Source organism: Triticum aestivum, chromosome 7B (genome assembly GCF_018294505.1).
Source record: "Triticum aestivum cultivar Chinese Spring chromosome 7B, IWGSC CS RefSeq v2.1, whole genome shotgun sequence".
NCBI lineage: Eukaryota > Viridiplantae > Streptophyta > Magnoliopsida > Poales > Poaceae > Triticum > Triticum aestivum.
The window spans coordinates 174,290,608-174,434,786 of record NC_057813.1 but is presented as its reverse complement, the minus strand read 5'-3'; positions in this window follow the sequence as shown (position 1 = coordinate 174,434,786).

Here is a 144,179-nt window from a genome sequence, read left to right as displayed (position 1 = left end):
GCGGGAGGCTGTGCAGCCAGCGGTGCGCGGTGGCATGCGACGCTGACAAGATTGCCGTCGTGGCAAGCGGTGGCGTCCCTGACGGTCCCTTTCTGCACTGTTTGGGCGACGTAGACGGGCATTTAATACCTTTGTCCCCTGCCGTCAGGGTTAGGTAGGATACACTGTACAGGTAGTTGTACCAACCGCAACTCCTTTTCCATATTTACCCTTGTCTACGTTGCCACCTGTCGGTGACCCCTTGAGCATATAAAAGGAGGCCCATGCGCAACGTAGAATGGGGGTTCGAAACCAGAAAACACTCACGCTCGGTCTCGTGTGTACTGTAGCACTCAGCGCACCTGAGCAAGAACTCAATACAATCAGACAAGCAGCAGTAGGAGTGTTATCTCTCCGGAGAGCTCCGAAGCTGGGTAAACTGCTCGTGTGCTTCATCTTGATCTGCTCTTCGTGCGATCTCCGCCCCCCACCGAACCGAAAGGGACTCGGTCCGCCGGTCCCATAGGTGTTCGTGGATCAGTTTCCCCGACATCTTTGGCGCGCCAGGTTGGGGGCATCGAGATTGTGTGAACCTAATCCGGCGTGCACACGAGTTAGATCTTCATCTTCTTCATCGACATGCCACCGAAGAAGAAGACTTCGGCGGCAGCCGTTCCGTCCACGTCAATCCCACCACCACCGGAGCAAATGAGTGGTGGGGAAGACGCCGGCGGAAGAACGGACATCGACGAGGGAGCTGACGATGCTGCCAGGTCCAAGGACAAGGCTGCGCAGACCTCGGCGTCCGTACATGTTCCGCGCCCATCTCAGGAGGCGCAAGACCGACAGCGTCATGGTACTCGCAGTACCATACGTTTGTTGAGCCAAGATCGAGCTGGTGGATCTTGGGGTGCTCAAGACCAGCATGCACGCTAACATGCTGGCATGAGCGAGGCACGGTCGCCTGGACGGGATACTGCTCCTTCTAACATAGTTAGAAGTCCGAGCATATCCCGCTCCTCGCACCGTTCGCCACTGCCTCCCACCACTCCAGCAGAAGCTTTGGCACGAGCTCAACTGCTCCTGGATTACCCTCCAACGGAAGACAAGATCGACGGATGGAGGGCCACCATTCAGAGTCTCATCGTCTTCGCCAACGGCGACACTCCACGGCAGCCGAGTGCATCGCTGCCGCGGCAGGACCATCAGGCACGAGCCGGTTGCGACGAAAACGGTGGAGGTGCAACCACCATGCACTCTCCACCCCGAAGGCCAAGATCGCCGACTCGTCAGATCCACCTCGACAGCGACTCCACCGCATCATCGGATCCACGAGCTCGTCGCGGTCAGCGCCAAGTTCTTCGCGAACGACAGCAAGAAGACGCTCGTACTCGCATCGAGCGCCAAAGAGAAGCGCGGCGTCGATCAGACCAGCGCGCTGGGCCCTCTGTCGACATGCATGCACCAGGGGAACCAGGCGACTTGCCGTACGCGGTAGGTTGCCCTGCGTTCACTCGTGAGCTGCGGCAAGTCCAGTAGCCCAACACGAAGAATTTCAAGCCAGATGTACCAGAGAAGTACGACGGCAAGTCGCATCCGTCGGAGTTCCTCAGCATCTACACCATTGCGGTGCAAGCTGCCGGGGGACGAGACGACAAGATCCTTGCCAACTACTTCCCGCTGGTGCTCAAGCCCAATGTCAGATCCTGGCTCATGCACTTGCCGGACAACTCCATATCCTCCTGGGCAGACCTGTGCCATCAGTTTGTCGGCGCCTTTACGGGCGGCCACAAGCCTCATGGCCAAGAGAGTGACCTTCATCTGCTCGCCCAGAAGGAAGGAGAGCCCCTGCGCAAGTACATTCAGAGATTCAGCCGCGTACAGCACAACATCCCAGATGTCCACCCTGCCGCGGTGATCAGCGCGTTCCTTCAGAAAGTGAGGAACCGCAGGATGCGGGAGGAGATGGCGATGTGCAAGATCAGAGACGTCAGTGAGCAATACGCCCTGGCCGACAAGTGTGCACGTGCTGAGGAAGGGAGGAGACTCCCCGGAGAGAATACAGGAGCAGGAGGATCTGATAGTGAGGAGACTGCCCCGGCAAAGAGAAACGGGCGGCGGAACAACAGAAAGAAGAAAGGCAAAGAAGTGCTAATCGTTGAGCAGTCCGGCAAGAAAGCCAAAGCCGGTAGCTCTGGCAAGGAGATTGCCGCGGGCACCAACTACCAGGCTGTGGCGGTCGCCGACAAGCAGGACGGCTCCAACAAGCAGTACTGCAAGATCCACCGCACCAAGGGCCATGACCTCCAGAGCTGCAAGAAGGTCGAGCAGCTTGTCGAGCAGCAAAAGGCTGAATACGAGCGACGCGACAAGGAGAAAGCCCAGGAAGGTGCTGGAGGAGCTGGCAAGAAACGTCCCGGCCGAGGAGGACGCCGCGGCAAGGCCAAGCAATGGCAAGGAGACAGACCTCCCCGCGGCCGCGACAAGGATGAAGATGACGACGACGATGAAGATATGGATGATGACGAGACCGATGAGCAGGAGTTCCAGAAAGCCACAGAGGTCCTGTGCGTTGACGGCGGTGCTTCTCTGCATACTTCACACCGCCAGCTCAAGCAGTGGGCGCGGGAAGTCAATGCAGCAGAACCACCCGTCGAGTCACGCAAACCTCTGAAATGGTTCAGCACGCCTATCATCTTTGATATTGAGGACCACCCTGATCGCATAACTGCGGTCGGGTTCTTGCCGATGTTGGTTTCACCAACTATCCGCAACCTCAAAGTCACTAAGATGCTAGTTGACGGCGGGGCCAGATTAAACTTGATCTCCTCCGCGGTACTCCAGAAACTCCAGATCCCTGATAGCGAGCTCGAAGAGACCGACACATTCCAAGGAATCCATCCGGGAAGGAGCAAGCCGACGGGAAAGATCACGTTGCCGGTGACATTTGGCAGCGAGTTGAACTTCAGGACTGAGAGGGTCACTTTTGACGTTGCTGATTTTCCATTACCTTACAATGGGATACTCGGCCGTCCAGCGCTCGCCAAATTCATGGCAGCCTCTCACTATGCATACATTGTACTGAAGATGCCAGGCCCGATAAGTGTCATCTCTGTCCCTGGCGACAAGAAGGATGCTCTTATTTGCACCGACAAAATCTACCGGGAAGCAGCAGTAGCAACAGATCGCAAGTCACTTGCCGTTGAAGCTCCCAGGGCGAAGAACAAGACCAAGTCCGGCAAGAGCTCTGATGCCCACTCCGGCAAACGCACCTCTTCGGAGTGCTGCGCTACCGTCGAGGACGCACCATCGAGCTCCACCGGCAAGTGTAAGAAGACAATGGCAGCTCCACCAGAGACCAAGAAGGTGTCCGCCAAGGAGGACGGCACTGGTGGTACCTTCACCATCAGTGCCACTCTTGACCCTAAATAGGAAAGCGCGCTCGTTGCTTTCCTGCGGGCGAATGTCAACGTGTTTGCGTGGCAGCCGTCTGACATCCCCGGTGTTCCCAGGAAAGTAATCGAGCACCATCTTGCCGTCTGTCCTCATGCGCGGCCCGTCAAGCAGAAAGTCAGGAAACAGGCAGTGGAGCGCCAAGAATTCATTGCAGAACAAATCAAGAAATTGGAAGCAGTAGGCCTTGTCAAAGGAGTGCTCCATCCTACGTGGTTGGCCAATCATGTAGTCGTGCGTAAGGCAAACGGGAAATGGAGGCTTTGTATCGACTTTACCGATGTCAATAAAGCTTGTCCCAAAGACCCATTTCCCTTGCCACGCATTGACCAGATTGTTGACTCCACGGCCGGATGTGACTTGCTTTCATTTCTTGATGCATACTCAGGATACCATCAGATCTTCATGGCAGAAGAGGATGAGGAGAAGACCGCATTCATCACCCCGTGTGGCACATACTGTTTCGTACGGATGCCCTTCGGTTTAAAGAATGCCGGTTCAACATTTGCAAGGGTAGTCCATCACGCTTTTGAGCCACAAATGCACAGAAATGTGGAAGCCTACATGGATGACATAGTGGTCAAGAGCAAGGACAAGGCAACTCTGATTCAAGATTTAGACGAAACCTTTGCAAATCGGCGCAAGATCAACCTCAAGCTTAACCCCGAGAAGTGCGTGTTTGGAGTCCCCTCCGGCAAGCTTCTCGGGTTCTTCGTGTCTCAGCGGGGAATTGAAGCCAATCCCGACAAGATCAAGGCCATTGAGCAGATGAAGCACCGAAGCGCGTCAAGGATGTACGAAGACTTGCCGGTTGCGTGGCTGCTCTCAGCAGGTTTATCTCTAGGTCTGCTGAGCGCGCACTGCCATTTTTCAAAATATTGAAAAAGGCAGGTCCAATGAAATGGACTCCGGAAGCGGAGGCAGCGCTTCAGGACTTAAAGAGATACATGTCCTCCACTCCAACACTTGTCGCACCTAAGCCACAAGAAAACTTGCTGCTGTATATAGCAGCAACCAATCAAGTGGTTAGTGCTACGTTAGTAGCGGAGAGGGAGGCAGATGATGAGCCAGCAACCACGGCAGAGGCATCCAGCGACAAGCAAGGGACTTCACCGGCAAGCTCTGGTCCCGACAAAGATGGATCTACGCAGGAGCATGAGAAGATGCAGAAGAGAATGGTGCAGCGCCCAGTTTACTTTGTCAGTTCCCTTCTACAGGGGGCTAGGTCAAGGTACTCTGGTGTGCAGAAATTGCTTTTCGGCCTTCTCATGGCCTCAAGAAAGCTGCGCCATTACTTCCAAGCACATGAGATCACAGTCGTCACTCGTTTTCCGCTGAAGAGGATACTGCAAAATCCAGAAGCAACAGGCAGGATTGTCGAATGGGCACTGGAACTGTCAAACTTTGGCCTCAGGTTTGAGAGCACTTCAACTATACAAAGCAGAGCATTGGCAGAGTTCATAGCAGAATGGACGCCGACACAAGATGAAGAAATTCCAGAAATGAGCATCCCCGTCAAGGAAGCAAGCAAAGAGTGGCTGATGTACTTTGATGGTGTCTTCTCACTGCAAGGCGCCGGTGCGGGCGTGCTACTTGTCGCACCCACCTGAGAGCACCTCAAGTACGTAGTCCAAATGCACTTTCCCAAGGAGCAAGCAACGAACAATACTGCAGAGTATGAAGGTTTGCTTGCCAGTCTCAGGATCGCAGCAGACCTTGGGATTAAGAAGCTCATTGTCAGGTGTGACTCACAGCTTGTCGTCCGCCAAGTGAACAAGAATTATCAGAGTCCGTTGATGGAAGCTTACGTTGATGAAGTGAGAAAGCTAGAAGAGCACTTTGACGGCCTGCAGATGGAACATGTTCCAAGAGCTCAGAACGACATTGCCGATGGCCTGTCAAAGTGCGCTGCACTTAAGTTGCCTGTGGAACCAGGGATCTTTGTGCTCAAGCTGACTCAACCGTCTGTAACACCATCAACCGGACAGAGCAAGAAGAGAAAGTCGATTTCTGGTGACTATTTTCCGGCAGAGCTCCCCGAAGCCGCCGCCAAGAAGGTCGTCAAAATCAACACCAAGGGTGCTGAGGAGCAGTCTGCTCCGGCAAGCCCTAGGGCTTGTTCCGTTGAAGCAGACACTCCCGACAAGTTTTGCTCCGGCAAGCTTGCCGGGGAACATCAAGCTCCGGCTGAGATGCAGGTTCTCGCCGTAGAGGCGGATGTTCCCGCAGTAGCAGATGTGCCTTTAGTCCTTGTTGTCGAGCCGCAAGCTCCAGCATGGGCGCAGCAGATTGTCTTTTTCCTTCAGACAGGAGAACTTCCTGAAGAGCAAGAAGAAGCGGAAAGAGTAGCCCGGCAATCAAGTATGTACCAGTTTGTCGACAACACACTATACAGAAGAAGACTCAACGGTGTGAAATTGAAGTGTATTCATCGGGAAGACGGACAAAAGCTGTTGGCAGAGATACATGGAGGCATATGTGGTCACCACATTGGCGCAAGAGCACTTGCCGGCAAAGCATTTCGACAAGGCTTCTTTTGGCCGACAGCCCTCCAGGATGCAACTGCACAAGTAACCAAGTGTGAAGCGGGCCAGTTCCATTCCAAGCAGATACACCAGCCAGCTCAAGCTCTCCAGACGATCCCTTTATCCTGGCCATTTTCAGTCTGGGGGCTCGACATCCTCGGCCCCTTTCCCCGAGCTGTTGGGGGCTTTGAGTACTTGTACGTTGCAATCGACAAGTTCACAAAGTGGCCAGAAGTGGAACCAGTGAGGAAGGTGACAGCACAGTCAGCAGTCAAGTTCTTCAGGTCAATTGTTTGCCATTTCGGAATCCCTAACAGGATCATCACCGACAACGGCACACAATTCACGAGCCGCACCTTCATGCAGTACGTCCAAGATCTTGGCGCCAAGGTCTGCTTTGCTTCTGTTGCTCACCCGAGAAGCAACGGTCAAGCGGAGAGGGCAAATGCTGAAGTGCTGCGCGGGCTCAAGACCAGGACTTTCGACAGGCTGCGCAAGTGCGGAAGGAACTGGATCGAGGAGCTGCCGGTGGTTCTTTGGTCGATCAGGACGACGCCAAATCGAGCCACTGGCCAGACACCTTTTGCTCTAGTCTATGGAGCAGAGGCAGTTCTCCCCACGGAACTCGTATACGGATCACCTTGAGGAGGACCGTCTTCAGGCTGCTGTACGAGCTGCTCGATACCAGCAAGCTTTGCGCCGCTACCATAGCCGCAAAGTTAATGCCAGAAGTCTCGAGGAAGGCGACCTTGTTCTTCGGTGCGTTCAGTCTGCCAAGAATTCCAACAAGTTGACGCCAAAGTGGGAAGGCCCTTACCGGGTGAAACGAGTCACTAGGTCTGGCGCTGTCCGCCTTGAGACCGATGATGGCACTCCGGTGAGCAACTCCTGGAACATTGAGCATCTTTGTAAGTTTTACCCGTAGGGCGCGGTTGCTGGAACCTGTTCCGGCAACCACCTTTTGTACAAGTCTTGCCGATGTTGCATGTAATCCTTTGTACAAAGCCGGGCGCAGACCCCGTGCATAAGTAAAGCTCGTGTGCTCCGCACATCTTGTCAATTTCATGCTTTTTTACTTTGCATGCGTTATCTGACACTTTGTGCAGCACCTACCCCCGGTAAGCAATAACGAGCCGTAAGGCTCCATATCTTTATTTTCTCTTCTTTCTCTTTCTCAAAGGAAAGGAAGGTTCCCTCGCACACAAGTTTGCCAGGGGGAAAGGAGAATATAATGGTGTGGACCATGGTGTGGACCAGGCATCGTTCAAGGAAGTTTCGCCTTACAGGAAAGCAAACGACAGAAAAGCTAAGTTGCCAAAGTTTGAGCAATCAGTTTTAAATTTTTAAGTTATCTTCCTCGAACGACCATACTTTGTATGGAAAACCTGTGCACGGAGGAACCAACTCGTAGCTAGTTGCGCCCTTACTTTGTTTCGAGTCCGCTCAACAACTTAAGTGAGCTGCGACTAGTTGCGACAAGGTTTCTTGTCGGAAGCGGCACCGCCAGCAGGCTGCTGACGTCCCGCACTCAGCGCTCACGGCTCAGGTGCCTGCACCGACAAGTTCCCTAAAAGCGTAGGGCAAAAACATACAAAGGAAGGAATCAAGTAAAGGAAATAACACAGCAATCTCTACCCAAAATAGAGTTATATTACAAGATAGCTTGTCGCAGCTCTAATAGATTGTTCTCATGATATGACCAGCAGCGACAAAGAAAAAGAGAAAACGGGCGGCCTAATCTACGCGATCGCCCTCAACCCTCTTGATCACGCTCACCTTGTCCACAATGGGTGCGATAAGGGTCTTGAGCGCTTCCAGATCAGCATCCGGCGGCAAGGACTTGAGGACGTTGGTGAAGTTGAGGCCTGGGTTGCAGAAGGCCACCTTCATCAGCACCTTCTGGAGAGATCCTGTGCAGATCTTGCGCGACTCGTCGGCCAGCTGCTTTGGGATCTTCTCCCGGAGTCGCTGGAGGGCCGTCGCCACGCCTTTGAAGAACAAGCTGAGCTTGGCGCTGGGTTGGAGGTGCTCGTCGGAGGAGTACCCGAGATCCTCCATCCCTAGCTGCGCCAGCTCCCCGTCGATGGCGGCGGCAAGATCCACAAGACCCTCGGTCCAGTGCTCCACAGTCTCCCTGAAAGCATCGTGGGCGGCAGCAGCACTCGCCAGCAGCGCCTCGTCGGCCTTGATCTTCTCCGACAAGGCCACCTCCCGCTCCCTGGCGCCGTCCAGCGTCTGAGTCAAAGTAGCCAACTTCAACTCGAGATCTGCATTGGAATCCTTGGCGGCGTTGAGCTCCTTGCTCCTCTCAGCGAGAAGACCCTGCAGCTCACCATGAGCGGCAGCGTCCTTCTCACGCTCACGCTTGAGCACGACAAGCTCCTCGCCGCTCGCTTTGAGATCGGCCTCCAGCTGCACCACCTTCATCTCCAGCTCCTTCTTGGCGGCCTCGGCAACTGCGGCAGCATCTTTCGCTTCCTTGAGAGCCCCGCCAATTGCTTGCTCGCGCGCGGCAAGCTCCTCCTCGTGGCTGTCAAGATTGACCTTGCATTGCGCCAACTCTCCCTCCTGCGCAAATAGATTTTCGGCGACAAGCCGTTGTTGCTCTTCAACTTCAGCCTTCGCGGGGAGGAAGGCTTTTCGCTCCTCGGCGACTTGCTCCCGCTCCTCTGCCAGAGATCGGAGAGTTTCCTGCCTGAGACTCCGGAGCTCCTCCACGCGCTTCTCAATGTCCACTCCCGCCCTCGTGACGAGCGCTTCTCGAGATTCCAGCTTGGCTTGTCGAGCGCGGTAGAGCGACAGCAGCTTCCGCAGCAGCCGCTCCTCCTCAGGCTCGTCGCTGCTACTGCTTGGCGCGTCGACCAGCGCCAGCCCAGCGGAGGCGAGCACCTCTTCGTCAAAAGTTTCTCCTTCGACCGGCGCCCTGGAGCTCGATGCCCAGGGGAGCTTGATGAAGACGCCATCGCCGGCCTTCAAATAGGCGCCAGGCTGGGGCTCTTCAGAGCCTGGCGCTGCAGCAGCGGCAGAGGGATCCGCGGTCGGTGCAGCGCCTGGCGCTCCTGCGGCCTCGGGGTCGTCATTGCGATCGCCGGATTCCTTGCCAGCTTCTGCGGCGGCAGCCTTGGCGGCGTTTTTGCCGGCGGGATCATCAGCACCGGCCTCTTCTTCGGTGGCGGCGGCATCGTCATTGTTGCTGCGCGCGTTCTCCTCGCCGGCGGCCTCGGTTTCCATCAGCTCCGTGGCAGGTGGATCTGACGACCGAAGAGGGGAGAAAGGTCAAGCGAATATTCAAAAAGAAAATCAGAAGAAGAACAATCCAAGGGAAGTTTTCAAGCAAGAGGATTACCCGTATCTGCAGTCGTGGTCTCAACCACCGGAGGATCGCTGGTGCTGTCCCTTGCCGGAGAGCTGTCCCTTGCCGGAGAATTCTCCCTTACCGGAGAACGCTCCCTTGCCGGGGAATCCTCCCTTGGCGGTGTAGTCGAAGCAGATGGCACTTCGGGAGCGGCTTCCGGGCTCTCCTAGTGAGGCTGCTCCGCTCCTGCACAAACCAACAGTCAGATATCAGCAAAGAGAGAGCACCCATACGCGCCTGACAGCATGAAGTGAACCATATACTTACGTGGGGGGCTGCGCTGGGGGCTGCTTTGAGGAATGGTTGCCGGGTCCGACAAGGTGGTCTCGGACATGTCCTCTGCCATCGCGGTGGGATCGTCCTCGATGACAATCACCGGGGCCTTGGCTCTCTTCGCCGCTCTCTGGGCCAGAGTCCTGAAAAGGAACGAGTTCAGAGTAAAGCAAATCAGACACAAGACGAAACAACGAAAATTGAAGAGCTACAAGAACAGCGAAGAATCTTACTCTTCTTCTTCCTCGTCGGAGCTCAGCGCGGAGAGATCAAAGTCCGGCTCGCCTCCGGCGCGACAAGGCGGAGGAGTAGGTTCCCTTGCCCGCTTGGCAGGGGCAGTAGCAGTGGACCGGGAAGACCCCGCCCCAGTTGCTGCAGCGGCGGGAGGCGCTCCCGCGGCAATAGTGCTTGCCGCGGTAGAGCGCGTCACGCGGCTCGGCGGCTGTTGACCCGTCTGCTGCCCCGCTACGTCCGCGGCCTTGCGGAGACGCCTTCTTGGTGGAGCTGGGGGCTCCACTTGCGGCAAGCTGTCTGAAGGTTCGGGTCCGACGAGCTCTCCCTCGCCAGGCTCACTCGGCTCCTCTTCAGGCCCGACAAGCTCTTCCTCGCCGGCAAACTCCTCCCGCTCGGCAAGGCTTGCTGCCTCTGCTGCCTCTGCCTCCTCCACGGTGAATCCAAACACGCCCGCAGCAGCGGCTGCTGCCGCCTCTTCCAGCCTAGTGGCGATGCGCTGCATCTCATCATCGGTGGTGTCGCGGGTGAGGCTCTTCTGCTCATCAGCGCGGACCGGCACTTCTACCAAGCCGTCAAAGAAATCCCGCACGACGTCGTCTGCAGGCTCTTGCCAAGTCGGCACGATTCCGTGTGAGTCGCACAGCGGCATCATTGCGCGGATGCGGTCGAGCGAGGAGTTGTTGCACAACGGAACCACACTCCTCGGCAACATGAATGGATGTTGAGGATCGCGCTTGAACAGCTCCAGGAGCATCGCGTCCAGCTCCAGGATGGTGAAGTTGAAGTTTAGGCCCGGACGCAGCCTCATGATATCCGCCGAGTTCTGGAACTCCTAGGCGGGTCTCCTCCTCTCCTGGAGAGGGGCGATGCGGCGGCAAAGAAAATCTGCGCCAACAGCGCCTACAGTGAGCCCGGCAAGCCTGAGGCGAAGGATACGGGTGACGGCAATCTTCAGCATATCGTCTTCCGGGGCCACGTTGCTCCAATCGTTGCCACGTACTATTGGGGCTTGGCGCAGGGCAGTAAATGGCTGTGGGTTCTCCTCGACAATCCAGCACCAGCCTGCTCTCCATTCCTCCCACTTGCTACGGAGCTCTCCCTCAAGATAAGCTTCTTTCTTGACGACTCTCGAGATCCAGGCGATCCCGCCGGCAAGAGGCTCTCCTCTCTCAACCCGGGGCATAAAGAAGTGGCGGAAAAGGGCTACGTTTGGATGGACTCCGACAAAGTTTTCGCAGAGATGTGCGAAAACTGCCATGGTCAGAACGGCGTTGGGGGTGAAATCAAGGAGGCGGAACCCGTAGGTGTTCATGATGTCGCAGAAGAATTCAGAGAAGGGCGGGCAGAGCCCGCAGTAGAAGAACAGCGCGAAGAAGGGATACCCGTTCGGAGCCAGTCTCGAAGCGGTAGCCGGGAGTACCTTCGTGCGCGGATGCGCTCGTGTCTCCGTCGACCAGAAGAGGTAGTAGTACTCCCTCAGCTCCATTGCGTCAAGCTGAGGGGGGAAGATGGCCCGCTCCTTTCGCAGCGCCGCGAGCCGCTGCGCCTCGGCCGACTTCACGCCCTTCCCCTTGTCAGCTTTCGGAGCCGTGGCGGAGGTGGTGGGGGAGATCGACGGTGTTGGTGGTGCTGGTGGCAATGGGGGGCGGAGCGCTGCTCCCTTTCAGCTTCGAGAAGAAGGGGGGAGCGGCGGAGATTTGTGAAAATGGAGTAACAACCGGTGAGATGGGCGAACTACCCCTGTTTCCTCTGCTTATAAAGAGGGAGGGGGCGGACAGTTCGTCCTTCCGAATAAAGAAACCACCCACGATCTCTCCCACGACGCCGCATTCGACGCGTGCCGTTGGGGGAGAGCGCGGTGGATACGGAGTAAGATACGGCGTAACCCAGGCCGCGTGTGCCCGTGCCCTGTTTTGGGCCTGGCCCAACAGCGCTCGGCACCGTGTGTGGCCCAGGCCCGGGGGCTCCTGTCGGTGTACTAGAGTAGGGGTACCCTAGTATCCCGAACTTGTGCACGGGCAGTCGCAGCGCCCCGCGACAAGGCTTGCCGGGTGACCGCCAAGGTCCTCCGTGGTTCCTTTGGAGCCATTCAAGAACAAAGTATTCAAGCCAAGGAGACAAGGCCCCGGCAAGAGGAGCTTGCCGGGAAGGCCAACCAAGGCATTTCAAGGAACTTGCCGCGACGCGCCGCGTGTCCCGGCAAGGCCCGGTGAGCGACAAGCTTCCGGACGTGACAAGACAACGACCGCGGCAAGGCGCTTGCCGCGGCAAGCGACCACTCTGTACCTGTGCTCCAGCGCATCCGCCAACGTGTCGCCCTGGGGCCTTCCCAGGCGCGCGTGGCGGGAGGCTGTGCAGCCAGCGGTGCGCAGTGGCATGCGACGCTGACAAGATTGCCATCGTGGCAAGCGGTGGCGTCCCTGACGGTCCCTTTCTGCACTGTTTGGGCGACGTAGACGGGCATTTAATACCTTTGTCCCCTGCCGTCAGGGTTAGGTAGGATACACTGTACAGGTAGTTGTACCAACCGCAACTCCTTTTCCATTTTTACCCTTGTCTACGTTGCCACCTGTCGGTGACCCCTTGAGCATATAAAAGGAGGCCCATGCGCAACGTAGAATGGGGGTTCGAAACCAGAAAACACTCACGCTCGGTCTCATGTGTACTGTAGCACTCAGCGCACCCGAGCAAGAACTCAATACAATCAGACAAGCAGCAGTAGGAGTGTAATCTCTCCGGAGAGCTCTGAAGTTGGGTAAATTGCTCGTGTGCTTCGCCTCGATCTGCTCTTCGTGCGATCTCCGCCCCCCGCCGAACCGAAAGGGACTCGGTCCGCTGGTCCCATAGGTGTTCATGGATCAGTTTCCCCGACAAAGGGATATTAAGGCTTCCTTTTAATAGAGAACCGGAACAAAGCATTAGCACATAGTGAATATATGAACTCCTCAAACTAAGGTCATCACCGAGAGTGGTCCCGATTATTGTCACTTCGGGGTTGCCGGATCATAACACATAGTAGGTGACTATAGACTTGAAAGATAGGATCAAGAACTCACATATATTCATGAAAACATAATAGGTTCAGATCTGAAATCATGGCACTCGGGCCCTAGTGACAAGCATTAAGCATAGCAAAGTCATAGCAACATCAATCTCAGAACATAGTGGATACTAGGGATCAAACCCTAACAAAACTAACTCGATTACATGATAAATCTCATCCGACCCATCACCGTCCAGCAAGCCTATGATGGAATTACTGACTCACGGCGGTGAGCATAATGAAATTGGTGATGGAGGATGGTTGATGATGACGACGGCGATGAATTCCCCTCTCCGGAGCCCCGAACGGACTCCAGATCAGCCCTCCCGAGAGAGATTAGGGCTTGTGGCGGTTCGGTATCGTAAAACGCGATGATTTCTTCTCTCTGATTTTTTTCTCCCCGAAGGCCAATATATGGAGTTGGAGTTGGCGTTGGAGGGCCACCAGGGGGCCCACGAGGTAGGGGGCCGCGCCTAGGCCCCCCCCCACCCTCGTGGACAGGGTGTGGGCCCCCTGGTCTTCTTCTTTTGCGAGGATTTTTTATTAATTATCCTAAGACATTCCATGGAGTTTCAGGTCGTTCCGAGAACTTCTATTTTCTGCACAAAAACAACACCATGGCAATTCTGCTGAAAACAGCGTCAGTCCGGGTTAGTTCCATTCAAATCACACAAGTTAGAGTCCAAAACAAGGGAAAAAGTGTTTGGAAAAGTAGATACGACGGAGACGTATCACTAGTCTAACTGAAGTAGTAGATGATTATTTAAAGATGTTAAAACAATGTGAACGAAGTGGAGTTTGGATGCAAATGAAGACGAAGGGGAGGTGAAGAAGTCGAGGAGAATCGGTTCCCGATGGAGAAGTAAATGGAAGAAGTGGCGTGCAGGCAGTTGATTAGACTGCTAGGTAGACTAAACGAAAAGGCTATGCGGGTAGACTGATGAGTCGTACATGTTCGTGTACGTGACCATCCTTCCTGATAGGTGGGACCTATGCAAACAGATAAAAAAATGTGTAATAGCTAGTTCAGATGGATATTGGCGCATGAGTGGAAGACACAACATTCTGTGGTTAAGGAATACTCCCTCCGTTTAGGTGAGTATAAGTCACCTTATGAAAATCAGGTTTTCCAAAAACCTTTAGGCGTGGAGCATTAACTTCCTGCTCGATCCCCTCCCAGCCTCGTTAGCCAGCGTTCTCTTCCTCTGCTGCCACGTTCTACCTTTCCATTTTTCCTCTTCTCAAGTGTGGAACGATCTGCATGCCGTCCTTGATGCACCAGAACGACCACTGCATGCATCGCGGCAGGGCGTTGATTGGGCATGCATGAGAATTTGGTTCTGCTCGCAATATGGATGATACCTGAACGATGAAGTGAACAGGCATGCTAGCACGGGAGACCTATTTCCGCTATACAATACTAGAGTACTCATGTTCCTACTACTAGTAGTAGTACAACTGTGGTACACTTGATGGTCAAAATACTATTCATCCGGTCCTCAAAGTGAAGTGACAACACCCTGCACCTGACACTAGTCCAGGCGAGGCGGCATGTTCGGGTTACCAATGTCAGCCTCACCCTGTGCATTGTGCAGTCTGCCACCACCGCTGTACAGCACATTGGCGCCTCGCCTCGTCTCCCTCTCCCCTCCCATAGCACCACTCGATCTCCATCTCCTTCTCCGTCTCCGTCTCCATCTCACTGTGCCCCCGTGTACCGTCGCCTCACTCGCCTCCCCCAGTACCACTATTCCCTCGCTAGTCGGTCCAGCACCGACAGCCTTCTCCCCCGTAAATCAAGCCCCCAAAACCCCCACCTTCCAAACTCCACCATGGCCGAACGCGAACCACGCAGCGTCCATATGAGCTGCGATTGGAGCAATCTCCCCGGTGACATCCTCGACATCTATTGTTCATGTATGGATATGTTGAGCGCCCTGCGGCTGGCTGCATACTCGAGGGACATGCACACGGCCATCGTCAAAGCGAGGCCTAAGCTTTTCAAGACACCCTGCTTGCTGCTATCTGGTCTTGCGAGATTGGCTCGCCATGATATGGAGGCGTACATGATGACCCTCAACTTCAATCCGATCTCCATTAGCCGAAACTTCTTTGCAGGTATGTAGTGCGTTGCCATACATCATTTCCCTCGACATCGATCCAATCACCAACGTCCGAAACTTCTTGGCAGGTATGTACTGGGTCGGAATGAACTCCCACTGGATGGCTGCGTTCAAAGAAGACGGTAAAAGTTTGGTGCTCGTGAACTTCCAGACCTCCCATGAGATTAACCTTCCTCCGTTGGATTATATATAGTATTACCATCACAGTCCAAGTCATCTAGATTACCACGTCAGTTGGACATACCTTGTTTTGCAGAAGATTGTAATCTGCCAAGTGCTCACATGACATGCGAATTATGCAGACTTCAAGCTAATTGCCTTGTTCGACCACGGACTCGCCTATCTTTACGCCCGTGCCTTCTATAGCTGGAGACAACTCAGCTCGCAGTGGATCCTCGTCAAAGCTAATACACACTTCTGTGATGCTATTGAACACAATAGCATCATCTACGCGATCGACAAAGCAGATGGCACCACGTATTGCTAGAACGGCGCGTGTAAGTTGTTTCCGTCTCATGTTAATGATGACGCAATGACACTGTTGGAACTTTTTGTGATGATTGGCATATCCCTGTTTGAGCAGAATTTGAGTAGAACTACGGCAATGTATTAGAGACGTTGTAAATCAGCTATATTTGAAATGAGTTAATTCATGCAATTGTGACCATGTCATTACAGCCAATTTGTACCCTGAATAATCAAACGATTAGGAATATATGGATATTATCCTTATTTTACAGTAATCTATATACTACTACTAAATATGAGTGTGTATCAATGGCCGTGTTAGTTTCCTCATTTTCATGATGTAGAAACATACACCACACTGTTGGTTTCATCTAACCATACATTAGGGAAGTAAATGTGCATATGGAGAACTCTATATTTGGAAGTAGTGAAATCCTACAATGCTTACCATGTGTACATACCTATATTTGCCCTTCAGCAATCGATGGCTAGAATAATATCCTCACAAAAAAAATTCCCACAGAACACGAGTATATAACAATGCATGCTCTGTTAGTTACCTTGAAGAATTTGTTTGTGAGGACAGAACATGATTACATAACATGCATGACATGGTAGTTTCCTGTGAATAATTGATTGCGAGATAACATGAGTATAACCATGCATGGCACTTCTATATTTTCGAACCCAGTATACATTTCCCTGTATTTTCCTCCCAGTACCAACAGGGACATATCAATGTTGTTTCTTGCATTATCCTACTCATACTCTGAACAATGTTGATCTTACATTAACAATGCCTGTCCTTTTTGATATGTTGCAGTGTCCCTACAGTTACTGCCCTTTGTAATCACACCACCTTTGCCAAAAACAGGGAAGCACAATTGGTTCCTCGCTCGACCAGACGACGGCAAAAGACTTATGATCATTCGGACACATGAGCCAGAAAATTTATATTGCAAAAACCCCACTGTATACAAGCACCGTGTAATATGTGAGTATCCGGATAGTGGTTGTTACGTCTATGAGCAGGATACCAGCTTGTTGGGGCCTTTAGGATTTTTTAGTTGGAGGCGGGTAAACAGCCTTGGTTCACACTGTCTGTTTCTCGGACCCAATTATCCGATTAGCCAGGAGATCACCGTTGGCAAGGACCTTGATGGCAAAGAGGCTCTGTTTGCTATGGAAAAACGTGTCTACACGGCGAGCCCTAGGAGTTCGGGAGCAAACTCCCCTGATTGTCAATGATACAGCCTGCAGCCAAAAGATGGTGAGAATGACAAAGGCATCCGGATTAACTTTGATCCTTGGATGTCTCAATTACGACAGGTAGTGATGTGGTTCAAGCCTTCAGGTTGATAGGTAATTGGGTTGTTGCATCGAAAGGGTGGAGTACTGGTGTCTCTGGATCACTGGTCGCTGAAGCAGGGCTGCAAATTATGATGGTGTTGGATCACCTCTTCGAATTACTTTGTTGTCTTTGCTGCTGGTTCTGCATGGGTAGTTCTTCCTTTTGTTATGCATATTCCTTGTCATTTGGTCATCCTCGTCTATGTCACTCTTACTTTGTAATAGTTGCTTCTGTTTAGAGTGTCATTCTCGTATGGATCATGAGAGTCTGAGCACTGCAGATGGGTGCATTTTGGTGGTGTAGCAAGACTTCTTATGAACTATCATGTCTTGCTGTTTATGTCAGTAGTAGTCACTAGTCAGTGTTTGAATGTTGTATATGTAGTTGTTTTGAACTGTTAATTGTCTCGAACTACTGGTGGGCTAAATGAGGGCATCACCATTCTCCAGTGTTCAGAGTATATCTCCTTTTTTCAAGTTATATAATTTGAGATCAGTGTTTTTTCGATGATGTACACTTGTTGGCCAGTGAGGTGTCGTTGAATATGGGCCGAGTAGTAACGCAATTGTAGGATCGAAAGTATGTCTAGAGGGGGGGGGGTGATTAGACTACTTGACCAAATAAAAACTTATCATTTTCCCAATTTTAGTCTTTGGCAGATTTTAGCTAACTTAGCACAAGTCAACCAATCTTAACACAATTCAAGAGTATATCAGCAGTGGAAAGTAAAGCATGCAACTTGCAAGAGTGTAAACAGAAGGGTTTGGAGAATTCAAACGCAATTGGAGACACTGATGTTTTTGTCGTGGTTCCAATATGTAGTGCTATTGTACATCCACGTTGATGGAGACTTCAACCCACGAAGGGTAATGGCTACGGGACTCCACGAAGGGCTCCACCCATGAAGGGTCCACGAAGAAGCAACCTTGTCTATCCCACCATGGCCGTCGCCCACGAAGGACTTGCCTCACTAGCGGTAGATCTTCACGAAGTAGGCGATCTCCTTGCCCTTACAAACTCCTTGGTTCAACTCCACAATCTTGTCGGAGGCTCCCAAGTGACACCTAGCCAATCTAGGAGACACCACTCTCCAAGAAGAAACAAATGGTGTGTTGATGATGAACTCCTTGCTCTTGTGCTTCAAATGATAGTCTCCCCAACACTCAAGTCTCTCTCACAGGATTTGGATTTGGTGGAAAGAAGATTTGAGTGGAAAGCAACTTGGGGAAGGCTAGAGATCAAGATCATATGGTAGGAATGGAATATCTTGGTCTCAACACATGAGTAGGTGGTTCTCTCTCAGAAAATGCAAGTTGGAAGTGTAGGTTCGTTCTGATGGCTCTCTCCACGAATGAAGAGGAGGTGGAGGGGTATATATAGCTTCCACACAAAATCTAACCGTTACAAACAGCTTGCCAATCTCGGTGGAACCGAATTGAGAAACTCGGTCGGACCGATTCAGCAAATCTAGTGACCGTTAGGATTTTCGGTGGGACCGACATGCAACTCGGTAGGACCGATATGGTTAGGGTTAGGGCATAACGTAATCTCGGTGAGACCGATTACACAAACTCGGTGGGACCGATTTTGGTAATAAGCTAACCAGAGAGTTGGTTAGGTAAGCTCGGTGGGACCGGTTCGCTCATTTTGGTGAGACCGAAATGTTACGAAAGGGAAACAGAGAGTTTACATTGCAATCTCGGTGGGACCAATCACTCATCTCGGTGGTACCGAAACGTTACGAACGGAAACAGAGAGATTACAATCCCATCTTAGTGAGACCGAGATCCCTATCGGTGAGACCGATTTTCCTAGGGTTTGTGGTAGTGGCTATGACATCTGAAGTTGGTGGCGCCGGATAGAAAGAATCGGTGGGGCCGAGTTGGACTTTTGGTTTAGGTCATATGTGGATGTGAGAAAATAGTTGAGGGCTTTGGAGCATATCACTAAGCATTTTGAGCAAGCAAGCCATTCAGCAACACCTCATCCCTCCTTGATAGTATTGGCTTTTCCTATAGATTCAATGTGATCTTGGATTACTAAAATATAAAATGTAGAGTCTTGAGCTTTGAGCTTGATCCAATCCTTTTGTCCTTAGCATTTTGAGGGGTCCACTTTTCTCATCCATGCCATGCCAATCATTGATCTTTCCTGAAATATTCATCTTGAAATAGCATTAGCTCAATGAGCTATATGTTGTTAGGAATTACCAAAACCACCTAGGGATAGTTACACTTTCAATCTCCCCCTTTTTGGTAATTGATGACAACATATAGATCAAACCTTCGACAAATGATAATAAGAGTGAAAAACATTGTTGCTTTGAGAAGTATGTGAAATGTAAGAGCTCCCCCTAAATGTGTGCATAGTTTAAGATTTGCTTTGGACTGCAAATGCACAATGAGTTAGGATCATGGGTTACTCTTCCATGTCACATACATCTTGGTGGAGTGCTCAAAATGATAATAATTAAATACATGCACTCATCACCAAGCAAAGTGAATGACATATAGAGATAAAAGGATAATGTCATCCAACAAGCATTAAGGTAGAATATGATCAAACACATGATCATCCAAGTATTTCACAAAAGCATAAAGTATCTCAACCACCAAAATTCAAAACAAGAGAGAACAAAAGAAACAAAAGCAACACTCTCTCTCTCGAAGCCTATGATCCATACATTTTTCTCCCCCTTTGGCAACAAGTTACCAAAAAGTTCATAGAAAATACATAGTACTAAATCGACTCTCAGGCTTGGTCTTCAGGTGGTGGTGTAGATAGAACTCCAAGGATGAAGGCATCAGTTGATGTAGATGGAGCTGGTGGAGTAGGTGATGGAGCTGGTGGCACTGAAGCGGTAGCTAGTGCAGATGAAGTTGCTTTGGTGTCTGGAACAGGCACTGCAGCTGATCTCTGACTCCTGGGCACTCTAGCAAAAGCATCAGCGGTAGTCTTGCCCTTCCTCTCCTGCATGTCATCCTGAAGCTGCTCAACAACTGACTGTATCTCTGTGACATTCACATCTAAGTCATAGAACTTCTGCTCCATGATCCTCTTCAGGCTCTCCTGGTTTTGAGTCAGGGTGGCCAATCCCTTCTCAATCCTCATAGTTGTCAAGCCCAATATGCGACCCTATCCAAAAGGAACTCGAAGGTCCCACCAAGGATAGACCCGCATATTGAATAGCTTTTGCAAGGTGGATATCATTACATCAACATTACATAATAGATGGGGATACATACATAAGGCATACAATGCCACACGAATACAACATCACAATACATCATAGCATCATCCGACTACGGATGAAACACAAACAGAAACTCAAACGACATCCACCCTGCTAGCCCAGGCTGCCAACCTGGAACCTATCCCCTGATCGAAGAAGAAGAAGAAGAACTCAACACAAGCAAGCATCGCTCTCGCGTCATGACCATCGCAAAACCTGTACCTGCAACTGGTGTTGTAGTAATCTGTGAGCCACGAGGACTCAGCAATCCCATTACCATGGGTATCAAGACTAGCATAACTTAAAAGGAAAGGAAGGGGTAAAGTGGTGAGGCTGCCGCAGCGACTAAGCATGTATGGTGGCTAACATACGCAAATAAGAGCGAGAAGAGAGCAAGCAGAACGTTCGTGAACTAGCAATGATCAAGAAGTGATCCTGAACTCCTACTTACGTCAAACATAACCCAGAAACCGTGTTCACTTCCCGGACTCCGCCGAGAAGAGACCATCACGGCTACACACACGGTTGATGCGTTTTAATTCGGATCTGGTGTCAAGTTATCTACAACCGGACATTAACAAATTCCCATCTGCCAATAACCACAGGCACGGCTTTTGAAAGATTATACCCTGCAGGGGTGTCCCAACTTAGCCCATGACAAGATCTCGCGATCAACGAAGGAATAGACCTTCTCCCAGGAAGACCCGATCGGACTCGGAATCCCGGTTTACAAGACATTTCGACAATGGTAAAACAAGACCAGCAAAGCCGCCCGATGCGCCGACAATCCCGATAGGAGCTGCACATATCTCGTTCTCAAGGCAACACCGGATAGGTCAGCCTACGAGTAAAACCATCCCTCGAGTTGCCCCGAGGTGGCCCCGCAGTCTGCCCGGTTCGGACCAACACTTAGACAAGCACTGGCCCGGGGGGGGCTACAATAAAGATGACCCTCGAGAGAGCGACTCCCAAGAGAAAATTATAGGTGGTGGCGAGGCAAATGGTAAAACCAAGGTTGGGCCTTGCTGGAGGAGTTTTATTCAAAACGAACTGTCAAGGGGGTCCCATAAATCACCCGACCGCGTAAGGAACGCAAAATCCGGGAACATAACACCGGTATGACGGAAACTAGGGCGGCAAGAATGGAACAAAACACTAGGCAAAAGGCCGAGTCTTCCACCCTTTACCAAGTATATAGATGCATTAATAATATAAGAGATATTGTGATATCCCAACCAAAATCCTGTTCACCATGGAGCAATCTTCAACTTCACCTGCAACTAGCAGCGCAATAAGAGGGGCTGAGCAAAAGTGGTAACATAGCCAAATATTGGTTTGCATAGGTAAGGTGTCAAAGGTTAGAGGTTCATGGCAATATGGGATGGCTTGAATAAACAGGTGATAGGTAGCGCAGCATAGCGATAGAACGAAGCAACTAGCATAGCAATGATAGTAGTGAGATCCAGGGTAGCGGTCATCTTGCCTGAAATCCCGCAAGGAAGAAGAATGAGTCCATGAAGAAGAAGAACGGATGAAGCCGAACCAAGCGTAGATGAACGAATCCTCACGATCGCAACGAAACAGGAACTATCGAAAAGAAGCACACAACATAGTAAACACACCACACATGAACAAGGCATGATGCACAAACAAGCATGATGCATGACAATACTACATGAAGCTACTCATGGCAAGAGATGATGCAAACAAGAGCAACACATCAAAGCAAGTTTAAATGAGGCCGGGAACAACATATAACAATTCCGGTAAGTCCTCATATGCATATCTCGAAATTGGTCCAGATCTGAATAAACCTTATATTCAAGTTGTTAAACAGCAAGTTAAGATTCACAAGGATGATCTACACGAGATTCTAGTCAAGTTACATATAAAGTTCATTTAATTCGGAGCTACGGCCTAGAAGATATGAGCAACACAAGTTAAACATGGCATTGATGCAAAATGCACCCAAACATCAAACAAACACCTCAAAAACAAGGATGCGACATGATAATATGAAGCTACATGCAATTCTAAGCAAGTTTCATATAGAGGACACTCAAAACGGAGCAACGGTTCAACACATGCACTCAATACAAGTTATAGCAATAATCTGTCCAAAACAGCAACTAGGTATATTGCAAGCACCAAAATAACATGCTACAACACCCCAACATAGAAACAAAAGACATGGACATGATGTACAGGTAAAGCATAACAAAACATGAACACTCAGCTATCTCCAGAAAACACTAGAACATGCTCAAACACACATGGTAAGATTGCAAGTTATAACAATTTTAGACTTTGCAGAAAATAACATCATGATGCAATGTGTAGAGCTATCAACCAACATGTTACAGGAACTTATCATGGCAAACAAAGGCATGGCATGAAACTACTTATTGCATAGATCAAAAGTCCCTTACTGACCATAAGCCAAAAAGGAACAGAAAATATGATGGCACCCACGTAAACATAGCAAGTTATATTACAGATTCATACATGGCAGGAACATAATTATGAAGGCATGTTTATGAGCTTGTACAACTCACTACAAAGCAATACATGGCATGGCAAGGCACCCAACAGTAAGAAGGCATGTTTGTGAAGCTAAGCATGGCAATAGCAAGGTCATAGGGTGCATGGAACACTAGCAAAACACATGGTAACAACTGAACTTAATGTTAGCAGGCTGACAGCAACATTATCAAGCAAATTTGGAGCAAGATATAAACAAGCTACAACAAGATAAATGCAACCAGGGGCATGTATGGTTAGAGGATGACATGTAGATCAAAACATGTTTATAGAACATCTCCACATTATGCATAGAATGATTAGTAGCAACATGTTTATATTGCATCACGAAATAACAGATTCAGCCTAGCAAAACAGCAACATCATGTACACTACTTAACAAGCTCGATTCACTCACCACAAGTCATTGCATGACAAGATAAGCAAGCATCATCAAAAAGGACATGTTTGTAAACAAACCAAGTCAAGAACAAGTTCATAGCATGCCAGGATCAACCATTAACAAGCTTGGCCGAATTGAATAACAAGTAAACAATCTGCCAGGAAACATTTGAAAGCAAAAGTAGAGCACCAAAATGACATTCGCTTAGACTACTCCATAATTGCAAACAAAGGCAGGGACGGATTAGCAATAACCACATGTTCAAAACACCATTACTGGAAGTATTCTCTAAATATTGCATGATCTCTCTGTAGCATCAAGTTGTACATGGTATCAAAATTAACACAGAAACAGAGACTTAAAATCAGCAACATCATGATGCCGTAGTTTTGCATGCTTTGTGCTAGTCACCATATTGATCACAAGAATACATGTAAGCACCTCTGTAAAGAAGACATGGCATAGTTCAAAACACCATGTAGACATCAACCTCATAGGATGCACACATCAATCATGGCAAAAATGACAAAAAGAGCAAGTTCTGTTAACAGACAGCAGAAAACATCACGAAGCACTCTTACAATGATGATTCAGGCATCAAGATGACCTCAAATGAATATGATGCAATGGAATGAAATGATGTACTCGTTGAGACGAACATTTTGACATATTACACGCAGAAAATGGAGCTACGGATGCAGAGATACAGCAGGTCCAAAGTATGCAACATTTTATGAGTTTCTGGGGACTGGCAGTTTTTGAAAAAAAAAACAGAACGCGTGTCGTATAGTTAAAAGTCGCACTGAGCGGGGAATAGGGGGGGGGGGTATCTCACCAATGGGCTTGGCCCATTTACAGAGGAGGTGAGTCAGGCCGGTGGGGGAGTCGGGCTGGGCCGGCCCGCTGGGCGCTGCTGGACCGGCCCACGCGGGCGACACGAGCGGCCGGTTGGGTCGAGCGGCTCCTCCGCTCGACCCTGACCAGGACGGCGGCGGCTGGCTCCGGCAGGAGCCGGCGAGGGCGGAGGAGGCCATGGGGGCGGCGTCTCCGGCCGGATCCGGGCGGATCTGGACGCGGCGGCTCCGTTCCCGGCAACGGCGAGGGACACCGGCGATGGGGCGGCGAGGAGGCGAGGAGCTCCTGCTCCGGCGAGGTGACGACGGGACGACGCGGGCTCGGCGCGGGACGACGCCACAATGCGGGAAGGCGGCGGGGCAGGCGAGCGGAGGCGCGAGGGCAACGGGAGGCTCGGCGGCGGCGACTCCGGCAGGGTCCCGCGAGGCGGCGACGAGGAGGAGGTGGGGCTCCGACGGGAGGAGGCGACCGAGCGGGTGGCCGGGCAGCGCTCGGGTGCAGGTGGGAGGCGCGCGGGTTGGCGGGGCCCGTTTCGGCCCGGCGACGGGCCGGATCTGGGCCCTGGAGGGCTGGCGGCGGAGGGAGGTTTGCACGGCGACGTGGCAACGCCTGGTTGGATGTGCACGTCGCCGGCGGCGGGGCTGGCCGATGGGGGCGCGACAAGTGGCGGCGGGGTGCTGGCTGGGCACGGATTTCGAGGAGGATATGGTTGGCTGCGGCCGATCCGAGGAGGAGGGTCTAGGGGCAGGGGAAGGAGCTAGGTTTGTCCAAAAATGGACAAGGGGTTGTTTAAATAGGGTAGGTGGCTAGGGTTTGCGGGTTTTGCTCCGTTTCGGACCCTTCAATGACGATCGGACGACTCCGGACAGAGGGGGAACTAGGAGAGGGGTTGGTGGGCTGTGTAGATGGGCTAGGCTATAAGGAGAGAAGAGATAGCAGCCCGGCACGGGTTTTCGGAGACCGAAAACGTTCGACGTTTGACCGGCTACGATGCCGCTATAAGTTTAACGGTAGGGCTATCAAACGAACTCCGAATGCGACGAAACTTGACAGGCGGTCTGTCTACACTATAATAAGACCGCACAACAAGTTGCAACCCATTCCGAGAACATTTTTATGCCACTTATAAAATAATATTTCGGAGGTGCCGCGGGCGCGTGCGAGTGTGGTCTGGACTCCGAACGGACAACGGAGAGAACCGGGAGGACCCGAACGGATGCAAGTTTTGAAAAACACGCGGATGAAATGCAGATGATGACATGGCAAAGTGCAACACGCAAGCAAAAGACCTGGCAATGACAGCGAATAACTGGCAGACTCCTGGCGCATCGGATCCGGGGCGTTACAACAGTCCTCCACTAACAAGAGATCTCGTCCCGAGATCTTAGGACGGAGACGGAAGGGAAAAGGGATGAGGTGAAACAAGAACTCAAAAGAAGAAGCAAAGAATCGAGAGCACTCGAGAAGAAGAGATGAACGACGAGAATGACGAGAACCGAAAACTCACGGAATGAGATAGACTATGAAAGCACTCCGGTTAGAACGAGATAAGAATCGAATAAGACTGAAAGGATTTAGGCAGCACTCCGGCTGAAACATGGCAGAATAGAACACGAACTTCACAAGATGGGATGGCACTTGACGAGATGAACAACTCAAAGCCTCCGGAAGAATTGGAAGAAAGGAATGAAAAGAACTTAGAAGGAAGGATTGAACTGAAGTTGTTGAGAAAATCAACAACGAAAGAATAAGCTTGTTGTGGACTTATGGATAACATCTAAAAAATTATGAGGTGGTAACCGACCACAAACGGAAATTATTGGATAGCTTAGAAGAACGAAGAAATGCAAAACTCCAATTCAAAAGAATATGGAGAATTAATTACACTTCGAGACGCAAGAGGAAAAGATACTTGAGTTCCTCCAACAAAATCTTGATGAACTCTTAAAGAATGAATTAAATCATGAAGAACCACCATGAAGAACTCCGGTAAAAAAAGGATGATGAGATAGAATGAAAGAAGAAAGAATAAGATGAGCCTTGCGATGATTAGATGGAGGTTCCGACGAAATGCCTGAGGAAATTGAACTCCAGAAAAAAGAAAAAAATGAAAACACTTGGAACTAGAATTTATTCATTAAGAACAAACTCCGAAGGAAAGGATTAATCACTTGGATGGAATAAGAATAAGATTTATTGTATGCTTATCCTTCATCAAAAATTAAATTGATGACAAGCAATGGATTCTGCATACTACTTATTCTTCTTGAAAGGATTGAGAAGAGATATAGCGCGAACTTGAGAAGGTCTTCATGAACCACCGATAGGATTGGAAAAAAAACGAAAGAATAAAAATGATAAACAAGGAAAAAGAATCTTGAACGAACCACCGTAAGAATTTGGAAATGACTGATGAAAGAGAATGAATCTCCGGGAAGAATTAGAAGGAACAAATATGCTAGAGGGGATTTAGATGCAAAAGAACAAGGGGATCATGAGCTGATTAAAGAACACTTGAACGAAGCGCCAGGATAAATAGATAACGGTAACTAAAATGTGAGGACGAAGAATTCTTCTGGGATGATGGCCTCCGGTGAAAATAAACAGAAATCAACTCCTGACACACTCCGGATGGATAAGAAAAGAATATTTGACAATTGGAATAATTCTCGAGGATAACAAGAAGCTAGAACGACGAATCTTCGGGAGAATGGGCAAGATTTAGAGGAAAAATTCCTTTTCGGTCTTCAAAAGACGACGAGAAACACCAACGAAATTACTGAGATACTCCGGGAGGATGAAAAGCGAAGGGGTTGAGCCAACAATGAAAATGATTTGAAATCGATCTTGAAAGGCATGTGACTGATGGAATCCATTCTTACGTCACACTTTGAAAAGAATTGAGAATAACTCCGAGGGAATTAGAAGAGTCAGGTAAGATCCTGGGAAAAGACCTGTGGGTTAGGGCCCACTGAAGAGAAAAAATACTGTTGAAAAGGATTGATGAACAGATAGATGATGCACCGGAACAATTGAAATATTAGAATGAGGTGACAACCTCGAATTAATTCGAACACAGACGAATCTCCTAAGATGTCTTGAGCTCCGGAATGATAAACTGGCGAGAGGTGAACGAGCAGGGAAAACACTTTGAGGAAAAGAATATAATCACTACCAAAAATTAGAATCAAATCCACCAGAAAAGAGATGAAGAATGACCACCGAGACGCGAATTCACCGGTTGAAATAATTGACGAAAGACTGAAGAGGCTCCACACGAATGAGATAGATGGTCGAGAGAGAGTCAGGCTCCGGGAAGAAAAGGGTGGGAGGGCGGGAAAATCAAAGGCAACTTGGAAGGGGAAATCGACAAATATCTTGAAGAGAACAACACCGGTTGAAATCATTGAGGAAAGAAAGCAAAGACTTCGCACGAGTAGGATGGATACTCGATAACGGACTCCGGTTCCGAGAAGAAGAAGGGTGGACGGGTGGGAAAAGAAAACAACTGAGGATTGAACTCAAAGATGAAGAGGGTCGAGTCGACTTGACGAGAAATGCACCGGATCAAAAGAGCTGAGAACCAACGATCGGAAAACCAACTGCGTGATCCTAAGGAAAAATTTGAAGGGGAAGAGAAGTAATTCAAAACACCTACGTCAAGATTCCTTACCAGAGCGATGAAGGGGCTGAGGAGTAAAAAGAATTCCTACTCTCCGATATAACTATACTCAGAAAACAATTTTCTTCTAGACTCAACAATGGCCAAACTACACGATCAATCAAGGGGGGCTCCTAGGGTCGGTCGAGGCTCTGATACCAACTTGTCACGCCCAATATGCGACCCTATCCAAAAGGAACTCGAAGGTCCCACCAAGGATAGACCCGCATATTGAAACGCTTTTGCAAGGTGGATATCATTACATCAACATTACATAATAGATGGGGATACATACATAAGACATACAATGCCACACGAATACAACATCACAATACATCAGAGCATCATCCGACTATGGATGAAACACAAACAGAAACTCAAACGACATCCACCCTGCTAGACCAGGCTGCCGACCTGGAACCTATCCCCTGATCGAAGAAGCAGAAGAAGAACTCAACGCAAGCAAGCATCGCTCTCGCGTCATGACCATCGCAAAACCTGTACCTGCAATTGGTGTTGTAGTAATCTGTGAGCCACGAGGACTCAGCAATCCCATTACCATGGGTATCAAGACTAGCAAAGCTTAAAAGGAAAGGAAGGGGTAAAGTGGTGAGGCTGCCGCAGCGACTAAGCATGTATGGTGGCTAACATACGCAAATAAGAGCGAGAAGAGAGCAAGCAGAACGTTCATGAACTAGCAATGATCAAGAAGTGATCCTGAACTCCTACTTACGTCAAACATAACCCAGAAACCGTGTTCACTTCCCGGACTCCGCCGAGAAGAGACCATCACGGCTACACACACGGTTGATGCATTTTAATTCGGATCTGGTGTCAAGTTATCTACAACCGGACATTAACAAATTCCCATCTGCCAATAACTGCAGGCACGGCTTTCGAAAGATTATACCCTGCAGGGGTGTCCCAACTTAGCCCATGACAAGCTCTCGCGATCAACGAAGAAATAGACCTTCTCCCAGGAAGACTCGATTAGACTCGGAATCCCGGTTTACAAGACATTTCGACAATGGTAAAACAATACCAGCAAAGCCTCCCGATGCACCGACAATCCCGATAGGAGCTGCACATATCTCGTTCTCAGGGCAACACCGGATAGGTCAGCCTACGAGTAAAACCAGCCCTCAAGTTGCCCCGAGGTGGCCCCGCAGTCTGCCCGGTTCGGACCAACACTTAGACAAGCACTGGCCCGGGGGGGCTAAAATAAAGATGACCCTCGAGAGAGCGACTCCCAAGGGAAAAGTATAGGTGGTGGTGAGGCAAATGATAAAACCAAGGTTGGGCCTTGCTGGAGGAGTTTTATTCAAAATGAACTGTCAAGGGGGTCCCATAAATCACCCGACCGCGTAAGGAACGCAAAATCCGGGAACATAACACCGGTATGACGGAAACTAGGGCACCAAGAATGGAACAAAACACTAGGCAAAAGGCCGAGTCTTCCACCCTTTACCAAGTATATAGATGCATTAATAATATAAGAGACATTGTGATATCCCGACCAAAATCCTGTTCACCATGGAGCAATCTTCAACTTCACCTGCAACTAGCAACGCTATAAGAGGGGCTGAGCAAAAGTGGTAACATAGCCAAACAATGGTTTGCATAGGTAAGGTGTCGAAGGTTAGAGGTTCATGGCAATATGGGATGGCTTGAATAAACAGGTGATAGGTAGCGCAGCATAGCGATAGAACGAAGCAACTAGCATAGCAATGATAGTAGTGAGATCCAGGGTAGCGGTCATCTTGCCTGAAATCCCGCAAGGAAGAAGAACAAGTCCATGAAGAACACGAACGGATGAAGCCGAACCAAGCGTAGACAAACGAATCCTCACGATCGCAACGAAACAAGAACTATCGAAAAAAGCACACAACATAGTAAACACACCACACATGAACAAGGCATGATGTATAAACAAGCATGATGCATGACAAGACTACATGAATCTACTCATGGCAAGAGATGATGCAAACAAGAGCAACACATCAAAGCAAGTTTAAATGAGGCCGGGAACAACATATAACAATTCCGGTAAGTCCTCATATGCATATCTCGAAATTGGTCCAGATCTGAATAAGCCTTATATTCAAGTTGTTAAACAGCAAGTTAAGATGCACAAGGATGATCTACACGAGATTCTAGTCAAGTTACATATAAAGTTCATTTAATTCGGAGCTACGGTCTAGAAGATATGAGCAACACAAGTTAAACATGGTATTGATGCAAAATGCACCCAAACATCAAACAAACACCTCAAAAACAAGGATGCAACATGATAATATGAAGCTACATGCAATTCTAAGCAAGTTTCATATAGAGCACACTCAAAACGGAGCAACGGTTCAACACATGCACTCAATACAAGTTATAGCAACAATCTGTCCAAAACAGCAACTAGGCCTATTGCAAGCACCAAAACAACATGCTACAGCAAACCAACATAGAAACAAAAGACATGGACATGATGTACAGGTAAAGCATAACAAAACATGAACACTCAGCTATCTCCAGAAATCACTAGAACATGCTCAAACACACATGGTAAGATTGCAAGTTATAACAATTTCAGACTTTGCAGAAAATAACATCACGATGCAATGTTTAGAGCTATCAACCAACATGTTACAGGAACTTATCATGACAAACAAAGGCATGGCATGAAACTACTAATTTCATAGATCAAAAGTCCCTTACTGACCATAAGCCAAAAAGGAACAGAAAATATGATGGCACCCACGTAAACATAGCAAGTTATATTACAGATTCATACATGGCAGGAACATAATTATGAAGGCATGTTTATGAGCTTGTGCAACTCACTATAGAGAAATACATGGGATGTCAAGGCACCCAACAGTAAGAAGGCATGTTTGTGAAGCTAAGATTGGCAATAGCAAGTTCATAGGGTGCATGGAACACGAGCAAAACACATGGTAACAACTGAACTTAATGTTAACAGGCTGACAGCAACATTATCAAGCAACTTTGGAGCAAGATATGAACAAGCTACAGCAAGATATAAATGCAACCAGGGGCATGTATGGTTATAGGATGACATGCAGATCAAAACATGTTTATAGAACATCTCCAGATTATGCATAGAATGATTAGTAGCAACATGTTTATATCGCATCACGAAATAACAGATTCAACCTAGCAAAACAGCAACATCATGTACACTACTTAACAAGCTCGATTCACTCACCACAAGTCATTGCATGACAAGATAAGCATAGCATCATCAAGAAGACATGTTTGTGAAACAAATCGAGTCAAGAACAAGTTCATAGCATGCAAGGATCAACTATAACAAGCTTGGCCAAATTGAATAACAAGTAAACAATCTGCCAAGAAACATTTGAAGCAAAATTAGAGCACCAAAATGACATGCTAGACTACTCCATAATTGCAACAAAGTGCAGGGATGGATAGACAATAACCACACGTTCAAAACACCCTTACTGAATTATCTCTAAATATGCATGGATCTCTCTGTAGCATCAAGTTTACATGGTATCAAAATAACAGCAGAACAGGGACTAAAATCAGCAACATCATGATGCCTAGTTTGCATGCTTGTGCTAGTCACCATATTGATCACAAAAATACATGGTAAGCACCTCTGTAAAGAAGACATGGCATAGTTCAAAACACATGTAGACATCAACCTCATAAGATGCACACATCAATCATGGCAAAAATGACAAAAGAGCTCGTTCTGATAACAGACAGCAGAAAACATCACGAAGCACTCTTACAACAATGATTCAGGCATCAAGATGACCTCAAATGTATATGATGCAATGGAATGAAATGATATACTCATTGAGACGAACAATTTGACATATTACACGCACAAAACGGAGCTACGGATGCAGAGATACAGCAGGTCAAAATATGCAGCATTTTATGAGTTTCTGGGGACTTAGTAGTTTTTGAAAAAAAAAACAGAACGCGCGTCGTATAGTTAAAAGTCGCACTGAGCGGGGAATGGGGGGGGTATCTCACCAATGGGCTCAGCCCATTTGCAGAGGAGGTGAGGCAGGACGGTGGGGGAGTCAGGTTGGGCCGGCGTGCTGGGCGCTGCTGGACCGGCCCACGCGGGCGACACGAGCAGCCGGTTGGGTCGAGCGGCTCCTCCGCTCGACCCTGACCAGGACGGCGGCAGCTAGCTCCGGCAGGGGCCGGCGAGGGCGGAGGAGGCCATGGGGGCGGCGTGTCCGGCCGGATCCGGGCGGATTTGGACGCGGCGGCTCCGTTCCCGGCAACGGCGAGGGACACCGGCGATGGGGCGGCGAGGGGGCGAGGAGCTCCTACTTCGGCGAGGTGACGACGGGACGACGCGGGCTCGGCGCGTGACGACGCCACAGTGCGGGAAGGCGGCGGGGCAGGCGAGCGGAGGCGCGAGGGCAACGGGAGGCTCGGCGGCGGCGACTCCTGCAGGGTCCCGCGAGGCGGTGACGAGGAGGAGGTGGGGCTCCGACGGGAGGAGGCGACCGAGCGGGTGGCCGGGCAGCGCTCGAGCGCAGGTGGGAGGCGCGCGGGTTGGCAGGGCCCGTTTCGGCCCGGCGGCGGGCCGGATCTGGGCCCTGGAGGGCTGGCGGCGGAGGGAGGTTTGCACGGCGATGTGGCAACGCCTGGTTGGCTGTGCGCGTCGCCGGCGGCGGGGCTGGCCGATGGGGGCGCCACAAGTGGCGGCGGGGTGCTAGCTGGGCACGGATTTCGAGGAGGAGATGGTTGGCTGCGGCTGATCCGAGGAGGAGGGTCTAGGGGCAGGGGAAGGAGCTAGGTTTGTCCAAAAATGGACAAGGGGTTGTTTAAATAGGGTAGGTGGCTAGGGTTTGGGGGTTTTGCTCCGTTTCGGACCCTTCGATGACGATCGGACGGCTCCAAACAGAGGGGGAACTAGGAGAGGGGTTGGTGGGCTGTGTAGATGGGCTAGGCTATAAGGAGAGAAGAGATAGCAGCCCGGCACGGGTTTTCGGAGACCGAAAACGTCCGACGTTTGACCGGCTACGATGCCGCTATAAGTTTAACAGTAGGGCTATCAAACGAACTCCGAATGCGACGAAACTTGACAGGCGGTCTGTCTACACTATAATAAGACCGCACGACAAGTTGAAACCCATTCCGAGAACATTTTTATGCCACTTATAAAATAATATTTCGGAGGTGCCGCGGGCACGTGCGAGTGTGGTCTGGACTCCGAACGGACAACAGAGAGAACCGGGAGGACCCGAACGGATGCAAGTTTTGAAAAACACGCGGATGAAATGCAGATGATGACATGGAAAAGTGCAACACGCAAGCAAAAGACCTGGCAATGATAGCGAATAACTGGCAGACTCCTGGCGCATCGGATCCGGGGCGTTACAATAGTGGAGGCAATCAAGTAGCCAAGCTGATCCTGCTTGCTCTTCAGGAAGTACTAAGATGCCTCATCAATGGTTGGCATCTTTAGAGCCTTTTCAGTCATTGCCTTCTCCTTCTTTGCTTGTGCTTGCACAGAAGATGGTTCATTTTCATCCATAACCACTGTGTTGTCCTCAAAATCTGGATAGATGGGCATGTGTTCCTTGTCCAAGAGGTATGTGCTAGTGCCCATCTTGGAGTTGATTAGCTTCTGATCTGTGGGGCATACCCACAACTTCTCTTTTGGTCAGCAGCTGTCCTTTTGATAATTTCCACTATGAGTCTCATGACCTTGAACTTTTGAGGCACATCAAATATGTGAAGTAGGTTGATAGCATGGCCTCTAATCATCTTGTGATCACCTGACTTAGGCAAAAGAGTGTGCCTGAGTATCCAGTTGATTGTTGGCAATCCTGACAGAAGGTAATGTACGGATCCAAACTTGTGTGTCTCAACAGCAGCATCTGGAATCTCTCTGTACATATGTGCCATGGAGTTGTGATCCTTCTTCTTCTTGGCATAGACATCCAAGTCATCCTCATTCTCATTAGGTGCATTGATCAGATTTGCCCATTCTTGAGCTGTTGATTGGTACCTAGTACCTTCAGACATCCAAACAATCCTTCCATCTGCATAGAAGTGAGCTGTGGAGTAGAACTGCATAATAAGCTCATCATTCCACGTTGTGAGCTTCTGCCCAACAAAGTCATCCACTCTACAAGCATTGAAACTGTCATACACTCCTGGATAATGCTCTTCATTCTTCCTGATGTACTCCCAGTCCACCCATCTCATATCATAGACTATAGGATTCTTGTCAAGCAGCACTGTCTCGTAGAAGTCCTGTTGTTCCTTTGTATGGAACCTGTAGTCCACACCAGTTCTCCTCCTGACTGCATAGGGATCAATCAATCTCCACTGTCTAAGTCCTGCATCCTTCCTCAGCTTCATATCTCAGCTACAGGATGAACATCATTGTGATCTAGAATTTTGGGCTTCAACTTTCTCAAGACATGTTCCTCATCATCTTCTTCTTCAAGAGCAGCTTCAGGCACTGGGGCCTTGTTCTTCTCTCCAGCAGGAATGTTCCTTGTATTCCTCTTGGGTGCAGCTTTGGGCTTTGGAGCAGCTGCCTTGGGAGCTTCTTTGGGCTTTGATGGAGCAGCCCCTGACCTAATGGCATCACCCATGAGCTTCTGAGCTTTAGGTGCTGGTGCAACAACCTCTTCTTCCTCTTCTTAAGAATATCTCCTCATAGAGGGCTTGCCAAGAACCTTGGCAGTAGTGGTTCTAACTCTCTTCTTCTTCTTGTCCTGGCCAGCAGCTTCATCTTCGGACTTAATGGTGAAATTCATGGTTTCACCAGTGGAAACCTTTCTAGGTTTGGAAGTGGGATTCCTTCTTGCAGGTGCTTTGGTCCTCATACCAGGCTTAGTGGCAGCAGCTGTGCCATACTCCTTCTTGAGCACCTTCTTCTTGGAAGTGGCCTCATCCTCAACAGCCACATAGTCTTTATCCTCAGACTCTGAGGTTCTCTTCTTTCTAGCCCTGGTGGCTGCCTTGGGTAACTTGCTGGGTGTGCTCCTGCTACCATCATAGCTGCTTGAGGGACTAGTTCCCTCACTCATGTGAACCTGTTCCTCAGACTTGTTCTGGCTGTCACTTTGATCAGACATGTTGCAAACACTGATAGCAGACCCTGTGAATAGATATAGATGAGGTAGAGTAGATGAGCATCACAAAATACAGAGGTTTTTGCAAAATAATGAGTCAAAAACTTAGTTTTAGTTTTCCACATAAAGCATTTCGGATCTACCGATTTGTAAACTCGGTGATAGCTTTTGGAACCTAAACTAGTGAACTCGGTCAGACCGAGTCACAGTTTGGTGGCACCAAGACTGCTATGGTTTCACAAAGTCCTGAACTCGGTCACACCGATTTGCAATTCTCGGTCAGACCGAGAATCACATGTGCAATGGCCTTGGCCAAATCGGTGGAACCGATTTCTACAACTCAGTTGGTCCGAGATGGTTTTGGCGGAAACCTAACCCTAAATTTTCAATTCACAAATAAATTACGGAGTGTTTTCGCTGGATAATATGATCTCAATCATGGCAAGATACATGGCAAAAGAATGTGCTCGGAATTCGGAGTGGGATTAGCATAAGGATCAAGTCCATACCCTAGTTCAGCGATGGACATGCTACGGCGGCAACAACAAAGACGATTCCCGTTGACGGCGGCAGAGAACAGTGGCGGGAGGCAGCTGGCGACGAGGAGGACGATCCGGAGACCCAGGGAGGCAGAGCAGGCTGAGCGCGGGCAAAAGAGCTCGGAGAAATTTCCAAATTTTGGCCCGTGGATGTATATAGCCTGACCCTGTCGGTGTGACCGAGTGGAACAACTCGGTGGCACCAAGATGCATAACTGCAAGCAGTTACTGCAACTCGGTGTGACCGAAAAGTTCAAATCGGTTGCACAGAGATTGAAAACCTAGATCGACTTAGTGATCTCGGTATGACCGAAATGGAAGAACCGGTCAGACCGAAACGCACAAAGAAGTTTTGGAAGTCTAAGTCTATGACAAATCGGGGACTCCTAGTGATCCTCACACGGAGTGGTTCGAATCTGACTTGATCAAACTTTGTGACGTAGAATGAATAGAGTTTGAGACAAGAAAAGCATAGATATCTAGAGAGGGTTCTTAGGCATTCTTGTCCATCCACTTGGCAAAAGAAAAGAAACCAAACAATCAAAACAACAAGTGGATGTCCTCGAATGAGTAAAATATGCAACCAACATGCTCACACAATAAAATGGCAAATGAAATATGTGGCAAACCATGCACAATCAATTCTAGCATCTATCAAGCAATTAGCGATGACTAGGTCATCTATATATGATTATATTGACTTAGGCAAATGAGAACATTTGATCATAGGTCATACTCATCGTTTAAGCTCAAGTGGGGTTGCCACTTTTACATAATGCATTGTTGTGTTCACACCATTAGAGTTGCTTTGACTCAATTCTTAGAGTAAAGCTCCCCCAAGATGTGAGATCCCCCCTAAGAGGGATGAACTAACCTTGGGTTTTGTCGATGATGACTTCATGTAGGTGTTGAAGATGTGGATGCTCAATGTTGATGTAGATCGTTTGGAGAAATCCTTTGGAGTGAGTTGCACTTTCAATACCTACACGGGTTAGTCCCACAAGGAACAAACAAGGATATGCATAGACATAGAGTGATGCACACACAATATGATGTCTATGAAAGCATTAGGTTACCTTGCCCCTTGTCTTACCAACAAGATGGTTTGTGACTCCATGAACTAATGCAAGATGTGGAAGTTGATTGCACTTGTTCTTGCCAAAATGATATGAGTGAAATATGTTGGCGGAGTCACCCTCAGAACTCTCTAGTTCTTCTTCTTCGGGATCCACATCATCTTGATGGGAATCCTTGGAGTTGTAGTCATACTTGGTGAAGTAGAACTTGATGTAGTCTTGGGAACCCACTTGACCAAGGCCTTAGGAGCTTCTTCAAATGCATCAATCTCCTCTTGAAGCTTATCCTTGCCTTTTTGCTTGTGGTCTTGTGGTGGAAGATCATCTTGAGCTTGTGTCCCTTTGAAGGAAGTAGGATCATACTTCTCTTGTTGAGGAACAAACTTCGTCTTGGGGTATTGATCTTCTTCCCACTCAACTCCATTGGCATTGAACTTTCGTTCAAAACAAACACCTTGGTTCTTCCGGTGCCTTCCTTGCTTGCGTACAATTTCCTCGAATTGCTTACTCCCGGCAAGGATCTTGTAAACACCTTTCTCTATAATTCCCTTCAATAATCTATTTTCTTGCTCAAGTGTAACTTGGCTAAGAGAATCATTAGTGGAATCAAGAGAACTACTAGAAGCAACAATATTGGATTTAACATGATTATTGTTACTACTAGAGGAAGAATCCTTCTTGTTCTTGTTACTAGACTTGACTTGAGGCACGTAAGTGGATAAAAGTAAACTCTTGGCAATGTAAGAAGAACTTTTCTTACGAATATCATCATTGATTGCCTTTAAGAACTCATGCTCTTGCTCAAGGTTGAGCTTTTCAAAGCGTAACTTCTCATGGGTCCTTAAAAGTTCTCGATAATCTTCTAAGATAGTTTCATGAGCTAACTTAAGAGTGTTTAGTTCTTTAGTTAGAAGCTCAATCTTCTCCTTATCATTGTCATTCGTTTTATCTTGATTAGCATGATTAATTGACGTTTCATCATAGTATTCATCACTAGAGTTGTCAATAAGTAAATCATCATGACCTAACAAGTCATCTTCATCACTATCGAAATCAACATACTCGGGGTGTGATACCTTTGGGCCTTTAGCCATGAAGCATCTTCCAAGTCCTTCATTTGGTGAATCAAATATGTCGTAGGTGTTGGTTGACACAAGTGCTAGACCGGCAAAACCTTCATCTTGAGTATATTCGGAGTCGGAGTGATAGCTTCTCTCGGAGTGATTGTCGGAGTCGGAGCCGGATACCCATTCACCAACATGAGCTTGATGTCTTCATTTTGTGTAGCTCCTTGATGACTTGTCCTTCCTTTCCGAATCCTTGCTTCTCCGGGATGTTCTTCGTTCATAACGATCATCTCTACTCCTTCTCTCTCTTGGTGGTGATTCTTCTCTTCTACTTCTCCTCTTAGGTCATTCTTCTCTTCTTTTGTAGGGAGCCAAACACTCATTGGAGTAGTGTCCGGGTCTTCCACAATTGTAGCAATTATGCTCTCGACTAGAAGATCTTTTGTCATTGTAGGACCTTGACTTGGAGCTTCTTTCCTTGCTTCTACTCTTGTAGAACTTGTTTAAGTTCTTCACCATTAGGCTCAATTCTTCGTTGAAGGTTTGTTTCTCACTTGATGATGTAGGAGCTTCACATGAGGCTTTGTAAGCACCACTTGACTTGTTGTGGAGTTCCTCCTTATCCTTGAGTGACATCTCATGAGCAACAATTCTTCCAATTACTTTTGTTGGCTTGAGATCTTTGTAATTGGGCATCATTTGGATCAATGTGCACACGGTATCATATTTTCCGTCCAAAGCTCTTAGGATCTTCTTGATGATGAATTTGTCGGTCATCTCTTCACTTCCTAAGCCGACAATCTCATTTGTGATAAGAGCAAGCCTAGAGTACATTTCAGCGACACCTTCACCATCCTTCATTTTGAACTTATCAAGCTGACTTTGAAGCACATCCAACTTGGATTCCTTGATGGAGTCGGTACCTTCGTGCATATCAATCAAAGTATCCCAAATTTCCTTTGCATTCTCAAGACGACTGATTTTGTTGAATTCTTCGGGGCACAATCTGTTGAAGAGGATATCACAAGCTTGAGCATTGTATTGCAGCATCTTCAACTCTTCCGTGCTAGCTTCATGGTTTGGTTCTCTCCCATCAAAGAATTCACCTTGCAAGCCAATACACACAATATCCCAAACGGCGGGGTTATGTCCAAGAATATGCATTTTCATCTTATGTTTCCAACTAGCAAAATTAGTACCATCAAAGTAAGGACCACTACGGTGATAGTTTCCCTCGCTAGACGCCATACTCTCCTAGGTTGTGAAACCAGGGCTATGATTACCAAGAGCTACGGAAATCAAAGCAAATGGAGACCAAAGCTTTGATACCACTTGTAGGATCGAAAGTATGTCTAGAGGGGGGGTGATTAGACTACTTGACCAAATGAAAACTTATCCTTTTCCCAATTTTAGTCTTTGGCAGATTTTAGCTAACTTAGCACAAGTCAAGCAATCTTAACACAATTCAAGCAAGCATGCAAAGAGTATATGAGCAGCGGAAAGTAAAGCATGCAACTTGCAAGAATGTAAAGGGAAGGGTTTGGAGAATTCAAACGCAATTGGAGACACGGATGTTTTTGTCGTGGTTCCCATAGGTGGTGCTATCGTACATCCGCGTTGATGGAGACTTCAACCCACGAAGGGTAACGGCTGCGCGAGTCCACGGAGGGCTCCACCCACGAAGGGTCCACGAAGAAGCAACCTTGTCTATCCCACCATGGCCGTCACCCAGGAAGGACTTGCCTCACTAGCGATAGATCTTCACGAAGTAGGTGATCTCCTTGCCCTTACAAACTCCTTGGTTCAACTCCATAATCTTCTCGGAGGCTCCCAAGTGACACCTAGCCAATCTAGGAGACACCACTCTCCAAGAAGTAACAAATGGTGTGTTGATGATGAACTCCTTGCTCTTGTGCTTCAAATGATAGTCTCCCCAACACTCAACTCTCTCTCACAGGATTTGGATTTGGTGGAAAGAATATTTGAGTGGAAAGCAACTTGGGGAAGGCTAGAGATCAAGATTTGATACATCTCCAACGTATCTATAATTTTTGATTGTTCCATGCTATTATATTACCCCTTTTGGATGTTTATGGGCTTTATTTTACACATTTATATCATTTTCGGGACTAACCTACTAACCGGAGGCCCAGCCCATATTGCTGGTTTTTTTGCCTATTTCAGTATTTCGAAGAAAAGGAATATCAAACGGAGTCCAAACGGAATGAAACCTTCGGGAGCGTGATTTTTGGAACGAACGTGATCCGGAGAGCTTGGAGTGCAAGTCAAGAAGCTCCCGAGGACCCCACGAGATAGCCCCCCCCCCCACCTGTAGGGCGCGCCCCCTATCTCGTGGGCTCCTCGAGCGGCCACCGACGTACTTCTTCCTCCTATATATTCCTACGTACCCCGAAAACATCCAGGAGCACCACGAAACACAATTTCCACCGCTGTAACCTTCTGTATCCGTGAGATCCCATCTTGGAGCCTTCGCCGGCACTCTGTCGGAGGGGGAATCGACCATGGAGGGCTTCTACATCAACATCCTTGCCCCTCCGATGAGTTGTGAGTAGTTTACCACAGACCTACGGGTCCATAGTTATTAACTAGATGGCTTCTTCTCTCTTTTTGGATCTCAATACAATGTTCTCCCTCTCTCTTGTGGAGATCTATTGGATGTAATCTCTTTTTGCAGTGTGTTCGTCGAGATCCGATGAATTGTGGGTTTATGATCAAGTTTATTTATGAATAATAATTGAATCTTCTCTGAATTCTTTTATGTATGATTGAGTTATCTTTGCAAGTCTCTTCGAATTATCAGTTTGGTTTGGCCTACTGGATTGGTCTTTCTTGCCATGGGAGAAGTGCTTAGCTTTGGGTTCAATCATGCGGTCTTCTTACCCAGTGACAGAAAGGGTTGCAAGACACGTATTGTATTGTTGCCATCGAGGATAACAAGATGGGGTTTATATCATATTGCATGAGTTTATCCCTCTACATCATGTCATCTTGCTTAATGCGTTACTCTATTCTTATGAACTTAATACTCTAGATGCAGGCAGGAGTCAGTCGATGTGTGGAGTAATATTAGTAGATGCAGGCAGGAGTCGGTCTACTTGTTATGGACGTGATGCCTATATACATGATCATGCCTAGATAATCTCATAACTATGCGCTTTTCTATCAATTCCTCGACAGTAATTTGTTCACCCACCGTAATACTTATGCTATCTTGAGAGAAGCCTCTAGTGAAACCTATGGCCCCGGGGTCTATCTCTTATCACATTTTCTTCCAATCTACTTTTATTTGCATCTTTGGTTTTTTGCATCTATATTATAAAATACCAAAAATATATTTATCTTATCTTACTATCTTTATTAGATCTCAGTTTTGTAAGTGGCCGTGAAGGGATTGACAACCCCTTTATTGCGTTGGTTGCGAGTTCTCAGTTTGTTTGTGTAGGTGTGTGGGACTTTTGAGGAGCCTCCTACTGGATTCATACCTTGATTCCCAAAACTGAGGGGAAATACTTACGCTACACTTGCGGCATCACCCTCTCCTCTTCAGGGAAAACCAACGCTAGCTCAAGACGTAGCAAGAAGGATTTCTGGCGCCGTTGCCGGGGAGGTCTTTGCTCAAGTCAAGACATACCAAGTACCCATCACAAACCCATCTCCCTCGCATTTACATTAATTGCCTCTCGTTTTCCTCTCCCCCACTTCACCCTTGTCGTTTTATTCGCCCTCTCTTTCCCAATCTTCTCTTCTCTCTTTTCCTTGCCCTTTCGTTTGCTCGTTTGGTTGGATTAGATGCTTATTTATTGCTAAATAGAGAACCTAAGATCTATGGATCCTCATCCGCTTGCTAATCTTTTTAGGAGATCCAATTATGATGAACCAATTGCTAGTGAGTTTTGTGCACTAGATTATCTTTATGAAGCTTTGTTCGAAATTTGTGAATCTGAAAGTTATGATGAAGAAATTTATGAAGAGATTCACGATAACTCCTTGAATAAAAAGCATGAGTGCAATGATTTTCCTATAAATTCTCTTGATGTCAATTGTGCTAATAATATGCAAAACCCTAAGCTTGGGGATGCTAGTTTTGCTATGTCTACTCCTTGTTTCAATGATCATGATTGGGGTGATTCTTCTTATAACCTTGAAAATTTATTTAAGCCCCTTGATGAAAATAATATTGATAATAGTGTTTGCAATAATATTGAAAGTGGGTTTGGAAAGGTCATGACTTTAGTTAATGTTAATCCCACTATCTTGGAAGAGTGTCAACTTTGCATGCATGTGGATCATGTTGAGAATATGTTATGTGATAGCTATTTTGTTGAATTTGCCTATGATCCTACATGTAATTATTATGAGAGAGGAAAATATGGTTGTAGAAATTTTTATCTTATTAAATTACCTCTCGTCATGTTGAGATTGCTATCGTCTCTTTCTTATTCCTTGCATATGCTAGTTTTTGCTTGCCTTGCAAATTTGTTTGCTTATAATATGCCTATGCATAGGAAGTATGTTAGACTTAGATGTGTTTGTCACGTGTTTCATAAAAATTATCAATGGCTAGCTAAAAGGCTTTAAAGAAAAGCGCTTGTTGGAGTCAACCCAATATTTTTCCTTTCTGTTATTTAATAAATCTTGCATCTACTCTCTGTTTAGATGTGTTTTTATCTTTTAGTTAGTGTTTGTGACAAGTAGAACCTATAGGATAAACTATGATGATAGTTGATTTGATTCTGCTGAAAAACAGAAATTTTGTGCTCACGAGAAAAAATTCAATAAATCACAGAAACGTGATTTTGCTTTGATTCTTTTTGCTTATGATCAATAAAAAAATTGTCCAGTACGTCCTATTTTGGTAGGATTTTTAGAGTTACAAAAGTTTGCGTTAGTTACAGATTGCTACAGACTGTTCTGTTTTTGACAGATTCTGTTTTTCGTGTGTTGTTTGCTTGTTTCAATGCATCTATGGCTAGTAATTAGTTTATAAACCATAAGGAAGTTGGAATACAGTAGGTTTAACACCCAAAATAAATAAAGAATGAGTTCATTGCAGTACCTTATGTGGTGTTTTTGTTTTCTTTCACTAACGGAGCTTATAAGATTTCCTACTGAGTTTTGTGTTGTGAAGTTTTCAAGTTTTGGGTAAAGCTTTTATGGATTATGGAATAAAGGGTGGCAAGATCCTAAGCTTGGGAATGCCCAAGTCACCCCAAGATATTCAAGGATAGCCAAAATCCTAAGCTTGGGGATGCCCCGGGAAGGCATCCCCTCTTTCATCTTTGTTCATTGGTAACTTTACTTGGAGCTATATTTTTATTCGCCACATGATATGTGTTTTTCTTGGAGCATCGTGAATTATATTAGTCTTTGCTTTTTAGTTTGCCACAATCATCCTTGCTGTACACACCTTTTGGTAGAAGCCTATTCGATTAGAATTTGCTAGAATACTCTATGTGCTTCACTTATATCTTTTGAGCTTGATAGTTTTTGCTCTAGTGCTTCACTTATATCTTTTAGAGCACGGTGGTATCTTAATTTTGAAGAAATTTCTAGTCTCTCATGCTTCACTTATATTATTTTGAGAGTCTTTTAGAACAGCATGGTTTTTGCTATGATCATAAAGTTGGTCCTAGAATGATGAGTATCCAAGTTGGGTATAATAAAAACTATCATAGAAAGTGAATTGGATGCTATGATCAATTTGATGCTTGATAATTGTTTTGAGATATGGGGGTAGTAATATTAAAGTTATGCTAGTTGGGTGATTATGAATTTAAATAATGCTTGTGTTGAAGTTTGAGATTCCCATAGCATGCACGTATGGTGAACCTCTTTGTGATGAAGTTGGAGCACAATTTTATTTATTGATTGTCTTCCTTATGAGTGGCGGTCGGGGATGAGCGATGGTATTTTCCTACCAATCTATCCCCCTAGGAGCATGCGCGTAGTGCTTTGGTTTTTGATGACTTCTAAATTTTTGCAATAAGTACATGAGTTCTCTTGATTAATGTTGAGTCCATGGATTATACACACTCTTTCACCCTTCCACCATTGCTAGCCTCTCTTGCGCCGCGCAATTTTCGCCGGTACCATACACCCACCATACTCCTTCCTCAAAACAGCCACCATACCTACCTATTATGGCATTTCCATAGCCATTCCAAGATATATTGCCATGCAACTTTCCACCGTTCCGTTCATATGACACACATTACTTTTTTTATATTTCTCTTTGCATGATCGTGTAGTTGACATCGTATTTGTGGCAAGGCCACCTTCATAATTTTCATACATGTCGCTCTTGATTCATTGCATATCCCGGTACACTGCCGGAGGCATTCATATAGAGTTATATCGTGTTCTAGCTTTGAGTTGTAAATCCATAAAAGTGTGATGATCTTCATTATTAGAGCATTGTCCTCGTGAGGAAAGGATGATGAAGGCCATGATTCCCACACAAGTCGGGATGAGACTTCGGACTTTACAAAAAAAAGAGAAAAAGAAAAAGAAGAAAATATAATGAGAGAAAAAGAGAGAAAGGACAATGCTACTATCTCTTTTTCCACACTTGTGCTTCAAAATAGCACCATGATCTTCATGATAGAGAGTCTCATATATTGTCACTTTCATATACTAGTGGGAATTTTTCATTATAGAACTTGGCTTGTATATTCCAATGATGGGCTTCCTCAAAAGTGCCCTAGGTCTTCGTGAGCAAGCAAGTTGGATGCACACCCACTTAGTTTCTTTTGTTGAGCTTTCATATATTTATAGCTCTAGTGCATCCGTTGCATGGCAATCCCTACTCACTCGCATTGATATCTATTAATGGGCCTCTCCATAGCCCGTTGATACGCCTAGTTGATGTGAGACTATCTTCTCCTTTTTGTCTTCTCCACAACCACCATTCTATTCCACATATAGTGATATGTCCATGGCTCACGCTCATGTATTGCGTGAAAGTTGAAAGAGTTTGAGATTATTAAAGTATGAAACAATTTCTTGGCTTGTCATCGGGGTTGTGCATGATTAAATACTTTGTGTGATGAAGATAGAGCAACAACCAGACTATATGATTTTGTAGGGATAACTTTCTTTAGCCATGTTATTTTGAGAAGACATGATTACTTTGATTAGTATGCTTGAAGTATTACTATTTCTTTTATCATTATGAACTTTTATTTTGTATTCATTTGGATCTGAACATTCATGCCACAATAAAGAAAATTACATTATGAACTATGCTAGGTAGCATTCCACATCAAAAAATCTACTTTTGTGTGATGAGGACGAGCAGGAATTAAGCTTGGGGATGCTTGATACGTCTCCAACGTATTTATGATTTTTGATTGTTCCATGCTATTATATTACCCCTTTTGGATGTTTATGGGCTTTATTTTACACATTTATATCATTTTTGGGACTAACCTACTAACCGGAGGCCCAACCCATATTGTTGTTTTTTTGCCTATTTCAGTATTTCGGAGAAAAGGAATATCAAACGGAGTCCAAACGGAATGAAACCTTCGGGAGCGTGATTTTTGGAGCGAACGTGATCCGGAGAGCTTGGAGTGCAAGTCAAGAAGCTCCCGAGGACCCCATGAGATAGGGGGCCGCGCCCCCCCCCTGTAGGGCGCGCCCCCCTATCTCGTGGGCCCCTTAGGCGGCCACCAACGTACTTCTTCCTCCTATATATACCTACGTACCCTGAAAACATCCAGGAGCACCACGAAACACAATTTCCACCGTCGTAACCTTCTGTATCCATGAGATCCCATCTTGGAGCCTTCGCCAGCACTCTGCTGGAGGGGGAATTGACCATGGAGGGCTTCTACATCAACATCCTTGCCCCTCCGATGAGTTGTGAGTAGTTTGCCACAGACCTACGGGTCCATAGTTATTAGCTAGATGGGTTCTTCTCTCTTTTTGGATCTCAATACAATGTTCACCCCCTCTCTTGTGGAGATCTATTCAATGTAATCTCTTTTTGCGGTGTGTTCGTCGAGATCCGATGAATTGTGGGTTTATGATCAAGTTTATCGATGAATAATAATTGAAACTTCTCTGAATTCTTTTATGTATGATTGAGTTATATTTGCAAGTCTCTTCGAATTATCAGTTTGGTTTGGCCTACTAGATTGGTCTTTCTTGCCATGGGAGAAGTGCTTAGCTTTGGGTTCAATCTTGCGGTGTTCTTACCCAGTGACAGAAAGGGTTGCAAGACACGTATTGTATTGTTGCCATCGAGGATAACAAGATGGGGTTTATATCATATTGCATGAGTTTATCCCTCTACATCATGTCATCTTGCTTAATGCGTTACTCTGTTCTTATGAACTTAATACTCTAGATGCAGGCAGGAGTCGGTCGAAGTGTGGAGTAATAGTAGTAGATGCAGGCAGGAGTCGGTCTACTTGTTATGGACGTGATGCATATATACATGATCATGCCTAGATAATCTCATAACTATGCGCTTTTCTATCAATTGCTCGACAGTAATTTGTTCACCCACCGTAATACTTATGCTATCTTGAGAGAAGCCTCTAGTGAAATCTATGTCCCCCGGGTCTATCTCTTATCATATTTTCTTCCATTCTACTTTTATTTGCATCTATATTATAAAATACCAAAAATATATTTATCTTATCTTACTATTTTTATTAGATCTCACTTTCGTAAGTGGCTGTGAAGGGATTGACAACCCCTTTATTGCGTTGGTTGCGAGTTCTCAGTTTGTTTGTGTAGGTGCGTGGGACTTTTGAGGAGCCTCCTACTGGATTGATACCTTGGTTCTCAAAACTGAGGGAAATACTTATGCTACACTTGCTGCATCACCCTCTCCTCTTCGGGGAAAACCAACGCTAGCTCAAGACATAGCAAGATTCATATGGTAGGAATGGAATATCTTGGTCTCAACACATGAGTAGGTGGTTCTCTCTCAGAAAATGCAAGTTGGAAGTGTAGGTTCGTTCTGATGGCTCTGTCCATGAATGAAGAGGAGGTGGAGGGGTATATATAGCCTCCACACAAAATCTAACCGTTACACACAACTTGCCAATCTCGGTGGGACCGAATTGAGAAACTCAGTCGGACTGATTCAGCAAATCTAGTGACCGTTAGGATTTTCGGTGGGACCAACATGCAACTCAGTAGGACCGATATGGTTAGGGTTGTGGCATAACCTAATCTCGGTGAGACCGATTACACAAACTCGGTGGGACCGATTTTTGTAATAAGCTAACCAGAGAATTGGTCAGGTAAACTCGGTGGGACCGGTTCGCTCATTTCAGTGAGACCGAAATGTTACGAAAGGGAAACAGAGAGTTTACATTGCATTGTCGGTGGGACCGATCGCTCATCTCGGTGGTACCGAAACATTAGGAAGGGAAACAGAGAGATTACAATCCCATCTCGGTGAGACAGAGATCCCTATCGGTGAGACCAATTTGCCTAGGTTTGTGGCAGTGGCTATGACATCTGAACTCGGTGGCGCCAGATAGAAAGAATCGGTGGGGCCGATTTGACTTTTGGTTTAGGTCATATGTGGATGTGAGAAAGTAGTTGAGGGCTTTGGAGCATATCACTAAGAATTTTGAGCAAGCAAGCCATTAAGCAACACCTCATCCCTCCTTGATAGTATTGGCTTTTCCTATAGACTCAATGTGATCTTGGATCACTAAAATATAAAATGTAGAGTCTTGAGCTTTGAGCTTGAGCCAATCCTTTTGTCCTTAGCATTTTGAGGGGTCCACTTTTCTCATCCATGCCATGCCAATCATTGAGCTTTCCTGAAATATTCATCTTCAAATAGCATTAGCTCAATGAGCTATATGTTGTTAGGAATTACCAAAACCACTTAGGGATAGTTGCACTTTCAGCAATGCCAAACAGGTCAACTATGACTCTCATGTCGGGCTCTCAAAAGATGCTGAAAAAAAGGTCGGCTCTGCAAAAAGGAAAGAATAAGGACTCTTAGGCCGACATGTGGGCGCCACCGGTGTTTTCGTGCACTTGAGCGCATTGGCGCGTGCTTGAAATTCATGCTACCTTTTCATCCCCAGTCTCCCGCCCCTCCCCCACCTCTAGAATCTCGATTCCTACTCCAGCTCCCCCAAATCCCCCTCATGTACTCCCTGTACTCAAGCGCACTATCATGTCACCGGTTGTCGGTGTCAAAACCGCTAGATCTCGGGTAGGGGGTCCCGAACTGTGCGTCTAGGCGGCTGGTAATAGCAGACAAGGGACACGATGTTTTTACCCAGGTTTGGGCCCTCTCGATGGAGATAAAACCCTACTCCTGCTTGATTAATATTGATGATATGGGTAGTACAAGAGTAGATCTACCATGAGATCAGAGAGGCTAAACCCTAGAAGCTAGCCTATGGTATGATTGTTGTTCGTCCTACGGACTAAACCCTCCAGTTTATATAGACACCGGAGAGGGCTAGGCTTACACAGAGTCGGTTACAATGGGAGGAGATCTACATATCCGTATCGCCAAGCTTGCCTTCCACGCTAAGGAAAGTCCCATCCGGACATGGGACGAAGTCTTCAATCTTGTATCTTCATAGTCCAGGAGTCCGGCCAAAGGTTATAGTCCGGTTATCTAGACACCCCCTAATCCAGGACTCCCTCGGTAGCCCCTGAACCAGGCTTCAATGACGACGAGTCCGGCGCGCAGGTTGTCTTCGGCATTGCAAGGTGGGTTCCTCCTCCGAATACTTCATAGAAGATTTTGAACACAAGGATAGTGTCCGGCTCTACAAAATAAGTTCCACATACCACCATAGAGAGAATAATATTTGTACAAATCTAATCTGCTGACATATTCCGCAGCGTGACATCACGCCATGGCCAAGCCTTTATTCGAATCATTTTACTATCCCACCTCAGCGCATTTAGCGAGGTGGTTTCCTTGGCACGTCTTGTCAAAGCAGAGATCATGTCCCCTTATTCCGGGATTCTCATCAATACGGGTGTGGGTAACCCAACCGTGCCATTAATCACGGCGCTTGGGAGATAAGCGAGTTTTACCAGGCTGGTGGGGGCACATAGTTTCGTCCGCCCATATAAGGGGATAAGGATCCACCTTTTTCATCTACGCCTTCTTCCTTCTTCGCTTATCCATTTCCGCGCACTCGAACTCCAACGCTCAAGTCCGCACTTCCCACCTCAACCTTCTCCAGCCATGTCCGGAGCGGGAGGCAGGTGGATTGCCTCCTCCGTCACGGAGGGGCACATCAAAAGGTTGAGGAAAGCCGGATACTTGTCCAACGACGTTGCGCACCGGCTCCCAGACGAGGGGCAGCTCATCCCCACCCCCAGGCCCCATGAGAGGGTGGTGTTCCTCCCCCATTTCCTCCGCGGACTAGGCTTCCCACTCCACCCATTTGTCCGGGGGCTCATGTTCTACTACGGCCTGGACTTCCACGATCTGGCCCCGAACTTCATCCTCAACATCTCGGCGTTTATCGCCGTGTGTGAGGCCTTCCTCCGCATCAAGCCCCACTTCGGCTTATGGCTGAAGACCTTCAATGTCAAGCCGAAGTTAGTGGGCGGCCAGCAAGCGGAGTGCGGAGGCGCCATGGTGGGAAAGATGCCCAACATCATATGGCTCGAGGGCTCCTTTGTGGAAACCATCAAAGGGTGGCAATCGGGGTGGTTCTACATCACCGAGCCGCGTGACCCTGAATGGACAGTGGCCCCCAAATTCCAATCTGGCATCCCCACATGGCTCACCTCCTGGAAAGAGACGGGCCTGTCGTGGGGTAATTCGGGAGAGCTGACCGGACTCAAAACCTGCGTCCAAAACCTGGTGGACAAGAAGGTTAAACTTGTCAACGTAGTCCAAGTCATGCTCCTCCGCCGGATCCTCCCGTGTCAACGACGGGCTTTTATCTTGTGGGAGTTCGACCCAGCCCAGCACCAAACTTTGTCCAGGCTCTTTGACACAACGCACAAGGATGCCTGGAAGGTGCTATTCAAGGGCGTCGAGGTTCCCCCTCCCATTACCGAGGATCGTGGATTCTGAGCGAAGCGCCAAGCCAGCGTAGTAAGCTTGTTTTACCCTTTATGGGATACTTGTTTTTCATAGTTTGACTCTATGCGGGATCTAAGCTCCCGTTCCTTTGACAGGACTGTCAGAAGAAGTCCGGACAGATCGACTGTCCGGCTCCTTTGCCTGAAGGCCCAGTAGATGCCCGCTTGTCGAAGCTGCTGGTCCCGGCACCTTACGTGGTGCCGGAGAAGAAGGCCAAGAAGAAGGCCACGGGAACTAGAAAGAGTGCCCGGCGCCCGGTGGTGTCGGATTCATTGTCCGATGACTCCGAAGCGCACTCCTCCCACGAAGACGAGGAGGAGGAAGAGGAGGCCTCCCCCCCTCCAGCGGGGGGAGGAAAGAAAAGGAAGGCCACCCCAACTAGGGGGGCCGGAGGGTCCAAGAATGGAAGGATCCTTCCTCCGGACCACTCCACCGACGCCGACGACGACGAAGAGGAGTGGCCATCCAGGGCCAAGCCCTTGGCGAAATCGTAAGTATACGGATACCAGAGTAACTCATGGCGTTCCTTTATTGCACAGTATCTTCTAACGCCGAATATAATCATGCAGTCCACCCAAGGCCCGGCTCGATGCTTCGTCGAGCGGCTCCCTGGCTTCGTCGGATGTGAATAGTCTTTCATTCCTGACTGCTACCTCCCCTCGCCCTACGGACGATGCCGAGGTGGAGTCCCAAAAGGGGCCAAGCCAGGAGGAGGTGGTCCTGGAGGCGCCTCAAGGCGACCTCCCAGACTCCAGGCGCAAAGGGGATAAAACCCCAAAGGGCTCTAAGTCCGGCCCTCGGGCGGACACCGCACCGGAACCTTCAGTGGTTCCGGAGTCCGGCAGGCGCCCCCCTAGTAGGAAGGGCAAGCCTACGACGCCGGTGACCTCCGTCCAATCGGGGGCACCGGGTAATTTGCTGGAGGTGCTTAATGACACCTCCGTCGACGAGGAGCACCGCACTATTATGAGTGCGGTGATCCAGAAGGTTCAGTCCGCCAAGAGCAGGCTGACGGAAGCCTGTGCCAGCCTTCTAACATGCTTTGAGGTATGTATTTAGGATATGTAAAAATATTACCGCATAGACAGTAGCCCCTGATGCTCAGTTTGGTGTTCGGAAAGAAAAGCCGAACTGAGGATCTAAAAAGATATATGCAGGAGTCTAACATAAGTATGTCAATATGGGAATGCAGGTTGCGCTGCTGACCTCTGCCGCACTTACTGTGGAGGTCGGTGCATTGAAGTAGAGCCTCGAGCGGTCCGAGAACGAGCTCGGCCATGCCGAGAAGCAGCTCGAGGACAAGGAAGGTAAGTAATACCTTATGTAAGTATATAAAAAGATCTGGTTGCAAATAATGACAGGACCAACGTGAGTATTACAGGGGCCCCAACCGAGGTGGCGACCATGAAGGAAGCGATGTCCAAGGCCGAAGACAATGCGGCCGTGGAGTGCTCTGGGCGAGAAAAGCAGGAGGCGCGGGTGGCGGAGGTGCAGCAAGAGCTCCACGCTCTTGTGAAAAAACACGAGAGTTTGGAGCTTGACTCAAAGACTCGAGAGTCCGAGCTTGCCTCGGCCCTTGAGAGCGCCAAATCTGCCAAGGCTGAAGCCCAAAAATCCCTCCAGGAAATTGAGGCGATGAAGAAGATAGCGGCAGGTAAGGCACTCTTTATGCAAAGCAAGCATGTGAAAGTGAATTACTTATTACTTACCCAAGTCCGGCGCTCTCCAGGAGCATTCACAGATCTGCCCGTAGTGTGTCCGACGCTGCCACATTCTACTGAGCCGAGGAAGGGAGCTCGACAGAGAAGGTGTTCTGGTCCCAGTATTTTGTGGCCGGACACCCGGTGCCCTTGAGCGACCAGCTAAAGCAGCTCGTCGAGCTCCATAAGGTAGCCGAACAGGCCATGAAGGGCCTTATAGGCCGGCTATGGCCTGGGGAGGTCATGCCTGGGAGCTACTTTGGGCTGGTGAGGTGGCTGGTGGATGCCTGTCCATGGCTTGAAATCATCAAGCGCTCCGTATGCATCGAAGGCGCCCGTAGGGCCCTTGCCCGTGTTAAAGTACACTGGGGCAAGATGGATGTTGAGAAGCTGGTAACAGATGGGCCACCGGAGGGGAAAGAGCATCGCAAGCCCGAGTTGTATTATGAGGGCATCCTGAAGGGTGCCTGCCTTGTGGCGAATGAGTGTTCCAAGGATGTAATTTTTGAGTAAACTCGCTCGTGTTATCCTGTGAGGTGAAAACTTGTTCATATGCGCTAAGCAACGCTTTTTGAATTTAAAATATTACCTTCTGTGCGGCCGTTTATTAAATCTGAGAGATGGCGAGTCGTCGACTTCTACCCCCATGCTACGAGTGCATGGGTGTTCGGGATAAACCTGAGCGCTCTTGTTCCCATTCTTGGGTCCTTCGAGGGAGGCGCTCAGCACAACGAACTTGGCAATCGGACTATAATGCTTTATCACTCTCACTTAGCCATAGAATTCTATAATTTTAAATTTCGGCGAAGCCCCTAGTATTCGGAAGACCAAGTTCAGGGCGCTATCCACGCCTAGGCCGGACAAAGCCAGCTCCTCACTCTAAGCGGCATAAGTCTTTAGGGACTCGAAACCTCTCGAACAGCGACCGGCTCTCGCCCTATCATGACGGTCAGTTTTAGCTTTCTCTACTGAGGTGCTATACCCAGCTCAACTGGGGCACAATCATAGTAGTTCTCCCAGCGCTACCTTAGCCGATATAACGGAACGTAAGGTACCAAAACATGGGAGCCGGGCAAACCCAACTATTGACCCAAGACATGATTCGGAGCCGATGCATATAATGCTATAAGTTCGGGGTGCCGCACTCGTGAGAGTGTTCGGACTTCTCACACCATATTCTGGGGTACTTAAGCCCTTGGTGTATTGGCCGTACCAAAGTGTACGGTTGCATAATGTCATAACTGAACATATTTACATAAAAAATGAATGCAATAATAGACAAGAGCTATGTATTGTTTATTAAAAGGCTGCTGTGAAAGTAGAACGATACAAATAGTGCGATAAGCAAGAGATGGGATTATTTGACATGTCCCCCTCCAGGGGCAAGCTGCGAGACTTCATGTAAGACAGGTATTTAGCTCGTTATAGAGACCACCTGGACATTCGACGTAGCTTGCTGCCTCCCTGGCTGTTGCATCGTGTGTTCGGCGATTGTACTGTCGGACAGGCCTTCCGGAGAGTGGAGTCCTGAAAGTAAGAAAAAAGAAATGACAAAATCGGGAGCCCCTAGTGCGGTTGAGACGCATTTTGAGCATGCCGTGGTTGTGCCCCTCCCCTTATGCCCATCGTATTTCCAGAGCGTAATTATGTACGCGTGGTACTGGTTTCGCAATTTCGCGAGGGCTGGGGTTGGGGCCGCACTGCTACGCTTGCTCGGAACGTGCCAGGTGGTCTTGTTGTAGGTTACTCCGGGCGCGCTTGACGGTGTCCGGACATTTAATAGCCGGACTGGAGAATTGCCTTGAGAGGCTACGGTGTACTTCCGCCGCGAGGGCCACCGTATGCTCCTCCGTTCGGAGAGAGTGTTCGGTGTTTCCATTGACCGTAATGACTCCTCGAGGGCCTGGCATCTTGAGCTTGAGGTATGCGTAGTGCGGCACCGCATTGAACTTTGCAAATGATGTTCGTCCGAGCAGGGCGTGATAGCCACTGTGGAACGGGACTATGTCGAAGATTAACTCCTTCCTTCGGAAATTATCTGGGGATCCGAAGACCACTTTGAGTGTAACTGAGCCTATACAGTTGGCCTCTACACCTGGTATGACGCCTTTAAAGGTCGTCTTTGTGGGTTGAATCCTTGAGGGATCTATGCCTATTTTTTGCACTGTATCCTGATAAAGCGGGTTCAGGATACTGCCGCCGTCCATGAGGACCTTAGTGAGGTGAAATCCGTCAATGATTGGGTCTAGAACCAATGCGGCATATCCGCCGTGGCGGATGCTAGTGGGGTGATCCCTTCGATGAAAAGTGATCGGGCAGGAGGACCACGGGTTGAACTTTGGGGTGACTGGCTCCAACGCATATACGTCCCCGAGTGCACGCTTCCGCTCCCTCTTGGGTATGTGGATTGCGTATATCATGTTCACCCTCCGCACTTGTGGGGGAAAGCCCTTCTGTCCCCTATTGTTCGGCGGCCGGGGCTCCTTCTCGTCATCGCTATGCAGTCCCTTGTCTCTGTTTTCGGCACTTAACTTGCCTGCCTGCTTGAACACCCAACAATCCCTGTTGGTGTGATTGGCTGGTGTTTCGGGGGTGCCGTGTATGTGTCACGAGCGATCGAGTATTCGGTCCAAACTGGACATGCCCGGAGTATTTCTTTTGAATGGCTTTTTCCGCTGACCAGGTTTAGAGCCTCTGAATCAGGCATTAACTGTCGTATCCTCAGCATTCTCGCCGTTAATGCGACGCTTGTGCTTGTTGCGACGCGACCTGCCATTGTTGTCCTTGGTATCCGAATTACCAGGGCTCTTGGTCATGTTATTACTACGAGCTAACCAGCTGTCTTCTCCCGCGCAAAAGCGGGTCATGAGTGTTGTGAGGGCTGCCATGGATTTCGGCTTTTCCTGTCCTAGGTGTCGGGCAAGCCATTCGTCATGGATGTTATGTTTGAAGGCTGCGAGGGCCTTTGCTTCCGGATAGTCGACTATTTGATTTTTCTTGGTTAGGAACCGTGTCTAGAATTGTCTGGCCGATTCCTCTAGCTACTGAATTATGTGGCTTAGGTTATCGGCTTCTGGTGATCGCACATAGGTGCCCTAGAAATTGTCGAGGAATGCGGCTTCCAGGTCCTCCCAGCAACTAATTGACTCTGCTGGCAAGCTGTTAAGCCAATGTCGAGCTGGTCCTTTAAGCTTGAGAGGGAGGTATTTGATAGCGTGTAGATCATCACCGCGGGCCATGTGGATGTGAAGGAGATAATCCTCGATCCATATCACGGGATCTATTGTGCCATCGTATGATTCGATGTTTACGGGTTTAAAACCCTCAGGGATTTGATGATCCATTACTTCATCTGTGAAGCTTAGTGGGTGTGCGGCGCCTCTGTACTGGGCTATATCACGACGTAGCCCAAATGAGCTTTGTCTGCTGTGTTCGGCCTGGCCGTATTTGCCATATCTGGCATGACGGTTATCGTCACGTGTCGTGAGGCGCCCACACGATCCGTAGATCGATCTTGTTTTCCTTGCCTTGTCCTCCAATATGTCTCGCAGGTCTTGCGCATTTCCCCGTGCCTTGGTATTTTTTGAGCAACGCCGGGGTGCGGCTTGAGTGGATGGCCGAGAGGCCTCTCTGTCGTGGCCACGAGGTGGCCGGTCGGCCACGTCATGCACTGGTGATGTAGGTTTAGGTGCTTCCTCCTCTAATCGGGGTAGAAGCCTGCGCTTTGGGTAGCTCTTGGAGGGGCGTTCGAGTTCGTACTCTTCAGCCACAAGGACTTCAGTCCATCTGTCAGCTAGCAAGTCTTGGTCAGCTCTAAGCTGCTGCTGTTTTTTCTTGAGGCTGCTGGCCATGGCCATAAGCCTGCGTTTTAAACACTCTTGTTCGACGGGATCCTCAAGCACAACAAATTCGTTGTCGTCAAGGCTTGCCTCGTCTTCGGAGGGAGGCATGTAATTATCGTCCTCTACCTCTCTGTCTGCCGCTCTCTCATGAGGGATGGCTTCTCCATCCTCATGTGCTGAATCCTGCTGGAGGGAGTTGTCTTTGGCACTGTCCGGGGTGTTATTATCTCCCGTTCCGGAATCGCCGTTTTTGCTTTGGCGGGATTTAGAGCGGTGCCGCTGACGCTGGCGCTTAGGCTGCTTTTTGGAGGGGTCATCCTCCGTTGTTCCATCGCCATTCCCATCTTTTGGGGTGTCCACCATGTATATGTCGTATGACGAGGTGGCCTTCCAGTGCCCTATAGGCGCTGGTTCTTGGTCGTCTCCTGCATCAGCGTCCATATCGTCGATGTCTTCGGAGTCGTAGTCGAGAATGTCGGTTAAATCATCGACAGTGGCTACGGAGTGGGTGGTGGGTGGGCTTTGAATTTCTTCGTCGTCCGCATCCCAACCTTGCTGACCATAGTCCGGCCAGGGCTCTCCTAATAAAGAGAGAGACCTTAGTGAATTCAGAATGTCGTCGAAGGGCGAGTGCTAAAAGATGTCCGCGGTGGCGAACTCCATGATCGGCACCCAATCGGGCTTGATCGGCAGGGGCGCGGAAAGTTCGGAGTCCGGAAAGGAGTCCGGCACCTTGGAGTCACGAGCTTCACAAAGGACAAGGCTGGTATTCAGCTCGATCACCGTAGAGATTTCAACCCCTGAGGCGGTGTCCAACCACCCGTCCTCGATTGGCGTAGTCGGCTCTGAGCCAAGGGTCGGAGCGGACACTGGGGCGGCCTCCTGGGCACTGTTCAGTGGCAGAGCTAGATCATGCCCATCGTGACAGTGCGGCGCGCTCGGCTGTGGCTCGAACCCGTCGAAGATCAAGTCCCTGCGGATGTCAGCCGTGTAGTTCAAACTTCCAAATCTAACCTGATGGCCAGGGGCGTAGCTTTCGATCTGCTCTAGATGGCCAAGCGAATTGGCCCGCAGTGCAAAGCCGCCGAATACGAAGATCTGTCCGGGGAGAAAAGTCTCACCCTGGACCGCATCATTGTTGATGATCGAAGGAGCCATCAGGCCTAAAGATGACGACACAGAGGAACTCTCAATGAAAGCACCAATGTCGGTGTCAAAACCGGCGGATCTCGGGTAGGGGGTCCCGAACTGTGCGTCTAGGCGGATGGTAACAGGAGACAAGGGACACGATGTTTTTACCCAGGTTCGGGCCCTCTCGATGGAGGTAAAACCCTACTCCTGCTTGATTAATATTGATGATATGGGTAGTACAAGAGTAGATCTACCACGAGATTAGAGAGGCTAAACCCTAGAAGCTAGCCTATGGTATGATTGTTGTTCGTCCTACGAATTAAAACCCTCCGGTTTATTTAGACACCGAAGAGGGCTAGGGTTACATAGAGTCGGTTACAATGGGAGGAGATCTACATATTCGTATCGCCAAGCTTGCCTTCCACGCCAAGGAAAGTCCCATCCGGACACGGGACGAAGTCTTCAATCTTGTATCTTCATAGTCCAGGAGTCCGGCCAAAGGTTATAGTCCAGTCATCCGGACACCCCCTAATCCAGGACTCCCTCACCGGTCAATGCAGATCTCCGAGCCAGCGATCCCTGAGGTCCGTCCTGCCTTCCGTTGCTGCGTGCTGTCGCTCAATAGTGGCATGGTGACGCTTGACCACCAGTTTGCCGGCAAAGTGCTGATGGTAACCATCAACGACGACCGGCCTCCCGTCTCGCCGTACGACCTTGTCAAAGCTCTTGGCATTACACACGGCATCCAAATAAGTGACTTGCTCGTCGAAGTCTGTTCGCCACCGGCTGATTTCTTCATCAGGTTCCGGACAACTTTCGACTGCAGTCGTGTGTTCGAATCTTCCCGATGTTTGTTCTGCGATGGTGCGGGGGTGAGCTTTGATCGGTGGCACCCAGGATGGGGCTCGGTGCCCTCTGATCTTGAGTTTTTAACAATGCTTACCTTCCACTGCATGCCTCGACGTGCTTCGAACAGCGAGTCCATGATCGAGCTTATCAACGACCTTGGAGGTGAGCTCGTAAGAAAGTTTGTTCCTCCAGACAGCTGGGCTCTGACGGTTATGGCATGGATGAAGAAGCCGTCCACCATACCGAAGGTGATTGGTGTTGAGACACCGGTGCAGGAACTGGCTTGTATTATTCATCGCCACCTAGGATGTCGCGGACCACGTTAGGGATGTACCTGTATCGAGTGTTCGTGCATGTCGAAGAAGTGGTCAATCCATCAATCGAAGTCCTACCGCCGCCGCTGGTGCTAGGGTCCGTCGACGACGTCCATTATAGGAGTCAACGTTAGACTTTCCCCGTGTTGCTCGGAATGATGGATAGCATAGGGCCTACTCCATTGCGTGACGGAGGCCACTGCTTCTGTGGGAGAAGAGGCAGGGATGGCTGCCTAGATGTGCTCTAATTTGAGGTAACAACTGAATCTTGTCAGATACTAGTTAAATCTGAGCTATGGGTGTGAAGCACTAATATGCTAGTCCATTTGATTGTGACATGTTCTAATTTTGTACCTGAACTTTTTTTAGAAAGGGCTGTACGTCAACTTAATGTGCTAGCAGAACTTATTGTGTTGTCTGTCTATTTTCTTTGCACAACATTCAAGATATTTCCCCGTCATTGATAAAGATGATGAACCGTTATGTACGACTTCATTGGTTCCAATATAGCCCTACCCGTAGCGATCCACTGCTTCCATCCTGATTGTGCCGCCTACGTGAAATTTTTGTATGTAAGTTTAGTGTGCTATGATGTTCCATATGATTGTTTCAACTATATAAGTTTTTACTGAGCATCAGCAATGCATATGGCTGAAAGATGTATTTACGAGCATCGACCGATGGGTCTCTCTCTCTCTCTCACACACACACACACACACATACACACACACACACGCATGCGCGCGCACACACACACGCACAAGTGGGACCCATTGAATTATTTATTTGCTCGTGACAGCTTTTAATTAGGTTCCACTGTAATCTAACTTTTTTCTGAAGTTATTAATTGAGCTCAGTGACTTCAATAAGTTGTACAGAAGCCTTGTTTGGGCCTTTCCGGCATCGCTGAATGTGGGCTGAGTAGCCATGTTAGGTTGTACTGTACTACACAGGCCTTATTTTCAACATCAGCAATGCAACTGGGCCGACAGTTGTACACAATATCCGGGTCAACTTGTTATTCTCCGCCCTGCTGGGCTGCAAACTTTCCTAGGAGGTATGCATTAGGCTTAACAAGAAAATGGACTTTGAGAAATAATAAATGGGATGTAATTATAATAACTGGGTAGTAACTATGGATCAAACGCGTAATTAGTTTAAAAAATATATTATTTTTGCAATTTGAAATTTTTAATTTCATTACTTGTTTGTGGGGACCGATTCTCCGGGTATTAATTTCCAGAAAATGGCCCTTGTGCTCATCAGCCCCAGGATTTACTGTTAGCTGAAGAGGCACCAACTTGATACAGAAATTCCAAGAAAAACACAAAATAGGTAGTATAAGACCATTCTGGCCTGTGAGTACAACAAATGGTTTCTAATGATTGATGGCGGAAGCGGTTTGTGGATCATCAGTTTCTATGGGACTCCAATTCCCACAGGAACAGCTGACCAGGTTACTCCTATCTTCGCGAGGCTGCTATCACCGTTGCTTAGGTTCTGGGGCTGTCGCCACGGTCGCTCCTCTCCACGCAAGGAAAATCTGGCCAAGACAATAGCCAGGGACAAGCCAGTGAGTACTTTGAATGTACTCGCAAACATTATGAACACAGGTATAATATAACAATGATGTGCTAAAAAATATTTTATGCTCATGATGTCAGTCACAAAAGGTAATAAAAATACTGATGCACGCAAGCATGTCATTTATGAATATGCAACAACATAATAGTATAAAAATTATGAAATAAATAACAAGCATGCCACAGTCGGGCATCTTAGCGACACCACATAAAGGGCTTTAAAAGAAATGCCGCAGTCGGGCGTCTTAGCGACACCACATAAAGGAATTAATAGAAATGCCGCAGTCGGGCGTCTTAGCGACACCACATAAAGGGCTTTAAAAGAAATGCCGCAGTCGGGCGTCTTAGCGACACCACATAAATGGCTTTAAAAGAAATGCCGCAGTCGGGCATCTTAGCGACACCACATAAAGGGCTTTAAAAAATGCAGTGAATATCCAGGAAGTAGAACCGTCGCAGGGATATCCGATAATACCAATAATATCACGGGTTAGTCCACAACAAAAATAATAATCATAATTATCACATGTCACAAGTCGTAATACCAATTCTGATTTAACAGTTTCACCTCCGAACAACGACACTAAGACCGACACTTGACCCATCCCAGACTGTAATCCCTAACCATGGACACGGCTATTCGAATAGGTTTTAATCTCTATAGAGGGTGTACTCTTTACCCACGAATAACTGATTCCTTTAGTCCATCGGGACTAATTCTGTCTACGGTCTTTTAAATGAAAACGCACCTGACTGGCACACACCAGCTTAACTTACCGGTGTCTGGAATCACCCACAACACTGTTAAGCAAAACTCTAAGTGGGGAGGCTACAACCTCGATTAGCATGGGATCACAAAATTTATGCCGCGCGCAAAACTGGGGAAGCTATCCCCTCGGCTACAACTGAAAACACCCATGCCCCCTAACCGGATGACTGGCTTTAATCCATGGCCGTGGTACCCTCATCCCGGCCCCTCTGTATGGTGTGTGCTAGAAAGGGGTTGACAATTTACTGAACCGCACTCTACTTGTTGTAGAGACGAGTGGTAGTACGAAACAAGTATGGGGGTTACTGGAACAAGACTCGATCTACGGTCGACTCAGGAGGTTATAATTTTCCCTGCATGACATGTATAACAAAAATATTTCAACCAACATAATCACCGCTCACTATACCTCACTATGCCATACCGGACATAACCGTCCCAACGGAGACCGGCGACAAACTCATGCCTACCCAAGGCAGAGGTTTTCCCGGATTCCTTCCAGCATGCATGCAAGGCACATGAGAATGATTATCATCACAAGTGTGTTCATTTCCAACAACATGGAAATCACTAATATGCATTCATGCATATGATCATATCACATGAAATAACAAGTTCTCCGAAATGAGGTGGTGTTATAAACGTGTTAATGAACACACAAAAATATTATGCCGGGGTTCAGAATGCTTGTCTTCAGGTCATGGGAAGGCAGGGTGCATTCCAAAACATCTTCAAAACTTTCTCCTCTCTCCAAAATCCTATTTAAAAAATATTTTTGAATCAACACACAAAATCAAAACAGCACAAAAAGTTGTTTTGAAATTTTTTCAAATAAATCTTAAAATAAACTAGACAATATTTGAGATAGGTAGGAAAAAGAAATAATTTATTTGGAGTTGTAATTAATAAGATATAGCCGGTCAAAGTTTGGTAAAAATCTGTTATTTAAAATTAAACAGAAAAGAAAACGTTTCGAATACGTACACGTCGAAGGCGTATTTTGGAAATGCACTTCCTCTTACTCCAGCGTGTATGGTGCACGTGTCACTGACAGTGGGCCCGCCTGGCCCACTGGTCAGGTTTGACTAGTCGCCCTCCCTCCTCCTCCTCTGGCCGAACAAAGGCGGGGGCTCCGGCGATCGTCGCCGGCGTTAGGCGGCTCCTCGCGGGCCCCTGAGGGTGGGGATGGATCTGCAAGACTGGGGCGGTTCTTCCGGTGGTCGAGGGAGTGATGGGGATGGAGGGAGTCGTCGGTGACGAGCTTCGCGATGGCCGGCGGCGTCGGGAGTAAAGTGGTTTTGGGGCTGTGGTGGATCCCGATCAAAATCGAGCAGGGGGATGTGTTCACGGGAGGAAGAGAGGGCTTCTGGTGGAGAGAGTGGAGAGGGGGAGGCCCTGGTGGCGCCGGAATGGCCGGGGCAGTGGCGGCGGCTGGAGTTGCCAGAGAGGAAGAAGACGATTCTCTCTCTTCGATTGACGGCTAAGGGGGCACGAGCGGAATGGTGTGAGGCTGCCTGCGTGCGGGGTTGAGCTCGGGGACCTCCTTTTATAGCACATCCGAGTCGGTTCGTGGCGGCCGTGGATAAGCTTGCCGGCGACCGCCGTTCTACAGATAGGGCGATGTGGCGGCGATGCGCGCTAGAGGACGAGGCTGCGGATGAGCTCGCACTGCTCCAGGAGGTAGGTGGCAAGCGCTGGCGGCTTGGGCGGCGCTGGCCAGCGCAGGGGCTGCCGGGCGGAAGTGGCGGCTAGCTGCTGGCCCGCCGGAGACGTGGCGAGAGCTGCGGGGCTCGTGGGGTGCAGGAGGGGACATAGCATGCTGGCTGCGGTCGATCACGGGCTGGAGTGAGTGCGGGGCGTGACGCGGCAGCTCGGGCGCACGTGTGTGCCAAACGCACGCTCTGGGCGCGCCTAGAGCATGCCCGGGACATTCTCGGTGAAATGCTATGGCATGCTAGGGGGTTCCAAACCACAAGAGGGTTAGCGGAGTGGGGTTATAGGCTAGGGCAAACCCATGGGACATGCTGGATAGGTCAGGGGCTCAAGTTCACAATGTAAACTTGAAGTCATGCCAAATCTGGCTATGCACTCAGGGTGTTTGTCAAAATGCCAAGGGCATCTAGGCACTACTTTGGGTGGCCAAATTCTCCAGATCAGTGTCTCTGTGGGTGTATGAGAGGGTGGTGAAGTTAGTTTGTAAAAAGGAGAAACTTGCTAGTGCAAGTTTTGCAAAACTACACTTCTGGACAGGGAGTAAATGGCATCATTACATGGACCAAAAGTGTTCCAAAAAGTGCATGCTCCTGGACTTAAGGGTTTTGTAGGGTGGCCTACAAGCTGGGGAAAGAATCAAGGGCCAAAGAGCAAGCAAGAATATGGTTGCTGTACAAAACACAAGTCTGGTCCAGAATGGAAAGGAGGTTGATACACTTAATTTCTCCAAAGAACATCACTAGGTTTTTGCATAAACTTGGATGGCATGTTACCAAAGACATCCCATAATTTTGGTGGAAGCTAGAAAGAAATATTTAAATGAGTTGCAGTGCAAAATTGGCCACTGGACCAGAGAAGAAAGTGATCCACGAGCACCTATGGGACCGGCAGACCGAGCCCTTTTCGGTTCGGCGGGGGGCGGAGATCGCATGAAGAGCAGATCGAGGCGGAGCACACGAGCAGTTTACCCAGCTTCGGAGCTCTCCGGAGAGATAATACTCCTACTACTGCTTGTTTGATTGTATTGTGTTCTTGCTCCAGAGAGCTAAGTGTTTTTCTGGCTTCGAAAATGATCCGAACCCCCTCTACGTTGCGCATGGGCCTCCTTTTATATGCTCAAGGGTTTACCGATAGGTGGCAATGCAGAGAAGGGTAAAAGCGTAAAAAGTGTTGCGGTTGGTACACCTACTTGCACAGTGTATCCTACCTAACATTGACGGCAGGGGACAAAGGCATTTAATGCCCGTCTGCGTCGCCCAAACAGTGCAGAAAAGGACCGTCAGGGACGCCACCGTTCGCCATGATGGTAATCTTGTCAGCTTCGCATGCCACCGTGCACCGCTGGCTGCATAGCCTCCGCCACGCGCGCCTGGAAAGTCCCCCAGAGCGACACGTTGGTGGATGTGCTGGAGCGTGGGTACAGAGTGGTAGCCTGCCGCGGCAAGCGCCTTGCCGTGGCCGTTGTCTTGTCGGGCCCGGAAGCTTGTCGCTCACCGGGCCTTGCCGCGACGCGCGGCGCGTCGCGGCAAGTTCCTTGAAATGCCTTGGTTGGCCTTCCTGGCAAGCTCCTCTTGTCGGGGCCTTGTCTCCTTGGCCAGAATACTTTGTTCTTGAATGGCTCCAGGGGAACCACGGAGGACCTTGGCGGTCGCCCGGCAAGCCTTGCCGCGGGGTGCTGCAACTGCCCGTGCACAAGTTCGGGATACTAGGGTACCCCTACTCTAGTACACCGACAGGAGCCCCCGGGCCTGGGCCACACACGATGCCGAGCGCTATTGGGCCAGGCCCAAAACAGGGCATGGGCACGCGCGGCCTGGGGTACGCCGAATCTTGCTCCGTATCCACCGCGCCCTCCCCGAATGGCACGCGTTGAATGCGGCATCATGGGAGAGATCGTGGGTGGTTTCTTTATTCGGAAGGGCGAAACGTCCGCCCCTCCCTCTTTATAAGCAGGGGAAACAGGGGCAGTTTCCCCACTTCGCCGGTTGCTACTTCATTCCCGAAAAAATCTCCGCCGCTCCCCCCTTCTTCCCGAAGCCGAAAGAGAGCAGCGCTCCGCCCCCCATTGCCACCAGCTCCACCGACACCGCCAACCTCCCTCACCACCTCCGCCATGGCTCCGAAAGCCGACAAGGCGAAGGGCGTGAAGTCAGCCGAGGCGCAGTGGCTCGCGGCGCTGCGGAAGGAGCAGGCCATCTCCCCCCCTCAGCTTGACGCGAAGGAGCTGAGGGAGTACTACTACCTCTTCTGGTCGACGGATACGCGAGCGTATCCGCGTACGAGGGTACTCCCGGCCACCGCTTCGAGACTGACTCCGAACGGGTACCCCTTTTTCGCGCTGTTCTTCTACTGCGGGCTCTGCCCGCCTTTCTCTGAATTCTTTTGCGACATCATGAACACCTACGGGTTCCGCCTCCTTGACTTCACCCCAACGCCCATGGCAGTTTTCACACATTTGTGCGAAAACTTTGTCGGAGTCCACCCAAACGTAGCCCTCTTCCGCCACTTCTTTATGCCCCAGGTCGAGAGAGGAGAGCCCCTTGCCGGAGGAATCGCGTGGATCTCGAGAACTGGCAAAAAGGACGCCTATCTGGATGGAGAGCTCCGCAGCAAATGGGAAGAGTGGAGGGCAGAGTGGTGCTGGATCGTCGAGGAGAACTCGCAGCCTTTCACCGCCCTGCGCCAAGCCCCAGTAGTGCGTGGCAATGATTGGAGCAATGTGGCCCCGGAGGACGACAGGCTGAAGATTGCCGTCACCCGGATCCTTCGCCTTAGGCCTGCTGGGCTCACTGTAGGCACAGTTGGCGCAGACTTTCTTCGCCGCCGCATCGCCCCCCTGCAGGAGAGGGGGAGACCCACCTGGGAGTTCAAGAACTCGGCGGATATCATGAGGCTGCGCCCGGGCCTCAACTTCAACTTCACGGTCTTGGAATTTGACGCAATGCTTCTGGAGCTGTTCAAGCGCGACCCTCAGCACCCATTCATGTTGCCGCAGAATGTCGTTCCGCTGTGCAACAATTCTTCACTTCACCGCATCCACGCAATGATTCCGTTGTGCGACTCGCACGAAATCGCCCCAACTTGGCAAGAACCTGCGGATGACGTCGTGCGGGCGTTCTTCGAGGACTTGGTAGAAGTGCCGGTCCGTGCTGATGAGTAGAAGAGCCTCACCCGCGACACCACCGATGCGGAGATGCGGCGCATCGCCACCAGGCTGGAAGAGGTGGCAGCAGCTGCTGCCGCAGGCGTGTTCGGGTTCACCGTGGAGGAGGCAGAGGCAGCAGAGGCGGCAAGCCTTGCCGAGCGCGAGGAGTTTGCCGGCGAGGAAGATCTTGCCGGTCCTGAAGCCGAGCCGAGCGAGCCCGGCGAGGAAGAGCCCAAACCTTCAGACAGCTTGCCGCAGGTGGAGCCCCCGGCCCCGCCAAGAAGGCGTCTCCGCAAGGCCGCGGATGTAGCCGGGCGACAGACGGGTCAACAGCCGCCGAGCCGCGCGACACGCTCTACCGCGGCAAGCACCGCTGCTGCGGGAGCGCCTCACGCCGCTGCGGCAACTGGAGCGGGGTCTTCCCGGTCCGCAACCACTGCTCCTACCAAGCGGGCAAGGGAGCCTACTCCTCCGCCTCGCCGCACCGGAGGCGAGCCGGACTTTGATCTCTCCGCGCTTAGCTCCGATGACGAAGAAGAAGTGTAAGATCCCCTTGTTGTCCTTGTTGTTCTTCAATCTTGTTGCTTTCGTCTTGTATCTGACTTGTTTTGATCTGAATCCATTCCTTTTCAGGACATTGGCCCAGAGAGCGGCGAAGAGAGCCAAGGCCCTGGTGATTGTCATCGAAGACGATCCCACCGCATCAGCAGGGGGTGTGTCTGAGACCACCTTGACGGACCCGGCAACTACTCCCCAAAGCAGCCCCCAGCGTAAGTTTATAGTTTACTTCCTGCTTTCAGGCGTGCATGGGTGCTCTTCTTTCTACTGATATCTTGACTGTTGGATTTGTGTAGGAGCAGAGCAGCCTCACCAGGAGTGCCCGGAAGCTGCTCCCGAAGTGCCATCTGCTTCGACTACGCCGCCAAGGGAGAATTCCCCGGCAAGGGAGAATTCTCCGGCAAGGGGCAGTTCTCCGGCAAGGGACAGCGCCAGCGATCCTCCGGTGGTGGAGACCACGACTGCAGATCCCAGCACAAGTACCCCTTTTGCCCAAGAACTTCCCTTGGTTCTTCTTCTTCAGATTTTCTTCTTGAGCATTTGCTTGATCTTTCTCCCTTCTTCGGTTGTCAGATCCACCTGCCGCAGACCCAATGGAGACAGAGGCCGCCGGCGAGGAGGACGCGCGCGGCAACAATGACGACGCCGCCGCCACCAAAGAAGAGGCCGGTGCTGATGATCCCGCCGGCGAAGAGGCCGCCAAGGCTGCCGCCGCAGAAGCGGGCGAGGGATCCGGCGATCGCACTGACGGCCCCGAGGCTGCAGGAGCGCCAGGCGCTGCGCCGACCGCCGACCCCTCCGCCGACGCTGCAGCGCCAGGCTCCAAAGAGCCCCGGCCCAGCACCTACTTGAAGGCCGGCGACGGTATCTTCATCAAGCTCCCCTGGGCGTCAAGCTCCAGGGCGCCCGTCGAGGGAGAAATCCTGGACGAAGAGGTGCTCGCCTCTGCTGGGCTGACGGTGGTCGACACGCCAAGCAGCAGCGGCGATGAACCTGAGGAGGAGCGGCTGCTGCAGAAGCTGACGTTGCTTTACCGCGCCCACCAAGCCAAGCTGGCGTCCCGAGAGGCGCTTGTCGCGAAGGCGGGGGTGGATATTGAGAAGCGCGCAGAGGAGCTCCGGGGTCTCAGGCAGGAGGCTCTCCGGTCCCTGGCGGAGGAGCGGGAGCAGCTTCTCGAAGAGCGGAAAGCCTTCCTCCTCGAGAAGGCTGAAGCTGAAGAGAAGTAACGGCTTGTCGCTGAGAATTTGTTTGCACAAGAAGGAGAGTTGGCTCAGCGCAAGGTGAATCTTGACAGCCACGAGGAGGAACTTGCCGCGCGGGAGCAAGCAATTGGCGGGGCTGTCAAGGAAGCGAGGGATGCTGCCGAAATTGCCGAGGCCTCCAAGAAGGAGCTGGAGACAAAGGTGGTGCAACTGGAGGCTGATCTCAGGGTGAGTGGCGAGGAGCTTGCCGCCCTCAAGCGTGAGCGCGAGAAGGATGCTGCCGCTCATGGTGAACTGCAGGGCCTTCTCGCAGAGAGGAGCAAGGAGCTCAGCGCCGCCAAGGACTCCAACATGGACCTCGAGTTGAAGCTGGCCACTTTGACTCAGACGCTGGACGGCGCCAGGGAGCGGGAGGTGGCCTTGTCGGAGAAGATCAAGGCTAACGAGGCGCTGCTGGCGAATGCTGCTGCTACCCACAACGCCTTCAGGGAGACTGTGGAGCACTGGACTGAGGGTCTGGTGAATATTGCCGCCGCCATCGACGGGGAGCTGACGCAGCTGGGGATGGAGGAGCTCGGGTACTCCTCCGACGAGCACCTCCAACACAGCGCCAAGCTCAGCCTGTTTTTCAAGGGCATGGCGACGGCCCTCCAGCGACTCCGGGAGAAGATCCCAAAGCAGCTGGCTGACGAGTCGCACAGAATCTGCGCGGGGGTTCTTCAGAAGGTGCTGGTGAAGGTGGCCTTCCGCAATCCAGGCCTCAACCTCACCAACGTCCTCAAATCCTTGCCGCCGGATGTTGATCTGGATGTGCTCAAGGCCCTTGTCGCACCCATTGTGGACAAGTTGAGCGAGATTAAGAGGGTTGAGGGCGATCGCGTAGATTAGGCCGCCCGTTTCCTTTTCTCTTTGTCGCTGCTGGTTATATCACGAGAACAATCTATTAGAGCTGCGACAAGCTATCTTGTAATATAACTTTATTTTGGGTAGAGATTGCTATGTTATTTCCTTTACTTGCTCCCTTCCTTTGTATGTTTTTACCCTACGCTTTTAGGGAACTTGACGGCGCAGGCACCTTTGCCGCGAGCGCTGAGTGCGGGACATCAGCAGCCTGCTGGCGGTGCCGCTTCCGACAAGAAACCTTGCCGCAACTAGTCGCAGCTCACTTAAGTTGTTGAGCGGACTCGAAACAAAGTAAGGGCGCAACTAGCTACGAGTTGGTTCCTCCGCGCACAGGTTTTCCATACAAAGCACGGTCGTTCAAGGAAGATAACTTTAAAAATTTAAAGACCAATTGCTCAAACTTTGGCAACTTAGCTTTTCTGTCGTTTGCTTCTCGGCAAGGCGAAAACTTGCTTGAACGACGCCTGATCCACACCATTATCTTCTCCTTCCCCCCTGGGAAACTTGTGGGCGAGGGAATCTTCCTTTCCTTTTTGAGAAAAAGAAAGAAGGGAAAATAAAGCCATGGAGCCTTATAGCTCGTTATTGCTTACCGGGGTAGGTGCTGCACAAAGTGTCAGATAATGCATGCAAATATAAAGTAAAAAAGCATGAAATTGACAAGATGTGCGGAGCACATAAGCTTTACTTATGCACGGGATCTGCGCCCGGCTTTGTACAAAGGATTACATGCAACAGCGGCAAGACTTGTACAAAAGGTGGTTGCCGGAACAGGTTCCGGCAACCGCGCCCTACGGGTAAAACTTACGAAGATGCTCAATGTTCCAGGAGTTGCTCACCGGAATGCCATCTTCGGTCTCAAGGCGGACAGCGCCGGGCCTAGTGACTCGTTTCACCCGATAAGGGCCTTCCCACTTTGGTGTCAACTTGTTGGAATTCTTGGCGGACTGAATGCGCCGAAGAACAAGGTCGCCTTCCTCGAAGCTTCTGGCATTAACTTTGCGGCTATGGTAGCGGCACAAAGCTTGCTGGTATCGAGCAGCTCGTACAGCAGCCTGAAGACGGTCCTCCTCAAGGAGCAGCGTGTCATCTTGTCGCAGCTGCTCTTGCTCAAGCTCATCATAAGCGAGCACTCGAGGTGATCCATATACGAGTTCCGTGGGGAGAACTGCCTCTGCTCCATAGACTAGAGCGAAAGGTGTCTGGCCAGTGGCTCGATTTGGCATCGTCCTGATCGACCAAAGAACCACCGGCAGCTCCTCAATCCAGTTCCGTCCGCACTTGCGCAGCCTGTCGAAAGTTCTGGTCTTGAGCCCGCACAGCACTTCAACATTTGCTCTCTCCGCTTGACCGTTGCTTATCGGATGAGCAACAGAAGCGAAGCAGACCTTGGTGCCAAGATCTTGGACGTACTGCATGAAGGTGCGGCTCGTAAATTGTGTGCCATTGTCAGTGATGATCCTGCTAGGGATCCCGAAACGGCAAACAATCGACCTGAAGAACTTGACTGCTGACTGTGCTATCACCTTCCTCACTGGTTCCACTTCCGGCCACTTTGTGAACTTGTCGATTGCAACGTACAAGTACTCAAAGCCCCCGACGGCTCGGGGGAAGGGGCCGAGGATATCGAGCCCCCAGACCGAAAATGGCCAGGATAAAGGGATCGTCTGGAGAGCTTGAGCTGGCTGGTGTATCTGCTTGGAATGGAACTGGCATGCTTCACACTTGGTTACTTGTGCAGTTGCATCCTGGAGGGCTGTCAGCCAAAAGAAACCTTGCCGGAAAGCTTTGCCGGCAAGTGCTCTTGCGCCAATGTGGTGACCACATATGCCTCCATGTATCTCTGCCAACAGCTTTTGTCCGTCTTCCCGGTGAATACACTTCAATTTCACACCGTTGAGTCTTCTTCCGTACAGTGTGTTGTCGACAAACTGGTACATACTTGACTGCCGGGCTACTCTTTCCGCTTCTTCTTGTTCTTTGGGAAGTTCTCCTGTTTGAAGGAAATGGACAATCTGCTGTGCCCATGCTGGAGCTTGTGGCTCGACAACAAGGACTAAAGGCACTTCTGCTGCTGCGGGAACATCCGCTTCTACGGCAAGAACTCGTGGCTCTGCCGGAGCTTGATGTTCCCCGTCAAGCTTGCCGGAGCAAAACTTGTCGGGAGCGTCTGCTTCAACGGAACAAGTACTAAGACTTGCCGGAGCAAACTGCTCCTCAGCATCCTTGGTGTTGATTTTGGGGACCTTCTTGGCGGTGGCTTCGGGGAGCTCTGCCAGAAAGTAGTCACCAGAAATCAACTTCCTCTTCTTGCTCTGTCCAGTTGATGGTGTTACGGATGGTTGAGTCAGCTTGAGCACAAAGAGCCCTGGTTCCACAGGTAACTTAAGTGCGGCGCACTTTGACAGGCCGTCGGCAATGTCGTTCTGAGCTCTTGGAACATGTTCCATCTGCAGGCCGTCAAAGTGCTCTTCTAGCTTCCTCACTTCATCAATGTAAGCTTCCATCAACGGACTCTGGTAATTCTTGTTCACTTGGCGGACGACAAGCTGTGAGTCACCCCTGACAATGAGCTTCTTGATCCCAAGGTCTGCCGCGATCCTGAGACCGGCAAGCAAACCTTCATACTCTGCAGTATTGTTCGTTGCTTGCTCCTTGGGAAAGTGCATCTGGACCACATACTTGAGGTGCTCTCCGGTGGGTGCAACAAGTAGCATGCCGGCACCGGCGCCTTGCAACGAGAAGGCACCGTCAAAGTACATCAACCACTCTTTGTTTGCCTCCTTAACGGGGATGCTCGTCTCTGGAATTTCTTCATCTGGCGTTGGTGTCCACTCTGCTATGAACTCTGCCAATGCTCTGCTTTGGATAGTTGAAGTGCTTTCAAACTTGAGGCCAAAGCTTGACAGTTCCAGTGCCCACTCGACAATCCTTCCTGTTGCTTCTGGATTTTGCAGTATCCTCTTCAACGGAAAGCGAGTGACAACTGTGATCTCATGTGCTTGGAAGTAATGGCTCAGCTTTCTTGAGGCCATGAGAAGGCCGAAAAGCAACTTCTGCACACCAGAGTACCTTGACCGAGCCCCCTGCAAAAGGGAACTGACAAAGTAAACTGGGCGCTGCACCATTCTCTTCTGCACCTCCTCACGCGCCAGCGCAGATCCATCCTTGTCGGGACCAGAGCTTGTCAGCGAAGTCCCTTGCTTATCGCTGGATGCACTTGCCGTGGTTGCCGGCTCATCATCCGCCTCCCTCTCTGCCACTAACGCAACACTAACCACTTGATTGGTTGCTGCTATATACAGCAGCAACTTCTCTTGTGGCTTAGGCGCGACAAGTGTTGGAGTGGAGGACAGGTATCTCTTCAAGTCCTACAGCGCGGCCTCCGCTTCCGGAGTCCATTTCATTGGACCTGCCTTTTTCAATATTTTGAAAAACGGCAGGGCGCGCTCAGCAGACCTAGAGATAAACCTGCTAAGAGCAGCCACGCAACCGGCAAGTCTTCGTACATCCTTGACGCGCTTTGGTGCTTCAATCTGCTCAATGGCCTTGATCTTGTCGGGATTGGCTTCAATCCCCCGCTGAGACACGAAGAACCCAAGAAGCTTGCCGGAGGGGACTCCAAACACGCACTTCTTGGGGTTAAGCTTGAGGTTAATCTTGCGCAGATTTGCAAAGGTTTCGTCTAAATATTGAATTAGGGTCGCCTTGTCCTTGCTCTTGACCACTATGTCATCCATGTAGGCTTCCACATTTCTGTGCATTTGCGGTTCAAAAGCGTCATGGACTACCCTTGCAAATGTTGAACCAGCATTCTTCAAACCGAAAGGCATCCGTACAAAACAGTATGTGCCACATGGGGTAATGAATGTGGTCTTCTCCTCATCCTCTTCTGCCATGAAGATCTGATGATATCCTGAGTATGCATCAAGAAATGAGAGCAAGTCACATCCGGCCGTGGAGTCAACAATATGGTCGATGCGCGGCAAGGGAAATGGGTCTTTGGGACAAGCTTTATTAACATCAGTAAAGTCAATACAAAGCCTCCATTTCCCGTTTGCCTTGCGCACGACTACATGATTGGACAACCACGTAGGATGGAGCACTCCTCTGACAAGGCCTGCTGCTTCCAATTTCTTGATCTCTTCTGCAATGAATTCTTGGCGCTCCAATGCTTGTTTCCTGACTTTCTGCTTGACGGGCCGCACATGAGGACAGACGGCAAGATGGTGCTCGATTACTTTCCTGGGAACACCGGGGATGTCAGACGGTTGCCATGCAAACACGTCGACGTTCGCCCGCAGGAAAGCAACGAGCGCGCTTTCCTATTTAGGGTCGAGAGTGGCACTGATGGTGAAGGTACCACCAGTGCCGTCCTCCTTGGTGGACACCTTCTTGGTCTCTGGTGGAGCTGCCATTGTCTTCTTACACTTGCCGGTGGAGCTCGATGGTGCGTCCTCAACGGTAGCGCAGCACTCCGAAGAGGTGCGCTTGCCGGAGTGGGCATCAGAGCTCTTGCCGGACTTGTTGTTCTTCTTCGCCCCGGGAGCTTCAGCGGCAAGTGACTTGCGATCTATTGCGGCTGCTGCTTCCCGGTAGATCTTGTCGGCGCAGATAAGAGCATCCTTCTTGTCGCCAGGGATAGAGATGACACTTATTGGGCCCGGCATCTTCAGTACGTTGTATGCATAGTGAGAGGCAGCCATGAACTTGGCCAGTGCTGGACGGCCAAGTATCCCATTGTAAGGCAATGGAAAGTCAGCAACGTCAAAAGTGACCCTCTCAGTCCTGAAGTTCAGCTCGCTGCCAAATGTTACCGGCAGTGTGATCTTTCCCTTCGGCTTGCTCCTTCCCGAATTGATTCCTTGGAACGTGTCGGTCTCTTCGAGCTCGCCATCAGGGATCTGAAGCTTCTGGAGTACCGCGGAGGAGATCAAGTTCAAGCCGGCCCCACTGTCAACTAGCATCTTAGTGACCTTGAGGTTGCGGATAGTTGGTGAAACCAACATCGGCAAGCACCCGACCGCAGTTATGCGATCAGGGTGATCCTCAATATCAAAGATGATAGGCGTGCTGGACCATTTCAGAGGCTTGCGTGACTCGACGGCTGGTTCTGCCGCATTGACTTCCCGCACCCACTGCTTGATCTGGCGGTGTGAAGTATGCAGAGAAGCACCGCCGTCAACGCACAGGACCTCTGTGGCTTTCTGGAACTCCTGCTCATCGGTCTCGTCATCATCCATATCTTCATCGTCGTCGTCGTCTTCATCCTTGTCGCGGCCGCGGGGAGGTCTGTCTCCTTGCCGCTGCTTGGCCTTGCCGCGGCGTCCTCCTCGGCCGGGACGTTTCTTGCTGGCTCCCCCAGCACCTTCCTGGGCCTTCTCCTTGTCATGTCGCTCGTATTCAGCCTTTTGCTGTTCTACAAGCAGCTCGACCTTCTTGCAGCTCTGGAGGTCATGGCCCTTGGTGAAGTGGATCTTGCAGTATTGCTTGTTGGTGCCGTCGTGCTTGTCGGCGACCGCCACAGCTGCGGCAACCTCCTTGCCGGAGCTACCAGCTTCGGCTTTCTTGCCGGACTGCTCAACAACTAGCACATCTTTGCCTTTCTTCTTCCTGTTGTTCCGCCGCCGGTTCTTTCTTGCCGGGGCAGTGTCCTCGCTATCAGATCCTCCTGCTCCAGCATTTTCTCCGGGGAGTTTCCTCCCTTCCTCAGCACGCGTACACTTATCGGCCAGGGCATATAGCTCACTGACGTCTCTAATCTTGCACATCGCCATCTCCTCCCGCATCCTGCGGTTTCGCACGTTCTGATGGAACGCGCTGATCACCGCGGCAGGGTGGACGTCTGGGATGTTGTGCTGTATGCGGCTGAATCTTTGAATGTACTTGCGCAGGGGCTCTCCTTCCTTCTAGGCGAGCAGATGAAGATCGCTCTCTTGGCCATGAGGCTTGTGGCCGCCTGTAAAGGCGCCGACAAACTGATGGCACAGATCAGCCCAGGAGGATATGGAGTTGTCCGGCAAGTGCATGAGCTAGGATCTGACATTGGGCTTGAGCACCAGCGGGAAGTAGTTGGCAAGGATCTTGTCGTCCCGTCCTCCGGCAGCATGCACTACGATGGTGTAGATGCTGAGGAACTCCGACGGATGTGTCTTGCCGTCGTACTTCTCTGGTACATCTGGCTTGAAATTCTTCGTGCTGGGCCACTGGACTTGCCGCAGCTCACGAGTGAACGCAGGGCAACCTACTGCGTACGGCAAGTCGCCTGGTTCCCCTGGCGCATGCATGTCGACAGAGGGCCCAGCGCGCTTGTCGGATTGACGTCGCGCTTCTCTTCGGCGCTCGATGCGAGTACGAGCGTCTTCTTGCTGTCGTTCATGAAGAACTTGGCGCTGATCGCGGCGAGCTTGTGGATCTGATGATGCGGTGGAGCCGCTGTCGAGGTGGATCCGACGAGTCGGCGATCTAGGCCTTCGAGGTGGAGAGTGCATGGTGGTTGCACCCCCACCGGTTTCGTCGCCACCGGCTCGTGCCTGGCAGTCCTGCCGCGGCCGCGATGCATTTGGTTGCCGTGGAGTGTCGCCGTTGGCAAAGCCAATGAGACTCTGAATGGTGGCCCTCCATTGGTCGATCTTGTCTTCCGCTGGAGGGTAATCCAGGAGTAGTTGAGCTCGCGCCAAAGCTTCTGCTGGAGTGGTGGGTGGTAGTGGCGAACGGTGCGACGAGCGGGATATGCTCGGGCTTCTAACTATGTTAGAAGGAGCAGCATCCTGTCCAGGCGACTGTGCCTCTCTCGTGCCAGCATGTTGGCGTATGCTGGTCTTGAGAACCCTGAGATCCACTAGCTCGATCTTGTCCCAACGAACGTATGGTACTGCGAATACCATGACGCTGTCGGTCCTGTGCCTCCTGAGATGGGCGCGGTACATGTACGGACGCCGAGGTCTGCGCAGCCTTGTCCTTGGACCTGGCAGCATCGTGAGCTTCCTTGTCGAGGTCCGTTCTTCCGCCGGCGTCCACTCCACCACCCGTTTGCTCCGGCGGTGGTGGAAGTGATGTGGACGGAGCAGCTGCCGCCGAAGTCTTCTTCTTAGGTGGCATGTCGATGAAGAAAGTGAAGATCTAGCTCGTGTGAACGCCGGATCAGGTTCACGCAATCTCGATCCCCCTACCTGGCGCACCAAAGATGTCGGGGAAACTGATCCACGAGCACCTATGGGACCGGCGGACCGAGCCCCTTTCGGTTCAGCGGGGGGCGGAGATCGCACGAAGAGCAGATCGAGGCAGAGCACACGAGCAGTTTACCCAGCTTCGGAGCTCTTCGGAGAGATAATACTCCTACTGCTGCTTGTTTGATTGTATTGTGTTCTTGCTCCAGAGAGCTAAGTGTTTTTCTGGCTTCGAAAATGATCCGAACCCCCTCTACGTTGCGCATGGGCCTCCTTTTATATGCTCAAGGGGTTACCAACAGGTGGCAACGCAGAGAAGGGTAAAAGCGTAAAAAGTGTTGCGGTTGGTACACCTACTTGCACAGTGTATCCTACCTAACCCTGACGGCAGGGGACAAAGGCATTTAATGCCCGTCTGCATCACCCAAACAGTGCAGAAAAGGACCGTCAGGGACGCCACCGTTCGCCATGATGGTAATCTTGTCAGCTTCGCATGCCACCGCGCACCGCTGGCTGCACAGCCTCCCGCCATGCGCGCCTGGAAAGGCCCCCAGAGCGACATGTTGGTGGATGTGCTAGAGCGTGGGTACAGAGTGGTAGCCTGCCGCGGCAAGCGCCTTGCCGCGGCCGTTGTCTTGTCGGGCCCGGAAGCTTGTCGCTCACCGGGCCTTGCCGCGACGCGCGGCGCGTCGCGGCAAGTTCCTTGAAATGCCTTGGTTGGCCTTCCCGGCAAGCTCCTCTTGCCGGGGCCTTGTCTCCTTGGCCAGAATACTTTGTTCTTGAATGGCTCCAAGGGAACCACGGAGGACCTTGGCGGTCGCCCGGCAAGCCTTGCCGCGGGGTGCTGCAACTGCCCGTGCACAAGTTCGGGATACTAGGGTACCCCTACTCTAGTACACCGACACAAATATATTAATGCACAAAAGTGATTTTGAAACATCACATGACATCTCCAAATTTTGGTTGGATTTTTAGTTAAATTTAACAAATGGTTGTAGTTCAAAAAGAGCTCCAAAACTTAAAACAAGTCATATTAATGAATAAAGCTCAGGGTGAAATAATTTAATAAATAAATCTACTGATTAAGAAAATGCTATACAGAGAGCATAGAAGTCCAACATGCTTTTGGAAAGATCCACTTGGGAAAGACTCCTTAATATTAAAGGAAATGTTCTGAAATCAACAGAAATATTCTTGCAGGCAAAATTTTAAACTCTTGGCAAAATTTTAATAACTAAAACTTGGTTAAATTTTTAGGGTGTTACATTGTTGTGCGCGCAATATTTCGTTGGATTTTAACGTAATACAACTTTATTTTGAAATTATATTTAACTTGACTAGAAATTTTGGATAAAAATATTACGTATCACATCAAAATGTGGGAATTTTTTTTGAATTCTGTTTTGAGCGGTTGTTTGAAATTATTAATCATTGTCCTAGGTAGAAGTTGGGCTGTACTTTTAACAAACTATAAATGGGTTGTCGTAAATTCCATTAGAGTTAAAAAATGGGATCTACATTCTTACAAATCGCAAATGGGCTATATGTTCTCTACCAAATCCGAGTTGTGGGCCTACTAAGTTGACGCGTACCAAGGGCTTTGTCAACTTAGTCAATATAAACGGTTCTATCTGGAGTGATCGTACAATGTCCATCCAACGGCCGCAGTGCTTCTTCAACCTCTGGTCTTCTTGCTCCAGCCGCCCAAAGTAGCGCCGGTCGTGCTGCGTGCTCCTGCCTCCCGTGGCCGGTTGTGATGCCGTGGAGGCCTCACCGCCCGGCACTACTCCCACCACTGGCCAGGCAATCCCTCTACTCACCCACACCCCCTGTTATTCTGCGGCGACGTCAGCCTCACACCGCAGCCGAACCAGTTAACCCTTGTACTCCTCGCCACGCGGGCTTCCACTGCTGCGTCTTCCCTGGCTCCGCCTCAACCCCTTCCTAGGCCTCGTCGCCGTCCACCGCCCTAGTGCTCTCGGCGTGGCGTGGTCAACATGATCAACGATCGACTTCCATCGGAAGAGTACTGTACGTGGAGAGGCTGACAGCTGGGTCCAGGCGGCCGCAAGGAAGTGCCTCCTTATTACGCGCAGAATAATTATTCCTCCACCTGACAGTAGGGACCCACCAGACGGGCCACCTTATTTCGCAAAAAAAATGTTTCCCCCCTGACTGCTGGGACCCACCGGACGGGCCACCGTATTTCGAAAAAAATTGTTCCCCCCGCTGTCAACTCGGACCCACGGGAAGTGCCTCCTTATTACGCACAAAAAAATGAATACTCTCCCTGCTAGCTGGGACCCACCATGGTGGGAGTCTTACTTGTGGGCCTACTAAGTTGACTGGGACGGGGGCCTTTGTCAACTTTAGTCAATATGAACGATTCTAGCTCCGGTGACCGTACGATGTCCATCCAACAGCCGTAGTGCTTCTTCAACCTCTGGTCTTCTTGCTCCAGCCGCCCAAAGCAGCGCCGGTCGTGCCGCATGATACTGCCTCCCATGGCGGGCTGTGCTGCCGCGGAAGCCTCACCGCCCCCTACTATTCCCACCGCTGGCCAGGCCCTGCGGCAACGGCGGCCTCACACCGCAGCCGAACTAGTGAACCCTCATACTCCTCTCTACGTGGGCTTCCACTGCCACGTCTTCCCCGGCTCCCCGTCGTCCCCTTCCTAGGCCTCGCCGTCGTCCACCGCCCTAGTGCTCTCAGTGTGGCGTGGTCAACGTGGTCAAGGAACGACTTCCATCGGACGTGGACTGTACGTGGAGAGGCTGACAGCTGGGTGATGTCTACTACGCAACCTTCTTCTTATAGACGTTGTTGGGCCTGCAAGTGCACAGGTTTGTAGGACAGTAGAAAATTTTCCTCAACTGGATGACCTAAGGTTTATCAATCTGTGGGAGGCATAGGATGAAGATGGTCTCTCTCAAACAACCCTGCAACCAAATAACAAAGAGTCTCTTGTGTCCCCAACACACCCAATACAATGGTAAATTGTATAGGTGCACTAGTTCGGCAAAGAGATGGTGATACAAGTGCAATATGGATAGTAGATATAGGTTTTTGTAATCTGAAAATATAAAAACAGCAAGGTAACTAATGATAAAAGTGAGCGTAAACGGTATTGCAATGATAGGAAACAAGGCCTAGGGTTCATACTTTCACTAGTGCAAGTTCTCTCAACAATAATAACATAGATAGATCATATAACAATCCCTTAACATGCAACAAAGAGTCACTCCAAAGCCACTAATAGCGGAGAACAAACGAAGAGATTATGGTAGGGTACGAAACCACCTCAAAGTTATTCTTTCGGATCGATCAATTCAAGAGTTCGTACTAGAATAATGCCTTAAGACACAAATCAACCAAAACCCTAATGTCACCTAGATACTCCATTGTCACCTCAAGTATCCGTGGGCATGATTATACGATTTGCATCACACAATCTCAGATTCATCTATTCAACCAACACAAAGTACTTCAAAGAATGCCCCAAAGTTTCTACCGGAAAGTCAAGACGAAAACGTGTTCCAACCCCTATGAATAGGTTCACGGACGGAACCTGCAAGTTCATCACCAAAACATACATCAAGTGGCACGTGATATCCCATTGTCACCACAGATAAGCACGGCAAGACATACATCAAGTGTTCTCAAATCCTTAAAGACTCAATCGGACAAGATAACTTCAAGAGGAAAACTCAATTCATCACAAGAGAGTAGAGGGGGGAGAAACATCATAGGATCCAAGTATAATAGCAAAGCTCGCGATACATCAAGATCGTGCCATAGAGAGAACACGAGAGAGAGAGAGAGAGAGATATCAAAACATAGCTACTGGTACATACCCTTAGCCCCGAGGGTGAACTACTCCCTCCTCGTCATGTAGAGCGTCGGGGTGATGAAGATGGCCACGGGTGATGGGTTCCCCCTCCGGCAGGGTGCCGGAAGGGGCTCCCGACAGGTTTTTGGTGGCTACAGAGGCTTGCGGCGGCGGAACTCCCAATCTATCTTTGTCTCTTATATAGGTGAAAGAAGTCGGTCGGGGGAGCCTCGAGGGGCCCAGGAGATAGGGGGCGTGCCCAGGGGTGGGCGCGCCCTCCTATCTCCTGGCTTCCTCGAGCCTTCCCTCGCTTGAACTCCAAGTCTCCCGGATCATATCCTTTCCGAAAATCACGCTCCCGAAAGTTTCATTCCGTTTGGCCTCCGTTTGATATTCCTTTTCTTCGAAATACTGAAACAGCCAATAAAACAACAATATGGGCTGGGCCTCCGGTTAATAGGTTAGTCCCAAAAGTAATATAAAAGCGTATAATAAAGCCCGTAATCATTCAAAACAGATAATAAAATAGCATGAATGCTTCATAAATTATAGATACGTTGGAGACGTATCAGCATCCCCAAGCTTAATTCCTGCTCGTCCTCGAGTAGGTAAATGATAAAAGAAAGAATTTATGAAGTGTGAATGCTAGAAGGTGCACCAGTTTGATCAATGCTAATTTCAATCACCTTTTCTAGCATGACTATATGTCATAACAGTAGTTCATCTCATAAAATTATCATGATCAAGTAACAAGCTATTCACGTGTTAAAGCATAGACCATAAACTTTCTTGAAACCTAGCAAACTTCATTCTCAGTCATCAAAAATTGCAATTCATCTTATTTTCAGGAAGGGTCTACGTCAGAGCTTTGATTTAGCAAACTCCACATACTCAACTATCATATAGTCTTCTACAATTGCTAACACTCACGCAATACTAATGGTTATGGAGTTTCAGTCGGACACTGAGAAAGATAGGGGCTTATAATTTCGCCTCCCAACGTATTCACCTTTGGGTGATGTCAACAATAATAGTTCATGCTAACTTATATCCAATTGGATATATATATCAGGATCTTTCCAACACGAGGTGCTTGCCAAAGGATAAAAAGAAAAAGGGAAAGGTGAAGATCACCTTGACTCTTGCATGAAGTAAAAGACATAAAGTAAAAGATAGGCCCTTCGCAGAATCTTAATGCAAAAGAACATCAATTTATATTGCCACTTGTATATGGACCTTTATTATGCAGTCCGTCACTTTTATTGCTTCCATAACAAGATCGTATAAAGCTTATTTTCTTCACACTAATAGATCATACATATTTAAAGAGCAATTTTTATTGCTTGCACCGATGACAACTTACTTGAAGGATATTACTCAATCCATAGGTAGGTATGGTCGACTGTCATGGCAAAACTGGGTTTAAGGATATTTGGAAGCACAAGTAGTATCTCTACTTGGTGCAAGGAATTTGGCTAGCATGAGGGGGGAGGCAAGCTCAACATGTTTGAATGATCCATGACAATATACTTTAACTGGGATGTGAGAAAACATAAACCATTATGTTGTCTTCCTTGTCCAACATCAACTCTTTAGGATGTCATACTTAATGAGTGCTAACAATTATAAAAGATGTCTAAGATAGTATATTTATATGTGAAATCTCTCTTCCTTCAATATTCTTTCATGAATTGTTCAAATGACCAATACAATGCTTGCTAACCTTCAATAAATTTACAATCTCTACTTCTTAGATGTGAAGTCATTACTTCCCATGGGATAAGCAAACGAGACATTTATAATTTCAGATTTATGACAATCAACTCATTCAACAATTTACTCATAGGATATAAGCGAAGCACACGAGTAAATGACAAACTACTCCAAAAAGATATAAGTGAAGATCAATGAGTAGCTAAATAATTATGTAGCTATATGAAGACTCTCTCTCCTTAAAGAATTTCAGATCTTAAGTACTTTATTCAAACATCAAGCAAAGCAAAATAAAATGACATTGCAAGGATATCACAACTCATGTGAAGAAGCAAAAACTTAGGCTCAACCGATACTAACCGATAGTTGGTGAAGAAGAAAGGTGGGATGCCTCAGGGCATCCCCAAGCTTAGATGCTTGGGACTTCTTGAAATATTATCTTGGGGTGCCTTGGGCATCCCCAAGCTTGAGCTTTTGTGTCTCCTTAATTCCTCTCATATCATGGTTTCTCTATTTCTCAAAAACTTCATCCACATAAAACTCAACAAGAACTCGTGAGATAGGTTAGTATAAACCAATGCAAAACCTTATCATTTTCTACTGTAACAAATCACTAAAATTATTATTCAACATTGCATACTAAATGCCTCTGCATATTTAATACTCATATCCTCCAATAGAATCATTAAACAAGCAAACATAACAGCAATCTGCCAAAACAGCACAGTCTGTAAAGAATGCAAGAGTATAAATACTTCCCTAGCTCCAAAAATTACGAGAAAAATATTACTCTGTAGAAGATTTATCATATCTCATTATGAAAAAAATTTCAACATTATAACATTCTCTGACTTTTCTAGGGAATTTTTGCAACAGCGGTAAACTTTCTGTTTTGAAACAGCAACATGTATACTAGCAAAATAAGCATGTCAAAGCCTATCCTTGACATTTTTCTTGAAAATAAAGATGCAAAACATTATTCTGAATAACAGCAAGCTAATACTAACAAAAGAAAATGACGCTCCAAGCAAAACACAAATCATGTGGTGAATAAAAATATATCTCCAAGTAAAGTTACCGATGAACGAGGACGAAAGAGGGGATGCCTTCCGGGGCATCCCCAAGCTTAGGATCTTGGTTGTCCTTGAATATTACCTTTTGGTGCATTGGGCATCCCCAAGCTTAGGCTCTTGCCACTCCTTATTCCATAGTCCATTAAATCTTTTACCCAAAACTTGAAAACTCCACAACACAAAACTCAACAGAAAACACGTAAGCCCCGTTAGTATAAGAAAATAAAACCACCACTTAGCTACTGTAATGAACTCATTATAAATTCATATAGTTGTAATATCTACTGTATTCCAACTTATCTATGGTTCATACCCTCCGATACTACTCATAGATTCATCAAAATAAGCAAACAACACATAGAAAACAGAATCTGTCAAAAACAGAACAGTCTGTAGTAATCTGTATCAAACGTATACTTATGGAACTTCAAAAATTATACCAAATTAGGAAGTCCTAAGAAATTTGTGTACCAATCCAGAGCAAAAATAATCAGATCAGAATCACGTTTTTGTGAATTAACAAAACTAATTTACTGGATGCAAAAGTTTCTGATTTTAAGCAGGATCAACACAACTATCACCATAAGCTATCCTAAAGGTCTGACTTGGCACTTTATTGAAACAAAAGCTATAAAACATGATTACTACAGTAGCATAATCATGTGGACACACAAAAACAGGTAGGATAAATATTGGGTTGTCTCCCAACAAGCGCTTTTCTTTAATGCCTTTCTAGCTAGGCATGATGATGACAATGATGCTCACATAAAAGATAAGAATTGAAACATAACGGGAGCATCATGAAGCATATGACTATCACATTTAAGTCTAACCCACTTCCTATGCATAGGGATTTTGTGAGCAAGCAACTTATGGGAACAATAATAAACTAGCATTGGAAGGAAAAACAAGCATAACTTCAAGATTTTAAGCACATAGAGAGGAATCTTGACATTATTGCAATTCCTACAAGCATAAGTTCCTCCCTCATAATAATTTTCAGTAGCATCATGAATGAATTCAACAATATAACCAGCACCTAAAGCATTCTTTTCATGATATACAATCTTAGAAAATTTACTACTCTCCACATAAGCAAATTTCTTCTCATGAATAGTAGTGGGAGCAAATTAAACAAAATAACTATCATGTGAGGCATAATCCAATTGAAAACTAAAATCATGATGACAAGTTTCATGGTTATCATTATTCTTAATAGCATACAAGTCATCACAATAATCATCATAGATAGCATCTTTGTTCTCATAATCAATTGGAACCTCTTCCGAAATAGTAGATTCATCATTAAATAAAGTCATGACCTCTCCAAATCCACTTTCATAAATATAATCATCATAAATAGGAGGCATGATTTCATCATAATAAATATTCTCATCAAATCTTGGGGGACTAAACATATCATCTTCATCAAACATAGCATCCCCAAGCTTGTGGTTTTGCATATCATTCGCATCATGGATATTCAAGGAATTCATACTAACAACATTGCAATCATGCTCGTCATTCAAAGATTTAGTGCCCAACATTCTATAGATTTCTTCTTCTAGCACTTGATCACAATTTTCCTTTGCATCATACTCATGAAAGATAATAAAAAGATGAAGCGTATGAGGGAAATTCAATTTCATTTTTTGTAGTTTTTTTATACTAAACTAATGATAAAACAAGAAACAAAAAGATTCGATTGCAAGATCTAAACATATACCTTCAAGCACTCACCTCCCCAGCAACGGCCACAGAAAAGAGCTTAGTTAACGGAGTTTGAGTGCCGCTTACCTAGCCTCCCCGGCAACGGTGCCAGAAAAGAGCTTGATGTCTACTACACAACCTTCTTCTTGTAGACGTTGTTGGGCTTGCAAGTGCACAGGTTTGTAGGACAGTAGCAAATTTCCCTCAAGTGGATGACCTAAGGTTTATCAATCCGTGGGAGGCATAGGATGAAGATGGTCTCTCTAAAACAACCCTGCAACCAAATAACAAAGAGTCTCTTGTGTCCCCAACACATCCAATACAATGGTAAATTGTATAGGTGCACTAGTTCGGCGAAGAGATGGTGATACATGTGCAATATGGATAGTAGATATAGGTTTTTGTAATCTGAAAATATAAAAACAGCAAGGTAACTAATGATAAAAGTGAGCGTAAACGGTATTGCAATGATAGGAAACAAGGCCTAGGGTTCATACTTTCACTAGTGCAAGTTCTCTCAACAATAATAACATAGATAGATCATATAACAATCCCTCAACATGCAACAAAGAGTCACTCCAAAGCCACTAATAGCGGAGAACAAACGAAGAGATTATGGTAGGGTACGAAACCACCTCAAAGTTATTCTTTCGGATCGATCAATTCAAGAGTTCGTACTAGAATAACGCCTTAAGACACAAATCAACCAAAACCCTAATGTCACCTAGATACTCCATTGTCACCTCAAGTATCCGTGGGCATGATTATACGATATGCATCACACAATCTCAGATTCATCTATTCAACCAACACAAAGTACTTCAAAGAATGCCCCAAAGTTTCTACCGGAAAGTCAAGACGAAAACGTGTTCCAACCCCTATGAATAGGTTCACGGACGGAACCTGCAAGTTCATCACCAAAACATACATCAAGTGGCGCGTGATATCCCATTGTCACCACAGATAAGAACGGCAATACATACATCAAGTGTTCTCAAATCCTTAAAGACTCAATCCGACAAGATAACTTCAAGAGGAAAACTCAATTCATCACAAGAGAGTAGAGGGGGGAGAAACATCATAAGATCCAACTATAATAGCAAAGCTCGCGATACATCAAGATCGTGCCATAGAGAGAACATGAGAGAGAGAGAGATCCAACACATAGCTATTGGTACATACCCTCAGCCCCGAGGGTGAACTACTCCCTCCTCGTCATGGAGAGCGCCGGGATGATGAAGATGGCCACCGGTGATGGGTTCCCCCTCCGGCAGGGTGCCGGAACAGGCTCCCGAGAGATTTTTGGTGGCTATAGAGGCTTGCAGCGGCGGAACTCCCGATCTATCTTCGTCTCCGATGTTTTTAGGGTACGAGGACTTATATAGGCAAAAGAAGTCGGTCAGGGGAGCCTCAAGGGGCCCATGAGACAGGGGGCGCGCCCAGGGGGGTGGGCGCGACCTCCTTTCTCCTGGCTTCCTCGAGCCTTCCCTGGCTTGAACTCCAAGTCTCCCGGATCACATCCTTTCCAAAAATCACGCTCCCGAAAGTTTCATTCCATTTGGACTCTGTTTGATATTCCTTTTCTTCGAAATACTGAAACAGGCAATAAAACAGCAATATGGGATGGGCCTCCGGTTAATAGGTTAGTCCCAAAAGTAATATAAAAGCATATAATAAAGCATGTAATCATTCAAAACAGATAATAAAATAGCATGAATGCTTCATAAACTATAGATACGTTGGAAACGTATCACTGGGTCCACGGCCGTAGCAAGGAATTTCCTCCTTATTACGCGGAAAACAATGATTCCTCCACCTGACAGCAGGGACCCACCGGAAGGGCCACCGTATTTCACGAAAAAAATGTTTCCCCCCTGACTGATGGGACCCACCAGCTACACCTTCGCACGCAAGAAAGTGCGTCCGGGCAAAAAGAAAACGATTCGCCCCCCCTGACTGTTGGGACCCACCAGCTACATCTTCGCACGCAAGGAAGTGCCCCCTGACTGCTGGGACCCACCAGCTACATTTTTGCATGCAAGGAAGTGCCTGACAGTCGGGACCCACCTGGTCGCGAACGTGTACGTACATATATACTGATTGATGTAGAGGCACGCACGTGTCGTAGTAGAGGCGCGTACATGTCATTGTAGAGGCGCGCACGTAGCATGTACACGTACGTACAGCGGCCATGGTGCAAGAAAGAAAATACGGCCACGTATGTGTACATACGGGCGGGGTCTCGAATGCCTACTCGCGCATATGTACGGCCAGGGCTCATGTACATGGCTGGGTCGGAACGGAGAAACAGCGTCATCGTCGTGTTCATGGGGAGCCAACCGGCTGGATCGGAACAGAATGCGTCGTCGTGTTCATCGGGAGGGCTTGGACGGAACAGGTGATGGAAATGAGGCCGTGCGTACCGCAGAACGGAGGAAACGACCTGGTGTTCGACCGGCCACGTTCAAAACAGGATCCTGTTCATCGGGAGGGGTCTGGCGTACCGTAAAACGGAGGAAACAGACCTCCTATGGTCGAAACGGGGGTCCTGTTGATCGGGAGGGGTGTGGCGTACCGCAGAATGGATGAAACGGACTTGTGTTGGAGCGCTATAGTCAAAACGGGGTCCTGTTGATCGGGAGGGGTGTGGCGTACGGCAAAACGGACGAAACGGACTTGTGTTGGAGCGCTACGGTCGAAACGGGGGTCCTGTTCATCGGGAGGGGTGTGGCGTACCGCAAAACGGGACTCCACGAGATATTGTTCATCTCCACCGTCGACCTCCTCCAGCCTCCACGGGCTACCGTCGACCTCCTCCAGCCTCCACGGGCTCCTGTTCATCCAGCCTCCACCGCACGCTACTCCACTGGCTACTGTTCAACCACCCCTCCACAGGCACCCCTCCATCGTCTACTATTCATCGAGCCCTCCACGGGGTCGTCCTGTTCATCTAGAGGCAACGCCACGGGGTGCTGCACCCCCACCACTCATTGTTCATCCACCCCCCCCCCCCCGCAATGCTCACTGTTCATCCAATCGATCGGCTTCAGTTAGCAGCAGTAGCGAAGGAATCGCTCGATTGGGTTTAGTTAACATCCATCGATCGATCGCTCGGGTTCAGTACCGCGTAGCCTGTAGTGCAATCGCTCGGGTTCAGTTAGAGCCCAACGCCTCGCTCGGGTTCAGTTAGAGCCAACGTCTCACACACACGTGCGTACGTGTACGAGAGAAATGTGCATCGCTCGGCCCCCGATCGCACACCGTAACCGGGAACTCCTCGAAATTTTCCTCGCCCTCGCTTCTACCATGGTTTTTTCCGTCATGGACGGCCCAAAGAATGTCATGCAGCTGCGTCTCCGGCCTGCCCAGGATGAAAAGCCCATTTTCTATCATGATTTTTTGTCATAGAAGTAGGAGCCCACCACATCTATGATGATACCGGGTTTTGTCACAATTATCGTCATAGAAGTGTCATATGTATGACAGGAAAAATATTCGTTCGGCCCAAAATGTCACGGATGTGTCTTTTTTTTGTAGTGCAAGGTCACCCAGCCCCGACGAGGAGGAGAACCGCCTGGCGAATCCATGGGAGCAGCGATGAACTGCCTTCTCTTTGGAGGGAGGGGAACTGGCGAGGAGGAGATAAGAGTGTAGTAACTGTAGGGCCTCGTCCCTTCCAACTGTAGCTCCTCGATCGTTCCTTAGCGAAGGGGTGAGGCTCTCACTCATCACCGGCGCCACCGACGAACACGCATCAGTACTGTTTGAAGTAATGTTCATGTCACAACCCTAGTTCTGGTATGCTCAGGGCTAGCTAGTCATGTGTGCATCATGTTTAAATTTCATTTAAATTTGAAATGGGGATTTATGAAACCCTCAGAATCGTTTCTGGAAATGACCCAAATAAAAATGGCTCCAAAAGGGTCCAAGAAAATGCTCATGTTTCTCTCTGAAAATATTGGACGGAGATAAAAATCAAACCAATATTTTTAGGAGCTCATAAGTATTTATTTTGGGCATTTGGAATTAATGCATAATTATTTGCATTGGATATATATGTTATATATATAATAAATGTCCAAAAATTATGCCATTTGTTGAGGAGCTCTGGAATAATACCACTAGCTCCTGCAAAAATTGGCATAAGATAATAAAATGATTTAGTATTATTATTAAATCAAAACAAATGTCAGAATAATTAAAAAAGCAGAAACAAAACAGAACAGGGAACTTACCTGGCGCCTCTGGCCGGCCTGTTCTTGTTCTGTCCCAGCCCACCAGGGGCATAGCCGTCTTCCTCCTCTTGCCAGTAGGCAGAGGGGAAGCGGTGCCTGACACTGTGCGCGCCGGCACGCAGCTGCCTACCTGGCGTCCTCCTCGTCGCCCTGGAATGCCCAGACGACGCGGCGCCCCCCCCCCTCCGACCCTCTCACTCTCCCCCAGTCCTCTCCTCTTCTCTCCCTCGCTTTCTCTCTCAAGGCTGAGCGCCACCGTCGCCACCTACCGTCGTCCCCTCGCCCTCCCCCCGTGCTCAGAAGCTCCGCCACATTGCCGGCTATCTCGCCTTCAAGCCACGCGACGCGAGAAGCCCTGGAGAGCCGCCATCAACGCCGTCTTTATCTCCGGTCGCCAGAGATCGTCCTCGCCATCCCGCTCAGCTCCAGCCCTTCCCCGAGCTCTCCGACGACGCCGTCGATCCCTTGTGAGCCCCGCCGTCGATCCCCTACTCCCCTGCCCTTCTGCGTCCTCTATTCCCTCTGCCGCTCAAGCCCGAGCTCCGGCCGCCACCGCAAGCTTTGCTCCGGTGAGCTTCGGCGCCCCCGCAGCCTCCCGTCTGCTCCCCTGGATGCGGACGAGCATGGGCTACGCCCCGGTGCTCTCAGCCGCCGCCCCCGTGCACCACAGCGCTACGCCCGCCCTTGGCCGTGCTCCGGTCGCTGCCGCGAGCTCTGCTCCGGTGAGCTCCGGCACCCCCACGGTCTCCCGCGTGTCCCACTGGATGCACGCGAGCCTAGGCTCCTCGTAGATGGTCTCCGTCGCCCGAATGGTCGCCGGAGCGGCGATCCCGAGCCCTCCGCCGTGTTCGGCCTCGCCGACGGCTAAACGCCGGCGGGTTTGACCGCTTTGACCCCACCGGCCTGACAGGTGGGCCCGGTTGTCAGGTGATTAGCTTAGCGCTAATCACCACCTAATTAACCCCCCTGACACTGATAGTGGGCCCAGCGCCACTGATTTTAATTAGATTAGTAAAAAAACCTCTGTTTAACACTGTGACACTGATGTGTGGACCCCACATGGCAGGTTTGACCTCAGTCAGTGTTGTTGACTTGCTGATGCAAGCATGATGCAGTGCTGGCGCAGTTATTTATTTTCTGGATTTAAATTAAATCAAGAAATTCCAGAAAATGATATAAACTTCAAAAATCATAGAAATTCAACCGTAGCTCAGATTGAAATAATTTATATATGAAAAAATATCAGAAAAATGCAATCTGTCCATCTGTACAAGTTTCATGCATGAAAAACCAACCCAAACCTACTGCATAGGTGAAAACATATGAATGGCATTTATAAATGTTAAGTTTGGAGTTGCATTTCAACCCTTGGTTCAAATGGACTTCATTCAAATAGAATGCTAGATGCATTAGCAAAAACAACATCACATCTACATGCCATGTTCATGCATCATGTTGTTGCATATGATTGTGTTTTTATTGTCAACACCATTCCTTCTCGATAGGTCCTGCTCCGGAGAGTGTTCCAGAGTACCTGTCTAAGGAGCAGTGCCTTCCTTGTTGATTTACCAGGCAAGCAAACCCCCTTGTTCGTTCCGATACAATCCTACTCTCTAGCTCCTGCTCTCAGTTATTGCATTAGGACAACAACATTTCAATTGCTACTTTGTGCTGCGGTAGTTGAACCCATTCCTCTGCATGACCTGTCATTGCCACAGTAAATAGTTGAAACCCACTAGCATGTGTAGGAGTTGATTGAGCCATGTTGTGTTCCTACCATGCCATGCCTGCTATTGCTTAGAGTGTGTAAGGTTTGATTCATTGGGAATGAATTGGAGTGCAGTGCTCGATGTTCTGATGCTGAGAGTTAAGTGTGTGAACATGATTTGGTAAAGGTAGCGGTGAGAAGCCATGTAGGAGTACATGGTGGGTTGTCTCACTGGAACTGTCCTTGAGCACTGAGTTCTATGTATGTTGTCCAATGACTTGATACTACCACACATTGGGTTCCGGTAACTCGGCCCCTCTCGACTTATTAACCAACTTGATCTTTGTCCAGGAGTCGCAACTAGTTTCTGGTGTTGTAGGTAGTGCTATTTTTCCACCAAGTGGCACCCGGCATGGTGAGCTTGGGACAGACTAGGCACACGTGGTCTGGTGTACCGAGTGGCACCCATATGGTGGGCTCGGGAACCCTGCACACATTGTTTGGGGCCATGAGCGAAACCTTGGCCGGATCTCCTTGCGGATGGAACCCGAATAGGCGATAAACCTGGACTAGAGTCTTGTGTGGTTAGTTAGGTCGTGGCCGACAACCTCGCTAGGCTTCCGCTTGAAGGTTGCCGAGATACATGACGTGTACATGGCGGTAAGTGGCGAGAGCGTGTGTGAAGAAGTACACCCCTGCAGGGTTAACATGATCTATTCAAATAGCCGCATCCGCGGTTATGGACTTCTTGGATGCTTACATGGTACATAGACAACTTGAAGTGGATACTCTAAAATGCTCAATACAAGTGTGAGTGCTATGGAAGGCCTTCTCGTAGGGAAACGGGAATGAATCCATAGTAGTGTATTGCGTGGTGATTAGTGGACTCGTGTGCTCCATCTCACCTCAAAGAAGTTTCTCGTAGTCGTAGAACAGGATAGCTACTGAGTCAAAGCTGGCTTGCTGCAACTAAACCCCACATTACCCTCTTGATACAAATGCATGTATGATAGGATCTGATGTAAGTCTTGCTGAGTACCTTTGTACTCATGTTGCTTTATTTATGTTTTTGCAGCGGAGACTTCGGTCTTACTAGTGTTCTCGTGGGCTTCGACAAGTAGTTTGTACCTCAGCTACGATCTTGATCGGCCGTTGTAGATAGTCAGGCTCTTCAGCCTTTTTCATTTGTAGATGTTTGTACTCAGACATGTAATGCTTCCGCTTGTTGCTTGTATGATCTGAATGTTGGGTCATGTGATCCCTGTTTGTAATAAATGCTATGATGGCTCTTCTGAGCCTTTATCTATATGAGTTGTTGAGTTATGTTGTGATGCCATGTTGTACATCACATACTTGCATGTTATGCGTACATGTAATGTGTATTGCTATGTGTGGGATCTGACTATCTAGTTGTTTATCCTTAGTAGCCTCTCTTACCGGGAAATGTCTCCTAGTGCTTCCATTGAGCCCGGGTAGCTTGCTACTGTTCCGGAACACTTAGGCTGGCCGGCATGTGTCCTTCTTCGTTCCTGTGTCTGTCCCTTCGGGGAAATGTCACGCAGTGTCTACCGGAGTCCTGTTACCCTACTACAGCCTGGATTCTCCGGAGTCCTGCTAGCCTAGTTGCTACAGCCCGGATTCACTCGCTGATGACCGACACGTTCGTTGCTGGGTCATGTATGCCTGCCCCTATAAGTTAGTGCCACTTCAGGTTCACGACAAGCCATGTCAGCCCGGGTTCTTTGTCATATGGATGCTAGCGGCACTATCATATACATGTGCCAAAAGGTACAAACGGTCCCGGGCATGGTAAGGCGAAACCCATGGGAATACCATGCGTGAGGCCGCAGAGTGATATGAGGTGTTACATGCTAGATCGGTGTGACTTAGGATTGGGGTCCTGGCAGTTCAGGAAAAATAATGATTTGAGGGGGAATAACAGGATAGAAGGTCAGATGTGGGTCCCTCGTGTCAACAGTCAAACAAAATGTGTTGGTTTAAGCTGCCTCGTCAGCACGGACGTGTGGGCCAACCCTGTCATAAACGGGTTTAAATGATCCTAATCGGCACTAGGTAGTAGTTTTTGGTGCGGATTAAGAAATTTTGTGTATGTTTTTGCTATATTTTGTACAATAGTTTCTTCCTAGGGCTGGTTGAAAGTGGTAGTTTTTTGTTAAATACTCTACATATTGTAAGTAGGAGTGAAAGTTAAGCTTTGGAAGCTAATAAGAAAGGCTATTTACATAGTGCATATGTGTACGTGATTGAAAGTAAATATCAACTATGAGTGACTAATATCGTGATGGAAAACTCGAAACTATGGAAATCCTAGCATTTTTTTTGCATGGTTGGAAATACTAGCAATGTTCACGTGCGTTGCAACGGATCATAATTAGAATAATACTTATTCACAAACTTGATACAAAACACTCTAATTTTGATATACATATATCACTAGAGATATATTGTGTTTCAATCAGAATATATTCCTTGGGATGTTTTGGTGAGGTGAGGGAGGGATGTGGTTGGTTTTAAGATACTAATTATGGGTTTTTTCTGCAAATTGGTAGAGAAGTGGGATGTTGGTGAGAAAAGGCAACAACTTACCTCACAGTCGTTAGATGTAGATCTAATGGTCAGAAATGACGAATGGCAGACACACCATCATCACCAACTTAGTCTTCTATAGGAGTACCAGCAAGATGTCTGTGCATTGCATGGAACTTCAAGATGCATTCTTTTATAAAACATTTGTTGGGATTGACCCATGCGGGAGTAATCCCATGTGTAAAAAAACTAATGATATCTCGAGAAATAGGAGATAAGGTGAAGAGGAGTGGGGCGTGGAGGTGATTGGTGGTCGGACTGAGCAGAGGCATGGGGATGGACGACGCCGGCAGCGGCCACCAGGCCAGTTTGTTCCAAAGGCTTCCTTTTTTAATTGCTCAAGAATGAGGTTGTTGGAGATAAGGATGAACGAGGGAAGGCCTTGTCTGCAAGTGTGGAGAGAGGTGCGAGTATCTTTTAGTTTAATTTCCATCCGTCAGATATAGATCGGACGGTCTATATTGTGAGATGGCACGCGTACCATCATCACCAACTCGGTTTTTTTATAAGAGAAGAAATATAAGTATGGGGATACAAACGTATTATCGATACTTGTTTCCGTAAACTAGGATCTACATTCTATTCAACGCCTCAACATGTGGGGCCTTAGCACAATGACTTCTCGACTGTGTAAAACAAAGGTTTTCCCGTCGCCGATAAGGAGGGGGTGGCGGCGGCATGTTTTCGGCTTGCTCTAGTCCTAGTTGTCATACTAGGTGGTCTACGCATGTGTAGATTTATTCTTTTCACCTCCCATATTCGCCGTACTGTCACGACTATTGATGAATAGACGATAAGTTATTCATGGGGAAACCCTTGTTGGGCGTGTTTGCGAGAGAGAGAGACAGTGTGCGTGTGTGGTATGTCTAGATACTAAGGCAATGATAAGAGATTCTTTGTGTCTATGTGTGTGGAGGATAGAGAGAGAGATGTGCATGGGGCTTTGTGTTGTGTAACATGGAGACACATAGACATAATCAGAGAGTGAGTGTGTGAGATATACACATGTGGACATGGGGAGAGATGAGGATCCAGATAAATGGGTGTTTGTGCATGTCTGTGTGTGTTTGTGTGCGCGTTTGTGTGTGAGAGGGAGTGTGTGTATGTGGAGTAGGGAGACCACTAATTAATGATGTAAACCTAGTATAAGGGAAGGGGAAATGGTGTGACATGTGTGTCAAAGAGAGATAAAGGCATGTGTAGTAGCGGGATAGCATGGGTGAGGGAGTCCTGGACTAGGGGGTGTCCGGATAGCCGAACTATCATCATCGGCCGAACTCCAAGACTATGAAGATACAAGATTGAAGACTTCGTCCCATGTCCGGATGGGACTTTCCTTGGCGTGGAAGGCAAGCTTGGCAATACGGATATGTAGATATCCTACCATTGTAACCGACTCTGTGTAACCCTATCCCTCTCCGGTGTCTATATAAACCGGATGGCTTTAGTCCGTAGGACGAACAACAATCATACCATAGGCTAGCTTCTAGGGTTTAGCCTCCTTGATCTCGTGGTAGATCTACTCTTGTAATACCCACATCATCAATATCAATCAAGCAGGACGTAGGGTTTTACCTCCATCAAGAGGGCCCGAACCTGGGTAAAACATCGTGTCCCTTGTCTCCTGTTACCATCCGCCAAGACGCACAGTTCGGGACCCCCTACCCGAGATCCGCCGGTTTTGACACCGACATTGGTGCTTTCATTGAAAGTTCCTCTGTGTCGTCACCGATAGGCTCGATGGCTTCTTCGATCATCAACAACGACGCAGTCCAGGGTGAGACCTTCCTCCCCGGACAGATCTTCGTATTCGGCGGCTTTGCACTGCGGGCCAATTTGCTTGGCCATCTGGAGCAAATCGAAAGCTACGCCCCTGGCCGTCAGGTCAGATTTGGAAGTTTGAACTTCACGGCTGACATCCGCGGGGACATGATCCTCGATTGATTCGAGCCACAGCCGAGCGTGCCGCACTGTCACGACGGGCATGACTTAGCTCTCCAGCCGGACAGTAGCCTGGAGGCCGCACACAAGTCTGCTCCGATCTTCAATTCGGAGCCGGCTGCACAGATCGAGGACGGGTGGCTAGACACTGCCTTGGGGGATGCAACCTCTATGGCGATAGAGCCAAACACTGACCTTCTCCCTCATGAAGCTCGTGACTCCGAGGTGCCGGACTCGTCGCCGAACTCCGAACCTCCCGCGCCCCCTCCAATCGAATCCGATTGGGCGCCGGTCATGGAGTTCACCGCTGCGGACATCTTTCAACACTCACCTTTCGGCGACATCTTGAGTTCGCAAAAGTATCTCTCGTTATCAGGAGAGCCCTGGCCGGACTGCGATCAGGACGGTTGGGATGCGGACGATGAAGAAATTCAAAGCCCACCCACCACCCACTTAGTAGCCACTCTCGACGATCTAACCGACATGCTAGACTTCGACTCCGAAGACATCGACGGTATGGACGACGATGCCGGAGACGACCAAGAACCAGCGCCTACTGGGCACTGGAAAGCCACCTCATCATATGACATATACATGGTGGATATCCCAAAGGATGGGAATGGCGAAGGAACATCGGAGGATGACCCCTCCAAGAAACAGCCCAAGCGCCGGCGTCAGCGGCGCCGCTCTAAAACCCGCCACAGCAAGAATGGAGATTCCAGCACCGGAGATAATAACACCCCAGACAGTGCCGAAGACAACCCCCTCCAGCAAGATTCAGCGCAGGAGGACGGAGACGCCAGCCCTCATGAGAAAGCAGCAGACGAAGAAGTAGAGGATTACATGCCTCCCTCCGGAGACGAGGCAAGCCTCAACGACGACGAATTCGTCGTGCCTGAGGATCCCGTCAAACAAGAGAGTTTTAAATGCAGGCTGATGGCCACGGCAAACAGCCTCAAGAAAAAGTAGTAGCTTAGAGCTGATCAAGATCTGCTAGCCGACAGATGGACTGAAGTCCTTGCGGCCGAAGAGCATGAGCTCGAACGCCCCTCCAAAAGCTACCCTAAACGCAAGCTGCTCCCCCGATTAGAGGAGGAGGCATATGAACCTGCATCACCAGCAGACAATACGGCTGACCGACCACCCCGTGGCCGCGACAGAGAGGCCTCTAGGCCCTCCACTAGAACCGTACCCCGGCATCGCTCGAAAAGCACAAGGCCACAGGGGAATGCTCCGGACTTGCGAGATATATTGGAGGATAAGGCAAGACAATCAAGATCGATCTATGGATCGCGTGGGCGCCCCATGATACGTGACGACAACCGTCGCGCCGGACACAGTAAGTCCGGCCGGGCCGAACAAAATACACAAAGCTCTTTTGAACTCCGTTGTGATATCGCCCAGTACAGAGGCGCCGCACACCCACTATGCTTCACAGATGAAGTAATGGATCATCAAATCCCCGAAGGGTTTAAACCCGTGAACATTGAATCTTATGATGGCACAACAGACCCGTGGTTTGGATCGAAGACTATCTCCTTCATATCCACATGGCCCGCGGTGATGATCTCCACGCCATCAAATATCTCCCACTCAAGCTTAAAGGACCAGCCCGACATTGGCTTAACAGCTTGCCAGCAGAGTCAATTGGGAGTCGGGAAGACCTAGAAGCCGCATTCCTCGATAACTTCCAAGGCACGTACATGCGACCACCAGACGCTGATGACCTAAGCCATATAATTCAGCAGCCAAACAAATCGGCCAGACAATTCTGGACACGGTTCTTAACCAAGAAAAATCAAATCGTCGATTGTCCGGATGCGGAGGCCCTCGCGGCCTTCAAACATAACATCCGCGACGAGTGGCTTGCCCGGCACCTGGGACAGGAAAAGCCGAAATCCATGGCAGCCCTCACATCACTCATGACCCGCTTCTGCGCGGGTGAGGACAGCTGGCTAGCACGCAGCAACAACCTCAGTAAAAATTCTAGCAGTCCGGATATCAAGGACCGCAATGGCAGGCCGCGTCGCAACAAAAACAAACGCCGCATTAACGGCGACAATAGTGAGGATACGGCAGTCAATGCCGGATTCAGAGGCTCTAAACCCGGCCAGCGGAAAAAGCCATTCAAAAGAACTACTCCGGGTCCGTCCAATTTGGACCGAATACTCGACCGCTCGTGCCAGATACACGGCACCCCCGAAAAGCCAGCTAACCACACCAACAGGGACTGTTGGGTATTCAAGCAGGCAGGCAAGTTAATTGCCGAAAACAACGACAAGGGGCTGCATAGCGATGACGAGGAAGAAACCCGACCGCCGAACAATAGAGGACAGAAGGGTTTCCCCCCACAAGTGCGGACGGTGAACATGATATACGCAACCCACATACCCAAAAGGGAGCAGAAGCATGCACTCAGGGATGTATACGCGATGGAGCCAGTTGCCCCGAAGTTCAATCCATGGTCCTCCTGCCCGATCACTTTTGACCGAAGGGACCACCCCACCAGCATCCGCCACGGCGGATTCGCCGCATTGGTTTTAGACCCAATCGTCGATGGATTTCACCTCACCAGAGTCCTGATGGACGGCGGCAGCAGCCTGAACCTGCTTTATCAGGATACAGTGTGCAAAATGGGCATAGACCCCTCAAGGATTAAACCTACCAAGACGACCTTTAAAGGCGTCATACCAGGTGTAGAGGCCAATTGTACAGGCTCAGTTACACTGGAAGTGGTCTTCGGATCCCCGGATAACTTCCGAAGCGAGGAGTTAATCTTCGACATAGTTCCGTTCCGCAGCGGCTATCATGCTCTGCTCGGACGTACCGCGTTTGCAAAGTTCAACGCGGTGCCGCACTACGCATACCTCAAGCTCAAGATGCCAGGCCCTCGAGGAGTCATCACGGTCAACGGAAACACTGAACGCTCTCTCCGAACGGAGGAACATACAGCAGCTCTCGCAGCAGAAGTACAGTATAGCCTCTTAAGGCAATTCTCGAGTCCGGTCGTTAAGCGACCGGACACGGCTAAACGCGCCCGGAGTAACCTACAACAAGATCACCTGGCACGTTCCGAGCACGCGTAGCAATGCGGCCCCAACCCCAGCCCCTGCAAAATTCAAGACAGGTCCTTCGCGTACATCATTACGCTCTGAAGATACCATGGGCATAGGGGGAGGGGCACGACCACGATAGGCCCAGAATGCGGCTTAACCACACCAGGGGCTCTCAAGTGTGTCGTTCTTTTTTTCTTTTTATTTTTACCCACAGGACTCCGTTCATCAGAGGCCCTGTCCGGCAGTAGACCTGCCGAACTCACGATGCAACAGCCAGGGAAGGAGAAAGGCTACAACGAATATCCAGGTGGTCTCCATTACGAGCATTAAATCTATTTTATACACCATTCCGCAGCCTACCCCTGGAGGGGGACATGTTTAATAGTCCCATCCCTTGCTTATCGCACCATTTGTATCGTTCTGCATTCACAGCAGTATTTCTTGAATAAGCAATGCACCTTTTTTTTTACAATTGCATTCCTTTCTTATACATATGTTCATTTATGACATGTTGCATCCGTACACTTTGGTACGGCTAAATACACCAGGGGCTTATGTTTCCCGCATCATGGTGTGATAAGTCCGAACACTTTCACAAGTGCGGCACCCCGAACTTATAGCATTATATGCATCGGCTCCGAATCATGTCTTGGGTCAATAGTTGGGTTTGCCCGGCTCCCATGTTTTGGTACCTTATGTTCCGTTGTATCGGCTAAGGTAGCACTGGGAGAACCACTACGATTGCACCCCAGTTGAGTTGGGCGAGCGCCTTAGTGGAGAAAGCTAAAACTGACCGTCATGATGAGGCGAGAGCCGGTCACTGTTCGAGAGGTTTTTTCGAGTCCCTAAAGACTTATGCCGCTTAGAGTGAGGAACCGGCTTTGTCCGGCCCAGGCGTGGATAGCGCCCCAAATTCGGCCTTCCAAACACTAGGGACTTCACCGAAATTTAAAATTATAGAATTCTATGGCTAAGTGAGAGTGTTCAAGCATTATAAGTCTGGTTGCCTTGTTCATTGTGTTGAGCACCTCCCTAGATGGACCCAAAAATGGGAACAAGAGTGCTCAAATTTATCCCGAACACCCCAGCACTCGTGGCATGGGGGCTGAAGCCGACGACTTGCCATCTCTCAGATTTGATAAACGGCCGCACAGAAGGTAATATTTTAAATTAACAAGCGTTGCTTAGCGCATATGAACAAAGTTTTCAGCGCACAGGATAACAAAATGCGAGTCTACTCAAATATTACATCTTTGGAGCACTCACCCGCAATAGTGCGGGCACCCTTCAGGACACTCTTATAATACATCTCGGGCGTGCGATACTCCTTGCCCAGCGGTGGCGCGTCCGTCACAAGCTTCTCAGCATCCATCTTGCCCCAGTGCACCTTTGCGCGGGCAAGGGCCCGACGGGCACCTTCAATACAGGCGGAGTGCTTGATGACTTCAACCCATGGACACGCATCCACCAGCCGCCGCACCAGGCCGAAGTAGCTCCTAGGCATGGCCTCCTTCGGCCACAGCCGAACTATGAGGCCCCTCATGGCCTGTTCGGCCACCTTGTGGAGCTCGACCAGCTGCTTCAGCTGGTCGCTAAGGGGCACCGGATGTCCGGCCTCAGCATACTGAGACCAGAAGACCTTCTCCGTTGAGCTCCCCTCTTCGGCCCGGTAGAAAGCGGCAGCATCGGACACGCTGCGAGGAAGATCTGCGAACACTCCTGGAGAGCTCCGAATTCGGGTAAGTGATAGGTAATTCACACTCACATGCTTACTTTGCATGAAAAATGCCTTATCCACTGCTATTTTCTTCAACGCCTCGATTTCTTGGAGGGCCTTGTAGGCTTCGGCCTTAGCGGCTTTGGCACTCTCAAGAGCTGATGCAAGCTCGGACTCTCAAGTCTTCGAGTCACGCTCCAGGCTCTCACGTTTTTCCATGAGATCCTGGAGCTCTTGCTGTACCTCCGCCACCCACGCCTCCTGCTTCTCTCGCTCGGTGCGCTCCGCGGCCGCATTACGTTCGGCCGCGGACACCGCCTCCTTCAGGGTCGCCACCTCGGTCGTGGCACCTGCAATACCCATGTTATCCTTGTCAATTTTCTTGCAACCAAATCCCTTTCTGTAAGGTACAATCTTAATACGGTGTTATTCACCTTCCTTGTCCTCGAGCTGCTTCTTGGCACGGCCGAGCTCGTTCTCGGACCGCTCGAGGCTTTGCTTCAAATTATTGACCTCCACAGTCAGTGCGGCAAAGGTCAGCAGCACAGCATGCAACCCCATATTGACATATTTCATGACTCCTGCATATATCTTTTTAGATCCTCAGTCCGGCTTTTCTTTCCGGATACCGAACCGAGCATCAGGGGCTACTGTCTATGCGGTACTATTCTACATATATCAAAATTCTTACCTCAAAGCCTGTTAGAAGGCTGCTGCAGGCTTCGGTCAGCCCGCTCTTGGCGAGCTGAACCTTCTGAATCACCGCACTCATGAAGGTGCGGTGTTCCTCTTTGATGGAGGCGCTGTTGAGCGCCTCCAGCAAGCTATCCCGCGCCTCCGGTTGGACGGAGGCCACTGGCGTCGCGGTCTTGCCCTTCTTACGAAGGGGCCGCCCGCCGGACTCCGGAGCCACTTCAGGTTCCGGTGCGGAGTCCGGCGCAAAGTCCGGGAGGTTGCCCTGCGGCACCTCCGGGGCCTCCTCCTCCTGGCGGGTCCCTTCCCGGGATCCCACCTCGGCATCGTCCACATCACGAGGGGTGGAGGCGGTCGGAAGGGAATCCATATCCGACGCACCCAAGGACCCGCTCGACGAAGCGGGAAAATCATCCTTGGGCGGACTGCAGGGTGGTATGCGGCATTAGAAAGACACTATGTGGCGAAAAGAAAAACCATGAAGTTATTCGGGAGTCTGGATACTTACGATCTCGCCAGGGGCTTGGCCCTTGGAGGCCAATCCTCGTCGTCATCACTGGCGTTGGCAGAGTAGTCCGGGGGAAGAGTCTTTCCCTTCTTGGACCCTTCGGCCTCCCTCGTTGGGGAAGCCTTCCTTTTCTTCCCTCCCCCCGCTGGGGGAGAGGCCTTCTTCTCCTCCTCCTCGCTTTTGTGGGTGGAGTCTGCCTCGAAGTCGTCGTTCGATGACACCTGAAAACGGGAACTCTTCCGAGTGCCCGTGGCCTTCTTCTTGGCCTTCTTCTCCGGCACCACATGGGGTGCCGGAGCCAGCAGCCCCGTTAAGCGGGTGTCCGCTGGGTCCTCTGGCAATGGGGCCGGACAGATAGTCTGTTCAGCCCTCTCCAGCCAGTCCTGTCAAAGGAGAGGGAGTTTAGATCCCGCATAGAGTCAAACTATGGAAAACAAGTGTCCTGTAAAGGGCAAAATCGCTAACCTCACTAGCCGGACGCTGCGAGCTGAATCCGCGATCTTCGGTAGCGGATGCGGGGGCCTCGGCACCTTTAAACAGCACCCTCCAGACATCTTCGTACGTAGTGTCGAAGAGCCCGCTCAAAGTCTGGTGCTGCGCCGAATCAAACTCCCACATACTGAAGCCCCGTCGTTGGCACGGGAGAATCCGGCGGATAAGCATGACCTGGACTATGTTGACAAGCTTGAGCTTCCTTTTCACTAGCTTTTTGATGCAGGCTTGGAGTCCGGTCAGCTCCTCCAAATCACCCCATGTCCGGCCGCTCTCTTTCCAGGAGGTGAGCCGTATGGGGATGCCAGATCTGAATTCGGGGGCCGCTGCCCATTCAGGGTCATGCGGCTCGGTGATGTAGAACCACCCCGATTGCCACCCCTTAATGGTTTCCACGAAAGTGCCCTCAAGCCAAGCAATGTTGGGCATCTTGCCCACCATGGCGCCTCCGCACTCCGCTTGGCTACCCTTTACCACCTTCGGCTTGATACTGAAGGTCTTGAGCCACAAGCCAAAGTGGGGCTGGATGCAGAGGAAGGCCTCACACATGACGATAAACGCCGAGATATTGAGGATAAAATTCGGGGCCAGATCATGGAAATCCAGGCCATAGTATAACATGAGCCCCCGGACAAAGGGATGGAGTGGGAAGCCCAGTCCACGGAGGAAATGGGGAAGAAATACTACCCTCTCATGGGGCCTGGGGATGGGGATGAGCTCTCCCTCGTCAGGGAGCCGGTGCACGATGTCGCTGGACAGATATCCGGCCCTGCGCAGCTTCTGGATGTGTCCCTCCGTAACGGAGGAGGCCATCCACTTGCCTCCCGCTCTGGACATAGTTGGAGAAGGTTGAGGTGAGATGTGTGGACTTGGGCGTTGGAGCTCGAGTTCGCAGAGATGGATAAGCCAAGGAGGAAGAAGGTGCAGGTAAAAGGGTTGGATCTTTATCCCCTTATATGGGCGGACAGAAACATGTGTCCCCACCAGCCTGATAAAACTCGCTTATCTCCCAAGCGCCGCAATCAATGGAGCGGTTAGGTTACCCACGTCCGTATTGATGGGAATCCCGGAATAAGGGGAACACGATCTCTGCTTCGACAAGACGTGCCAAGGAAACCGCTTCGCTAAACACGCTGAGGTGGTACAATAAAAACGATTCGAGTAAAGGCTTGGTAGTGGTGTTACGTCACGCCACCAAATACATCAGCAGATTGAACTTGTGTAAATATTATTCTCTCTACGGTGGTATGTGGAATTTATTTTGCAGAGCCGGACACTATCCTGGTGTTCACAATCTTCTATAAATTATTCGAAGAAGGAACCCGCCTTGCAATGCCGAAGACAACATGCGCTCCGGACTCATCGTCATTGAAGCCTGGTTCAGGGGCTACTGAGGGAGTCCTGGACTATGGGGTGTCCGGATAGCCGAACTATCATCATCGGCCGGACTCCAAGACTATGAAGATACAAGATTGAAGACTTCGTCCCATGTCCGGATGGGACTTTCCTTGGCGTGGAAGGCAAGCTTGGCAATACGGATATGTAGATCTCCTACCATTGTAACCGACTCTGTGTAACCCTAGCCCTCTCCGGTGTGTATATAAATCGGATGGCTTTAGTCCGTAGGACGAACAACAATCATACCATAGGCTAGCTTCTAGGGTTTAGCCTCCTTGATCTCGTGGTAGATCTACTCTTGTAATACCCACATCATCAATATCAATCAAGCAGGACATAGGGTTTTACCTCCATCAAGAGGGCCCGAACCTGGGTAAAACATTGTGTCCCTTGTCTCCTGTTACCATCTGCCTAGACACACAGTTCGGGACCCCCTACCCGAGATCCGCCGGTTTTGACACCGACAATGGGTGCGGGTGGGGAGCAGACTATTTGGAAGAGACATCGAGTGTGTGTGGGAGAGAGGGAGGGAGAGAGAGATAGAGAGAGAGGAGAGGGGTCGTTTGTGTCCAGAAATGACGTATAGATAGGGAGACAATGTTGATGTTGTTTGAAATTGGCCTATATACGGAGATGCAAGGGAAGCGAGTTATCGTGCTTGAGATAGGACTTCATGAGAGATCTAGAATAGATGGTGTAGAGAACAACGTGCCACATTGAGAACGATGATACATTAGGGAGCTATGGAAAGAGTCACAGAATATATGTATGCAGGGGAGGAGCTGGGGCGGGTCCGCATGTGGGAGAGATAGAAAGAGGAGGGTGGTGCACAAGGAGACAAAGTGTGCTTGTTTGCAGTGGGGGTGGTGTGTGAGGTGAGTGTGCAAGAACCACATAACTAGGGAGATAGACGTTTGGGGTCGACGTTTTGTGTGTATGGGAAAGCTAGACTCTACATAGTGCATGTGCTTGGGAAAGAGAGAGGCCGGGAGACCTAGAGAGTGGGGGAAGAGATGTGTGCATGCTCGAGAGACAAAGTGATAGAGACCTATATTGGGGTCCGGACTTTAGAAGAGAGGGGGGTGTTAATGTGCTCGGGTGCTCGTGTTTGGGGGAGAGAATGACTTGTGTGTGCGGGGGTGTGCAGGGGGGGGGGGGCTTCAGATAAAGAGTGAGGTGTCTATATTTGAGGGACTTTAGTGTAATTGAGATATATATGGTCAATATTGTGTGCACTCATGGTTGATCAATTTGTTTCACAGTTTGGACTATGAGATACCGATACTTTTGAACATGCATGATATACCTTGATGTACCAGAATTACAAACCTAAGTTTGGAATGTTGGAATTCGACTCCATCATTAGCTTTTGTAATTCATTTAAATGGAGGTACATTTTTTAAGCCGGGATTTCGTGATTTCAAATTCATATATCAAACCTAGAGATATATACAAGCATGTTCAAACTTTATAATCATCCACTTTATTCATAGACATGCACATTTTTGCTTTTGTCATCATATTTAGGGTAAACACATTTGGAATTTCATTTGAAGTGGACCATATGATGGTATTTTCTTGTACTGGCACAATGATCCATATTTGAATTAAATGGACAATCTAAGTTTCGAGTTGGAGACATTGATTTTCAAAACTTTCACTTTTTTGCGTGCGAAATAAATAAATTATTGGCCATGATATCATAGTCGGCCGTACAAGAGCAGAACACTTATAATTTCAGGCGCCAATAGCTTTCAAACTTCCTTCTCACATCGAAATATCTCGCACCCGAAAGTTTAGCCTTGCGATATTCCTGTTTTACCCCCGCCACATGAACGGAAAAGGGTTGCTTTGGTAACTCCATTGTTTTCCCCTCTTTGCCCCCAACATTCTTCCCCAGAGCCCCTCCCCTTCCCCTCCTTGAGCCCCCCAACCACGGAATGCCACCGAATCTAGTCCTCCGCCGCAGCGGTGAACCTTACACCCCACCGGATCTACCTTCCGCACCTTGGAACCCCCAACTGCCAACTCACCACTTCACCGGAGCCGCTTCAGCGACTGGCTTGTCCACCGCTCCAGATCTCCTTGACCACCATCATGGTCCACCGCACCGGATCTGCTTAACCGGCGCCCTCGTCCACCACAGTGTAGGCCCTTCACTGACTCCCTTGTCCACCCCATCGCTGGCCCTTCATACAAGCCCTCGTCCGCCGCAACAGATCCGCCACACCGAAAGCACGATACACCGCTCCCGCCAAAGCCTTCGTTCACTGCACCGGACCCTCTCCACGGACGCCATATTCAACTCCACCGGCCCTGCTTTAGTGACGCCGCAGCCTCATCAGGTTATTTTGATTTGTAGTTGAGGGAGTCCTGGACTAGGGGGTGTCCGGATAGCCAAACTATCATCATCGGCCGGACTCCAAGACTATGAAGATACAAGATTGAAGACTTCGTCCCGTGTCCGGATGGGACTTTCCTCGGCGTGGAAGGCAAGCTTGGCGATACGAATATGTAGATCTCCTACCATTGTAACCGACTCTATGTAACCCTAGCCCTCTCCGGTGTCTATATAAACCCGATGGCTTTAGTCCGTAGGACGAACAACAATCATACCATAGGCTAGCTTCTAGGGTTTACCCTCCTTGATCTCGTGGTAGATCTACTCTTGTAATACCCACATCATCAATATCAATCAAGCAGGACGTAGGGTTTTACCTCCATCAAGAGGGCCCGAACCTGGGTAAAACATCGTGTCCCTTGTCTCCTGTTACCATCCGCCTAGACGCACAATTCGGGACCCCCTACCCGAGATCCGCCGGTTTTGACACCGACATTGGTGCTTTCATTGAGAGTTCCTCTGTGACGTCGCAATCGGGAGGGATGCCTTTTATCGTCTTTAAAGACGGCGCCGTCGTCAAGGGAGCTTTGGCCCCCGGCCAAACTATCCGGCTAGGCGGTTTTCTTATGACCGCCTGTTCGGCCGCCGCTCCGACAATGACCTCTCGAGCCATCAAAAGCGATCTTCACGTCAACTCAGAATTCGCCGAGCAGCTAGATCCGATGGAGCTCTCCTCCGTAAATGAGCTCTTGGATCGCATCGCCGCCCTGGGAGTCGCTAGACACTATGATCAGATTGGGCTTAAAACCGATCTGAGAGAAATTAACTCTCCCCAGGCTACCCACCACGTTGTCGTGGTAGAGGAACAACACAGCGACTCTTCCTCTATGTTAAAGACCAGTTATGTCCGGATTCCCGATCCCTTCACGCCGGATTCCCGCGGAGGGACGGATGTCAATCAAGTACTGATCCTAAAGTCAGGCATCAGACCAGATTTGTTGGATAACATCCAGCAATCCAAGCTTCCAAATCCGGAAACTTCTCGGCCTTTGAGCCTCAGACCGGGCAGGGTTCCGAATTTAATTCCGCCCGCCCACCCAAACATAAGCGATTTATCTCAAATACGGCAAGAGCCCGATGAAACAGTACATCACTACTGGGCCAGATTCCTCCTGGTCATGGACAGGATAAAAGACTGTCGTGAGGAAAGCGCAATCTCAATTTTCTGCAACAATTGCACGGACAAGGGAATCATGAACGCCATAAGTCGTCGCGAAGTTACACGCTTCGCCGATCTGGCGACCATAGTACAAAAATACTGTGCGATGGAGAGTGCCTGGAAAACCGAAACCAGGTTTTGGGACAATCTGGCCCTGAATACAACCCTAGTTCGAAATAAAAGGGTGCGTCATACTCAAGCACCTGGGTTAAAAACCAAAAAGAAAAAACCCCCTAAAGGGCACGGAACCATACTAGAGGGATGGCTCAACGGACCCTGTAAAATCCACAGTACAGAGGGCGCCACTCCAACACATAGCCTTCGAGCATGTTGGATACTACGGCAGGTGGCCAAAAGTGGCGAAAGCTTTCTAGCCCCGGGCAACCAGCCCAACAGTACCAGTACAGTATTAACAGTCTTCGAGACTTTCGCATCAAATAACATGCGGAAACGAACAATCCGCAGCCTCGCCGAAGTCTACCAAGTAGCAAAAACAAATCCATGGAGCAACATGGCTATCACCTTCAATGCCAGCGACGAACCTAAATTCCGAAAAGCTCGAGCACCAGCCGCATTGGTCCTCAGTCCGATAGTGGACGGCTTTCGTCTTACCAAGGTACACATGGATGGCGGCAGCGGATTAAACCTCATCTACGAGTAAACCCTCCAAAAAATAGAAATTGACTGGAGCCGCATTGAGCGAAGCAGCACAACCTTCAGAGGAATAATCCCTAGTCGAGAAGTACGCTGCACAGGAAAAATCACACTAGACGTAGTGTTCGGCTCGCCGGACAACTACAGGTCCGAAGAGGTCACGTTCCAAGTGGCCCCATTCGGCAGCGGATATCACGCCTTGTTAGGGCGAGAGGCATTCACAATCTTCCAAGCTATACCCCATTACAGGTACATGAAGCTCAAAATGCCCGGGCCCAATGGAATAATCACTCTTGTCAGTGATCCAGATATAGCACTCCGCGCTGAAAATAAGACAGCCGCACTGGCCCTAGAGGCATTATCCGAAGCCCTAGCGGCAGAAGAACTCACTGCGCTGCGCTCCATGGTGGATAGGGACGATGTGATACTCGATAAGAGGTCTAAGTCCACCTCTTTTAAACCAGCAGACGAAATAGTCAAATTCCAGGTCCATCCAACGGACCCCACAAAGACGGCCTCCATTGGGGCACAATTAAATCCTGATGTAGAAGCCGCACTACGAGAATTCCTTCAGGAAAATTGGGACATTTTTGCCTGGCACCCTTCAGACATGCCAGGAATCCCACGCAGGCTGGCAGAACACAGCCTAAATATCCTAAAAGGATTCAAGCCAGTCAAACAGGCTCTTCGGCGATTTTCCGAACCCAAAAGACAGCAATGGGAGAGGAGCTAGCCAAACTCTTAGAAGCCGGATTCATCAGAGATATAAAACATCCGAACTGGCTAGCCAACCTGGTAATGGTACCAAAAAAGGACAAATCCTGGCGCCTTTGTGTCGATTTCAAAGACCTTAACAAGGCCTGTCCAAAGGACCCTATCCCTCTCCCTCGCATCGACCAAATCATCGACGCCACCGCAGGGCACGATTCATTGTGCTTCCTCGACACATACTCCGGATACCATCAAATCAAGATGGCGGAAAAACACCAGGCCGCAACGGCATTCATTACTCCATACGGACCATTCTGCTTCAACACAATACCCTTTGGACTCAAAAACGCCGGCGCAACATATCAGCGCATGATTCAGACATGTCTGGCCACCCAGATAGGCAAAACAGTGGAGGCGTACGTAGACGATATGGTCGTTAAGACCAAACATGTTGAAACTCTAATAGACGATTTGAGACTTACATTCGACAACCTCCGAGCATACGACATTAAGCTCAACCCGGAAAAATGTGTTTTCGGCGTACCAGCCGGAAAGCTCTTGGGCTTCATTGTATCCGGTAGAGGAATTGAAGCAAACCCAGCCAAGATCCGAGCTCTGTCACAATTGGATATCCCAAAAGACCTCAAACAAATACAAAAACTGACTGGATGCGTGGCGGCTCTAAGCCGCTTCATCTCCCGTTTGGGAGAAAAGGCGCTGCCCCTCTATCGCCTCCTCCGGCGCACCGAACACTTTGAATGGACGGATGCTGCCACGGCCGGACTCGAAGAAATTAAGGCCATATTGGCAACAAATCCGGTCCTGGCCACGCCCAACTTGGGCGAGCCCATGTTATTATATATCGCGGCAACACATCAAGTTGTCAGCGCCGTACTCGTCGTCGAACGAGAAACAGAAGGGCACAAATTCCCTCTTCAAAAACCAGTGTACTATGTATCCACTGTCTTAACTCCATGCAAGTCCCGGTACCCACATTATCAAAAGATAGCGTATGCGGTGTTCATGGCATCCCGGAAGCTGCGACACTACTTTCAAGAGTGTTCCATAACGGTGGCCTCCGAAGTACCTCTCAACGATATTATAAACAATCGCGCGACGGGCAGGATTGCAAAATGGGCCATTGAGCTCTTACCATTTGACATAACCTACAAACCACGGCGAGCTATAAAGTCGCAAGTTTTGGCTGACTTCATCGCCGAATGGACCGAAGCCGAACTCCCTAAAGAGTACGGCGCATACTCCAATTGGATCATGCATTTCGACGGCTCCAAAATGTTGGCTGGCTTGGGGGCTGGCGTCGTCTTGACGTCCCCAACCGGAGACACAGTCCAATACGTACTTCAAATAATGTACACGGACTCCAACAATGCAGCCGAATACGAGGCCCTTCTACATGGCCTCCGGATGGCAATCTCCATGGGTATTCAACGCCTAGAGGTGCGCGGGGATTCAAACCTCGCAATATCCCAAGTAAATGGAGACTTTGACGCCAAGGATCCGAAAATGGCAGCCTACCATAACGCCGTCCTAAAAATGTCAGCCCGGTTCGAAGGACTCGAATTCCACCATGTAGCCCGGGATAATAACCAGGCAGCAGACGTGTTGGCACGCATCGGCGCAAAACGCGACGTCGTCGCTCCAAACATCTTCCTGGAACGGCTCTTTAAGCCATCCGTATTATGGGAAGAGGAGTCTAGAAATAACAACCCGAAACCAACTGCACCACCCAACACAGAACATTCTGACACAATCGGTGGCTCAGCCAATGAAATAACACCTTCAGCCCATGAAATAATGGCAGTAATTGCCCCGTGGACGGAACCATTCCTAGCCTACTTAATCAGGCAGGAACTTCCCGAAGACCAAAATGAGGCCCGCTGCATAGTTTGGCGATCTAAAGCCTACAAGGTCCATGAGGGAGAACTTTATAAGAAAATCACAACCGGAGTCCTGGAGGAAGGGCGAAATCTCCTGGCTGAAATTCACGCCGGACTCGGCGGGCACCACGCTGCAGCCCGGGCCCTTGTAGGCAAGGCCTTCCGTACAGGATTTTATTGGCCGACAGCCCGGGCAGATGCTCAGGACTTAGTCCAACGATGCGTCGGTTGCCAGCTCTTTGCTAATCAAAGCCACATGCCGCCCACCGCCCTCAAAACTATACCCATCACTTGGCCGTTCGCGGTCTGGGGGCTTGACATGGTTGGACCCCTTAAAGGGGGAACCCACAAGCACAAATACTTATTGGTCATGGTGGACAAATTCACCAAATGGATAGAGGCCAAGCCGGTTAAAACGGCAGAATCCGGACCTGTGATAGACTTCATATCCGGGGTAGTACACCGTTTTGGCGTCCCCCACAGCATCATCACTGATAACGGCACGAATTTCACGGCCGAAGAGGTTAAACTCTGGTGCAAAAACATGGGCATAAAGCTCGACTACGCTTCAGTCTACCACCCTCAAACTAACGGTCAAGTGGAATGAGCAAATGGTCTAATCATGAGCGGCATTAAACCCAGATTAGTGCGGTCCCTCACGGAATCTAACACGCACTGGGTAGAGGAGCTCGACTCTGTACTCTGGGGGCTGCGGACCACGCCAAACCGCACTACCGGATTCACACCATTTTTATGGTATACGGCGCGAGGCAGTTTTGCCCTGCGATATAATTCATGACTCACCTCGCGTGCGCATGTACGAAGAAAGAGAAGCCGAGTTGGATCGGCAGGACAGTTTGGACGCCTTAGAGGAGGAGCGCGACGTGGCAAAATCCTGTTCCACATTCTATCAGCAGTAGGCTCGAAGATATCAAAGCAGAGAAGTACGAGCCAAAACTTACAATGTTGGCGAGCTAGTTCTACGCCTGCCGGACAAGAAAAAGGACAAACTTAAGCCCAAATGGGAAGGTCCCTTCATCATCGACCAAGTCCTTACCGGCGGTGCATACCGTCTATGCAACGCATCTAACAACCGACTCGAGCCAAACCCATGGAACGCAGCCCGTCTCCGAAGATTCTACGCCTAGCGCTGGACTCAGAGTTCGTCTCCTTCCTCCGTCCACCTTTCATATTTTTTCGCTGTCTTTGTTTTCCCTCCTTTTTCCCTCCCTCTTTCAGTACAAGCCTCTTGAGGGCTGATCTGCGCTTTGTTCGCACTCACTCGATGTGTTGCTCGCGCTCATACCTGGGGGCTTCTTTAACAGAAGCTTATTTATATGGGCTTCATGCCCAACACATGTGTCATACTTCCACATGTACCTTTTACTCACCATTATATGCATCGATATGACTTAAGTTTTGGCCAAGCCGGGTTGCCTAGCTCCTGTGCTTACCCCTACGTTCCCGATTGTTCGGCTAGGAGGTAAAGGGAGCACCTCTGTGATTGTTACTACCGGGTTAGCCGGATGTGTACCTCAGACTGGGTGAAGCCGAAGCCTAGCTTTCTTAAGGGAATATTCGGTCGGTGACCTGAAAGATGATTTATTACTTATTTATTTATCTGCCCCCAGATGCTTTTTCTGCTCTTTTCGCAGTCCAGTGATGCACTTTAGGGCATGCCTCCCAGGGAAAGGAACCCCTAACGGAACTATTCTCCCTGGAAGATGTTTCTTACTAACCATGTAATATAACATAGCTAGTTGGGCACTTGTCTAATAAAGCACTTATGACCCCTATGCCTTATCTCCATGCATGCCCCGGTTTTTCTTTTTTTATAACTGTAAGGGTATTCGGACACACTCCGGACTGTTGGGTCCCGAGGTTGAAGCGAAAAGGTCCGCAAAGACAAACGATGTACAATCCGGCTAGAAGGCATTTTACATGTCATTTTAAATTACATCATCAAACTAACTGATTGTACTCCTCTTCAATCCCATCTAACATGCTGTCTAATTTACAGTCCTGTTGGGAATATTTCGAGGCCAACTCTACTTGGCCGTACATCAGGCTCACAGGGATCTCCTTCCCATCGGGCCCCGCAGGTCCGACCTCGGCCATGTGGTTTGGATCAGCCTTCGGGTACCGCGTCTTCACCATGGCCCAGGCCTCCCCGGCGCCTTGACGGCAGGCCGATATCTTCCACAGACGGAGACGGCGCCGTACTCCCTGAAGCTTCTCAGCAAGCCCTCCAAGACCCTCGGGTAGGGAGACGGAAGGCCATAAGGCCTGAACGACGCCGCTCATCGCCTGCCGAACACATTTGTGCAGTTGCAGTAGCTCGGGAAGAGGGTCTCCCGTGGAACCAGGCATCTCCTCCGCCGGACGACCCGTGAGCACACCTACAGACACATTTCTGTCAATCGACTTCCTCGCCGAACTCTTATTTTCAAAAGAGTTTGCTCAAGCACTTACTATAAATGCCGCGACGAAGCCGACGATTCTCCTTTACGGAGTTAGACAGCTGGACCCGAACATCTTTTAGTTCTTCGCCCAGCTGGGTGTTGGCATCTTGGAGTTTGTTCCTCTCCTGCTGCACCCTCATAAGCACCTTCTCGCTGGCCTTCAGCTGGCGCAGCAGATGTTGCTTGTCCTGATCTAGTCCGGCACCCTTTGCAATATTATTGTCAGACTATACACACGCCGCACTTCATAAACTATTTCTCTTTTCGAAATATGAACTACCAGAGGGGGTCTCTGTGGCTCCCCCGGCAGCGGCTAGTGCGGCCTCAAGTTGGGCCTTGCATTCTTGAAGCTCCTGGGACAGGTGGGTATTCTTCTCTGTAAGATCCTGCACAACAAATGATCCTTAAATTAGTTAGTTTAACTATTTTAAGTCTCGGGGGCTACTAGCATATATAACTATTAAAATTCCTCACCCGTATGTCTTTTACATACTGCTCCATGGCTCTGGTTAAACCATCTTGAGAAGCACGGAGGTGCGCGTCTCCCGCATTAAAGGCATTCAATGCCTCTTGGGAGAAACACGCGTCACGAAGAACTGTCCGACGGCGCCTGTGATTCATGGCGCTCTCCACCTCAGATCTGGTGGCGGACAACCTGTTGGCATCCTCCGTTGGAGGAGCATCCGGCTCGCACCTTGCGCTCGCCTCCCTCTCCGGACCAGGCGTTGGAGCCTGGCTGGCGGAGGCTTGGTTGGCAACCTCTCCGGACTCAGTCCGGCGAGTGCTCTTTCTCCTGGAAGAATCATGAGCATTAATATACCTCCCAGGAGTCTTTCCCTTAAAAGACAATGGTGCGCCATACCTTTGCGGCGACGTTTCGATTCGCGCCGCACTCCTCTTCCGCCTGCTGGGCCGCACTGACTTTGGTTGGTCGGTCGCCACGGGCTCGGCTTCCCGCCGTAAAGGCCCCTCCTGCGAAGCACCGTTGGTACATGGTGGTCAGAAATAAGCATTAAAAAGGTAACGGTGTCAGGACTTTGGTCGTACTCACCTGGGAAGCCGGGGATAAACCGGGGTAGTCAGCCATAATGGCGACTAGAGCATTGTCTATGCTGAGCTGGTGGAACACCCCATCAATCAGTTCCAGCGTTATGCCCGGATCCTCTCCGGAGGCCGGATCAAGGGATCTTCCCGGATCCTCGGGTTGTGGAGTCGGGATTTCTATGCCCTCCACATCCCGGCGTAGTTCCTGCGTCGAAATCATAAAGTAAGACGCTTATCTTTGAAGGCACGGATCAGATATATAAACGTCCGCTTACCCAGCTCCGAGGGTTATTCATGGAGAATCCATTCAATGGACTCGTGCGGAGGAAGTCCTCCTTCTCCCCCTTGTACAAGCCGGACAGGATCTTCACCAGATCGGTGGCCGATCCCGTCCCCTTGCAGCCATGACGGGTGGCGTCATTCTCCCCATTGAAATCCCACATGGGGTGGCCCCTATATTGGAGCGGCTGCACCCCTCGCATAATGCATGTGGCCATGACTCCAATCATGGTTAATCCGGAATGAGCTAGTAACCGTATCCGGCCCATCAGATAGTGGACGCTCCTATCCGAACTGGATCCGGCAGTGGGGCGTCTTCCATATAGAACCACTCCGAAGGCCAGTCTTCGGACGCCTTCTTCGGGGTTCCGGATAGATATCCGGTCCCGGCGATGCGCCATATTTCGGCTCCGCCCACTTGATATATTGACCCCTCGTGAGAACGGGGTACGAGGCAAAACAGTCTCTTCCACAGCGCAAAATGGGGCTCGATGCCCAAGAACAGCTCGCAAACAACTACAAAGCCCGCGATGTGCAAAATGGAGGCAGGTGTGAGGTGGTGAAGTTGGAGTCCGTAGAACTCCACGAGCCCCCGGAGAAACGGATGTATGGGAAATCTGAGTCCCCTTATTAAGTAGGGGACGAAGCATACCCTCTCTCCTTTCGAGGGATTGGGGACGCTCTCCGCCTGTTTCCCACCCTTGTAGGTGGCCAGTCCGGCTCGAACCGGAACCATAAAGGCTGGGGGAAGGTATCCCTCTGCTTGGAGCGTCACTAACTCGCTATGCGGGACTGAGCATCTCCTCCAATCTCCTGGCTGAGGACTGGTAGCGCGAGAAGAGGAGCCGCGTCGACTATCCATGTTGGAATGGATTCTGGTCAGATGCGCTTCGATGAATACTTGCGGAAGGAGGATGGTGTGATTCGGATCTGGATCCACGCCTCTCTTATAGGTGGCTTATTCGCGCAGCTAGGGGGGTAAAACGTAAGGATACCCTGGCTTTTCGCATACATACAACACGTGGAAGAGGGCCATTATTGGATGTGGAAGCCAAGGAGCGCAACATTTATGAAGAAACCGGACACTATTCAGCTAACACATGGAACATGGAGGAGAACCCGCCTTGCAAACGCCGAAGACAACATACGCGCTGGACTCGTCGTCATTGAAGCCTGGTTCGGGGGCTACTGAGGGAGTCCTGGACTAGGGGGTGTCCGGATAGCCGAACTATCATCATCGGCCGGACTCCAAGACTATGAAGATACAAGATTGAAGACTTCGTCCCGTGTCCGGATGGGACTTTCCTTGGCGTGGAAGGCAAGCTTGGCGATACGAATATGTAGATCTCCTACCATTGTAACCGACTCTATGTAACCCTAGCCCTCTCTGGTGTCTATATAAACCGGATGGCTTTAGTCCATAGGACGAACAACAATCATACCATAGGCTAGCTTCTAGGGTTTAGCCTCCTTGATCTCGTGGTAGATCTACTCTTGTAATACCCACATCATCAATATCAATCAAGCAGGACGTAGGGTTTTACCTCCATCAAGAGGGCCCGAACCTGGGTCAAACATCGTGTCCCTTGTCTCCTGTTACCATCCGCCTAGACGCACAGTTCGGGACCCCCTACCCGAGATCCGCCGGTTTTGACACCGACAGTACTCCTTAGGTTTTTTCTCTTCTTGATCATGCAACTGTTCACTTACCACGGATGATCTTTCTTGCATGTCGACAAGCGCCGCAATCAAAGCATCGGAGCCTCTTGAGCAACGGCGATAGCCGGCCCCAACTCAACCGCAACACGAGCACCATTGATGATCCTTAGCTATCAAGTATGACAACAATACACATACGCCGCCGAGAATCAGGTACTATTATCCAACGGTCGGCACCTACGTTCACTTTCTTAGCATAAGCACTGCACCTTTGAATTTATTCAGGACATCATTCAATTTTTCATGAGACGCATTATTCTGCTCGCACCTGTAGGGCCATACTTCTGGCAGTGAATATGTTACATGTGCTACATTACATACCAGTGCACATATAGTTAATATGCTTTAGTTTTGTCCAAAGTATTACTGTACTTCCTAGATATCACTGCCTACTATTTTACTTCTTGCATGCTATATTTATGATAATGGTGTTGTTCCGATGCCACCTGTTGGTTCCATCAGACTGCTTCATGTTCTCTATGCTTAATTACATATCAGCAAACTATCATGTGGTTCTGCTTCTTTTTGTTTGTTTTACCCTACATTTTCTGATGCTAGCTATTACATCACTGCTCCGAGACTCTATTCATTACTTTTTTGTGTGTTCTTGATCTTCCCAAGTTGCATGACTAATTTAATGCTTCCATTAATTATGGAGCTGCCAAACCCATCAAGCAAAATATTTGTTCTTTTGGGGCTGGCACCTCGAACAAGCATAAAAATAGAGGGAAGCAGATATATTGTTGTGTATGCACACACCCTTCTTTCATTAGTTTAGATGAACCATTGATGATCAATTCAAACCAGTGCATGCGATTAAAATTAATTTTACCTAAATAGAGGGTGCAGAATAAACTACAACAACTAGATTTGCAACCACGGGATGCTGATGATATGTTCAAAGAACATTGTAACAGCAGTGAGGCTTCACAGCAACATATGGTAAGCCAGTGTGTTTTAGTACATGTGAAATGTAATGCATATTGGCTGCTTTCTTGGCTTGTGCCCTCAACCTGTAATCCTACAGAATTACAAATAGTTCAGTTGTCTGCTTTGCTGTATTGCTTGATTCGAATGCTTGTTTGTTACTTGTTACGCTATACCTGAGTTGGCCAGTATGTCAGCAGTGCCTGATGTACTATCATAAAGAAATGCATGCCTATTTCATTTGAGTCCTTAACTTTTCCTCGAACTTCATCACAAGACTGTCTTCGTAGTTTATATGAGGCCACAGTGTTAGGTGCTTTCTCATATTATTTCAACTTCTTAGATGCCTTGGCAACTTAAATATAGCGGTGGTACACTCCCTTTCAACTAGGGATGTCAACTGGGTCCCGTTTAATCCCGATTAAAGTCCACTAGTGGTATGATAGTTCAAAAGAGTTTTTGTTTTTTGAGGAAAATGAACTAGGGAGCTAGCAAAAACTAACTAGATGGGACTGGCGGATGTCGTTTATTTGCCACTTACATCCCTAGTTTCATCTTACCATTTTAATTTCTTTTCGGATGCTGCTGCTTCGAACCATTTAAATATAGCTTGCCATGCTCGGCAATAATTCGTATGTCGTTTACCATGTAAGCTTACTGCCTGGATCATGCGATAACTATCTCTAACTTATGTCCAACGGAAACCTTTCAGGATGTCGTTCACACTAGGACACAATGTACAACCCCAGAATCTATTTGTTGAAGCAGTGCGCCATCCTTGTTACCAGATGGTAGTAGTTCAGAGGCAACACTGCCGGAGAGCAATCTGAGCACATATATTATAGTTCTTGAGGCTCTACTAGAGGAAGAAAGAGATGGTGTGGCTGCCATGAATGAGGCAATCTCGATATTGAAGCTGGAAATTATGCAATTAGTTGCACGCATTATGCAAGAAACCCAAGAATTGGAGGAAGTAAGAATGTTGCATTTGAAGACGGAGGAGGTCCTGCTGCTTCTGCTATCTAAAGCCCAGGGTAATCCCAGTTCTTCTTTAGATACCAGTTGAAATTGTCATTAGATTATTGTACTTGCATGTTGTGTCATGTCTCTGAATGGATTATGATGTAAGACCCCCTATGTTGTCCATGAGTTGTAATGACCCGAATTTTTTAGGCGAGGTAATCCTCAGTACTTGTATGATTGACATAAGGTGAACCATTTTTTGTGTGAGCATATTGTATTGGATGAAATAATTGTTTGACTCAGAGTGTGTCCAACCTACTGAATTCGAAGATCACGACATTTCTAAATCATAATCGTATATAAAGGTGGAATAAATCTTTGTTGTGGTTTTGAAGAAATAAATAAAAAACGTAGAATTATCTGTGGATATTTGTAATCGAATACAAATTGGATTTGAATTTAGTTTGGTAGGGCCCAGGGCAAACGTGAATGCTAATTCTCCCAAGTTTTGAACGAAGCGGCTAAACACCCACTATAATTTGTGGGCTGCCTGAAGCAAGTGTTTGCGAGATGGAAATTATTGTCTACCCCTAACACTTGGCATCCTTATCAACCGGATTTACACGGCTGTCGATAGGGGTAGACTAGTAAGTTCAATCATACGTGACACGACGGCCTTTGAGCCCATTCAGACATGGTGGGCACCAAACGTGGGCGGCAAAACACATTTGATTCAAGCTCGTCTGAAAGACATGCGTCTCTTCCTCCATTTCCCCATTCATACATGGTGGGCGGCAAAACAAACTCTCCTCGTGCAAAATCGATGTAGGCTAATATTTTAAATAGGGGAAGATGTGTAACTTCCCTCAGACGTGACACAACCGCCCTACCTGTTAGCCCCGTTCGTACACCGTGGGAGCCAACCGTGGGCGGCAAAACACCCTCTCCTCGCTCGAAAAAGTTACCGGCAAATATTTGGGAGATGCGAGATTACCGTCCTATCCCCAACCGACGCAATGTCCAAAATTTTAAATGGGGGATAAGTTTGTAACTTTCCCACATTTCATAGAAGCGCGTCCCAAAGTTTGAGATCCCCCCTCCCCTCCATTTCCCCATTCATACACCATCGGCGGCACGACAACCTCCGCACTACGGCCAGCCTCCTCCGTCCGCCACCCCATCCTCCACCTTGCCGGAGCCGCTACCCCTACCATGTCGTCCACTGCAAGAGATGGACGTCTCTCATCGATGGTGCTGGACCAGGATCCTTTCATCCCCTCCTCTCGCTTCATCAGCGCCATCGTCCACCTTGTCGTTGCCGCTCCTACGACCACCTCGTCCACGACAACAGGATTTATCCCCCGACCTGGCCGTCTGCCGTCTAAAGTCTTCTTCCCCGCCGCTAACAGCCATAGCACCCCCAACACCCTCAATGTATCAGCAGAGGCCTACACGTTGTCGCAAGAGAGGTGGTACTCTTCCATATGTGCTTAAGTTATTGATCTCACCCAGAAAATAGATCATAATTTGTTTACTGTACTTTTCTTGTCCATACCAAATCGTAGTGGCTAGTTGAAAGCAAACATTGGTTGCGAAGTAGCTTTGTCCGGTTTGCACCTTCAGATCCGCCATGGCACGGGCACTATACTCGTAAAGTTTATGGTTTCCCTCCTTTATATTCACTACCATCATCATAGGTGCTTCGTGTCGTGCTAGCACTGCTCCTCAAGACCTCAACCCAAAGATTACATGTTGAAATACGAATCTGATATGATGCTCATATCACTAAAACAGAGAATGTTTGATTGGTCACCTAATGTTCCTATATTCGTTTCGAAAAGCATGTGTGCCACCCACTAGTCCAGCTAGTTCCACTTTCCTGATTTTTCTCTTGATGCTTAGGGTTTTCCCTTTTATCTACTCTACTACGATCTGTGTAAGTGCTTTCTGTCGTACTAGCATTACTCCACCCTTCAAGCTAAATAACACAACATTCAGAGTTCGAAAGCTTAGTTGTTCAAATATGATTGTGATATGATACTGATATTAGTTAACAGACACATTTAATTGGTTAGCTGAAGGTCCCACTTGAGTTTCCAAATGCATGTCGCGACATATAGAGAGACAGCATAATTGCATTTCTTTGTCACTTGTTGACTGTACTTTCTTGTCCATACCAAATCTTAGTTGTCATTTCAAAGCAAACATCGGTTGCTAACTACCCTTTGCACGGTTTGCCGTTTAGATCTACCATCCCACTGCCACGATCAACACTGTATTCATCATGCTTATGGTTTCCCCATTTTATGATGACCACAATCAGCCTACGTGGTTCGTGTCGTAATAGCACTGCTCCACCCATCGAGCTAAACAAGCTTAGTTGTACAAATTCATATATGATATTATGCTGATATTAGTAAAACTGGGAGATGTTTAATTGGTTAGCCAAATGTTCCTACTTTAGTTTCGAAATACATGTGAGCCACATATGGAGAGACCGGAAAGAATAGTATTTCTTTGTGCGTTCTAGTTCATCATGGGTGGCCAACCGACATTGTATTGAAAGACTTGTAATATATTCAATCTGCTTGCTCTTCTGCTCTTCTTTAAGAAGAGCCTCTTCTCTTGCGGTCGACTGGTCAGGTCGAGTTGTTCTCCCTTAGTATATTTTGAATCTATCAGGTCAGGTCGACTTGTTCTTCTTTACTATATGTTGAAGCTATCATCTGCGAAGTGTCATCACTTCTAGAGCTCTCATCTTTTGGGTAGTAGGCCACATTATATTAATGCACACACCAAATTACATCATGCATGGCATATCTTAAAAAAATTGCAGAGATAACACAAAGGGGTTTACAAGGAGGCAGTGTTGGATTAGAATCACTACTGCATTACAAAGAAAATCTCACTTGTTTTTATGTTTTCATGCATGTCAGATATTGAACATTATCAAAATGAATATGAGAATGGGCGCACGAGAGGAATATTGTAGAACAATCCACTGGCTAACAAACTTGGCATGGTGGAGGATGGCCTATCTTATTCACCCATCAAGGTGCTTGCTCTAACTTGGCAAACTTGTATTGGTCGCACATATTTTGCATCTGACCTCTTGCATTACTTCTAGTTTGTTACACCATCTGCTTAGTTTAAGCATCATATATGATTATATGCCATACCTATCCATTTTCTGTACCTATTCCATGTGTCGTCACACTATGTTTTTCAAGTCAAATGTTGTTCTTTCGTAATAGATGTCCAAAAGGAAGAGGGTGAGTGCAGATCCTCAAGGAGTGATACCTGTTAAATCAGATAGATCAGCAGCCACAGAAAACACAGGCCCAACTGTACCACACTTTACCCCTACTCCATTGGCCAAATCCCTATTAGAACTAATGAGAGCCCAGCGTCAGGTACTGTCTATGATATCAATTCAAAATTTGAACTCCTAAATTTCTGCATGTGCCTTACCTTCTCTCTTGTATGAAAACTAATTTCAGATGAATCTCCTTGATCAAAGGGTCATACGATCTCACAATAATGGGCTCTACATTGCTCTTGTCAGTACCTCTCTCCCTTTTGCCTTGTAACGATGTACTTAACTAATTGCTATTTGATTATGTATCATCAGTCTGCACCTGAGCTTCATTATCCTCTGTTTCTTCCAATATTATTCTGATCTATATTTACTCTTTACAAAATGTAGAATAATGGCAATGCTTATAAAGAATTTTCTTAGGGGAATTTATTGAATTATGCTTCCATCAACATGGAGAAAGGCTTTGTCCATCCTTAACATGTAATGTAAGTTCATCCTTCTCAAGCCTTCAAACTTTGTTCTAGTATAGATTTGGATAGGCATCATTTCCTCCACTGTTGTTTGCTTTGTTGTTTACATCTGATTGGATGTTTGCAACAACTACCAATTTCAATTTGTAGTTGTAAAAACATGTTCCTTATGCAGAACAGATCCATTTATTTGCTTATATAATTGTGAAACCTGATACTGAAAGTGCTAGTTATCGACTAGAGGGGGGGTGAATAGGCGATTTTTATCAAAGTCTTCAAAACGTGGAAGTTTCGAAGACAAACAATAGAAATGACCTAATTGATATGCAGCGGAAGGTAAACTACAACAAGCAAGCCATAGTCAAGTATGCAATAGTGTTAACGTACGAAGACTAATAGCAGCTAGGTAGTAGGATCAGGATGGAAGATAGTATGAAGCCAATCAACAATAGTAGTCAAGCAATGAAGTCAATCAGATAAGACAGATAAGCAATGACTTCACGAAGACAAACTCAAAGTAAAGGAGGGAAGAGATAGAACCAGTCACTTGTTGAAGACACAGGATTTGTTGGACCAGTTCCAGTTACTGTGACAACTGTACGTCTGGTTAGGGAGGCTGAGATTCAACTCAGAAGACCGTGTCTTCACCTTATTCCCCTTGAGCTAAGGACACTTTGTCCTCGCCCAATCACTCTGGTAAGTCTTCAAGGTAGACTTCCAAACCTTCACAGACTTCGTTCACCCGGCAATCCACAATGACTCTTGGATGCTCAGAACGCGATGCCTAACCGGCTGGAGGATACACAGTCCTCAAGTGTAATAAGTCTTCAGGTCACACAGACAGAAAGACTTCAGTGATGCCTAACACTCTTTGGCTCTGGGTGTTTGGGCTTTGTCCACGCAAGGATTTCTCTCTCAAAGGCTTCGAGGTGGGTTGCTCTCAAAACGACAAAAGCCGTAAACTAACTCTGAGCAGCCACCAATTTATGGTGTAGGGGGTGGGCTATTTATAGCCACAAGGCAACCCGACCTGATTTGTCCGAAATGACCCTGGGTCACTAAGGAACTGACACGTGTTCCAACGGTCAGATTTCAAACACACGCGGCAACTTTACTTGGGTTACAAGCAAAGCTGACTCATCCAGCTCTGGATAAGATTTGCTCTCATTGTCTTCGCTCGAAGACATAGGATTTGGGTTGAGCATCACTTCAGTCACTCTGACTTAGTTCACTTGGACCCCACTTAATAGTACGGTGGTTCCTATGACTCAACAAAGAAGAAAAGGAAACAACGAAGCCACACAGTCTTCGCGGTCCATAGTCTTCACGCAATGTCTTCTCATGTCATAGTCTTCAATATGAATATCTTCTCATACCACCATTGTCTTCACTGTCTTCATACATTTTTAGGGGTCATCTCCGGTAGGTAAACCAAATCATTGAGGGACACTACCTGCGTTATCCTGCAATTCTCACAAACGCATTAGTCCCTCAACCAACTTTGTCGTCAATACTCCAAAACCAACTAGGGGTGGCACTAGATGCACTTACAATCTCCCCCCTTTTGGTGATTGATGACAAACTGGTTGAAGTTTTCAACGGGGATAAAGTATGTGAAATTGTAAAGGATAGGAAATTGTCTTCATAAGTAGCAAGGGCTCCCCCTGAAGATGTGCATATAAGTAATTTTGCTTTTGGAATGCAAATTCACATGGCAGGTTGTACTTGTGGAGATCCACTTCAACTTATGAAGATAATTCATCATGCATGAAATGATATAGCATATAGGATGACATGCATAATGAAAAATGGACGTCTGCAGGATGATCTAAGTGCGGAAGTTATCATCGCACCATAGTAAAGCAAATAAGTAGCAGACGACCATCAAGTTTAGGTGTTACAACTCAAAGAACCAAATGTTTTTAAAAAGCAAGAGTTGTAAGCACGAGGCAAAATATAATGCAACCGCCCATATGAACCCGCTTGAAGACTATCAAACTCATACGCTTCTCCCCCTTTTGTCAGTAATGACCAAAAAGGTTTGAAGACATAGAGCATCTACTCGTCCTTAGAAGGAGTAGTTGAAGCAGCAGGGTTGTCGTTGTCGTTTGGCAATGCAGACGAACTTGGTGCAGTGTCGATGCGTGCAGTAGTAGGAGGTGGTGAAGTAGCATCATCTTCGTCATCGATCACTCTGGCATTGGCAGTTGCCGCGGAGGAAGAATATTCAGAGTCTTCAAGAGATGGAGTTCTTCGTAGGACAGCATTTCATGGAGGAGTGGAGTCAAACTGGAATCTTTCATTGAAACCATCGTCTTGAAGATCTGCTTCAGCACTAAGCAGGGTCAGGCTCTTCCATGATCGCCGGCAAGTTTCATGAGCAACAAAGGCATTCTTGGTGGCAAGGTTACGAATGTGATTGACATCCACCAAGAGGCTTTGCATCTGTCTTTTGAGCCAAAAGTGATGTTTATCCTGTTTCTGATGAAGGGCCACAAGAAGTTCTCGGTCATTGAGAACGCGAGACGCTTCCAAGGCCTTTGGGCAATGGTGCTTTCAGTGGCTTCAGTAGGTGCTCGATGAGGCAGACGAGTATTTCTAGCCAATGGATAGATTCGTGCTGCTGCTTGAACACCTTCAATGGGTTGAGTGAAGCTTTGGTGCTCGGCATTCTGAAGACAAAGAGGCTTCTTGGCAGGGTCAGAGTATATGGCTTCAACTGACATATCAACCTCTGGTAGGAAGATCACATGATTGCGAGCAAATGGTTGATATTTGATAGATGAGTGTCGCTTTATGAGGTGCATGACCCATGGAGCATAAAACTTCAGACCAAACAGATCAAATCCAGAAGCAGCAAGTTGCCTGATTAAGAAATCTTGTGCATTGAAGCTGATGCCAATGAGAATGTAAAAGACCAATGTCTTCATGGCTCCTTCAAGCTTTGCAGCTGATGAATGTCCTTTGATAGGCCATAGAGTTCGCCTGATAATATGATATATTGTGCGTGGCAGATACTCAAGGTCTTCAACAAAGAACTCCTTTGGATATTATGCATCATGTGGCAAAGGCTTCATCATGCTCAACATCTGACTCATATTGGGTTCAGGCTTATGGAAGATGCTTTCCAGAGCATTGCGGTGATTTTGACAACTAGGTTCATAAAGTTCTCTGGGAGTGGACAGGCCTGTAAGCTCAATGATGTTGAGAGCTTTGGATTCATGATGAACATTTCCTGTCATCCACTTGAGAACCCATGTCTTCGTATCTCTGTTATAACCGCGAATGTGTAGAGTAGCATAGAATTGAAGCAATAGCTCTTCATTCCAATGTTCTTTATCTGTGACAAAACTGAGCAGACCAGCATCACGAAAGCAATCAAGTGCTTCTTCTAAGCACGGTAGTCCAGCAATGGCTTCATTGTCAAGGCGCATATGAGGGAAAATGCGCCCTTGATCATATAGAACGCAGGAGTAATAGCTTCGCTGTTGATGACTCCAGAACCGATCTGATGATATTCTTGGCTTCATGTAGGGGTTCTTTGAGCTGTCAAAGAATGTGTTGTGGCTCCTTAAGCCATTAGGATTGAAGGACCCTGGTGAGTTTGCAGTACCTGGAAACCTTGGCAGTCTTGGCTTGGGCTTCTTGACCTGAGGCTTATGCTCAATGTGATAGTCAAATTGAGGACCAGAGACATTAGGCGGAGGGACCAGAACGGGCCATCTTACTGTGATTAGCTCGCCATGGTTGTATGCTTGCTCGATTGTATAGGGCCTTGGTGGCGGAACAGGAGCAGTGGCAGCAACTGAGGCTTCAGGCTGCACAATAGGTGCTTCAGGAGCAGTTGCCTCATTAGCTTCAGGTGCAGTGGCCTCGGTAGCTTCAGGCACATTGGTTGGTTCAAGCTCCACATCCGCGTCAGCCATGACATCGTCATCGGCTTCATTGTCGTTGGTGGTGGTAGCTTCAACATTTTTAACCTCCACTTGCTGAGCTGGAGGGTCAGGCACAGACACGTTCACATCGTGAACAACTTCTTCAGGAATGGGGGTGTAGAGACACGTTCTTCTTGTCGTTCATCATCGGCTGATGCAGCCGGATTTTCTTCAGCAGCTGGTGCTTCAGACTCAGAGACATTCACAGCAGGAGTGGCTTCTGAAAACACTTGACATGCAATAGGTTGATGGTGCACTTCTCCTTCTGGAATGCTCGGAAGAGGGGCTTGAGGCCTTGGTCCTTTGCGAAACCTTTGTAGTACAGGAGACACCTTTGGAGATGGAGTGGGCAGGTCCTCGTCCTCTTCAACTCGTACAGATGGTGTAGTTTGTTGTTGTTGGGGAGTACTGGGGGAGTCTTGTTCTTGCGGGCGATCAGCCCATGAAGCATCCTGAGCAATTGGCGTCAGAGGACGACCAATGCTGATTATTTCGCTGTTCGTATGAACAGGTGATGATACCATGTTGTATTCGATTTGAGGAAGAACTTCATCATCTTCAACATTGTCATGATGACCAATGTCTTTGGCAGCGGTGGGTTCAGCTGCTGGAATCTCTTCAGCTTCAGGAGCCTCTGTGGAAGCAGGCTCATGAACAGTCATGCGAAGTTCTTGGGTAGTGGATGCAGGACGAACCACTGAGATGGGTTCAACAACAAGGGGCTCTGTGGGAGCAGCCCGATTCTTCTTAGTCTTGCGCTTCTTCTTGGAGGGAGCGGCATCAGAGGCTTCAGTATTCTTCCTCTTTCTGGATTCAGCCTTGGCAGCCCTCGTCTTCTTTTGTTCTCAAGCGGTTGTGGTGACCTTTGGCTTCGAGCCAGTCATGCTGCATGGGAAGATAATGCGAGGGGCTTCTTGGCTTGAAGGTGCAGGCTGGTCAGTAGGAAGCTTCTTTTTCTTTGCAACCATCCTAGGGTCAATGCCAGGACGGCCAAGTGACTTGCGCTTCTCAGCCTCGTTGTAGGCAAGCACACACTTATCAGCCAAACTCTTCATGCGCTCACGAGAGCCTTGAGCTTCTTGGCGCTTCTTCAGAAAAGCTTCTTTAAGCTCATGCAGCATGACCTTGAAGTTTCTGACGTCTTGAACATTGAGCTTTGCCACATGCTTCTTGAATTGAGCCTTCTCATAATCAATTTTGTTCTTCAGCTCAATGATGCGCTGAGCAAGAGCTAGCTCAGAAGCAATGGCACCATTGAAAGAGACGCTGACGCCTATGGGAAGCTGCAAATCTTCAAAGCTTAGATTTGGTGTGTCGGGCCATTCATCAATGAAGTTATGGAGAACGCCCACATCAAAGAGAGGAAGGTTGTTGAAGATTTCTGCTTCTTCCTTGCTCTTGATCAGTTGCTCAAGGGCATCATCGGCAAGATCTTCATCACTGTATAGATCAATGGGCTCTTCACGCAGAATAGCATTAGGAGTCAGAGCCTGATCAGTTCTCTTGACGATTTTCTTTTTCATCTCCCTCTTCTTGGAGATGCGGGAAAGATCTTCGGACTGCACACTGACTTCAGGAGGTGCAGTGGCCAGAGGCTTCACACGAGAAGCTTTTGGAGGTGCAGCTGATGATGAAGCCTTAATCTTCTTTGGCTTCTGCGGCCTTGGAGTAGGAGCTGGGGCTTCATCAGAATCAGCATTATTGTCAGAATGATCCACTTTGGCACCTTGTACCAAGATGTAGGAGATGAGGCCATCAAGGTTTGCAAAGGGGCCAATTCTATTCTCTTTAGCTTCACGTGTGCCATCCTCACAGGGAGCAGAGGGGCCAGGATTGAAGTCTAATCCCCATGACTTCTTGTTTTCCTTTGCTGAAGCCTTAGCAAACTGGAAGTTGCGCTTGAAGAGATTGTCGTCACGACACCAGAGCAATGATGATGGGTCGGCTTCTTCAGTCTATGGTCCATGGACCATGCGAGGATAGAATTCTTGCGCAATGGCTTCAGCTCTGTTCTTGGGTTGATGACCCCGATAGAGAATATTGCCCCAAGTACTCTTGATTGCATTCTTCTCTGCATACTCCTGGGTGACGAACTTGTACTTGTACCACTGTTCAGCCCAATAGCGTCGAATCCATTGGATTCGAGTCTTGCGCTGACTATAATCTTCTTCAGGATCTGTTTTATATATTTCTGCAAGATCATCAGGCAGATCCTTTGAAGTTCCCCCACGATGTTGTCTGCCATCCTTCCTTACTGATTTCTCTGCAGCCATGAACTTCAAACTGAACGGTTTTAATATGTTCAAAGGCTTTAAAGGCTTTCGCTTACTGGTCAGACAGGAACTGGCTTCAGGAGAATCAATGTGTTGCTGTAAGAATTCTGCAAACGAATGCAGACTATGAGAACCTAGGGATTCTCCCACGGACATGTACCTGTGACAGCATTAGAGATGCGAGGGAAGGGGAAGAGGTCATATGCATTCTCAGAAGATTTTGAAGATAAATCAGTTTGAAGACATTGACCTCATGATGCGAAGACATTCACTTATATGAGGTCAGTTGGTTCCAGATTTGTACCAATCCGTGAATAAGTACAAGTGAGGAATCAAGCTAGATAGGAAATCTAAGTGAATAGACTAGGCATGATGAGATGCAGACAGAATAGATCTAACATTGAGTAGGTAGAAACCACTTTCGGTAAATAGGATGAATCTATGAAGATCAAAAAGGTGATAAAAATAGAGTTATAATTACCGCACGAAGAACTACTAGAAGGGATGAATAGGAGACCGAGCAGTTCAGCCCATCGTGCCCTAACTTGGCGACGGAGGACACCTACGGCGACGGTGGAGAGGACGATGTCCGCGGCCGGCGTGAGGACGGCGTCAGAGAAGTCGCGGCAGCTAAGCGCTTCGTCACCGGCATTGTCGAGAGCTAGCGGTGGTGCTAGGGTTTTGACGAGGTGGAGAGGTGGAAGAAGGATTTCCTTACCGCAGGGGACACGTATTTATAAGTAGGTGTGCGGCATAGCGCAATTATGCAGGTGCCCCTGTCTGTTCACATCCATGGGACACGTGGCAAGCATGCAACATACTCAGAGTTGTCCCACGTTCCCACGCCCGCCAAGTTTGTCGGATGGTTGTTCCGGCTTCTCCAGATATCAACAACAAAGATGAATCATTTAAATAGGACTTGATGTTTGTCTCTGTGTCTTCTGCTGACTAGGACGCAGAGAAGACATTCGACAGTTTCAATAGAATGCATATGATTTGGACAGATAGAGTTTGAGATAGAAAGCATAGAGAGGTTAGGGTCCGATCACATTCACTTAGTTCAAAAGATTCAACTTGAAGACATAGCTATAAGTGAATGCTGTAGAGGACAGAACATTAGTATATATATATATATGCAATCAAATCATCATAGCGCAGAAAATCATGAAGATAAATTGAAACTGAAGACAAACCAAATGCGAAGTCTTTGCAAAAATAACGTCATGAGTGAAACACTTCAAACAGAGAAATTTGGTGGTGGCGTTACCCACCGTATAGGAAGTATTAGACCCAGACATGGCGCACAATTATTGTGGCGCTCTGAAGTCAAATTCCATGTTAATGTATTCCCACTCAGAGTGTAAATCTTCATTGATTGAAGATATACATTACTTTGTGTGTTGCACATCTAAGTCATCAACATGCATAAGTGTTAGGATGTGTTCTTGATCACAGGACATTAGAGGATTCCAAGAAATTTAGCTCACACCATAACTTGCAAAATCTTTTCTCATCCAAGGGCTTTGTGAAGATATCTTCTAGTTGCTCTTCAGTGTTGACGTGGATGATGTCAATATCTTTCTTCATGACATGATCTCTGAGAAAATGATGACAAATTTCAATGTGCTTTGTCTTCGAGTGCTGAATTGGATTGTTGGCAATCTTGATGGAGCTTTCGTTGTCGCAGAAGAGAGGGACTTGCTTCAGATCGATGCCATAGTCCTTGAGAGTTTGCTTCATCCACAGAAGCTGAGCACAACAAGATCCAGCAGCAATGTATTCAGATTCAGCAGTTGTGAGTGATACACAATTCTGCTTCTTTGAAGACCAACAGACAAGTGATCGTCCCAGAAAGTGACATGTTCATGATGTTGACTTGCAATCCACCTTGTCACCAGCATAATCAGCATCCGAGAATCCAAATAGATCAAACCTTGAGCCCTTGGGATACCATAATCCGAGTGTTGGGGTGTAAGCCAAATATCGAAGAATTCCCTTCACAGCTAAGTGATGCAATTCCTTTGGTGCCGCTTGGAATCGAGCACACATGCAAACACTAAGCATAATATCTGGCCTAGATGCACATAGATAAAGTAAAGAACCAATCATGGAGCGGTATACCTTTTGATCGAACTCTTTACCATTGTCGTCGGGACCAAGATGATGTTTGGCTGGCATTGGCATCGTGTAACCTTTGCAATCTTGCATTTCGAACTTCTTCAGACAATCTTTGAGATATTTTTCTTGAGATATGAAGATGCCATTTCTTTGCTGACGAATTTGAAGACAAAGGAAGAACTTCAGCTCACCCATCATGGACATATGATATTGCTCTTGCATCATGTATCCAAACTCATCACTATACATCTGATTGGCGCAACTGAAGATTATGTCATCCACATATATTTGGCATACAAACGGTTCACCATCATATGTCTTCGTGAAGAGTGTGGGATCGAGGGATCCAGGTTTGAAGCCCTTGCTCTTCAGGAAGTCTTTGATTGTATCATACCAAGCGCGAGGAGCTTGTTTGAGGCCATACAGTGCTTTGTTGAGTTTGTACATCATATCAGGATGTTTTGGATCTTCAAAGCCAGGTGGTTGAGCAACATGCACTTCTTCTTCAATCTTGCCATTGAGGAAAGCACTTTTCACATCCATTTGATATAGCAGGATGTTGTGGTGATTTGCATAGGCTAGCAGTATGCGAATATCTTCAAGCCTAGCCACAGGAGCAAATGTTTCATCGAAGTCAATTCCTTCAACATGAGTATATCCTTGTGCCACAAGACGTGCTTTGTTTCTGATGACTTGACCATGCTCATCTTGTTTGTTCCGATATATCCATTTTGTGCCAATAATGTTATGCTTGCGAGGGTCAGGGCGCTTGACAAGTTCCCAAACATTATTCAGCTTGAACTGTTGAAGTTCCTCTTGCATCGCTTGAATCCATTCAGGTTCCATAAAGGCTTCAGCAACTTTCTTGGGTTCAGATATTGATACAAATGAAAAATGCCCACAGAAATTTGCTAACTATGTTGCTCTTGATCGAGTAAGCGGACCAGGTGCGTTGATGCTATCAATTATCTTCTCAATTTGTACTTCATTTGCAACACGAGGATGAACTGGACAAAGACCTTGCTCATGCTGATCATTGTCATCATTCGAAGTATTGTCTTCGGTCTGAGCATTGTCTTCAGGTTGGTTTGGTGCAAAAATGATAAGTTCCTCTTCAGGCTGTGCTTCAGAGGGCATGATTTCACCAGTTCCCATCAGCTTGATAGATTCACTAGAAGGAGCTTCATCAAGTGTGCTTGGCAGGAGCTCTCGTTGTGAACCATTGGTTTCATCAAATCGCACATCCACTGTTTCAATGATTTTGTAGTGGAAGAGGTTGAAGACTCTGTAAGAGTGCGAATCCTTTCCATAGCCAAGCATGAAGCCTTCGTGAGCTTTGGGTTCAAATTTTGACTTGTGATGGGGATCCTTGATCTAGCACCTAGCACCAAAGACTCTGAAGTAGCTGACATTTGGCTTCTTGCCAGTAAGGAGCTCATAGGATGTTTTGCCCAGAAGCTTATGGATGTAGACACGGTTGATGATGTGACAAGCTGTATCAATGGCTTCAGGCCAGAATTTTCTTGGTGTCTTGTACTCGTCGAGCATTGTTCGAGCCATCTCAATGAGGGTTCTGTTCTTGCGCTCAACAATGCCATTTTGCTGAGGTGTATATGGAGCAGAAAATTCATGAGTGATTCCCATTGTATCCAGATAAAGATCAAGGACGGTGTTCTTGAATTCAGTGCCATTATCACTTCTGATATGCTTGATCTTGACGCCATAATTGTTCATTGCTCGATTGGCGAATCGTCTGAAGACATCTTGTACTTCAGTCTTGTAGAGAATTATGTGCACCCATGTATATCTTGAGTAGTCATTAACAATGATGAAGCCATAGAGACACGCCGTTGTTGTGAGGGTGGAGTAGTGAGTAGGGCCAAATAAGTCCATGTGCAACAGCTCAAAGGGTTGAGATGTTGTCATGATTGTCTTCGAGGGGTGCTTGGCCCTCGTCATCTTCCCAGCTTTGCAAGCACCTCAAAAATGATCTTTCTTGAACTTGACACCTTTGATGCCTATGACATGCTTCTTCTTGACGAGAGTGTGCAAGTTCCTCATGCCAGCATGCCCCAGCCTTCGATGCCAGAGCCAGCATTCTGAAGCATTTGCAAGAAGACATACGGCAAGATGTGGTCCTGCTGAGAAATCTACCATGTATAGATCACCTTTCCTATACCCTTCAAAGACTAGAGACTTGTCAGATTCCATTAGTACAAGGCAACGATATTTTCCAAATATCACAATCATGTTTAAGTCACAAAGCATTGAGACAGACACTAAGTTGAATCCAAGGGATTCAACAAGCATCACTTTATCCATGTGTTGATCCTTTGAGATTGCAATTCTACCTAGACCCAATACCTTGCCTTTACCAGTGTCAGCAAATGTGATTTGACTCTTGTCGGATGGATGTAAGGTTGAGTCCATGAGAAGACTTCGATCACCAGTCATATGATTAGTGCATCCGATGTCAATAATCCATTTTGAAGCTTTTGGTGACATGCCCTACAGTGCAGTTAGGAGGATAGGCTTCACAATGTATGTGGTGAAGCATAAGCAGTTGATGCACACTTGGATTATCACAACATGGATGAAAGTTAGCACACAGTATGACAGGTAAGCGATTCATATGTGGAATACATAGTAAGTCATTTTATCATGCGTCCCTTTGTGTTTTAGGTCCCCAGCAATAGTATCGGATGCCTTTGATTGCTGGCTGGAGACCATGTTCTGCAAAAGAGAGTTAGTTCTTCTTCACCACCCACATCTTTAGGGGTGGCTTAGAAGCAATGAGTCTAAGTGCAGCATCTGAGAATTTCGGCTTTGGAGCCCTAGCAAATAGCCTTGCAGGAGATGAATGATACTCATATGAATAAGCAGAAAAGTTCTTAGTATTATGAACATAGCGGTTTGAAGACACACGCTCATATTCATAAGTTTGAGTGTGATTTCCCTGCAAAACATTGGCGTTAGGGTGACTCTGGTGAGTCCTGTTTCCGTATGAAGCAGTTGGACCATCTGACGCCTTTGGTCTGGGGTTTGTCTTCTTCCCTAGTGGTGTCATGACGACATTCACAGGAAGATTCTCAAGACAGCTTTTGGGAACCCAGATCTTCTTCATTGGCGGTCCATTCCTGCAGTTAGTACCAATATACCTGGCAAACACTTCACCATTCTGATTTTTGAACAGTTTATAGTTTGCATCAAAGGATTCATCAATGATAATATGATTAGCATAGGTAAAGCCAGATAAAGTGGATGGATCCACTGAAGGTTCCCTTGCAGCAACCCATGTGGTTTTGGGATACTGCTCAGGCTTCCAGTAGGAACCATCAGCATTAATTTTCCTCTCGAACCCAACACCCTCTTTCCTAGGGTTTCGGTTCAGAATCTTCTTTTTGAGGACATCACAAAGTGTCTGATGCCCTTTCAGACTTTTATACATCCCTGTTTCAAGTAATGTCTTCAACCTAGCATTTTCATCAGCAATAGTAGTGGTATCCTCAGAAGAGGGTTAGTTAACACATCAGTAGTTGAAGACAGAGCAACAGTAGCAGCAGTGGAACATTCAGCAACAGAGGCAGCATTATCACGCTCAATGCATTTTAAGCATGGTGGTTCAAATCCATCCTGAGCGGGACTGATCTGTTGAGCGCGAAATGACTCATTCTCTTTTTGAAGAACCTCATGAGTCGCTTTCAATTTCTCAAGCTCTTGCTTCCTTTGAAGATAATCATAGGAGAGCTTTTCATAAGTGGTTGAGAGCGTCTCATGAAGACTTTCAAGTTCTTGATACTTAGCATGAAGATTTTTTATGTCTTCAACTATGGACTGTGAACGTGTCATTTCCGCGTCCAACAGGTCATCACTTTTGTCTAACAGTTTTTGAGTATGTTCCATAGCCCTTTGTTGTTCAGTAGCAATTTTAGCAAGTGTTTTGTAGCTGGGTTTAGATTCACAATCAGAGTCATCTTCACTTGATGTTTGAAAGTAAGCATCGCGCGATTTTACCTTGGCACCGCGTGCCATGAAGCAGTAGGTGGGAGCAGGATCGTCCTTGTCATCATCAGCGTTGGTGTGGGAGTCATTGTCTTCAGTGTTGAAGATGGACTTTGCAACGTAGGCTGTGGCCAGAGCCAGACTTGCAACGCCAGAGTCGGACTCAGCTTCAGATTCCACCTCTGCCTCCTCAGACATAGACTCCTCCTCTGAATCCATTTCCTTGCCAACAAAGGCACGAGCCTTGCCAGATGAGCTCTTCTTATGAGATGAGGACTTTGATGAGGACTTAGAAGAAGACTTTGATGATTTCTTCTTCTTCTTGTCATCAGAGTCATATTCCTTGCTCTTCTTCTTCTTCTTCTCGTTGTCCCACTGAGGACACTCAGAGATGTAGTGCCCAGTCTTCTTACACTTGTGACATGTTCTCTTCTTGTTGTCTTGAGTGGAAGCTTCATCATTTCTTGAACTGGATCGTGAAGACTTTCTGAAGCCCTTCTTCTTGGTGAATTTCTGGAACTTCTTCACAAGCATAGCAAGCTCCCTTCCAATGTATTTAGGATCATCAGAACTGCAGTCAGATTCTTCTTCTTCAGATGAGGAAACAACTTTTGCCTTCAAAGCACGAGTTCGGCCATAGTTGGGACCATAGATATCTCTTTTCTTAGAAAGCTGGGACTCATGTGTGTTGAGCCTCTCAAGTATATCAGACATATCGAGAGTCTTGAAGTCAGGACGTTCTTGTATCATGAGGGCAAGGGTGTCAAAGGAGCTGTCTTTCATGCTTGGTGATCTCAGTGGCGCCGAGAGCCTGAAGCTCATTTGTGATGTCGGTGAGGCGATCAAACGTGAGCTGGAAATTTTCATTGTCGTTTCTCTTGAAGCGGTTGAAGAGATTGCGAAGAACACTGATCCTCTGGTCTCTCTGTGTAGAGATGCCTTCATTGAGCTTGGACAACCAGTCCCAGACTAGCTTTGACGTTTCCAGAGCACTCACACGGCCATACTGTGCTTTGGTCAGATGACCACAGATGATGTTCTTTGCAGTCGAGTCCAGTTGAATGAACTTCTTGACATCAGTAGGGGTGACACCTTCACCAGTTTTGGGAACGCCATTCTTGATGACATACCAGAGGTCGACATCAATGGCTTCAAGATGCATTCGCATCTTATTCTTCTAGTAGGGATATTCTATTCCATCGAACACGGGGCAAGCAGCGGAGACTTTGATTATCCCTGCAGTCTACATAGCTAAACACCAGGTGGTTAAACCAAATCACATAGAACAAGGGAGTACCTTGCTCTGATACCAATTGAAAGTGCTAGTTATCGACTAGAGGGGGGGTGAATAGGCAATTTTTATCAAAGTCTTCAAAACATGGAAGTTTCGAAGACAAACAATAGAAATGACCTAATTGATATGCAGCGGAAGGTAAACTACAACAAGCAAGCCATAGTCAAGTATGCAATAGTGTTAACGTACGAAGACTAATAGCAGCTAGGTAGTAGGATCAGGATGGAAGATACTATGAAGCCAATCAACAATAGTAGTCAAGCAATGAAGTCAATCAGATAAGACAGATAAGCAATGACTTCACGAAGACAAACTCAAAGTAAAGGAGGGAAGAGATAGAACCAGTCACTTGTTGAAGACACATGATTTGTTGGACCAGTTCCAGTTGCTGTGACAACTGTACGTCTAGTTAGGGAGGCTGAGATTCAACTCAGAAGACCGTGTCTTCACCTTATTCCCCTTGAGCTAAGGACACTTAGTCCTCGCCCAATCACTCTGTAAGTCTTCAAGGTAGACTTCTAAACCTTCACAGACTTTGTTCACCCGGCAATCCACAATGGCTCTTGAATGCTCAGAACATGATGCCTAACCGGCTGGAGGATACACAGTCCTCAAGTGTAATAAGTCTTCAGGTCACACAGACAGAAAGACTTCAGTGATGCCTAACACTCTTTGGCTCTGGGTGTTTGGGCTTTGTCCTTGCAAGGATTTCTCTCTCAAAGGCTTCGAGGTGGGTTGCTCTCAAAACGACAAAAGTCATAAACTAACTCTGAGCAGCCACCAATTTATGGTGTAGGGGGTGGGCTATTTATAGCCACAAGGCAACCCGACCTGATTTGTCCGAAATCACCCTGGGTCACTAAGGAACTGACACGTGTTCCAACGGTCAGATTTCAAACACACGCGGCAACTTTACTTGGGCTACAAGCAAAGCTGAATCATCCAGCTCTGGATAAGATTTGCTCTCATTGTCTTTGCTCGAAGACATAGGATTTGGGTTGAGCATCACTTCAGTCACTCTGACTTAGTTCACTTGGACCCCACTTAACAGTACGGTGGTTCCTATGACTCAACAAAGAAGAAAAGGAAACAATGAAGCCACACAGTCTTCGCGGTCCATAGTCTTCACGCAATGTCTTCTCATGTCATAGTCTTCAATATGAATATCTTCTCATACCACCATTGTCTTCACTGTCTTCATACATTTTTAGGGGTCATCTCCGGTAGGTAAACCAAATCATTGAGGGACACTACCTGCGTTATCCTGCAATTCTCACAAACGCATTAGTCCCTCAACCAACTTTGTCGTCAATACTCCAAAACCAACTAGGCGTGGCACTAGATGCACTTACAATTACGTGTACTATCTTCAGAGTCATATCTCTTATGCCAGGCAGAACTTTAGGGAAGATAGTGAGCCAAACCATCTTCAGGATAGCGAGATGACCCCAAGGTCCTGTCTTGATGAAGACAGTGAGTTGAAGCTACTCACCAGCAGGTGTGAGACAACCTCTATGCAGTCGCTGCCTCAATCAGTTCGACTTCTTCAGTCTCAACTTAAAGCGGAAAGGCTTGCTTCAGCTCAGCTCTGACTTGAAGTCAAAGATGCAATGAAGATGTCAGAGGACTGCCTTGTGCACCATCATGCCATACAGCTATGGGTGATGCATCTATCGTTGACACAACTAAGGTCTACTCAGCTTCTTCCGCTGTTTGGGGGGGCCGACCTGGCCAGGCCTAGTGCCTTCTGAAGTGCTCTCAGTTTTGTATATTCTTTTGTCAGCGTGTTTATTTGCACTGGTGGCGAACTTTGATGCCCAGTGGATGTAATATGTGTAATAGCCGTTATAGCCTAGCGTAAGTTTCTTTCTTATTTATTTCCTTGTTGTCTTGTTTATTTGTTTGCTTGTAGTTAGTGCAGTTCTTTTTCCGCGGTTTGCTAGTGGCCGCAATAACCTATTTTTTAAAACTAGGCCACAATAACCATGGGCTACATGTTTACTGTAGTGACATTGGGCCTCCTACGGGCCATAGAAACTATGGGCCTTCTACGGGCCGTAGAAACAATGGGCCTTCTAAGGCCCGTAGAAATAATGGGCCTTCTATAGGCCGTAGAAACAATGGGCCTTCTACGGGACGTATCCTCAATGGGCCTTATACGGGTCGTATGATCGATTGGCCAAACATGGGCCAATAACAGACCGCATTATGGACGTAAACAGGCTAGAGTTGGAATCGTCTGTTCATAGGCCGACCATAACAGGCCATCGTTAATAGGCCATATTTGATGATGCTATGAAAACGGCCCAACGTATTAACGGACCACAAACGGGCCGACTGTAACCACGGGCTGAATTTGGCCCACAAGCAGAAAATGACAGTAACGGGCCGTAAGTAACCGAATGCTGGAAATGAGCCCAAGAATAAATGGGCCCTGACAAGGCTGAAAGATAACATGGGCTGCAAACGGCCCAATGGATTAATGGGTTGTTAATGGGTATAAAGTGATACACTGTTCATTACGGGCCAGTTTCACCATGGGTCGTTAATGGGCCAATAGTTACAAAGGGCATAATATGGGCCGAAAGACGTCATGGGCCATACATGGGCCGGAACTTAAAATGGGCTGGAATCATATTGGATGGCCCAGATGATGCTACTGGGCCTAATTCGGATAGGTCGTACCGGGCCTAGGTTAGCAGGCTGTAAATGGGTTATATATGAACAGGCCATTAACAGGCTTTCCGTGGGCCGGCCACCACCTTTTGACCAAGTCAAATGGGCTGGCCTTTTCACAGGAATGTACCTCTGTTGGGCCATGCCATGTGACGATGTATCATAGGCGCCTTCGGTTCAATGAGTGGATGACATCTGTCCCAACGGTGAGCCGACACGTGTTTCCTCCAGCCAATGATGATATTACACGTGGAAAATCCCCATTGGTCGCGGCTGTTAACGGGTTATTGGATCCAAATCCGGACCCGGTAGCTTAACGGCGTAACGTTATAGTGGATGCCACGTGTTGGTCACCCTTGACTAAAGCACTTCTGTGACGCGCGATTTATCATCATGGAAGTGGACACTTCTCTGATGATAATTTGGGTAATGTCATGGAACACTTCTACGAAAGCACAGATATGACTATCTTGATTCTATCATAAAATCGTCATGGATGTACATGCATGACAAAAAACGCGACCTACTGTGACAAACATGTATCATCACGGAAGTGTATTTTTTTGTAGTGGAGAGAGAGTGAAAAGTGTTCTTGAGGATGTTCAAAGTGAATGGTCAACCCTCCCACGGGATAGGTGAGAGGTATATATTGTTGGGTTCTATGGTAGGGTGCGTCGACTGCAAATTAAAATTGTCCTATGTTCTGAACATCCAGGAACATGCTAGGGGAGATGGATCACATTTCTTTACCACTAGACACGCAGTGTCGTGCAGCGGAAGAAGAGTTGGGGCAGCGCGTCCGCGTGGACCATCTCCTCCTTGTCCGATCTCCCTCGAACAGCCGGTCATCCGATCCCACGTACAAGTTCGCCGGAGCGGTGCAAGTGCACTGCCTCTAACGGTATCCGCGCGTGCAGGAGGAACACCGTGCGGCGGACTGCTGGGTCCGATCACACAGTCGGTAGCGAGTGGAGGTGGCTATTCGCAACACATGCAAACCCTAGTTGCAGCGCCGAAGCGATCAACCGCATGAGTGTGCTGTACCTCCACTTTATACAGGCATCTGTCGCGGGCTCAACACTTGGGCCTCGCGTGGACCCTAAAGCCCAAAGTCTACTCGGTCACGTTCCAAGTCCAGTTCGGATCACATCCGACCAGTGTCCTCCAAACCGACCTCGTAGGTTCCTTCCCTTAAGTGCGCAACCCCTTAGGTTCGACTCGGCTTGGTCATAGTTCGGATCACCTCCAAACTGCACGGTTGGTAGCGGCCTCTAGCAAGGCATGTCAAACACCAAGCAGACCATGAAGCTGGTTTGGCGAACCTGTACATCATACTTCTGTTCCCTTTCACTACAAAAAAATACACTTCCGTGATGATACGTGTTTGTCACAGTAGGTCGCGTTTTTTGTCATGCATGTACATCCATTAACAATTAATGAAGAATCAAGATAGTCATACATGTGCTGTCGTAGAAGTGTTCCATGACATTACCAAAATTATCATCACGGAAGTGTCCACTTCCATGACGATAAATCGCGCGTCATAGAAGTGCTTTCTTCAAGGGTGACCAACACGTGGCATCCACCGTAACGGAACACCGTTAAGCTATCGGGTCGGGTTTTGGATCCGAGCCCGTTAACAGCCCCAACCAATGGGGATTTTCCACGTGTAAAATCATCATTGGCTGGAGGAAATACGTGTCGGCTCACCGTTGGGATAGATCTCATCCGCTCATTGGACCTAAGTCGCCTATGATACGGCGACACGTGGCACGGCACAACAGAGGCCCATTCCTGTGAAAAGGCCGGCCCGTTTGACTTGGTCAAAAGGTGGCGGCCCTGCCCACGGAAAGCATGTTAACGGCATGTTCGCATATAGCCCATTTACAGCCCGCTAACCCAGGGCCCGTTACGCCCTATCCGAATTAGGCCCAGTAGCGTCATCTGGGCCGTCCAATATGATTCAGCCCATTTTAACTTCCGACCCATGTGTGGCCCATGACTTCTTTCGGCCCATATGAGGACCTTTGTAACTCTTGGCCCATTAGCGGCCCGTGGCGAAACTGGCCCGTAATGAATAGTGTATCACTTTATACCCATTAACGGACCGTTATTCCATTGGGCCGTTTCCAGTACAAGTTATCTTTCGGCCTTCTCAGGGCCCATTGATTCTTGGGCTCATTTGCAGCATTCGGTTACATACGGCCCATTACTATAATTTTCTGCTTGTGGGCCAAATTCAGCCCGTTGTTACAGGCAGCCCGTTTGCGGACCGTTAATATGTCGGGCCGTTTTCATGTAAAAAAACCGTTGGGCTATTTTCATAGAGTTATCAAATACGGCCTATTAACGGCCCGTTATGGTCCACGAATAGTACGGCCCATGATTGGCAAAATGATGATACGCCCCATAGAAGGCCATGGATCCTACGGCCCGTATGAGGCCCATGGATAGTACGACCCGTAGAAGGCCCATGGATCGTACGGCCGGTAGAAGGCCCATGGACCCTAAGGCCCGTATAGAAGGTCGATGGATCCTACAGCCCGTATAGAAGGCCAATGGATCCTACGGCCAGACGAAGGCCCATGGATCATATGGCCTGCAGGAGGTCCATGGTTACAACAGTCCGTGTGTTGCCATGATTATTTTGGCCTAGTTACCAAAAGTAGGCTATTGTGGCCACTAGAAAAACACAGAAAAAGAACTCCAGTGACTACAAGCAAACAATTAAATAAGACAATAAGGAAATAAATAAGCAAGCAATTAATGCTAGCCTATTACTGCTATTACACATATTACATCCACTAGGCATCAAAGTTCGCCACCAGTGCAAATATAGGGAACAAAACAGCATATTACATACACTGGCCGTCAAAATTGGTCACCGGTGCAAATAAACGCGCCAGCAAAACAAGAGCATAACTGAAACAACTTCAGGAGAGCTCAAGAAATGTTATCCTGGGTATCCACCATGCTGGAAATAAGCTTAGCAAGCTGATTAACTTTGTCCTGTTTGGCGCTAAAATCCTCCAACGCTTGTTGTTGCACCAGAAAGTATGCATCTGAATGCTCCAGGGACTTCCACAGTCCTTCCGCTTCTTGTCATAGCACAGATGATCGATGTCTTTCAGCTTGTAGTTGAGACTCAAGAAACCGAACTGATTCAGACAGTGAGTTTGAATAGCTTGTGCAAGCGGTAGTGGCCAGTAACTCGAACACTAAACCAAGACAGGACTTTGGGGTTGTCTCGCTGTCTTCAAGATAGTCTTCCTTAGTTGTTTTATCAGCTTTGTTGGAGACCAACAAGGATGTGTCACTCTCCTGAACCTTATCTACATTACTTCCTTTACCATTGCTTAATAAGGCACTCTTCCCCAATATTCTGTCAGCATTCTAAAAGAAGAAACAAGCAGACACATAACAAGTTTAGCATGTACTAGTATATGAAACTCATTTCGGTGAACCAGTTCATTAGTAAGGTGGACAGGATTAAACTACCAAGTCTTCTATTGCCAAGTACTAGTACATAATAAAAGCATCAAATAAACATATATCTATGTCCTATGGTCACTGCATTGTCTTGCCAAATCAAAATAGAGACACAGTTCAAATCATATCAGTTCAAGACAAAGCAGTAGTGAAAGAATACAAAGCGTGGGAAACTACACGGCACAACAAGATTTCAGATGGGTACCACGGGTCTACATGTACAACAACACTATTGGCTCTATTGTGATGCTAGTAATGTGCATGATATGAAAGTCAACTGTATACACAATTGAAATTGAAATCAACAGAGCTATTGATAAGAGCAAACCTGTTAAAAAAACATGCGTGCACATACCTGTTGTGCCATTGGAGTTTCGATTAGATCCTTCAATTTAAAAATAAGTTTGTATGAGTAAATACAGTGATACAACAGCAAAGCAATCATAGTTAAAAAAGGCGCGCCTAAGCAAGCGCTTAAGCACGCCTAGGCTCTAGGCGTTGGCAAAATGCATTGCGCAAAACTACACATAATCTGTGCATAACTGCGCATAAGCATGCGCTTTGTTAGTAAAGCGCAAGGCGGTGGCAAAACGCACAATTAACGCCTAGCGCTTTTTTGAACTATGATAGCAATGGAATCTTAAATTAGAACATTTGTTCTTCAGGTTTAGGCACTTGTTCTACATGAACAAAGTACAGTAAGACACAAGAATATAATACTTAAAAATAGAAAATGAGCTCATAGACCTTACCACATTCTTGGTTCGGGACCAGTTCAGAACAAGGCATTCCCAGTCATCGTCCAGTAAATGTGTCTCAGGAGAACGTAAGGGAATTTGATGAGTTCCTTTGTCGGTGAAGTACGTTTTCTTCAGGTAATTCCGATACTGCCACCAAGCATTCTTGAAGATAGCAGAGGTATTAGCACAGGTTACCTCAGCCTGAATTTCCAAATCAGTCCTTCTCTATAGAGAAAAATGGGAAAATTTGTTGTATTATAACCATCATGGAGGTAGGATGTATGGGATGAAGCAAAGTAATTGCCATGAATAACATTACTTACACATAACTCCTGGACAAACCCCTGCAACTGGCATTTTCCTTCATCTTTAGTATAATATTTCCAAGATGGGAAGATACGCACATACGATTTAACAACATCAAATGCGATAGATGCTAAACTACGACTAGCTGGTTGTGCTTCCTCCACAGGAATAGGCGTACTAACTGGTGGAGTTGGGGTTCGTCGTGATAGTACTGGCCCTTTAGGCACTGGAGCTGCCTTACTAACTGCTCTTGTTTGGGAGCTTTATGGTGGAGATGGTGTTGTGTCAGCAAGAACTGGGTTACTATCGGCTGGGGTTGGGGTTAGATTGGGTGAAACTGGTTCTCTGTCCATCGCAGTAGGGGTACAATCTGCGAGAGTTTGTGTTATGTGTGGTAGGGCTGGTTCTTGTGCATGTACAACTAGGGTGCTATCTCCACCAAGAGGTAGCACTGTTTTATTTGAAGATCGTGTTTTTATTCGGCTATATACTGGCATCACCCGCTCCAATTCAAATGGTTGATAAATAGGAAACATAGTTGAATGTACAGACATTGTATGAGAGACAGATGCAATAGATAGTGTGGAAAAAAGAGGGCATGAAATAGTTGACATGTATGTTGTTTAACTAAAACGGATAGCATGACATAATTTCACATATATGATGTCTATCTAAACTGGATAGCATAGCATAACATAATTCAAAGATATGATGAATAACTAAACAGGATCGCATGACATAATTCACCTACATGTTATCTAAGTAATCAGGATCGCATCATTTAATTCACAAATGTGATTTATATGCTAAACAGATGGCATTCGATATGATGTCTGAACTAAGAACATGGTGTTGAATATTGTGTATATGATGTCTAAACTATGCAATGCAAGACACCATATGCATGATATGAGCAGTATAACCGTGCCAAGTTAGAGCAAACACCTCAGTGGGGGAATAGGACTGGTCATCTGTCTCTGAATCCATCTCTGAGGAGATATCGGGACCCAACAAGAGATCTGCTTCGACAGGTAGCACTGTCTGCTCTGAAGGCCTTTTTTCACTCCAGATTTTTCCATCTCCCACCCAAATGGCTGATTCACAGGAAGAGTTGTTTAATGTACAAACATTGTCGACAAATGGAAATGTAATGAAGAAAAGGATGGGCAAGATATCATTCAAATATATGATGCCTGGTTAAACAGGATGGCATTGCACATTTCACATATATTATGGCTCGCTAAAAGACATGAGACTGCATAATTCCCATATATGATATAGAAACTAAACAGGTGGCATTACAGAACATGTCTAAACTAAGCAGATGACATATATGATGTCAAAAGTAGGCACTGCAAGGCAACATATGCATCATATGACTAACATCATCATGCCAAGGTAGAGAAAACACCTTGGGGGGTAAATAGGAGTGGTCAGCGGCATCTGAATCTACCTCAGAATGGTGGGGAGGGTTTGCCATTGAACCCACCATGGAGCGATGTCTGCATGACATTGTATTGCCGCACAAAACTCTTCTCTTTTTCTCTACATGTTCAGCATGACTGTGTACAATATCTGACATGCATACGAAAAAAATATGGTGAGATTATGTAAGGAGAGCATGCAGAAATTTAGAGTGATGGTAACAACCAGTGGATCGACGTTTTTTAGTTGAACCTAAATAGCCATAATGGATCGACGTGAATGTATAGTAATAAGTGATGCAACAAGTGTACAACCTCTTTGTCGTAGCTGTGTCGACCTCAGCATCATTGGGTTGGTCGCTGAAGCAGTTGAGGCAGAGGTGGCTGTCGGAGGTGTGGAGGAAGATCTGAGGAATCTGTAGACGGCATCCAATGCACTGCTTTGTTGTGATGGATCGTTGTGTCGTTGGAGCAGCTCCGGTGAGCCGTAAGACGTCAAGGCTGAAGCAGCACAAGACAGACATCGTCAATCTCAAGTGGGATTATAATAGCATCTCCAATAGATGATGTAAAATGGATGTAAAATTAACATCACCAAAAACCACCTGACTACAACAGATGAGGTAAAAATTGTTGACTCTGAACTTAACTGTCGAAACTAAAATTTACTGTGGAATCTAAATGCTACTGTCGAAACTGAACGCAATGGTAGCAGAGAGGCACTTGACATGTAGTTTAGGAAGGACCTGTAGTTCATCTTCAACCTGCACCCCCTGAGCCGCCAGCCACCACCGGCCGAACCGCCGGCCCCAGCGTCGCCTCGCCGCCTCGAAACAACTCGCCACCGCCGCCCCGGCCAGCCCTCTAGGCACCCCCCCACCCTGAACCCTAAGATAGATAATGGGGTACCTCTCCGGCGAGCCCCTGTCCCCGCTGCGGGTGGTTCTTCCTTAACTCCGGCGAGCCCTCCCCCCCCCCAAACCCTGAAAATCGACTGATCCAAAAGTCGATTCAGTCGACTGAAGTGTGGCTTAATTGGAGCAGAGCAACAGCACGAGCGAGGGGGAGAGCAGCGACAGCAGCAGCGGGGTGAGCGAGCGATCGAGCGAGAGCCGGAGCAGCAGCAGCAGCGCAAGCAAGCAATCGAGAGCCGGAGCAGCAGCAGCAGATCCGGCTGGTATGGATGCCGCCGCCGAAGGGGCCTCGCACTGGGGGAGAGCTGCCATGGAGATGTCGCCCACGGAGCCGACTTCAAGGTAGCCACTCCATGGGGGTGCGGGATGGAGCACCGTCGGCGCCGGAAGGTCGAGTTAAGGAGAAGGTGCGATGCGATGAGTGTACAACCTCTTTGGTGGTGCCGAGTAGGCCTCGGCTTCGTCCGAGGAGTCGTTGAGGATGTTGCGGTTCTGATGGAGTAGGTTAAGTTGGCGCTGTGGGGATGGAGCAGCCGCGATAGACGAGGCGATCGTCGGAGTAGCTCCTTGGAGGTGGAGGACGGGGCGGCGGCGGGACGGCGAGATGGACGACGGATCCTCATCCGGGGAGGTGGACGAGGGACGTCGAGCTATTGCGGTGGACGATGTCGTCGGGGAAGAGGCTCCGGCTGGACAGCGTTTACGTGGTGGACGGAGGAGGGTGGGGTTTCGCGGCTGGAGCGGAGAGGTCATGGCGGCCTGGGATTTCGAATGGCGAAAAGGGGGCGATGGGAGGGGGTGAAGCATGACTTAGGGACGCGCTTGTCCAAAATGTAGGGTGTGTTACAAAAGTACCCCCCACCGATTTGAACTAGCGGCCCTTTCGGCTCAGGGTTAGAAGGGGGATTTCACGTGTCGGGATTTGGCAGCTGGAGGGAGTTTTTGCGCGCGTTTTAATTTCGGGATAGCAAGGCGCGGGTTGTGAAGGCGCCAGTTTTGGGAGCACGATATCTTAATTTTCGGGATATAACAAGACGCGGGTTGAATTTTAGTGACAAGCCTAACGTGTAGTAATATTGTACTTGTACGTACCAAATCAATTTGCACTTCCCTAAACGAAAAAATAGAACTATTCACACCACACAAAGAGAGAGTCTTGCCCCGTTTTACTATACAAATGCTATTCAAAGCTACTCCCTCATTCCATCTATATAGGGCCTAATGCATTTTTCGATGCTAACTTTGACCAAATATTAGAGCAATGATATATGACATGCAACTAACACAAAGCACACTGTTAAATTCGTCTGTGAAAGGTTCTTTCAATGATATAATTTTCACATTGTGCATGTCATGTACTATTAATCTTGTCAATAGTCAAAGGCGGTCTTAAAAATCTCATTACGCCCTATATAGATGGAAGGAGGGAGTATGAATTCATGTTATGTCCGATTAAATTTTTTTGCTTGCTGTATAATGCATTAACCTACTCATGCCAACATTTTAGTGCATTCCAAATGTCTATACTACCGCTGCAATTCGAACTAAATTTGAATTCGTTTCTCTATTTCAATAAGAATCTACAATCATGATTGTTGCCAACTTCAACCATCATAGTTTCCTTGCTATCCGCCAGATATAAATCGGACGGCCTATAATGCAGGATGGCAGGCACACCATCATCAACAACTCCATTTTTTTATAATAGTAGAGATAAAATATATTAAATGTAGTATAACATGTTGATAAACACACCATGTGTATCACCGTTATATATATTCACACATGCGTCAGTTTAAAACACTATGATAAATTCTTCAAATATCTGAATTCGCTTTTTATAATGAAGTATATATGATCTCTATTCGTCTTTTACACTCACACAACCCTCTTATCTTTGTAGCTAGCGCTAACTTTCTCTTGTGCATGCACACGCCCGCATCCCTCTCACCCTCCCTCACCATTCTCTAGCTCCATCGCGTAAATTCGTCTTTTCACTTTAGGTCGTTCACCCATGGTGTGTGTAGGCCCCCTAGCTCCTTCTTTATGGCACACATCGATCGATATGCCTCTCTAGCCAGGTGTGCCTAGCAAAAACACAAGCTTCACCTCTTCTCTTGTCACCG